Here is a 144,179-nt window from a genome sequence, read left to right as displayed (position 1 = left end):
CTACGACAAAATCACCAATTATGGACTATGAAAGTAAGTCTAAATGCCTCATCTGCATTAAAAATTCTGATTTTAACAGTGGAATGATGCCATATGTGCCAAAAATTCTCTATGGCTGCTTAATTTTCAGGGAATAAATGCTTTTCCTGTTACTTTTTGAATTTATGTCCCTGGTAAAAGTTTTTTGTGCTAATTGTCCAATTGTATTTGCTCTTTTAATGACCTTTCAAAGCTGACCTATTTTGAAAGCAAAGTTTTACCTCAAATCTCCATTTTCCTTGCTTGAGTACAGGGTCATTTCCATCAAGATTTTTCTGTTATAAATATCCAGTTTGAAAGCTAAATTGTTGTTAAGTTCTTGCTCTGAGAGAGAGGTTCTATAAGGCAGGCAACAAAATGTACTGAATGTAATATCTTTTCTTTCCTATTAAGTCAATTTTTGATGACTGCTGAAACATGTGGCTCATTCGATATAATTAATGGCAATGCTGCAAGCACTTTATTTTTCTGACCAAAGAAACTTGAGTATTCTTCAAGGATAAATAAAAATTCCTTTCTAAGAACTTGACAGCATTGGCAATTAATTCAAGCACTCACACAAAGTTCTGATCAAAAATAGCATCCAGAATATTTTTCTTCGTATTCCTTGATGATTTAAAAATGCCATTACAGCCACATTTGGAAGTGATCATTTTTTAACCATCAGGTATGTGAGTAATTAAATGTATGAAGGACATTTTTAATTGACGGACATCATCAATGAAAAATAGATATGTACTCACCCTTATGCTAATTCATCATGTTATAGCAGATATGTTTTTTACTCCCAGCATTGACTATAGCTGTTGCCTGTGATATAATAGTGATAATTGATCAAGAGCCTGTAGTGTCTCCACTCTGAAGTTGAAGGGTTTGAGCTATGCACCCAAGAAGAACAAGATTTTTTTTGGTCTCACAAATAAACTCACTTGCGAAGACTGCAATTATTTCCTTTGTCAAATATCAGGTGATGTGGCATCCTCCAATAAACCCATCTGAGCACTCAAATTTATAACTCAATATACTCAATAGTATTTAATAAACTCTAACTACTAACAAGGAGTATTTTTTCTTTGCTGGCAAAAATATCACATGTTTACTTAATCAGTTCACACACAACATGAATTATCTAACAAAGAATGTACAAGTGTTAATAATTAATTTTCAATCAACATATTTGTTTCCAAAAATAATTTTATATACAAATGTGAGAAATGAATCAAATAACATCCTAGCCCTATTGATGACACAATTTTTCCTCCTCTCTTTGGCCATCACGCCAACATGTATATGTGAATTGCTACCTTAAAACATGAATTCCAAATAATGAAGCAAAATATTGGTTTAAAAACCTTGCTTTTGCATGAAAGTATTAAACATTCCATAGTTGTATTGGCTGTCAGTCTAAGATAATGAGGTGAGCATGTCTATAAAGTAGATGATGGGATGGCCATTGTAATAGAGCATTAACATCACTGGTATTCCTAAGTACTGAGCGGTATCATGGTTAACATATAATTTTGAGTTTGTGGTCATTGAACTGCAAGTGTTCATCCCTTTGACCTGCAACAGAGGGGTATTCCAAGCACACCAGAAAACAAGTACTAAGATTAGCATGGATAACACATGTTGACCAATATTTCAGATTATGCCAAATGGTTACATGGTATAGTTTGTACCATAATTAGTCATAGGCAAGGGGAGGAGGGTGAGAGTATTGGGAGGGTACAAAAGAAATCAAAAGATTGTGACTGTATGATTAACCACCATGGCCTGTGATAAAAATGTTGGAACTCAATATATGTAATAAGCAATATACATATATGTAATAAGCAAGGTAAAAGTATGAAGTAATAGACTCCTCTCCTGGTTGTGACCTGGCAAAGGAGATGTACTTCTTGTCACTCAGCTCAGCCTGGGTCTCATTCTTGCTGAATATTCTGGGGAGCATATGAAGAAGGCATGTGATGGATATCAAATAATTTCATATTTTTCATATCCACCATATATTCAAATGCTGGGAATTTTGTACGTAAAAAAATTGTTATGGCAGCAAAATCATTTTGTACACATTAAGTAACAAGCTTTAAAGTGAAATAGGCTAAGAAAATCATACATGTCCCCCATTTTTTTATAGTCCCATATTTAACAGGTATAGTAAACTCCCTAAAATTTCCAACATCAAAATGAAAATTTTAAGGCAATTGACCTAAATAATTCAGCACTTTCTAGATCATCCCAAAACCTTATTAAAGCACCTACAAAGACATTATAAAACTGAAAACAAAAAATATTTTCATAAATTTTTTTCTAGGGAAAATCCCTAATATCTTACTCTTCTTTAGGAAAATTCCCATTCCTAAGGAGTACATGACTTAGGAGGAGACAAAATGATGATGATGCCCTAGATTGGTGTGTTTCTCAGAGGAAAAACTATTTAATAGCCTGATACAAAAAACAATTTTTATGGTAGTGGCACATACACTATATGAAATCTAGAAGCCCTTTTAAACTTCATTACCATGCTCCATCATTCCGTATGTAGCTGGGCAATGCACAGAGGATGTTATGAACTGAGACAATAGTAATGGGTTGTAATAAAATTGAAAATTAAAATTAACCTTACCTTAAATCAGCATTCTGGGACTTCAATGCTCTAGGACAGACCTCAAAATATGCCTGTTTGGATTTTGTCAATAAAGTTTGTTTGTTTGGATTCCACTGACACAAATTGCTATAATCTGCTTAATGTCATAGTGAATATTTTATGACTTGCCACCAATGGTCAATTTTACAGGAGTAAAAATTAAGTTCACCGGGACTTTTGGGTACACTGGTGCCTGGTTTAGATGCCTGGATTTGCTAGCCTCCCAGAATATGGAATACCAACCATGTGTGGAGGATTAAGAGGAAAGAAAATACCCAGGGTAAGCCAAAACTAGCCCCACTGTCTTGTCGATATAGGTTGAATTTACAAAGGCTAATGAGGTATCCCTGAAAGGAAAGCTAGTACCTCCAGATATGAGGATTATGCCTTAGGCTAACCAACAAGGTTTGTTTAAAAAGTATCGGTAACAATTTGTTCATGATGTGTGCTTGAAGTGTTGAATGTAGACCGTCGGTTAAGTCCGCATATGATCACAGATCATATTGGCATTAATAAGATGACAAGGCACACTATTGTCACTGAAAATTTGGCGATGCAAAATATATAGCATAAGCATAGGAAAAGGACAAGGGAACCAAATAATGAATAATGATTGGACAATAAAAAAGATGCACAAGAGTAGGAAATGGAAGAATATAAAGACTGCGCTAGGTAGAATGAAGCATAAAGATTTTAGTAATAATCTAAGACATCAAACAAGAGAAGGAAATCAGTATGGTGGTAGATGCAGTGTGAAAATATGGAAATTATGCAGAGAAAGGCTGAAATTGCTACACTTTACAGGAAAGTGAAAGCACTGTCAGGAGGAAAGAAACAAAAATTGTTACAAACAATCAAAGATAAGCCAGGAAAATAATATTGAACCAGGGAAGATTCGAGAGAGATAGACGGAATATACAGAGGGGCAATATGGCTAAGATATTGGGCCAGCAATGTTAAATATACAACGAGAATGCAAGGTAATTGAGGGTAATTTAGATCCAGGCTTACTTGGCGGTGAGATAGAAAGGGTATTAAATGAATTGGAAACAAATAAGACCCCAGGGGTAGACAAGATTCCTGTAGAACTGCTTAAAGTTTTAGGAAAACGTTGGGGGAAGAGTTTTTATGGAATAATTCATACCATTTATGAGGGAGGAAGTTCACGAGAAGATTTCGCCCCATCAGTATTTATGCCTATCCCAAGAAAAGTGAAAGGAAGCTGAATGTGAGAACTGTAGAACAATTAGTTTCATTTGCCATGCAGCTAAAATGGTTCTTGGAATCATCAATAAGAAGATGGAGAGCAAGGTAAATGTTTACTTAGGGGATAATCACTTTGGGTTCGAGAAGGAAGGGGAGAGGCATGCATGATGTCATTCCATTACTATTGGTGACCTCATTACTATGAGGTCAACAATAGAGAATAAAATAGAAAACATCAGGATGTATCGTCTGTTTCTTAGATTTTGGAAAGGTGTTTAATGGAGTGAAATGGGTGGAATTGATGAATGTACTGCAGAACAAAGAAGTAGATTGGCAGAATAGGAGCCTTATCCGTAACCTGTTTATGTCACAGACTTCTCAGGTGAAACTGGCAGATGGAGAGTCAGGATGAGCAGTGTCAAGAAGAGAAGTAAGACTGGGGGGTCTATTATCACCTGTGCCTTTCAATGTATATGTGGAGTAAATGAGAGACATGGAAAGAACTGGAGGTAGGAAGAAAACTGGTGAGGAATACATAAAATCAGTTAGATTTGCAGATGATCAAGCTTTGGTTTGCCAGTCAGCCGAGCATTTGCAAACTATATTGAGTGAATTGGAAAGCCAGTGCTATATTTAAAAAAAATGTATTTCTCAAAAATCCAAAAACAGCACTTTGGCCTTTACATTGGACTTTTAACAATGATATAACAGTTCAAAATAGCCAAGCTTTAGATGGAGAAAAACCCACCCAGGTGGGAATTGAACTCTGGGTTAGCAGGCGAGGACGTTACCCCCGCCACCATCGGGGCCAGTGGGTAGGTATGGAATGAGAATAAATGTAAACAAAACAAAGGTTATGCTGTTTTCAAGAAAGAGAAGGTTAAGTTAAACATCAAAGTAGGAGTCCATGAACTAGAGCAGGCAAAACAGTTTTTCTATCTAGGAAGTGTTCTGAACCAAAATCATCAGAGTAGTAGGGACATAAAAAGAAGAATTGCATTAGGCAAAGAAACTTTCATAAGGAGGGAGTTGGTGACAAGGATGTTGAGTAAGGAGATTAAGAAATGGCTCATCTAAACTTTAATGTGGAGCATGTTTTTGTTCAGCATGGGAACATGGTCAATGAACCAAGATGATAGGCATATACTATATTACTGATTTTTGAGACGTGGGTGTGGAGAAGGATGGAAAAGATGAAGTGGACAGAAAGGAAAACAAACAAGGAAGTGCCAGGCATGGTATGGGTAAAAAGATTATTAGAAGAAATCCAAAGCTGGCAAGAAAGATGGATTCCGGGTGTTTTGGCTGGGAATGGAATGTTGAAGACTGATAGAGGGTAGAAAATTAGGCGGGTGAGAAGGGGTAAGGAATAGGATGGGCATGTTGGATGTAATGATGGGTGGAAAGAAGTATGCAGAATTGAAGAGAGACTTGTAGTGTCTGTTGTCAGGTTGATTTATTACTAGGGGGCAAGTAAATGTACTATTTTACAATAATATAGGCTCTATCCATCCAAAAACTACCTTAATTGGTAGAATACCAATTGATAATTGTGGAAACCAAAACTCAATTAAAAGGAAGGGAATATATAGGAGAGTTCACAATGTCATAGTGTTGTTCCACAGATAAGGAGAGAGCAAGTAAAAGAATTACAATCTTTATAGATAGATGCTGAAAAAGTAAACTGAAAGCATATAATTTCATTGATAAAAGGATAATTACTGCCAGATTTTAACCATATTGAAGTTTTCTAACTAATATCAGCGCATACACTTCAGAAGAAGAGAAAATGATTTGGCATGAAAATAAAGTAGAAAGATCAGTGCAAGAATGTGGAGAGATTCCAGAGGAAGGGAAAGAATTTGCATTATACAAGAAATTAAGAGAATTGTCAGGACATAGTCAAGCCAAACTAAGAAGATCATATGGGAGTTTAAGTGGAGTCAGCAGGATAAGCATCATTTGGGGTCATCAAAGTATGACCCCAAATATCACTAAAAACCATTAAATTTCAACATTAATTTGTGTGGAGGGGGTGATATCTTAGCCTAGTCTAAGTAACGAGGATCACTGGAAAGTCTTCAATCTCACCATTTTATTATATGCAAACTGATAATTTAAATGTCGAGCCAAACTCATTCCTTCACCACAAATTTTGCACACACCTCACAAGTTGCAACAAATAATATTCTGTGGTATAGTCAGTTCAAAAAATTAATATATGCTATTCCAATGAGGACTAGATTGAACAGAAAATATGAATTCATTATATTTATCCCTTGGCTTGAGCCTATACAACCTTGTGCACCCTTTTTCTAAGGGCATATTTTTATGTGCATTGAACTTTTATGAATGTAGGTAGTTTCATTTGGTATATTAGGTATACAGTAGGTAATTTCATTATTAGAACTTTAGCCTCTTTAGAATCAATGGACTCACTAATTGCACTCAATTAAGCTTAAGTGCATGCTACCTGGCATATAGCATTGAGTTCTGTGGCGTTTTATCCATTTATTTTTAGACCTTTTCATAACAAACTAAGCCATAAAAGTTTTGAGTGAGTATATATCATACTTCTAGTAAAACACTCTTTTTATCTTAAAATATTTCAACTATTTTTTAAATCTGCATTCTTTCATGTTCCCTGTAAGTAAAAATCCATCCTTTTCCAATCACCTTTTTCCTGTGAATACTAAATTATCACATCCATGGAAAAATGACAGTCACAGCAATCAGAATTCATGCACTCTCTGCCTCAAAAGGTCACATCACTAAGTATCTGTTGTTTTTAATAAGATTCTTCCACATGTGTGATCCACTTCATCTTCATCACTTTTTAAAAGTGAGCTAAGTTTAATCCCAGAGGGAAAAATAATGCAATAATGTATTTGGATTAATTTGAATATATTTAATAATGTTTTGCAATACCTGTGTGTTAATACTGATATCCACAACTATGGTTATATGACTCCATGAAATGGAATAAATTAATATTACAATACTCAGACTTCAAGACTAACAAGACATGCTTGAGTCCTAGAATATGTGTGGATCCAATAAAGTCAGCTGTGGCTCTATTTACCGAGAAACAGAAAAGTGAAGACATCATATCTCTTCACCTAAAGTTCAAATAACTAGGGTTATTTATGATGGTTAAGTATCTGGGGGTTACCCTAGACTCAAAACTCAACTGAGCAACCATAGAAACAAGAGTCAGAAATGCATATTCTACATTATGGCTATATCAAAGAACCTTTGGTAAAACCTAGGGACTTCAATTAGTGACACTAATGACAAAATAATACTAATCACAACCAATGCAAATATAAAAGCACAAATTCTTGAACAATCTCAAATATCCAGTCAGATTACAATTTTGTACAGTACCTAATCTGACTGCATTCCCAAACTTGTGAAAATTTCTTATGTTTACCACCAGCAAACTTTTGGTCAGCTGGCATTTCACCTGCAAGTATGTACATAATCTTAACACTGCCATCATCAGCACAAACTAATACAAAGATAATTTCAATATGTGTAGTGTGTCCATGAAACACTGGATTTTCTGAAAAAAAAATTCACTTTGATTGGCATTAAAAATGTTTAACATGGTCAACATTACCAATGCAAACTGGCACTAACATATTTACAAGACCCTAAACTAATCTTTAAAGATAATTAGCTTCTTTTCATACCTCATTAAGTACAGTATAATCAGTTTCAGTTCAGGATAAGGTAAAAATTTGCTGCTTCTTACTTTCCCATGAAATTAGGCTAATGCCTATTTTCAATAAATACCCAATGTAAGACTTGCAGTCATGTATATCAACTGCATAAACAGCATCTACAAACTTAATAAGGCTGATGTTTCCCTCTTTACTTTTGCTGAATATCAGACCATAACTCCTTGTTCCTTCTTGATACCTTAATATGAACTTGTTCAGCACAATTCCAGTGAGTATCAATACAATTGGAGTTGAACTGACTCAAAAGACTTGCCCTATGTGAAATTTATGGGAAAGTATTGGTTGTCAGGAATAGAAGACAGTCCATCAAATTTGGATATGTACTTCTATAGATTTTTTATCATTGACATACAGCTCCATGCAATTATTAGTATCTATTGGAGCTGTAACTGGTCTTTACTCTATCATATTTAATTTCTCCTGTACATTTTTAATTTTGATCAATTAATATCAATCCATTCTCGTTGTCCCATCAGGTTCTCATCCCAAAAGCCTTCTAAGCTTCACAATAATCTTTATTTATAACTTATCTTCAAACTGTTTCAACAAAATGTTTCTCCCTTTGTTATCATAGTGATAAATAAAAATTGCTCCTGTAGAGAGTATTAATCACACGGCCTTGTGATTAATTGAGCCTTTTAGCATGCACACAAGGCTATTTAAAAAGCTTACATTGACCTTTTTCTTTAAGTACCTCATTTGTCCTTTCATTCCATGTAAGTGATAATTGTTTTGAGCTTTAAATTACCTTATCCAATTTAGCACCATTTTTTCGCAGCCCTCAGCTGCAAAACACTCAGGATGTGCCATGAAAACAATTTCATTCAGCTCCCCATGCCAAAAGGCACTTTTAACATCAACGTGGGAAATTTTAAAATTACTGTGGGGTTTAAACTCTGTTCTGAGGGCCAACAAAATTATTATTTTGGACCTCCCAAATACAGGCAAAAAGTTTCAAAATAAAAATGAGCTTTTTACTGTAAAATTCCACCAACCTTGGTATTTATTTTAAATAATCATTTATTTCCAGCAATGCTCACCCCAAGAGGCAGTCCCACCAGTTTCCAAGGATTATTTTCTTTATGGGATGACATTTCCTTCCTCATCGCACACCTCAAGATCCTGCTATCAGACCTATAAATGTCCTCTTTCATAGAAAGGCTATAGCGGGATAAGATAGTAAAATCTGCCCTCGGCTAGATTCTTATTTGGGATTGGGCACTCAAAAATAAATATTTAGAAACCCCTTTAGCCAAATTTTCAGCTCCCTAGGTTGCCCCAGGGGTCTCCCATCGCAAAAAATGTGTTTTATCAAAAAAAATTTCCTGAGCGATTCTTTGCTTTAAAAATTATGAAAAAATTCATGAATATACATTTTAATGCTCAAATATATTCTGATTTTTTTCAGATTTTTTGTATCAAAATTGAGCTCAGGAAAAATATTTGAATTTTTCAAAGAATTTTTAGGTAATTTTTGGCAAACTTCTAAATAATTATTTTTCGTGTATTTTTTCCATTCTTTTGAATGGTGGGGTTAGATTTGCCATTTTCTCTCCGGAACATCCTCAAAATTTGAAAAACCCCACTTTTTTCTGTTTTCCCCAGTTTTTACCACATTAACTCAACTGCATGTCAATGATGAACAACTCAGGCAGAAATTTCATCAAGGCCAGCAATGGATTTTTGTCTGAGTGTGGAGACAAAAGTGTTTAGATTAATTTCAGAACAGAGCTTGACATACATTGATGATGGTGCATTTGCAAAATATCATTAGCTTGAAAGGCAGTTTGGCAAGGAGCAGATATATAGTGCCTGTTAAATTTACTAGCCAGAAATGAGTAGCTCATGGCAGAGCTACTTTCAGAGTTACTAAGTTTTGGGGGTGCAGATTTTTCTTACCTGTAGAATCATCAATTATTTTCCATGCAGTTTTGGACATATTATTATAATTAAGTGACTTATTATCATTAAATTCTTTTAGCAGTATAAATCAATTTATGGTAGTACTTAGCACTTACTTATTTACCCTAGTAGAGTAACCTTTTTTGTCATTGTTAGAAGCTATGCTGGAGATAGCATACATTTTAAGGATAGTTGTGCAGTAATGTATTTTATCAGTTAATCATGGCTTACATTTTATTTTACGAGGTAATTTCTGATTTGTTATTGGAAGAAACAAGTCAAAATAGTGCCTGAAGATTGTATAAAAGTAATTAAAACCTACATTTATAGTCTTAGAGTCATGTAAGTTTTCCCAGTTTTGGAACTGTAGAAGGAGTACAAGATTCTGCAGATTTCCATACAAAAATGATCGCTTACGGTAAGTTTAATGATTTAGACACCTCATTGGTAGGATTAACTTAATACTTATTTTAACCATACTATGATCTGATATGCCTAAGTCACAAATGGCGGTCCTATATTTTCATGATTAAGGTTAGTCACAGCATAATCAATTAAGGTGGGATATGAGGGAGTAATTGGTAGGATTATTATTATGATATTTCATTCTATAAGTGTTGAAAAAATTCAGTAATTCAGATCAGTGGAAGTCTACTAAGATATTACAATTGAGGTCACCATTATAACTGGTGTTTCATGGAAGCACACTGAACACTCAAAGGTTTTTTTCTTCCTCGACTGGCACATCAAATGATTCAATAATGCCCTTTACCCTACTGTGCACAAATATGGCCACACTACCATTTCAAAACATAGTATGGCAGAGGGCACTAAAGAGTGATTTGAAAATGAGAATACCCTAAATTCTTCAGTTTTTGACCAATTTTCAGTAATACACAACATGTCTGGTTGGTACTCATTGAAATCCAAATAGTGTAAGGAGCTCTAGGCTCACTTTCCTATCTGACTATTTTTCTTCAGGAATACCACACATCAAGGCACTGTGAAGTCCCTTTTCTTAATATACATATATGGCAGTAGCACAAGCACCATCCAACAAATATTTTAGCAGTCCCAAAACAAAAAGCTTAATTTAGCCATTTCCAAAGAGTTCAATTTGTTCTCTTGTCAACCTCATTCAGCTAAGGTGTGTAGGGCATGCTCAACTGATGCTGTATACATGATGCATGTAGGGCATGTAACTGATGCATGGTCTTTTAGGAAGAATTTAAATCTCTTGTTCACAAATTCAGTTCTGTTATCAAATCTTATAACTTTAATCTTGACTTACATTTGATTTTCCAGCTCAGCTTTGAGTTTCTGAAAATTCCTCAGCCCCTGGTCCTTTTTTCCAAAAAAAAAGAACACAAATCTTGCTTGAATAGTCATCAGTCACATTTGATATGTGTTTTGCTCCAGGAACAGAAAAATCAGGTCTAGGTTCACAAATATCCATGTGAATTAAACACGTACTTTTGGGGCCCTAATCCCACCTGACTAGTTAAAATAAAGTCTGTGCTTACCTTTGAAGCATGGTACTCAAGGATCTTAACTATCAAAGACATCAAACTTGATGCAATGTGATTAACCATCTTTAAGTTGCAACATCCCCTTCACATTTGGACATGCTAGATGACCGTTTAATGCCCTCTGGGATGCATCACCTTTCAGAATGATCAATTCAGTTTCTTCTGGATTAGGTGTCATGTTATCAAGCTGGTAGATCCAACCAACTTCCAAGCCCCAGATGAATATATTTCCCTGAATTTTTCTCTCTGTTACTACATAAAAATGGTAAATTGCAGATTTAAATACAACTATTTAACTTTTATCTACCAATTTTGAGACAGACAGGCGATTAGCAGACATATTTGGAGCAAACATAAATTATTGAATTTTTAACGCTCGCAATAACATCACCTCCCCCTGTACTAGATAATTTAGATGAACCATTTGCACAGTAAAAAATTAAAAATGCAACTATCTTTCTTTTTGAAACCATGAATCCCATTTTTCTGCAATGTAATGTGTTGTGAGGCACCTGAATCTATATACCAATCATTGGAATTGAATGCTGACTCATCCAGTGCAGACAGATATTAGACCCCAACCACTGGACTTCCTGGCAAACTGGGAAACTGACTTTCCAGATATCTGCATAGCTTCTGCAGATAGAGGGCATTCCTATTTAAAATGTCTCTTCTCCCCAAATTCTGTTTTGTACCAACTAAAAATGACTGGGCCTAGCTGCTTTGACCATCTTTCACAAGAGAAGCTTATTTGTCCTCCTTTTGCCATGGGTGTCCTTCAGATCCTCTTGGAGTAGCCTTGTACAAACCAGCATAGATGCTATTATCCAAAATCCTTTGAGCCATCAGTAATATATCTCAGGCAACTCATGAGGCATCACAATCAATATATGCTGTCCACCACTTTGTCTATGTTGGCCAATTGCCATTCTGTGGACATTATGGTCATCACTTAGTCATGCATACTCTCATGCTTCTCCAGTTCTTTCTCCAGCAGGTGATCAAGGGGACCAATGCAACAGTTGATACCCTTATCCTCCCTCTTTTCCTCCCCGAAAAGTTGCCTCTCAGTTACTTTGTTGGCTTGAAATTTCTGACATGAGGGTGAATATGGTTTTCTATGTGCAAGCAGAATTAATGCTTCTGTGTCTTATTCATGGCTCACATTCTTGGTAGCCTCACCAAAGTTAGCATCCTGCTGGTGTGCTTTCACAGCATTTCACTCTGGAAGATCACTTGTTATAGCCCTCCTTGTAGCCCATCAACAGGCACTGAAGCTATCCATCTCAAATGCTACTTAGTATCTTCTCCTGGATAATAGAGAATTGATACACCAGATATTCTGATATAGGATTCCTGGAGTTCATTTCATATCCAATGATTGGATACACTTTGAAGCTCAATGCTAGGCTCATCACTGTGATCGTTTTTTAATTCACTCATTTACTTTTTGAAGCAAATGCAAGTAAAATAAACAAGCATCATAATGTTCACAGCATCCCAGACACCAATCATCAAAATTCTCCAGTAAGTAATTGAGCCCCATGAGTTATTGTTTCCATTTAATTTTAACCCTTCCCTCATCCCACTTCTTGTCTGTCCCCCTTCTATATCATTGACCATTAAAAACTCATCTAAGAAACCATAAGTATGCTCTGCTAAATTGCTAAGCCTCACCTTACATGACGACATTAAATAAAATGTACTCTGAAACCCTGAGTATAATAATTCAGGTTTTATATTATAATATACCTAATATTACATCTTTCAACTCTACACACTTCCTGCCTTTCTTCATTCCTTCCAAAATCCTTATTTCTACCTCTGCCTACTCTAGTCAAATTCTCTCCCTTTCCAGTTTCCGCATTCCATTTCATCTCAATGTCTCCCGCATTCACATGGTTTGTGCCAATGGTGTTATCAGGGTAGCCTTCCACCCTTGATATGCTATTGATTCCACTGTTTAGAGATCCACCATGGCCAATGGATCACAGTGGCCACCATAAATTTGAGTAGATTCTATACTTCCTTCAGTTGCTCAAGTAAATGAATCAAGTCACATAGAGAAATAAGCTAAAATCACAAAGTTTATTTGAAAATAGGAGGAATTATCATTGTTTTGATGGTTGAAATATGCAATGTGGCAATGAAGGCAGCTTTAAAATTTACTATTGAAAGAACGACTGAGATTCAAATTCTTTACAGCTTTTAAATCAGGATGCCTAGAAATTTGAATGACTACACATTTGTTTTTTTCTGCACTAGTACAAAAAGTAGTATTCAAGCATTTCCATATATTCTTGTATTTCATTTGAACCTGAGCACTTGACAAAGATTTTAAATTTTATAATGCAGGCATATGAATTAGAACACAAAATAAAAAGGAAAAATGTCTTACTAAATACTTCTGTTTGATGCATGGCTTCTTCAAATGAAGGTGGGTTGCATGATTTGTGGTTGCTTTTGTTTGAACGAATGATGGGAAAATCCTCAACCTACAATATTATGGGCCATAAAAAAGCCTTCCTGCAACCACCATTTTATTTAAGCATCAACCTGATTTTGCAATGATTGAGGGAATGAAAAAAGTGAGTGCCTACTACAATTCAAAGAAAGGATGAACCACTGCTGCATAGAGGAGTGAGTCATTATTGAAGTGTTATAAATGTGTTCACCTCTTTGTATATTAGCGTAGAAGTTTGCTGCAGTATTACCAAGAAATGGGAATAGAAGTAGAGAATTAAATATACTTAGAAATAATATTATTAAGTCCAAGGTATTTTGAAAATTTTAGACATCACTTTATCACTTAATTACTTCATAAATAATTTTAAGTTAAACAAAGTAATTGCAATATGTTTAGCAATTCACATAGTAATAGTTAAAACCCTGGAATAAAAGGAATTTAATTCACTTTTGGAAGAAAATTTCCTGTTTTGGCTAAGTTAAGATGAGGAGTAAGAGACATCTAGAGATTTGTGAAATTATGGCCTTCTGGTCAAACATATAGTTCCTTTCAACATGCAGATCTGATGCTATGAGACCACTGTAGCAACACAGGCTAACTCAATTAATGCTCCTCAAAAATATCTGGCACAAAATTATATAATATCCTTGCACATCTCTGATTTTAGGTAAGCCCCTAACATAGGTACTATTTCCCTCAGGCAGCACAACACTTTGACTTATGCTATGCTATGTTCTGAGAGAACAGTTTTGCAAAGAGGCTTTGTTCATCCTGTGTAAATCCACAGCTATTGTTAGACCTTAAATAAAAATAATTATTAGATTCAATTCATAAACAGATACAAAATGGAACATTGGATTAAGTCAATAATTCAAATTTTGTAACAACAATGGAAGCAAAGATCACCAATGTCACCGCTGATCAAATAGAGAAGTTTTCTCTTTGCAGTAGCTAGATATAAATGAATAAAGTAACTTAGGAAATACTTACTCCCTGATAATGAATTGACTTACACTTTTAATATAGAATTATAGATACTGGGATTGGGAATGGAGAATTTAAGTGGTCAAAGATAAACTGGAGTATTTGCAATCAGAGTATCATTCAAAATGGGGTTATATACTAATAAAAAGATTATTCAGCCCAAAGATTGGGCTTGACAGGTTATGGCAGACTTTACCTTGAATTAACGCCTATGAACTCAAAATTCACTCTTACTGGGTAGGGGAGCCAGTTCCTTTCTGGAGCATCCAGGGCTTCACCCAAGTTATGAACGCAGAACTTCTTGGTCAATATTTCTCCTCTCTACTCTATAAGTCTTATCAGAAGGTTAAACCAAAGACAATTCAATACACTTATTACTGCCTAAATCTCTGATGGAGACATATGCGGAGAATAGTCAACATCTTGCTTACTAATTGCTGTTGTTTGGAATGGTGGGAGAAGTATGGGCATTCTTAGGTATGCCTGATGAAAGAAGTAAGTTCCTTAGCATAAGGTTGAAAACTTCAAAAAAACCAAACTCAGGGCTGCAAAAATACTGTGTGAGAGAGAAAAGCACCACTCCTGAATGGTTTTGTTTCATTTTGAAGCAATGTTTGCACATTGGAGATTATTCAGGATATGAGCTATGCAGGTCATTGAGAGAGAGTTAAGGTTGCAATTACCAATGCCAGTCACTTCCACTTTAATCTCACGGTGAGTATATGATGGAAGGATATGCTTGTAAAGATTTACCATTCATCAAGGTATCTTCAATGGGGTACTTAAACCTCTTTGCAACCATATAAAAATTGATGGTGGTTGACAAAAAGAAGTGGATACAAATGAAAAAATTTCCCCAAATGGTGAATTGTGTCCAAACTTCAAAATAGAACCTTTGAAACTTTTATAAGAAACATCATTTCCAACAAGAATCTTATTGATCACACTATGTTTTATCGGTGATAAATTCTTATGAGGAATTCAATTTCACTACATTAAAAAGATTTTAAGAAATTGATAAAGTCCAAAATATGAGTTGATCCTAACCGAAAACTGAGAGCTTGAAGTGCAATAATGCATATGGATATTACTGTTGATCAGAAGCATTTGTAAATTTGATCCCAGATGATGGAAGGAGACCATAGTTTACAGTGTACTTCAACCAAATGCTTTGTTTTAATATTAATTAAGTGTTTACAGCTTATTACTATAACAGCTCCCCATTTATTCTAGTCCAGGAATCTTTTAACACACTGTTTTGATTAAATTTTGTTAAATATCAATTAATTTCAAAGAGAAGTAAGAGAAGAAATGTCTGCAACTTATGAATGGTTAACAGAGATATGAGTAAATATATATTATATATACCCAAGATGTGAAATATTTAACCTCTCAAGGAAGCAGGGAGGAAATTTAGATGCTTAGCATGATAGAGGCTGAAGGACTCCCATCTTAAGGATTCATCATAATGTTACTTGATTATCAATCTAGACTTTTCTAGTCCCAAAGTGATGAAGGTGACCCATAGGCTGGTATTGATATAAGCAATCAATACTTTCGAGGGGAATGTACCCCCTCCTATTCACATCTTAATTTCAAGGGCTGTATGAACCTATGCCTTTAAATTTGTGAACATTCAATATATATAATAATATTTTATATGTATAATATATAATATTATACATATAAAATAATGAAAATTCAAGGTAATAATTAGTGAATCAAACATGGTAAATGCACTTTGTGATGAGCATGTTTGTCAATATTCTCTATTTAGCAATGGGGAAGAGATGTGGCTGATCAGTGCGGCGGAGTTTTAATCTTAGTAACTGAGAGTTTACATCACTCTCCAGTTGATTTCTAATGCCATATCCTGGACAAAGAACTAGCATTTGAATCTAGCATAATGCAGATTCATCATTAAAGGACAAGGACTTAATTTCACTACTATTTACCATTCCCCATCAAATAACTTTGAAAAATTCCTTGATCAAAATCACTGAACTATTGGAAATAATTCATAATTCTGTTCAATGTCCTGTACTAATCTTAACCAGCAACTTTAACTGCAATATTCTGATGAATTCCAGATCCCTCAATTTACTATTAGTATTTAACCTGCACAACACCACAGCTGAACCACAAGAGTACATCCTTCCTTTGCAACCCTCATTCTGGCCAACATTGATTCAGGACAAATTACAACCAAGTTTATTAGTCTCATAACTCTGACCATTTCCAATTACTTTCCTCAATTGTAACTCATTCAACTCACAATAATGAAACAGTATAAGAGGTGTTTCTCAGATGAAAATCTAATCAGTTTTTATGAACAGCTAAATTCCCATGATTGTAGTAGTGTTTATTGAACTCATTCATTTGATGAAGGCTTTAATTATTTTCACTCGACCTATCTATATTGTTTTGATGCCTATTTTCCCCTCATCCCCAGAAAGTTAAGAAAATCTTCTGCACTAAAGAATAAGAAAACCTGGGTCACAGATGAAGTACACTATCTATCAAGTTGCATGAAAATTGCAACTGCTTGTTATAAAAATAAACTGGCCCCTAGTGATCAGCTAGAATATTCAGCCTTAAAAAAACTATAAGAGCACTCTGTTTAATGCCAAAAGTCTATCAATAATCACAGGATCACAATGTCCGAAAATAAAACAAAATAAATTTGGAAAATTGTAAATGAATCAAGCCTACCAAGAATGTTTAATCTGATCTCAAATCCAAATCCAGGATGGAATCCAGTAATTACATAATTGCTAATGGCTTGCATATGGCTTCTGAAATGAATGAGTTTTATCTCTCCCAGCAAATAGCTGTAAATCTTAATTATCATAACATGGTCCTGCCAATTTCTCATGCCTGTTTATCATTATTTTATTATCCATGCTCTGATGCTGAATTAAGGTATATCATCCATAAATTAGGCAACAAGTTCACCTCAGGCTTCGATGGCATCCCAATCTTAATTGTCAAAAAATCTTTCCTAGTAATTGAACAGCCTTTACTTTTCTTGGTAAATGAATCTCTTTGATCTGGTGAGTTCCCTACTCCACTCAAAGTAGCCAAAGTCATACCCCTATATAAGGGTAAGGGTTATAAACTACATATGAGTTCATATAGGCCAATCTCCTTACTAAATCAATTTGGTAAAGTTTTTGAAACAGTTTTTACCATCAGCTAATGTGCTTCGTGGAAACCCACAATCTTTCCACTGCCTCATATCAAGCTGTCAATCAAATATTGTCTGATCTGGACAAAAGATCTGAAACTGCAGCACTCCTCTTTGACTTCTCCAAGGCTTTTGATCATGTAAATCATCACCTACTATTGTCAAAACTCACTAGCTTTGGCATAAGAGGTGTATCCTTAGATTGTATTAAATCATATTTCAGTGATAGACAGCAATGTGTTTCCTAATACAAAAATGAGATGAGATACATATCACCTCCCAAACTTATCAAATTCGGTGTCCTCTAGGGCTCTGTCCTGGGACCAATTCTTTTCCTTTTTGTACATAAATGACCTCCCAGGTAGGCTAAATCCCTTGCCTGGCTATCTTCCAGTATTCTATGCTGATGGCACCAATATTTTACCATCAGCCTCTTCTATCATTGACCTGCTGTCTAAGTCAACTCCAGAATCTCATTCATGTCTTGGGGCAAGTAGTGAAGGAAGGATTCATTCATAGAATGCAATTCACATTTTCCAAAAAGAATCCACCCTGATGGAAGCATGACCATATGGGACACAAGTTAGTGATGACTAGAGTTGTCAGGAGGAGAAAATATCGGAGGAAATTAACAATTATGAGACAAGATCTGGGAGAATAGTGAAAAGAGCAACACCTTCTGAAAACTAAATAATTGATTTGTTTTGAGAGGTTAAATCATTTGTCTACATTGCTTATTATGCATGTTTGTTAGGAGTATTGTGTGGGAACTGATGGGGTAAATTGAGCTATGCAGGGAATATTAATGGTTATATAATTATTAAGTACCTTATTTTCCCATTGATAACGCACACTTTATGTATCACATGCACCCAGAACTTTGTTGAGTCATCATGAATTTCTATAGATTCTATGCACCCAGGGCTTCATAGTTATCTTGAACGTGTATAGAGGCTGCGCATCTGTATATATATATTATATATATATATATATATATATATATATATATATATATATATATATATATATATATATATATATATATATATATATATATATATATATATATATATATATATATATATATATATACACATTCAAACACGAAATCCCGCCAAACGGCGAATAAATACTCATATATACAGAAACATATATAAGGAAAAGGGATAGGAACACGTATAAAGGACGAACACAATAGAGGTGGGGAAGGCGGAATCGAACGGATCACAAGAGTAAAAATATCTCCTCAACCGGGACTCGAACACCGGATCTTTCCACTTGCCGGGCGGATGCTCTTAACCACTTGAGCTATCGAGGATATGTAATTTACCCTGAGATCCGTGGGTCTTATATGTCGCCAAGCGCCCCGATTCTTTAGCCAAGAGATGGCGTCAGGGGGCTGTTTCACCCACCAAAGGAGAAATAGACAATACACAAGAGGAAAGGACAGTGGTTAGAATTAATACAACATCATACAGGAAAAGAACAGTGCGTTTCGTGGCACGCATAGCCAGAAGAAAGAGATGAGCCACATTGGCCAAATACACATTCAAACACGAAATCCCGCCAAACGGCGAATAAATACTCATATATACAGAAACATATATAAGGAAAAGGGATAGGAACACGTATAAAGGACGAACACAATAGAGGTGGGGAAGGCGGAATCGAACGGATCACAAGAGTAAAAATATCTCCTCAACCGGGACGGGAAAATACGCCTATATCGGATGTGCATGGAAAACTACACCTATGTTTGGATTTTTTCAATTTTCATTACATAACCCTAATTGTCATTTTTTCGATCATCTAAAGATTTTTGTTTTGATAACGCGCACGTTATTGATGGGAAAATACAGTAATTTAATTATATGTTAGTATTTCTTGATGGCTTAGTGATTTTATTGTGAATTATTAACAATATGTTGTTACTATTTGGTGACTTTTGGTTTATTGGGTTACTTTTTCATCAATTGGTTAACCTCTTGTTGATTGCTACAAGCTTATTGTATGTTACTAACTATTCTTGTGAATGGAGATGTTATACATGTAATTGATAATGATCAATATCAAGAATGGATTCGTGAGATCATCCTAGAACTGAGATTTTAAGTCAGACTGGTTGCAGCAGGCCATGTGAGATACTCTGTTCTAGGCCAAATCTCTCAAACCAAATGCGGGATAGGACATTGGATAAATAGTAAAATGCGAAGATATTTTATTTATTTTGTAGGTAAAATTGCCAAAATGCAGAGTTATTGCTAATTTATAGTTTCACATACAATAAAACATGGAATATAAATATAGAGAAAATCCAATTTCAATCATTCTACAGCTTTTTGTACGGTGATCACATAAACCGATTAATATCATTAGGATTCTGGTATGCAGCTTCATGTAAATTTTGGTAGGCAATTAGAAGTAACTCATAAATGTGAGTGAATTTTTGTAAAGATTCATGAAAATATAGTATGTGCTCGGGTGTCTGCCAATAGTATTGCGAAAAGACTTGTAGGTTTCCTTTCAAGTGACGATTTTCTTATCTTCGTTTCAGTGTTCAATTGCGTCGGAAGAGGGTATCTTTGGTTACATCGTACCTTTCCGACCGATGTCTAACATCCCTCGGCGATCTTGGTATTTGCGCATCACAGTCCTTGCGACAGTACTTGAAGAGGTGTCTCACCACACAGATACTTTCAACGTGCATAAACCAAGTAGATATAGCACTCGTATCTCATCAACAGGTACCAGAGTATTTTAAAGAGCCGTGTTGCGGTTATCTGAATTAACTTGGCGGCCATTCATGTTCTTGCAGTAAATGGCATATCATGTTCATGTAAATTCGGTATGTAAATTGTTCATGTAAATCGTGCATGTAAAAATTCGGTAATACTTAAGTCCAGATTGGAATCCGAACAGAGTCAATACTTACCATCTTCTCACTATTCGCGAGGGATATAACTTCTTAAAAAGGCTTCAATAATTCACATTCGTAGCACTCCACGCGTCCTTTCTTGCTCACTAATTACGTCACGGCTCGATTTATCTCTCTGCACAGATTATGAATTCATAAATTCAGCGCCAGTTCTCGCAAATGCATCTCATATTTCCAGTAATTTGGGTTGAGATCAGGTCGTCAAGAGGCTACTTCTTATGATTGTCTTCAGCGACGGCTATTCTTTCAACTTTTCATGCATTATCCGATTATTGGTCTTGTACACCAGGCCGATCATCTTCATCCAAAGGGTGGGCATATACGACTTGGTTTGGTAAGGACCTGAGACGGGATTAGAATTGGAAAGCGGTGACTCTTAAATGTCCACGAGGTTCCATATTTACCTTTTCGACTGGCTCTTTTTCTTCCTGTAATGTTGTTCCATTTATTGAAGTTAAAATTCAGACGTAAGTTACATTTCTTGCTCTTGAATATGGTTCCATGACTATTTCAGAAAGTTCAAGTAGCAACAGTTGAAATTGACACATATGGCGTGTGAAAAGGCGAAGCGCCAGAAATAAAAACTGAACGAGAAACGTTAGAACGATTTTTAGCATCCCAAAACGGATGATTTCATGTATTAATTTATTCAAAAAACTTATCCCCATTGAAGAGACAATGAGATAATATTCAGAGGAACTGATCGCTTTATATAATATATATATATATATATATATATATATATATATATATATATATATATATATATATATATATATATATATATATATATATTTATATTCAAACGCAAAAACCTGCCATACGGCGAACGATATCTATTTCCTCGTGAATGAAGTAGTTTTTTAGGGGAGGCGAATATATAAACACAGATGTAGATTTTTAAACCATAGAAACACAAAGAAAGGACACTCACATATGTTGTTTTGACTTTTCGACGGCACGGCCGTCGTCAACTCCTTGGTATTTATCACTACTTGTATTCATATCTCACTAGACATGAGTATTTCTAAAATCCCTCGCATATCTAATCACTGGATATGGTTTTGGTTACCTTCCCCGAAATCACCTACTACTAATTGAGGATAGGAAAACATTTATGAGCTACCAGTGATGCACTTTCCTTTGATATGTTGGGTTAAAGACCTGTATTACGATATTTCTTGTCTTGCTTTCAAATGTAAAATTTTATCTCTGCTCAAGGCAGCATCAACGGTGAGAGCCTATTGACTTACTTATTGACCACTTATTGACATTTTCCATTCGGTCAGGCATTTTTTAAAGAAGCAAATAACACGAGCGCATTATAAGTTACCTGTGAAATAGAATCCATTATTTGAGACCCAAAAGTATTGTGCTATTTTTGCGGTATACTGCCAGATTGGACCCTTTCTTGACGTCAAGATTTATAGCCTTGATTATGAATGCTCTCGAAATTACATTCTTCGGAGGTTTTTATGGGAAGATAGCCTATTTTTATCCAAAATATGCGTGAAATAGTATCCCATTAAGTCTATGTAAAGAGATGAAGCGCCTCTAATAAATCGTAATGGAAAAGTTCACATACGCATTTTCTTTGAAAGTACTAATTCCACAAGAATTTTTACCATTACGTCGAATAACGTGAGAACTTGAAAAGGCTTACACAGAATTGTGCCCGATCTTCTTTTCGTGCCTTAAAAAGTAAATAAACAGTTGATTGATCGCAAATGGTTATACGACTCAACATCGGCATGCAATATTATGCAAACATCGAGGAGAAATGCTCGTTCGCCGCGTGTCTAGGTCGACGTCAAACATATTTCCGCTAGAATACACGGTAAGTATTTCCTAAATAAGTACTTCATAATTTCCCATTTTCATCTCAGATAGTATGTTTATCACAGGTTATATGTGAGAAATAAATGTCTCGGTGAGATAACATGATATATTAAAATAATCGCTAACCGAAAAGGTTTTACTCAGTAAATTTTAATTTTTCCCAGTTTAAGAAAATTCATTTGAAATGGTCTTCGGTTTTGAAAGGGCTTAAATTGTAGGATTTGGTTCAGCCTCATCTAGGTACACGTATATCAAATTTACCGCCTTCAGTTGAAATATTGCGTAAAAAAATCGAACTCACTGCATCAAAATATTTATGAGCTCCAAAGTACAATGAATTAGAAAGATGAACATTTAGACTGGCCGAAAGAAATATTTTTACCGCATTATCTCAGTAACTAAAAGGAAGGGAAATGGGAGAATCGATCTTGCATAGTAGGTGTAGAAGTTCATTACCTATGAATTCAAGGCGCCACAATCTATCTGACACGGAAGACACTCCACTCCTGAAGAACGCTTAATCGATTTGAAGGCTCTCCCACGTTTGTCAATATACTCACGCACGGAAGCTTGTCACCCATAGCAACCCCCTCCAAATATGTTTATCAACATGAAGCTCTTAGATAGTGATCGTGTAAGCTCCGGAAAAGAAGAATTATATTTGTTTGGTGCGAACGAAAGAGGATTATTACAGTTAAGAAAACGGTTTCAGCACCACTGTGAAAAATATAGGAGTTCAAGTCTTCGACAGAAAATGAACTGTTTATCGAGGAAGTGTATCAATTTTCATTGAATCAGTCATGCGAACGATGGAAACTGTTCTTCCAGTGAATGCTCAGTACACGTATACATTCGCCAATAAACCGAGGGCGTTGCTCACGTCGAGAAGGAAATACCGGAATCCAATCAAGTAAGTCTTCATAATTATATATATTAAACTAACATGATTTATTCCATGAAATGGCTTATTAAAAGTAGCATTACTGAATGAAATATTCCAATTTTTTTTCGCGAGGCAAACTTCCGATAGACAAGATTAATTCCTAGGGATTTTATGCAACGAATATGCATGTATTCATTTCGTAAAAGAAATAAATCGAACTTAATAATAGCGTTGGTATAGCATAGTTCAGAACCGTCCCGTAGCTTTCTGCGGGATTTGCAAATATTATCATGTTTCATAAAGCTATACAGTGGCCAACTTCCTCTGAAAATTATATATATCTTCAGATAGTGAAAGGCACTTGAATGTGACATATAGGAATTAAGTTTCGCTGTCAACTCTTTGACCCTTGCCGCTACGGCAACTGTGATATCGAGTAGTTCAGTAACTAGATACATATAGTATGAGTCACAGAATTATTTTCACAAATTTATATGGATATTTATTCTTAGGTACTACGTGGCATCTACGATGAAACGACAGCATGTTACTCATGCTCTCGTTTTATGGCCAGTGCGATCGCCATTTTTCAACTGTAACAGTATAGTTGTGAACTCTCTCGCAGACCGCAAGATTGAAAAATATAGCATACAAAATTTTCAATGTTAAAAAAGGGGGATTTTATCTACTTAAAAACAGGGAAATTTCTATAATTCTTTAGCAATAAGTTAGCTCCTTATTACTTAGACCAGCTACACAAAAACATTTGATCTCTTGTTACCCATGCAATTTAAGATATGCCAGATTTCTAACTCAAAACGTATTCTACTTACCTTAATTGATATTTTAACCATAAAATGTGTGTATTTTGACATAAATTGGTCCAGAAAAAGCGTTAAATTTAACAATATATATTTTGCACGGCTGGATTGTTCAAAATTGTGAATTATATTAAAATATGTGTGGAATTGCTGACTTATCTAACGTTTGCCCACGAAAATGTGTTTCCTTTTTGTCGTTGGACCATAAATTTTCATTGCCCAAGTTAATGTATTTTTCAAATATTTGGAAACTACTTCAAATTTTTCCATATTTATATAAAAATGAGAACATTTTCGATGAAATTAAGTGTATACAAACTAAGTAATTTTTATGAGTGACTACCATGCATATTTTTATATCGCGTGATCTGAATATATACCGTACTTTTCATCCCCAAATGTTTGTTGTAAAATAAAATTATATATAACGAAATTGTATTCAAAAATTTTAAAACAGTTTCATTTGCTTGGCAAAAATAATATAATTAAAAAACTTTGCAATCAATTATCTTTGCTGAGATTTTCTCCTTTTCTCACTATATCGCAAGATTTTTCAGTAAGTTGGTTCGTCAATGTAACGTCCTCATAGTCTTATTTAAATCACGCGATTTTTAGTTTACGTAGCTTGTTGCTGAATGAATGAAATGTGCACGAAATCCTATTCTTACGATTGTAATAGGCAGGAAGGATACTGTTAAGGTAGCATGTAGTTAAACATATTATTTTCCAAAGCATAATCAAATACACGAAGTAATTCATTAGCATGAGCATTAGAGAGTAATTCACTGATATTATTCCAGTGGTACTATTAGTTTTGCAAATATATAGATTATTCTTCATATCTAAGATGTTAGAAGTTTGTATTCAATTGGTTCCATTTCAGAATTGAAACTGTAGAAAGTCTTGAGTGCTTGATTGTATCTCCTAACATCAGCATTAAATTGATACTTGGGTGTATGCTTTTTTACAAGTTCCTTAAAATTTGGTCCAAAGATAATAATTTCCAAGATCCTCAATCATAGGTATGTGGGTAAAATTTGCGAGGCAATTTTTAGAAAACACGCGCACTAAACTTGCTCTAGGATTTCAACAGGTACCTAAACGGAGCCTCACCAGGAATCCTTTTCCCCAAGCTACAATATGTCCGATGAATCCTGGCTGGGCCTCCCTGGGAGTAATAGAGCCCTTTCAAGGTGGCATACTCATATTATGTAGACAAAAAACAAGTGCTGGCCAATTCATTCCCATCAGCAGATGTGACTCTTACAAGGGTTTGTATTGAGTCAGCACAGTATCAAGCTGCACTAGCTTGTAGCTTTTAGTAACGAACCCCCGATTTTAAAGTGGTAAGGGAAGCAGAATTTCCCTCCTGTCCTTTTCTTTCTAAATTCCATCAGGGTTAAACCAATGTCAAGGCGGAGAAGTTAAATTTGCCACAAAATCATAATTTATCTTTCAAAAGTTTCCAATCTTCCAGCTTCATGTTATTATTTTTTTCAGTTTGCGGAACTTGAAACCTCTGAAGCGCCAACATTTTTTCCATGCTGGTAAAATTTACATATCGAAGTAATGTGTATGGAAATGTTGCAGCGTGGTAGCTTAGTGACTTGAGTGTCCGACTACTTACCGAAGGGTCCGAGGGTCAAATACCGTGTGACTCTTCTTGACATCCCAACTTCACCCAAGCTGTATGGTTTTCAAAGCACCAGATATTTCTAGGAAACCATAGGGGGCACGGGGTAAGGAGCTATCACCCACCCTGACCAATACCCTAATGTTTGAATTTCACTCACTCGAGAGTTTAGCACGAGGCGATCTCTAACCTCGCTTATTAAACCAACCTTCTGGTTAGAGGTAACGGGGAACGCTTTTCACACCATTGGGTTTCCTTAGTTTTTACGTGATAGTTTTTACGTCTTCCTCCTTTATTTCCTATTTGTTTCTTTCGTTTGACTGAAGGGCTTAATTCCCTACCATTTTCGGTATTGACAACGCCATCAGGCGATCTAGTGTTTTGTCCACTTCATATTCTCGAGGGTTAGTATTTCTTTTCTGTAATACCTGAGTGAGTGAGAGTACGTGTGTGTATGTGTGTGTGTGTATTGTTGCCCCAAAGTAAGTACCTGCCGTCTGGATTAATTTCTTCGTAAACCTATTCGGTCTTTTCTTAGTTAACACGTGAGTGGTTTAGGTAGCCCAAGACCTGTCCCTGGCGAGGGAAAAACTTCCCCGTAGACTACTTTGGGCTAACTAGTGTGACTGTGCGTGTATTTGTTAGTTCCCGAATATGGTCCGTGGCAATAGGATCAATTTCCTTGTAAACCTTTTCGGGAAACAACTGTGTAAATGTGAACGTCTTCATGTTTTGAATGCGGGTCTGATCACTGACGAGGGAATAACTTTCCCCGTAAATCACCACACCAATCTCAATATTCCCCCCCTTTTTCCTTTTACATTGTTGTGAAAAATCCTTAACGACTTAAGGATATATTATTTAATATGCATAGTAAGCCTTCGGGTTGTTTTCCTTGGTGGAGTTGTGGGCCTTCTGCGGCTCAAGACAATGAACAGATACCCTTGCATCTACCCTTAAAAACGCTTCCGCTTATACCCCCTCCCCCCGTGCATTGCAAGACCCTACTCAACCACTTCCGGTTGTTTCATTTCATGCGAGCCGTCTCCCGGTCCCCCTACATCCGCCTCATACGAAGATACCCAGCCAGCCTATCTCTCTGCATTCATCAAGGCCATACCCAAAGTCTTCCTAAGCTCTTTCCTAGCCGCCGTTTCTCCCGACCTTCCCCAGGGTTTATCCCGTATAACCCACCCACGTCCCCTCACCAACATTCTCCCGAAATATTTTTGCGATTTTTGATTTAACGACAGCAAATGAAGGTCATATCGCGTGCTACGTATTGCGAACACACACGCAGGTTCCCAAGTGATACTGTTTCAGCAATCAACTGTTTCGTGAGCGCATCTCGTAGTAGTGAAAGTAGGGGGGGGGTGAAATAAGCAATACCCAGGTTAATTTAACAATTTTCTCTTTGAAGATCTGGGAATATTAAGAAGGTATCATCTTGCATGTAGAATAGTTAGAGAAATGCTCGGAGCAGAACTAGAAGAGTATGGGAGGAGCTAACTATTAAGGCTTAGAAAAGGGGAAAGAGTAGAATAAAAGGTAGCCAGAAACATTAAACAAATATACAGTATTTATGCCTGTATAAGTAGAGGGAAAGGAAAGGAGAGGAAGAAGAAGAAAGGTGAGCGATTACTGCAAAAAAGGAAAATGTTTCGAAATGAGTGAGTGCAATCTAACCTTATAAATCACTCTTTTAAAGACAGTGGTATAAGCCCATATGCCACGTGATATAATTTTTTTGAGACAAAACTGTACGTCTAATGGTTTCGTCTTTGCATTCACGAAAATGTTCAGAGACTCATTATTTATGAAATTTTGAGAGTGATAAAGACTAAAATTATATCGATGGCATCCAAAGAACCTATACAGTAGTTTTCATACCCCAGATGGTAGTTGACTGACCTGACTATTCGGCAATGGATAATCCTCCAGTTTCCTTAGCAATCACTTGGCAGTAAAAAAGGCTCAATTTAGCATTTCCAAATATTATTTCAACTAGGTCATAGAGTATAAGCCATATAAACCATACAGATACCATAATATTTCGAATAGATGGCCCTTCAACCCTGCATTAGAGTTTTAATGGGGTGTGCATTATTTATGAGATTGATAAAAAAATAAATGGATCACTTAACCATTGTTAGTAAAAAATTAAGCAACATATGGAAAATATCGATGTTATCATTCGAAATTTTCAAAAATTAAATATTAAATTTATGAATAATCATGATGCTCTAATGTGGAAATAAATTTTGCGATTATTTCATTTTGGTTATAATGAAAAGTAACCTTGTTCCTCTCCTATCTTTTGAAATATTTGACGCGGAATAATAACATTGAGTTCTCGTCAAGATGGCTATAGCTAATAGTTTTATTTAGGTTAAAATATTCTAAAAGTGCAATTAACCTATTTAGCCTCCAGTGTCGCATGAATAATTCACTCGCAGAGCACCGAAAACCTGCTATCAAGACACACATTCTTCCGTGAAACCGTTCAGGTCTCCCAGTTGCATGCAGCACGCAATCATCAAATTTGATTCATATTTAAGGGAAATTGTTAATTCAATCCCTTCCGTTTCCCAAGAACTTTCTCGGTGCATTTTATTAACTGGAATGCTGAGAGTGACTTCCTACTTCTGGCAGACTAAAATGTTAGGCAGAAAAACTAGGTATGCGTTCGTTTAGCAAAATCATAAAAATTGTTTTTGAATAAGATGAACTCCAAAGATTGCCGACTAAGACTTATTGGTCACAAAAACTAGTCAATTGATGAAAACGATTTCTTAAATAATAATAATCAATAGCAGTAATTAGATTATTAATCGAGAGGAATATAGTTGAATACAACCAGGAGGTATTTGCATGTTTCGTAGATTTCGAAAAAGCGTTTGATAGAGTGAATTGGGAAAAACTAATGAGTATATTGCAGAAAATAGGGATAGATTGGAGGGAAAGGAGGCTAATCCGCAACCTGTACATGTCTCAGACTGCTCAGGTGCGGGTGGGGAACGGGGAATCAGGATGGGCAGTGTTAGGAAGAGGTGTAAGGCAGGGTTGCCCATCATCACCGTTGCTGTTCAACCTGTATGCAGAGGAAATGATTAAAGAGACATGGGAAGAACTGGTGGTAGGAATGAAGTTGGCTGGGAATTCGTAAAATCAGTTAGGTTTGCTGATGACCAAGCTTTAGTTTGTCAGTCAGCCAAGGGGTTGCAAGCATTGCTTAGTGATTGGAAATTCAGTGCGACAGGTATGGGATGAGAATCAATATTTATAAAACAAAGGTTATGCGATTTTCTAGAAAGAAAAAGGCTAAGCGTAACATTAAAATCGGAGGGCAAAAACTAGAGCAGGTAGAACAGTTTACGTATCTGGGTAGTGTTTTGGACCAACACGGTCAAAGTAATAAGGACGTAAGGAGAAGAATTGCGCTAGGCAAAGAGGCTTTCACAAGGAGGAGGGAGTTGATGACGGGGACGTTGAGTAAGGATCTTAAGAAAAGACTCTTAAAAACTTTGATATGGAGCGTAGCTATGCACGGTGCGGAAACGTGGTCATTGAAGCAGGAGGATAGACGTAGATTGGAGGCTTTTGAAGTGTGGGTGTGCAGAAGAATGGAGAAAGTGAAATGGACAGAGAAGAAAACAAACGAGGAAGTACTTGGTATGGTGGGCGAAGAGAGGGGTTTTTTGGGAGAAATCCTATGGAGGCAGGAAAAGTGGATGAAGGGGGTATTGACGGGCAGTGGGATGTTGAAGACTTTGATAGAGGGGAGAATGTTGGGCAAACGAAGAAAGGGAAGGATCATGAAGTGGGATCTGATGTAGAGTAGGATGCTGGATGTTGTGTTTTGCTAGGAGTCACAAAATATTTATTTAGGAGCTATGTCCATCGAAAAACCTACCTTAACCGGTAATCTTATAGTAATAATTAATAAAGCGTTTAAATATTTATTGATTTTATACGCTTTTGTCGCAACTTTTAGTTAGTTTTATTGCATCTAGTTCTTCACTTATAAAATAAACCAAAAGCTTAGCTTTTTTTTAACTTGTGGAATTTTAGTTGAGCATTGAGCAAATTATTACAAAATCGTTTTGATACTCTATAGAATACACGTATTTGTAAACATATAGTAATATAAGGATATTTTGCCCATTAAATGTTTTTTTTTAATTAATGTTTTAGGCACATTTTATTATTCCTTCTGGTTGCTTGTAACCAAGTTGTCTCCACAGATATAATATGCAATCATGGGTGAATAGAGGGTGAGAAGGAATTGAGTATTATTATTATTTGTAAATGGAGAATAGATTATTTATTTTACATATTCAATTATTATTATTAATGTAGTATGGAGTAGCCGTGTGGTTGGGAATGCATGCGGTGTCGGTATGCGATAAACTGATGAGAGTAGGATAGGTGATGGCCGGCAAGGGTACGCCTTAGACCATGTTTAGCATGAAAGCCATCAAGATTTTATAGAAGGTAGTGTGATACAGACCTGTATATTACTCCGCTGAGCCTTTAACAGCATGGGTTATGGTGATGATTTTACTCAAAGGAAATTCTCTTGCAAACCCCTTAAGTTTTATCGCAATACTTCGGAAATATTAATCCGTGTGCACCATTTAGTTGATTGAATAAGTTGTCTTTATAACATTTATTTCACATTTACAGCAAGGGATTCCTTTGTGCGTCAGCCATCTCTCGCTATCTTGCTAACCCTAAAATAATCAGTTAACGAAATAATTAAAGTATTTGATTTATTTTCTCTGTCCAGAAGAAAGTTGAGGTAAATGAAACGGTACCAGTCTGAAAGAACGGTCCCCATTTTGCTAATGCACAAAAATGTCACGAAACACATCGGCATTATCATTTTCCTCTCGTGGGGACCAGATTGAATATCCTTCGGAAGTTTCATTCCGTAATATTGTTAAAGTGATTCTATGTAATAATCGAGACACCTGGTAACTTCATAATGACCGTGATCACTGCTGTTTGTTCACAATCCCTAAACTTGTTACGAGGACGCAGATCAAATTAGGGAGCGCATAAATCAATCAGTACCAATGTGGAAAGTCATATCTTTGACTCTTTTAAGTCTTAGAATAAAATGAGCGCAATCGGCCGAGTTATTTGTCGCAAGATTTTGATTTTCATTGACAGGATATTTACGGGGAGAACTTCTAACGACTCGTGGAGCATGCAATCCTGCTATGATTGAGAAAAGGAATCGCTCTATACTGGATTGTCACGAATTCGTGTTTTCTCTCAAGCAATCTCTCCTCCATTGCATGTTGCTTTCCAACGCCATATTTTTGTGCAATTGGCATGTACTAAATCAGGACGGGAGTCAAAAATCCCCTTGGGGAAGCTCGAGACCATCGGAAGGGTGCCCATTCTACCCCGTGAAATGGGACGCCCGATAATTTACAGCGATGGAAATTGCACCCTAAAAGAGGTCTAAACTCGCCCTCTCCCCTCGGGGTCGATAGCCGAGAATGGATCAAACGGCCAGCACCACAACCGCTTGCTGCCTCGCGTGGTTGCAGTGTGCCTCCAATCACTATTCGCACCTAACTCCGCGGCGAAGTCTTGTTTACCTTCCGGCGGTTAACGGGAGGTGGGGTTAGGGGCGAGGGGCCGCGGAGCGAGCCGTCTTCCTGAGCTATATCGTTTTGCTCCCCGCACTTCACGAGTAACGGATGGCCCCTAGGAAATGGACGACAGCATCAGGACGTGGCGAAGGGTGACAGGGAGAGTGAAAGATGAATGGGAGAGATTGATGCAATGGAACGGATTCGATGAATGAAACGGCATATTCAATAAAGAGATGTAAGACCTGGAAGCTATACAGAGGTTGAATGGGCTGTGATGCATTTGAATAACTACTATCAACTGTAGATCAGCTAGAGTTGTAGTTATCACAGAAGCGAATGCAGAGAAATCCTAAACTCACGTATTTGTTATAAAAGTCGAGTGAGGATCAGCGAAAATCGAGGGAGAATTGATAGTTCACATATTATGGGGCATGAAGGTTCGGCTGTTGAACAAGGTTCGTGGATTCAAGCCCCGGGTAATACTATTGGACAACTCGCTCTAAACTCCAAGTGGTACGATTTACTAAATTCCGGGAACTTCGTAGGAAACCGCATTTGGCGACCTAGAAGGAACACTCCCCACCCTGATGTGCGAAATTCACACACTATTGAGCTTAATTTGAGGTGAGTTCTATGCTCGCCCATCAAAACTAACTCTCGGCTTACATTACTGTAGTAGTAGTAGTAGTAGTAGGAGGCCACTGCATGTATTGAGCACCAGCAGGAGGTAACACCGCAGTCCAAAGGAAGGGAGAGGGAGAGAGGGGCGACCGACGCAGGGAGAGGAGTGGTGGGCGCCGCGGCCTTGGCGGCAGGAGCCATGGGTGCAGCATCGTGGGTGCGACTCTCGAGTAGGCGGGGAGGTTGAGGTAAAGTCGCCAGCGATCACTTCATTTGCGTCACGACGGAAAAAGAAATGAATCAAATAATTTCTCCGTGGATTTTCATTTGAATAGCATGAAGAATGCCCAATATGATGCTGATGAGGATTTCGATACGCTCTCTCCGCGAGAAAAATATTCGCTATTTCGAAATTGAGCGAGCTGTAAAGAAAATGATTATATCGAGAAAAATGCTCCAAAGTAAAATTATAAATTCAGTCCTGTCCATTGAAAAATTCACCCATTAGGGAAATTTCGGTAAAACTTCTAATAAATCAGTGTTTAAAAAATATAATCACTTATTAAGGTGTTTGAAAAAATGTCACATATCCGTTGGATTTCAACCACCTTAACTAACAGCAAAACCGATTTTGTTGAGTGCACTTTCTTTCATCATGGAAATTAATTATTCGAGCATAAACTATTTTAATTATAATGGGCTGAGTGTGGAGAGAAAACGAATATAACCATGCTCTAGTAGAAAAAAATCTCCCGTCAAGCTAATAGGCGATTTTTACCCTCCCATGGAATCAATCTGATAAAATCTACAAACCACCGAGGCTAATCTGATGAGTAAATGCTCACCAGTTTGAGGATCACGGCTCGAATCTCAACTCGGGCACGCACGATTTGTTATGGCACTGCATGGAATTCTACTGTAAATTTTGCGCTTTAATGTGACCTCGACCGTCGGAGTACCTTAGGAGCACATTAGTACGATTTAAATAAACGTACTTTTCGGTGTATCTTAGCTTTTTTTACTTCAGAAATCACCAAACCGCTCCAATTTTCATCATTTTCATTTGCTTGCGGTAATCGAAATATGTCGTCATTGCATTTAAGTTCCCTACAATATGTACGCAAGAGATGAGAGTCCCCGCTTGAAACTATTTCCTTGATGATATTTCATATAAAATTTAGTGCCACGAGTAAGACACCGACCGAGGTGTCTAACGGCCTTGGAGGATCGGCCGGGCCAGACGGGCGACGAGAAGAAGGATGGGGCGTCTTAGGCGTGGGAAGGAAGCGGAGGGTTGTGGGGAACGGAGTTATGATGACGAGGGTATGAGAGTTATGGGAGAAAGGGATTCATGGGGAGAGAGAGAGAGTGAGTGAGGAAGGGGGATTTCTACGGGGCAAAGATTGAGGGGGAATGGTGGATTCTCGAGGAGTTGTAGGGGGAAGGGCGAAAGTGGATTCAGGAGAGGGGGTGGTCGAAGTGGCGGCGGTGGACGGAGGGGCAGAAGCGGTGCGGAATCAGAGCGATGGTGGGGGAGTGGAGGAGAGGTTTATGAGGGTTGGGGGGTAGAGGTTAATGGAAGGAGTGAGTGAATCGGGGAAAGGGAGGGTGAGGAATGGGGTCAGCACGGGCGGGGGGTGTGTGGGAGGGGGGGAGGGAGAAATGAGGGCGAAGAAGGAAAACACGGGAGAAATGTTTCATCCGGACGTAAATAAGTACCTACTCGCGATCGAATGGCCCCTCAAGAGGTAACACGTCTGCGGAGAAATGTAGATAGCGCCTAAGGGAAGGGCTAATCGTGCGCCGTATGCATACAAACTATGACCCCTGAACGAAAAAAGCGCGCAAATGACACGGGACGCGGTAATTATAATTTCACGCATTGAATTTACTGATTAAAAAGTTCGAGCGGAACTTCCTCTACAGGAAATCTTTTGAGTGACGCGGAAAACCCATGACGGTGATGCATGGAATGGGGACACTTTAAATGGTATGTAAAAAAAAAGATTTGATGACTTTGATTTTTTTAACGTTACGCTGCCAGGTTATCATGTGGCCCAGAAGTGAGTGCGGTTGCTACGAAATGAGGTTATTCTTGCGTTTGCATGCCTTGCATTGTAAGATTTTCCTCTACGATGTGAGTTCACTTCGGAGTAATAAGAATAACGGTCTTATATCATTGCGTTCAAAATTTTTCTTTTTTGCGTCAGACACTTCAGTTCATAATTCATTATTTAAATGATGGATAAAAAATGCGGAGTATGTTTTTGCTATGCATTTGATTACGAAACTTACATGGCATAACTAATTCAGGAGAAAGTGACACAGAAAATATAGCAATAATCCCAAGGAGGAAAATATGTCCGCAGATGATTAAGACATTAAATGTCAGGTTCAAAACAGGAACTTCCGAAAAGAGTCTTAATACATGAATTATTTAAACTACATTGTATTTCTTAGTTACGAATAATGGTAGTGGTTCTGGTTTTAGCGTATGAACAACGCTAAATAAATGATAATAAAAGCGCAAGAGTTATTGCGTACTAGATGAAATTTATAACTTCGGAGAGCAAACTTTTAGGACACCGAGATGAATACAAGAGAAGAGTTGAATGTCATAATCTATGTTTAAAGCTATAAAACTAAATTTAATCGTCAATACCAGCCTAATCGCTTAAATATTAGTTTTACCGCCAAAATACGACAGAAAATGATTTTCCATTAAATTTAAAAGCTCAGTATTGATATAAAATAATAAAACCAGGGAAAACATAATTGTGATGAAGTCGAAATTTACAAACGGACGTTTTACATTCCCGAATTTATGAAAAAGAAATATTACAACTCAATGAAGATGAAGAATCCAGTGATACGCATGTGATGAAAAATGAATCAGCATGGTGAGTGAGGATGGGGGCGGGGGTTATGGTTTGATGGGCAAAGGAGGCATGGAACAAAGCGATGGGAGGCGGAAAGGTAGCGCCGAGAGGGCTGGTGGGCAAGAGGGGATTTAAGAAAGGCGGCAGGGGGGGGTCGGGAGTGGGAAGGGGTTCGGAGGGAATAAACGGAGGACTCCGGGTCACGCTCGCCTTCATTTGCATACCGAGCGCCACCGGAAGCGGGCGCGAGATCCGTGGACGCGATTTGAGAGGCCGAAGGCGGCAACCCGCTCAGGGTCACAGGCCGGAGGAGGCCTTAAGGGCCGGCACTTCTCTCCCCCACACCTCCACACCACCTTCACTCACCTCACCCCCACCCCCCTTTTGCTCTCTCTTCAGAATGCCCTCGCCACAAGGGGTCACCCGCACCCCGTCCTTTCGGCCTCCCGAGCATTAGCCTCGGGTGACGTCAAAAAGAGAGAAAGGGCAGGGGTTGGAAGGGGCACGGACAAACGCCCCCTCTTCTGCGTCAATACGTTTTTGCAGAATACGCGCGCCGGGAGACTTAGGTGCGGCGGAGGGAATTATCGATGTTATTCCACGAATAAGAAGGGTGTGGGTAGTGCGGAGGGGGTGAGGAGGGGAGGGAAGGTTTTCGCATTCGGCGTCTGATATCGAGGGTCGCCGCGTCTGAGGTGACTTTAATCTTTAACGTCCCTTCGATTGGTGGGGGTAGGTGGAGCAAGAGTGTACAGAAAATATCACCTCCGTCCTTTCTCCTCCAAACCCCTCTCCTCCTCGGGCTCTGAGAGCTTTTGGAAAGTCCCCAGCGCGATGAACAAGTTCTTCTTCCAATTCATCCAACACATTTTCTCCGGGTCCGGAAAGCAGCACCCAACCAACGCCTTCGATATTTGCGAAAAAAACACCTTTTTTCCAAGTTTCAACCAATGCCGCATTTAAAAATCATTTTTAAGCATTCAAAAAGATACGTGGATTATTTGAAAGATCAAAAATATGTATGTAAATTATTACACGTGTCTGATCTCAGAAACATTTTTGTTAAGCATTAAAAGTTATGCATAAGTAATCGTGGCCCCGGTAACGCACCTTCCTTCCATAAATTGATTATATGCGATGCATTTTGATCTGAATATTGTCTAATTTTAGTAATTTAAATTAGGCTGAAATGAAGAATAATCAACGGTAAGCACCTTGCTCATTTTGTCTTCAAAATTAAATTGATAATATTGGGGAATTACCTTCCTACATAATTTATCAAAATGATTGCCATATTTTTCTGAGTGGTTATAAGTTATTTTTACCTCACTACAACCGCCCTTTTAAATGTGTATGCAATCACATAAAAGTCCCTCAGTGCCATATTTCACGTTGTTTTCACTACATCAAAAATGACACTAAGTCAGAATTAGATAATGAACTTCCTTATTAGACCACTTGGTGGTATCAATCAGTGATAGATAGATAGAAAGAGGTCTTTATTTGGGCGAAATTGAGACATAATGGTCCCTTCTTCCATTTAACCCATCGTTGTATTCATATTATATTAGGCATTTAAGTTATAGTTACATTCATATGTACACATAAATTCAATTAGCACAGATTAGCACATCGAAAAGAAAAAATCATACGCATACCTACACACATACATAATTATACACACACACACACATAAGATACAGAGACAAATGCAAGATACAAGACACACACAAGTGATAGAATGAGATCAAACGGAATAATAAATCAGTAGGCAATATTTGTGAAAAATGAGCTGATATGAATAGTCATTTCGATGGAATAAAAAAATTCTTGTTTGTCACCCAAATGAAACTGTCAACAATTCTCATTAATTAAAACGCTTTAAAATTTCATCTAATCGATAGCTTATTATTCAAGGTAATTCTTGTAGTATATTGTTGAAGAGGTGATATAATTCATCACGTCAAATGATAGATAATCAAGCGTATTTTTTCATCAAAATTATTTGGCGAATTAGACTGGGACAAATGCTCTTCTCCATTCTTTTCCTTGTTCCCTGGAGGCGTTGAATAAATGAGAAAGAGGGATGGAAAAGTTCCCGAAAAAGTAAACCCTATACTCAAGAGGCGAAAATGTATGCAAATGTGTCTTCCACTTTGGCTGACCTTTAAATAAATCGAATCGACCTGCTTGAAATAACATTCGCCGCTATTACTTAGGATAAACCACAGAGGTGGGAAGGAGCGCTTGGATATAGCGCATCACAGGTCGTGGGTTATTTTAGTCACGAGGTATTTAACGTGAGATTGAGGAAGAATCGAAGGAAGGTCACTCCTGAGCGATGCCACCTGCTTCCCGTTCCACCCTCACGCCCTGTTCCCACTGGAAGAGGTGCCGTCGCCACGATAGGACAATATGGACGCGGCGAAGGCGATAAGCGCGCCCCGAGCGGAGTTTGCGCGCGAGAAGGAGGCGGGTGGTCAGTCGCCACTCAACCACTGAAGGGCGCCGAGCTGAAAGGCTCCCCGCGAAGCCGGACGACACATCATCTTCCGCACAAGTCATAAGACTCCACGCGTTCGAGGCCCACCCTCCAGTTGAAGGAATAATTCCAAGTGAAGTGGAAAGGATGGTCCATATGGTCGCCTAGTCGATAGTACACGCGATTCAGGGCTTCTGGAAAATTTCGATGAAGAGCCCGAATGATCCCAACGCGCGAGACGGCGTTTGTCGTCTGGAGGGCGCGGGTGACGGGACGGTGAGATCCGGGGCGGGGACGGAGGACCCGCGGCTGCCCCTGATCCGCCGGGGCAATGTCCTTAGCGGTACCAGCGACTGAGGCATGCCGGCGCAACCGACTGAGCCGACGGTCAGGGTCAGGCGTCGCCGGGCCGTCGACTTCGGCAAGAAGGACGCCCCGGATCTGGTGAGCCCTCCACAGGCGGGGGTGAAGAAGAGGGAGGCCGGACGGGGGCACGGGGGCAAGGATGCGGCAGGGCCACACCCGAGGTCCCCCGTCAAGAAGCCCCTGTTCGTGACGACAGTCCGAGCGGCCCCGTACTTCGACCGGCCCCCTCCTCAGCATCCCTCGGAGCGGCCACAGGAGAGGCTCTATTCCTTCGCCAGTCGTCCGAGGGTCATAGACAACAAGAGGCCTCCGGGGAACCACGTGACTGGGCATCGGGCAAGGTGCGAAGCGGCCGCGGCGGCGGCAGCTGCAGCGGCCGCCGTCAGCACCATCAATGCAACACAGCAGCATGGCAATAGGAGCAGCCGAAAGGACGAGAGCGCTCCAAAGTGAGTCTCTGCTCTATTCCTCCTCGTGTGAGCCCGTAAATATATTGGACCAGAAGAAGCAATCTACTTCTATATTTTCCGCGGCGTAGATAAGCTTGAAAAATGGTATTTAGGATCTGAAAATAGGATGCTATGTAATTACGATCGCATACAATATACAACCCTGCTTTTTGAATGTTTTTATAAAGGTGTCATATTTGCAAGCTCCTACCTAGGCTAAGAAATTGGCCGTAAATCAAATTACAAGAAGTAAAATATTTTCAGTCTTATGGAAGACCCAATTATAAATTCATTCAGTCTCTATTAGCTTCGTCAGTTAGTTCTTGGTTTTGCTCAGGAACCCTTAACATTTAATGACACCATTGCTTCGTTTCCAGTTTACGTGGCCCAATAATTTGTTGGGTTGACGGATTTCCTTGTTGCGCTAATTATGTGTGAAGCTGCGATATGTTTTGAAAAAGATTCCAATATCCCAAGTGTGTGCGATACTTTTTTGAATTCTTCCTGTCGCAATTTGTAAAAATGGACTGCAAAGAGTGAGGGAGCTACTGTGGCATTTAACAACCAAATACGAGGTTTTTTTATCCACAGCATGATTTCTACCATAATGGGATTGGATATTCATTAATCGCTAAACTAGCAGGCTTTCAAAATGGTCCCAACTTTTAAAGTTTATTTCGATTCGTACAAAGGAAAGAGGTTCCATCCAACCGTTAACGCTATCATTTTTTACACATTAGTTCAGAGACAGTAAATTTGAAGCGGTGAAAAGTTGCAGGGGTACAAGAACATTGTATGCCTCCTTATGTATGCAACCAAGCAAATCACATAAGCTGTGTAAAATAGTCTAACACACAAGGATACATCCCTGTCTATTCAGATTTTACTGAACTCATACACACCTTTCCTAGGCTGATGTTTACTAAATAAAAAAAAGGCCCACTGATGATTCTGAAATAATTTCTTCGACCAAATCATATCCAAAATTTGGTAGGTTATCTTATTCAAAGTTTGCTAAAAAGACCTTAAACTTATTTAAAAAGTAAATAAAAAGATTACTTAAAAGAATTACATAAATTTCTACTTCCTGCTTACCAAAAAATCAAGTATGAACTCGTGTAACGTATGCGTTAGTGTGAGGAAGGCACTACGGAACTTCAATTGAAAGTCCAATATTAATTAAGGCTACGTAAAAATGCGTGAACCTTTATAAGTGGGCGCGGGCTGTGTGGTGGGAATATAGAAAAACGATTTCCGTATCATAGCTCACTCGGAGAAATAGAATAGCATCTATTATCTCTATTATTAACGCGGAGTCCGGCACACAAACTTCTGGCACAAGCAAAGGGATCTTCGATAGCACCGACTTATTCAACAACTCAGAACTAAAGTCAGTTTTTTCAGTAGGCGGAAGCTCTTTTTACGAACCAACACTAATGAGTAGATAATTTTTATACAGCTTCTTTAGATTTCTGGATTCTTTTTAAAGGATTTTGTTGATTATTTTACTTCCTAGATTTCTCTTGCTATTCTATTCACTAATTTTTTTAAATTTCTTTATTAAGCAAGTGTTAAACAGCAAATTTACCTTCAACATTAATATAGCACGATGTTCATATTTACTAGGTATTCCTGCAATGACATTTTTGTGTTTTTATGCTACGTGAAGGAATTACGTCCATGGTGTAAGGATCAAATGAAAATTTTAAATAGTGTATTTCAGTCATAATCTTAACATCTAGTGACTTAGAGTCGGATAGAATTATTTTCATTGATATTCGTCATTTTGGCAATAGACGTAAAGATAAAGTTATTCTCGTTAAAGTTATTTCATTTGAAAGATCAAATTAGAAACGGGCCTTGTACAGTTAAAAGAGTTATTAATTGAACCAGAACACTTTACAAGTGCAAACTGCACTGTAAAACAATGCAGAATAAGTTAAATATCTGATAATCATCTTTTGTTTCCTGATTTTCACTAAAAATTATAAAAATAGTTTTCAAATGGGTATCTCAAGATTATCAGCTGAAAAATTTGAGCCAGAATATACATAATTTCCCCAACTTTAATTATATACATATTTAATTAAATATAAACGATTGATTGGCTAAATGTTTTACCTCCCTTGTTCATTTCGTCATAGCATACAAAATAAAAAGAAATTCCAGTCACAATTCAGTCACATTGTTACATAATATTATTCAGTCACACTGAGGTTTATTACCACATAAAGTGAGTACTTGGTGAAGTAGGTACTTTTATTTCACCCACTTCTCTACGATTATGTACTATCGGCTGTTTTCGCCATGAATGTACAATTCAATTGGGTCTCAGATCATAACACAGGCACTGATAACAAAAATAGTGGCACCGATTACCCGGTTCAAAAGCATAAATCGATTAAGCTGCAGTTTAGTCAAATATGACATTGATATTTTTATGGTTGCACGTTCGAATGGAAGTTTTTTAAGAGTACTTCCCATCCACTAAACTTAAGACGTACCACTGAAAATATTAGAGGTCCCGGGTAACAGTTTTTCATAGAGAAGGCTGAGGAAATATTCTGTAAAAATATGTGCCTGGTTGCGTGCAACTTCAGAAAACTTTCATCTCTCTGCAAAATGCACCTTTCTCCTTAGCTTCGTGGAAAGTTCATTCAGTCACTTTATTATTTGGCTTTCATTGAAAATTATGACTACTTTTAAAAAATATAGTCATTCTTGGTACATCATTTGGCCCCAAATTAATTATAGAGTGTGGAATAACTCTTGCAGGCCACTGTTATGCCAGAGCTTCGATTACAGTTTAAAGTATAAACAAGTAATTTTCTTGCAATCATTTTTAGCCTTAGCCCTAAGATAGATACTCTATTTTGTCACGCAACATATTGAAAAATATATCCAGAGAACCTAGTTTTGTATTTAGTTCTTTTTGTAATAATATTTGTTCTCTTTGAATTTGAGAAGGCGTTATAAAGAGTAAATTGGATAGAATTTATGAAGGTATTGCAGATTATATTGCAACTTATCCGAAATATGTACATGTTTCAGACTGATAACTAAATAATTAACCTCAAAATGTATGTTTTCTCGTCAATTACCACACTACTATTGTATTTACACTGTCTTATTAGGATAAGACAGACTAAAATAGTTTAATGTGAAAAAATGCAAAGTTTACTTCTGCAGTGATCATGAAGTAGTGCCTGAAACCATTAAATTATGTCTCAGACTGCACTGGAGCGTGTGACGGATGGGTATTAGAAATGAGCCGTAAGAGGTATTAGGAAGGGCCGCAATACAGGACTGTCCAATATCACCTCTTCATTTCAACGCATGCCAGATAGAAATTGTACAGAAGAAATGGGGAGAGCTGGAGGTAGGGATAGAAGTAGGCGGGGGAACCCGTAAAATCAGTTGAGTTTTCCAATGATTAAGCATTAGTTATCCAGTCAGCCGAAGGGTCACACAGTCATTGCTGAGGACATTAAATCAGTGAGATAGATATAAGGTGAGAATCAAATCTAAAAGAAAGGAAGGCAATGAGTTTTCCAAGAAACCATTAAAATTAGAGGGCAGTGACTAGATAAGATGAACCATTTTGTCAACTGGGTTTACTCAACTCAAGTTTTAGACAAGGATGTTCAAAGTAGCGGGAAAATAACAATATGCGTTAAGTCAGAAAGCTTTTAAAAGAAGAGAGCTGAAGATGCGAGTCTATGTAAGAATGCTGTAAAGATGCTAAGAAAAGATTAGAGAACATTTTGATTTGGGGTCTAGTTATAAATGGCGCGGAAATTAGTCGTTGAGGCGAGGAGAGAGATATGGTTGTGAAGAAGGATGAAAAAGGGAAAATCAACAGAAAGTAAAACAAGAAAAAAGTACTAGAAGTGGTGGGGGAGGAGGGAGGATTATTGTTCAAAGTAGGCAAGAAAAGTGGATGCAGATAATTAAGACTGGATATTGAATAGTAAAGATTCTGATATAAAGGAGAATGCTAGGCAATTGAAAGAGGAGAGGAAAATAATAGACTTGTTGGTCGGAAGGGAGAGAAGCCAAAAATATGCGAATTTGAAGAAAGTACGATGTCATGCTGTGTTCTATAAGGGAAGGCTAAAATAAACAGTAAAAATATAGTTTATATGTGCACCCAAAACCTAGCTTCTTAGGTCGACTACTATTTATAAAAAATAACTTCTAGAAAATGCTAATAGAAAGTTATTTCCGCTAAAACTGGTCTATTATTTAATAAAATGAAAATATTATATGAGTATAATTGATTGCAAGGTATCGCATTTTAAGTGGTGTAGGCAAATGTATCTGCGCAGGCTGTCCAAAAAATAAGCATGCTGTTGCTAAATATTGGTGGTGGCAGTTGGTGTTAAAGGAAAAACAAAAGCCCTTTTTTAAATTTAAACGTTTGTGGACTCAGTATTAATTCTAAATATTCTAAAACTTTTCAAAACTTCACAAAGAATCATTTTTCTTGGGAATCTTAACTAATATGACCCTAAGCAAATGAACATTTAAATGTTTTTGAATTGACTAACCCTGAGGGAGACTGTCTGAAAGCAATTGAATAAAACTGTTTCATAGAATTAAAAAATACAATTTGATTTATTTGATCCCTACGTTGTGCCGATGTCCTTTGAAGGTAGTTTATTCATGCACTGTATTTATTTTTTCTATATTAATTCAACCAATCAATGTTACAATAATATTTCGCAAAAAAATCGTTTACATATGGGATGATACTGATACAAATGAAGAGTAAAAATGTTTTTCGGAAGGCTATTATGAGGATGTTCCCTTCATTTTTTGCAGCCTGGTGGCATCCACTGTTTTCTCACATTCGCTTTCAGAATATTTTCCCACATGCGAGTGTGGGAAAATATTAAGAAAGATCAGGAAAAAGAGCGAGGCCATTCTCAGAAACCAACTTGTTTAATTTTTTATAAAACGCCATATTTTGCCAAAGGCACTGGCTCAGTTTTTTCGGGAAAAAATGAATCTTTAGAGGAAAAGATTTCCTCGACGAAAATCGATTGAGATTTATATTTCAGCAGCAGAGTGATAAGAATTTTTCCTTTATTAACAAAGACCTCTTTTCAAGGATGATATGGCGCCATATCAGGATTTTTCTGTTGCAAAATCAATGAAAATCCCAAGCAATAATTTTTCTGGTGAGGTGGAAAAATTTCTCTGGGTAATTATAATTTCTCTGCGAGGTTTACACGTAATGAGGGAGGGAGACGATTAGGTTGATGCTCGAATTATCCTATCAGTCAAGGAGTGTTATTGCGTTAGTCTATGGTTATTTTGATAAACTCAATAGCGACTTACGAGTGAAAGTGAGAAAATACTCTGGTTTTGTTACATTCTACTGAACTACGAGAATGTTATGGCTACATTCGTTACGGATATGGAGATAAGGGCATTACAAACAATTGCAATGATGGGGTAGCATACGAGCGTATTTTCCGAAAAAGTGATCAAATAACTGATGATGGTATAACTGATAACTTGAGTTCAAGGTACCTGATGATGACGCCTAAGCGTTGAAACTAGTTGTACCAAAATAAAGATCAGTGGAAAAATACATTGTGTTCTTCATTAAATGAACATGAGCTTCCACAAAGTTGAGCCAGAAACAATTGAATACATCTGTTAGATAAAGCCCCTAAATTTTCATAACTCTTTCGTCTCTTGCCGCATTTAACCATTGATTCACACATGCTCTTCTGTGATTCAGACGTATGCATTCCTCGACCTCATCCCTCATGACTTTCTCGGCCTGGCCCGTCGTCTCAAACCATTTAATTTTCTCTCACATATCTATTTACTGCATTAATTTTCATCCTTTCTCCCAGTATGACCAAACGAGCGGACACGATTTCTTTCATGCATTACCGGTGCATTCTAATAATATTATTTTGTTGCCCACTCATTTCTCACCCTCTTTCCTATTTTCATTATTATTATTATTATTATTATTATTATTAAAAATACACATGTGCTAATAGACATTGTCAGGTGGCACACAAGTCCCAAATAATTGCAAAAGATAGTACATAAAACCAGACTTAAAAACAAAAATCTCTTTAACAAAACAAGTGAATCCCCATCCCATTTACAGCCCTTAATCAGCAAGAAAAAAAAGATAAATTAATAATAAAATTAAGCTATTACATATAATACATTACACCACACATCAATCAAATTATTACATATATGCCTTACATCTATTCTTAAAAGTATACACTCTGTTAGGAAAGGGCTCGAATATTTTTGCAGGTAAGGTGTTCCACTCAACAATTGTTCTATTTAGAAAAGAAATTTTTTTTATTTGTTCTCTGTGCCCGGCATTTTATCTTAAATTTGTGATCATTTCTGCTTATAAAATTTGGGTTCCCCGCCTCTTTCCTAAGATCTGCCCAAGCTTTCTCCCCCTTCAGAATTCGGAACATTCCACAAAGTCTGCTTACTTTCCTTCTAGTTTCTAGAGGTTCCCAGCCCAGCGTTTCTAGCATGCCAGACACACTCTCCATCCTCCTATGCTTCCCCAGAACATATCGGGCAGCCTTTCTTTGCACCTTTTCCAGTTTTTTAATATGACCTTCTTCATGAGGGTCCCATACAAGAGAAGCGTACTCTAAAATTGGTCTTACTAGGGTCTGATAAGCCTTCTCCTTGGTTGCTCTAACGCTCCCTTTGAGGTTTCTCATTACCCAATGAAGAGTTTTGAAAGCTTTCTTATAGATGTACTCCACATTTAGCCCCCACCCTAAGCCCTTAGTTAAATATACACATAAATATTTGACAGTATCACTTCTAGGAATGACATTTTCTGAGAATTTATATTCCCTATTGTTTCCATTTACCTTATTGCTAAAAGTGATGGATTTGCATTTGCTAACATTAATATCCATCCCGTTTTTTGTCACCCAATCTGCCATTTTATTAATGTCCCTTTGAAGTTTGTCACGGTCTCTGTCATTTTCGACTTTCCTGTAGATAATACAGTCGTCTGCAAAAAGTCTAATCTGAGAATTAATATTTATTGGGAGATCATTTATATATATTAAAAACAAGAGCGGGCCAAGTACGCTTCCTTGTGGGACTCCCGATGTTACCCTTGCTTTTTCAGAATACACTTCTCCTAATTTGACCCTTTGTTTTCGACCTTCCATGAAATTTCTGACCCAAGAGATTACTCTTCCATCTGTGTGTAGTGGCAATTGGCCCATCTTAAGCATTAAGCGATCGTGGTCAACTTTGTCAAAGGCTTTTGACATGTCGACTATTATAGCATCCACCTCTATTCCCGCATCCATAGAGTCGAACATTTCTTGGCAGAACCCTAATAGCTGAGTTTCGCAAGAGTGCCCTTTTCTAAAACCGTATTGGCGACTAAACAACCAATTCTCACTCTCCCACAAGTCCCAGAGATAATCAGCCATTATCTTTTCTAATAGCTTGCATACAACTGATGTCAAGCTTACCGGTCTATAATTATCAACTAGTGCCTTATCTCCTCCTTTGAAAATTGGCGTAACATATGCCTCCTTCCAAGCATTTGGCAGGGCATTATTGTTTAAGGTAACATTGAATAAATGATTTATATAATTTGAAACTACACTACCACCCAATTTAAGCAAGCCAATTGAGATACCATCTGGTCCTTTTGATTTATTTGCCCTCATTTTCATATTTTTTTTCTAAATTACTGCGTTCGTCGTTTTAATACTTTTGGTATTTAATATTTTTTCGCCTCCTTGTTGACTCAGAGATAAATCTGCAGGATCCTTTTTATTTACCATAACCTTAAATACACTTGCATACCAATTATTAAACGTATTAGCCTTTTCCTTATCATCAACGATTAGTAAGAGCATTCCTCAAGAACTCCACACCCACTGCATTCGGTTGAAATTAATGCTCCCACCAGCATATCCACATTTCCATTTCGTGTAATAATGTGAGGAGGAGTACTCTTTCAATGCAATAAAATTAGCAAATCTTGTTAACATTTGATAGTGAAGACTGAATTTCGAAGGTTTGCGTAAATACACAAAAGACAAGTTATAATTCCATTTCTAAAAGTTAAAATAACCAGCTTGATATCTTAATTTCTAATACGAACTAAAAGTAAAATATAAGCTTCGAAGATCTCACACAAGTTCGAAGAAAATGATATCAGCTAGTTATATAAAATTCATATTTATTTCAGGTGCGAAGTGTTTCTCTTGTGTGATTATTGCAACATGCCTTGGTGCAGTATCTGCCGTCGAGGTTTATTATACTAAATGAGTTGGTAGTTTTCCCCTGGAAAATTACAAACTTATTTAATATGGATGATAAACAATTCCACGAAGTGAAGTCTGAAAGTGTAAAGTATAGTTATGATATTGTGTTAAGCAAGAGAAATTTCCAGTGGTCTGTGGTACAGAATGGATGCGAAATGAGATTTGTGGATATCGGTTTGGTCATCTACGAAAGAGTACACCATAGACGTAATTACAGATCTATTAACTCACGACCGGCAGTGACACTCAATCTCTTTACAATATTAACTTGAGGCTCTAGTTAATTCTTTGTATCAAGTAGCATAGAATATTTGGGAGTTTTTCAATTTTTAGTCATTGACATAAGAGAGCAAGAAAGTTAATTTCTGTGAGACGAAATCCATAGTAAGAAGAGCTGAATTTATAATAATGCATTATGTATTTGAATTTTAACATATTTAGCATTCCCTAAGACGTTCTTGGCTTATGCCAAGCAAAGAAAAGTAACGTTCCTCACTTCCAACTACTTTTCCTGGAAAAAGGTCATCATTGCTCCCATTACTCATGCGCACGATGCATTAGTGTGCACGTGTCATCTTTGAATGTGAATCTCATTTTTTTCAATTCTATTTGATAAATGAATTTAATGTCCAGAAGATGGACCACTTTATTATGGAAATATTATGTTCGACCCGAGAGTCGAACATGAAAGACTTATTTAAAACGTTGGGTCGATTTTTTCTTCATAATACATTAATGCAGGAAAATTCATCTGGAGTTTAACTACGTTTAACTTTCATTTTTGGGAAAATGCTTACTAAAAAAAAGCCTAAACTAACCTCTTGGTCTGCGAAAATCGGAATAAAATTTAAACAGAACAATGGCATGTTTTATCCTCAGTCAATAAAAATGGTGGTGATTATAATTATGTATTATTCTCAAAGTAAATTTGTTACTATTGACTATGTTAAGATGATAATTATTAATACCTTTATTTAACACTCCAAACTATTCTTGTAAAACCAAGGGGGTGATTCTGAGAATTTGCTTGGAATACGTATTGGTGGTCATAGTTTAATAAACGGGTAAAAAGACTTATTCTGAGGCAATTCGTAATAATATGTTGAACAAAATGCAAATGGCAAACTTGTAAATGAATAAATTATCAAAGGTCTCAATCGATCAAAACGCTCAGGGGAGACTTTTGGCAAGCATGCATATTCTGCGTCTTTTTGGAATTATGGAAATGCAAAACTAAATTTACTTTTCATTTTATTTTATGTCTGTCATACCATTATTAACAATAAATCTCTCATAAATCTATGGACCCCATATTACCTTAACGATAAATTATATTTAATCATTTATCATCAGTGAGTCTCCTTTCAATTCAGCAATTTTCAATAACTATTCAATAGTTATCACAATGAAAGCGTCTAGTTTAAACACATTTTTAGACTTTTTTAGCTTTCATTCAATAAAATATATCATGAATATAGGCATAAAAGTTAATGGCTGACTAGTAGGCGCTAATTTTATGCCTGTTTTGGTTTTATCTAATGTTGTTTCCCACTTTTTATGGAAAAGTAGTACATTTGACGTTTATTTGTACAAAGATCTTGATAAGTCATTAACATTTCTATGAGTTAAAGCACAATCTTAATTGTGAGGAGCAATGTGATTTATTATATAATATCACAACTTGGTTGTCTTTTCAGCTCAGAAGATGGACCGCTTTCTTATGGAAATATTATGTTCGACCGGAGAGTCGTTCGCGGTACGACGGTCAACACACAAGCGGTAAGGGTATGAATTAATAGAATACGGTATCTTTTTCTAAAAAGAAATCCACTTTTCTTTTAAAATAGCACACGTTAGCTAACATCTCGCATGCCATGCATATCACATTAGGAATTATGTAAAATATATCTTATCCTCTCCCCAGTGTCCAAAATTCTCCCCTTATGTATCAAAATAAAACTATTGTTCTTCAGCCATCTCCGGATGAAACAATAAGCTACCACATTTACCTATGACAAATTAAAGCAGACCAATCTGCATGGTTGGATACGCAACATTATCTTGCCATCATAAAGTGGACAATGATTATTGAGGTTCTTCGACAAGGCTAATGAGGGCGGTACTTAGGTAGGATCTGTATGGGGTAGAACATATAGACCACAATACTCAAATAAAATAAACAATATATCTGATTTCAAGTCACAGTAATGGTAAAGGTAAAACACCCTAAGTTAAACGCACACACAAGAAAATTAGAACCATATATTTAAGTATGTGCCCATGGTTAATGAAAATATCTGAATATGAATTCTAGCAAAAATATTTCGATTTCTAAGAGGAAATTTTTGCCAACTTAAATAAGGAAAATGAGGTTATTAGTGATTATAATAATTATTAAGTTATGGTAATTATGTTCGTTAAAATTATGAATATTCACAAAGCCGTGTCCAAAACATTATCATCATGCTCAGTTGGGCTATATCTTAGGACTTATGATACTGAAAATAGGTCGTCAAATTTGACAATGGACTATCTCGTAGATTTTGAAGTGTTTAGTGATTTTCTAGTGTATTTTAGAAAATTCCCCACTGCTGATATCGAAAAGTTTAAAAAATTTAGAAATTTACACTTTTGCAGCATACTCAAGTCAAAAACAATCACATTTTCGTATTTTTCATATCAGCAAAGCTGGCTATTTCCGAGCTATGCTAGGATAAGTTGGCCTATCACATGAAAATCAAGCATAAGATTTATATATTTCTATAATATGACACTTGTTTGGCATTACCATATACAGAGATGAATAGCTATAGACTATCAATACAAAATTAAACCTTAGCCTATCTTAAGCCAAGAGAGTCGTATCCTATGTTGCAAAACGATGGCATAATGATGTCAAGGGAATAAATCTGGTTTTCAGAATTTTTATCGTGATGTCTGAATTTGTATTTTGAAAGAGTTAACTTTTTCCATTTTAATGACTCATTAGGTGATCATATTTGTCCGTCTTACAGTTTCTGTTGCTGGTAAAAGATTTTGCGTGCATTAATTTTAACTACAACTACATTGAAAGAACGCTATCTGAAGATGAAAACGTTAACTAAGACCTTGATTATATTGGAATTCTACTCCACATTTATTTGATAATTCTGAAAGCCAAATACAATATCAGAGTAGTTATTTTTAATATTTGTAGGTATTTTGCTAATTAGGCGAAAATTTCCATCATATAAGTATTATTATCTGAATGTTTGTAGTCACTACTGTGGTTCATATTCAACGTATACATAATTTACTATTGCAGTGGAAATGGTCTAATAAAGCGAATTATCTGAAGTTCCCAAAAGCCCTACGATGTTAGTGACTCTTCACACTGATTAAACACCATTCTTTTTGTTCCCGGAACCACGAATATATTTAAGCAAATAAAAGCCGTCACGTGTAAGTCATAAGAAATGAAATATTACACGTGCAAACATTGACTTGGTCTTTAATTTTCTGTATCATTACATTTTAAACTTGGAACCCTATTGTTAAAATATAATTGCAGAGAATATTCTTAAATTTATTAATTATGCTTAACGTCAATATTCATTGTTAGCCATACCAATCCTAAATAGCTTCTAAAATATTAACGACAAATATTGATTGAATAAGTCCCAATGGCTACCTCTGAAGGATTCAGTTGCTGTAAAAAATAATTCTGTAAGTAACCATTGGGAGAAATTTTCAAGATCAGAGACATACCAGAGCGACGGTATTCTATCAGAAACTATATAGTATTTGCATTTGAATGTGTACCATACAATTACCATTTTGCATTTAGTTTTACGTTCACTTTCCATTTTTTTAATGCATGTCATCTACACACGTAACAAATAGATTAAAGTGGATCGTTTGGCTGTTAATTCAACAAAAGTTTAGTGGGTACTCCCTTTAAGGTTTACCACTCAATTCACTAACATTTAACTCAGGAACACTTTGAAATACTACATGCTATCGATTTTAGTTTACATCTTCATCTTTAAAAGTTATTCGTTTTACAAACACCGATGAACCGATAAGTTGGGACTAAAATTCTTAATTAGCCAAAAAGGTTTCCGGCAAAAATTGTCATTAGCAATGGATATTGGTCTTAAGCATGGTTTAATTTTCTCAATTATTATTACTATAGGAATAGAGATAATTGTTATAATTACCTACTGTATCAATACATAATTGTTGACCTTTTGCGTCTTTCCGTTTGCTTTAGCAGCCAAAATGGAACCCGTACTTTGGGTACGCCAAGTTGTTGTCCCAAGAGGTCAGTGACCGCACATAAACACAAATACAGCATTGCAAAAGCACGCATAGAGCACCATTATGCAAATATTCACTGCCTCGCTTACGCCTCAAAATGCAAAATAAAACTATTAAGTATTGATATTTTCTCAACACTTTTTTCCCAAAAATAAAGTCGATGACCAACGCGCACGGCTTTCCAATACTTCTTAATCAATTCGAAATTCTCCTCGGTGTTGTTCACGCGACTATCGGGGTGACGCTAAAGATATTTTCCACGAATGCCGTATTCAGCATTTTTCCGATGGAGAAACGTGAATTGCTTTCGGAATAAATAACATTTTGTCCCAAGATTCTGTTATGGAGTCAGATTACTCGATCAAGATTAGTATACTTGAATGCTTCCAAGAATATTGCACAGGCTGCAACAACTACCCACTTAGGGTTCATAATTTCTATCATCGAAAAATAAACCCCGACTACTCTGTAATGAGACATCAAGTTAGTTGGTAAATAAATAAATCGTCATTAGATTGGCTTATTCTTTAATTCCGTATTTTATTTGAAACCCTATTAGTTTCCCCTGTCTCCCAACTCAGTTCGTCACTTTTTATATATTCTTACGCATCAGTAAATAGTTCATCAGAGTTTCACCATGCAAATAGCTTTCATTCATCGCTACATTTTATCAATTTCAAATAAATGTTGCCTACTACACACTCAAATTTCGGTTTTCTTGCACTAGGATAGGAATATATATTATTTTATTCATAATTAGCGTTTTTATAATCCTAAGTACGTGAGTATCCCGTATGCCGTTCCTCTAAAACTTGAAACACTTCTTCGGTAACAACTAGTGATTCTCAAAGGTTTGAAAGGGAAAAAACTTTTAAAAGAAATCATATAATAAAGGTATCTTTTAAAACATTTAGCTTGTTTTTTTTCTTTCATTTTTCTCTCGTGCGTCTAAGCTCAAGCTTTTTCCGTGTTCAAAGGAATACTACCAAATAATGATAAATTTCAACTGATAATTATAAAAATTAAAGTCTATCAGTATCCTTATCACTACAGCATTTTAAGATTAAAATTGAAATAAACCTTGTAATGCTATTTCAATAATGAAACTTCATGAAATTAAATCGAATTACATTTTATCTCTAGAACTTCATTTATTGAGAAATTGTACATTGGACAGAGCAACAGACTTAGGAAACATCTAATGCGCTTGAATGCTGTGATATTTTAATTTTTTTATTTTCCTCATATTGCTTTCTATTTCACACTCCACTGAGCCACATAATATCTAAGACATAGCATGCCAATTCCATGCGCTCATTAATTTTTAAAAAAGCACGCTAAGCCATCCTGCGAAGAAATCATTTACTTCCATTTCCAGGCCACGTTTATTGCGCTCTTCAACAAATAAAAAACTAATCCATATTATGTTAAATTTAAACGTTTGCATTGTTCCAGTAAAAAATATTTTATGAGAAATATCACCTTAGTAAAAACAAAATGGTCAAGGCACGCCGATAATTTCCACTCGTACGTCACCAAATATACGAGTAAATAAATGTATATAAATATATACGAGTATACTCGTATATATATTTATATATACAATCGTATGAGAAATATTAATAATATTCTCATGTATATAAGTATTTCAGATTACGCGATCCAATATCTTTATGCCTGTGGTAGGCATTAGTTTTTGTTGTGAACCTATGTATTATGTTGAATATACATATAGTTAGCAGACATTTTTGGATCTTCACTCTAGTTTCCAAATTATTTTCAATGTACTCGGCAGTTAATCAGCAAAATTTTACAATTTCAACATTCATAGCCTTGAAAATCACGGGTAAAAATCTTTAAACCTTGTACCTGTACATTTCGCTTATTCAATGTTGTAGCATTCCAAAAAGTATGCATTTGCAATCAATGCAAAAATTCTAGTAATAATTAAAATAAAAAATTTGTCTTCAGAATTTTGTTTTTATATGGATTTTTCCAAAGCGATAGTAATCGATAGTAATCTCCATGGCTAAATAGTCAAATCTTCAAAATGTATTATTTTCTAGTTACTCCATATCGCCCGCGGTTAGCAAATCAGTTGTATTAGATGAACGCAAATCATATGCTCGATTTACTCAAGTTCTTCTTACGCATGCTAGGCGCTAATTACATTTATTACAGTACCATTTCATAGAAATGGACATTCACTTCACAGTTTCGCTTGCAACTATGCTGCAGCTTTTCTGGAGTTATTTACGGCTGAATACGCGCCATTAAACATGCTCAATGATAAAAAATATTAAATAAAGAGTAGAAGAGAGTATTTTCAGATAAAATCTGAAAATGTTCTAACAAGAACCAATATGCATTCAACAATTTCATTCGGTCACTGCGTTTCATTGTTCATATTAATCAATTCTAATTTCTACGGATACATATCTTAAAAATATTGCAGCAGCGAGAGTAGTATGTCCTTAAATGCTCGTGTTTCGGATACGTCCCATCGAAAAATAAAATTGTTTTTTGGGTTAGCATAACCAAAGCATAGAAAAGCATTATACTGCTATATGTGTATGGCGTATTACTATTTAACGATATACTAATTCACCAATGAGCTGTTATCTCACAGCCTAACAGCACCCTACGTTATCTTTGATGTTCTACTTCTGCTGAAGAAATTTTATTCGTAGATTATGTAAGGGAAAATTTTTAGAAAGCTGAATATTCTTTCAAGACTGAGAAACTGTTTTTAAAATTAAATATGTTGATAATAGCAATGAAATAAGTTAACCGCATTTATTAGTTCATTGAAGCTAGTTTTTTATGGATTGATGAATTTAAGAATTTGCTTTGAAAATACAAAGAACAGCAGGAGGTCCCGCGGAAGTAACTTTAACGGGGTCATATACTTTCTGCATTAAATTGCAAAAATTTCAAAGCGTAAAAATCCCGATCAAGAAGAATGATTTTTACCCTTTGAAATTGCCCTTTTAAAAATGACATCACGAAGAAAGTCCACGAACCAAGGTTCGAAGATGCGACAAATCTTTTTAAATTATTTACGATTTCAAAATAATATCAATTAAATTAAACCTTACATGTAAAAAAAACACCATAAAAATTAATACATACAAATAAATAAATCACTAAATGACATTAACCTGTACCACTAAACGTAAACACAATTGGCTATTTATAATAGATGTAGTGCATTCCTTTCGAGGCGTGGAAGGAAAGTGGGGGAAAATAGGACGGATTCCTAATGACCGGTGACGTGTAAATGGTGAATTGTTGCAGGGTCAGGTGGACATTGAGCAGAGGCGGATCGAGTTGGAGGCGGCGAGGAGGAGACGGGCGGCCGCCAGGAGGAGGGCAAAGGCCCCGAGGAGACCCCAAAGACTGGGCACCCCTCCGCCGGTGTCCGGACGACAGCATATGGACGTGCAGACGGAGAAATATCTGGAGGAGGTCAGTGATGAGGGCTCCTCCCAAAATGCATGTTAAATGCCTAATGCCAACTTCCAATTTAAAGAAGTACAAGAGGTTGTAAGTGGTGGTCTAGAAATTGCGGAGATTTTTTGGTAAGATCGTTGAAACTTAAAACTATATAGGGCGACAGGGGATGTTGGGTTTGTGTATTTTTGGGATGAGATAAAACTGGGTTGTTCTAGGGTTTGGGAGTGAGAGCAGGAATATGTCTTGGGAGGTGAGGCCTTCTTCTGGTCCAAATTAGAGGAGAAAAGACTGAATCTCTGTTTGGAAAGTGGGTGTCGGGTAGTTGGTGTGAGTAGTATAAGTAAATGTATCATTGAGATACAAGTTTTTGAGGGAATGACGTTCGTTGGTGAAGAGATTATTTTTAGGTTTGAGAGATTCTATGGAGGATTTATTGGAGACCTGCTACTGGGCCCTCCGAAATCCCTGCTGCAAAATGCTAATCCGCAATCAATATATTACTCCGAAAGAACGGACACTGCATAGACGATTTAATAAGAGCAAATGGGATTGAGGCATTAAATCAAGTTTAAGTCTATACGTAAAGGAGAACTAAGTGTAACAAAGGAGATTGCGTGGGAAAATACAAATATATTATAGTAGACGAAGTATTTTAAACCTGGAAAAACAAATTAAACTATTTATTTTTTTCTTTTTATAAGCATATGTTTTATTCTATAACTGTTTTCTGACCAACACTGCCTTAGATTTTTTAATATATTTCAATGCACCAATGGTCTAAATTTCTACATAAAGTGTATCATATATTGCTATTTCCGTATCATGAGGCGACTCCGTAGTGTTCAATTTAGATAGATTCACACAAAGGTTCGCTTTGCTAAATAAACAATACCTCAAGGTTAAACCAGAAAGTTTTGAATAAAGTAAAATGACAAGGATGGATATCTAACTAATCTGATTCATAGAGCTCTTTCAAGCAAAGCTCAAAGCGATACCATTATGTAAAAACGTTTAGGTATCTCGATTCAGCATAAAGATAAAGGAAAACCTTTGTATTAACAAAGTCACGAAAAGTAAAAAATCTTAAAGGAGTAAGATTATCTTGATACTTTCTCTTTGGAAATTAACAACTCCCTCTTCGCTCAATACTTTCATTGTGAATCTTGACCTGAGTTAATGCCCTTGAAGCTCGAGTATACTGTAACAAAAATCATGTAGAAATGAATATATTTCTTGTAACAACTTGCATTAAAATATGCGTAAAGTGAAGAATATGTCACGATAAGAGACGTGCATGGGTATCGGAAGTATCACTCTGCGATTGGAGTAATATTATAGGTGAAACGCAGTTAGACCTATAGCACCTTATAATAATTTATATATATATCTATTATATATAGCTATAGTATATTTATATATATATATATATATATATATATATATATATATATATATATATATATATATATGGGAAGCAATTCATCCATGCACTATCGCATCAGAACGTCTAGACCAGTATGATATAGTATTGATTTAGATAAATTGAAGCCATGCGATGCTCCAATTCCTGACCATATACATGAAAAACATCAGGTGATGAGAATAGAGGAAACACAAAGCATCTTTGTTGTTAATATTTTTATTATGATATGATTTCTGGAGAAAAACCACGAGACACTTCTGTTATGCCTGATGTGATGCGACATGCTTCATGCTAACGAGAACGGTGACAAGGTGGAAGAAACTGCACCTAACCAGAAACCTACGATAACAATTATTAATTTTGATGAAGCCAAGATCTATTACTAGAGAAACATTGGGATATAATGAATATACGAGTATCATCATTGGGCATTCAATCCTAAGATTGGTTGACAGCAGACCTCCATCCTACCCTATTGAATGCTAATTGCTTACTTCCTGGTATTTTTTGCATTGTACTTTCTTCTTTATTTGTCCCATGTATTTATTTATCCCTTTGCCTTCCTCTTGGGACTTTACCTTCTACTTTTCCTTCTGTTATATTCTTCATTAATCCATTGTGCCTCTGGGTGTGGTCATTCCATCTGGTTCTTCTTTTCTCTACGGTGTTCCATAAGGTCCGTTCTTTGTCTATCCTTCTGTATACTTCTTCATTTCTTATTTTATCTCTCCATTTGATCTTAATTATTCGCCTTCAGCACCAAATATTGAAGGCTTCTTGTGTTTTCTGGTCTACTTTTCCGATGGTCCATGCTTCTGATCCATAGAGTGCCACGCTCCATGCGAATGTTTTCACGTATTGTTTTATAGCCTGTAGTTCTATCTTCTTTGAACACGGCAGTTGTCTTTTCATTGCAAATGCTCTCTTAGCTTAAGCTATTCTTCGCTTGATGTCTATAGTACTTCTTCCATCCCATGTGATGGTACTTCCGAGATAGTTCAAGAAATCCATTTGCTCTAATTTTGGTCCTTTCAGTGTGACTACTGTATTCCGCTTCCCTCTTCCACATACTAGGATTTTAGTCTTAGTCTTGTTTATGTTCATGTTGTATCTTTCTGGAAATTGATCCAATACGTTTAGTAACGCTTGAAGATCCACCTGGTTTCCCGCTATCATTGCAATATCGGCGGCGAAGCGTAGCATATTTTTCTCTTCTCCATTGATCCTAATTCCGTTTAATCCGGTGCCTTGTGCTGCTTCTATTATTGCCTCCTCCAGGTACATGTTGAACAATGTAGGTAAGAGGTTGCATTCTTGTTCAACTCCTTTGTTAATTTTAGCCTCTATATGGGTTTCATCTTTCATTCGCATTGTGGCTACTTGCTTTTTGTATAGCTGATAGATTGGTCTTCTGTCGTTGTAATCCATTCCGACTTTTTCCAGCAGCCCGACCATCTTGTTCTATTCCACATTGTCGAAAGCTTTCTCCAAGTCCACGAATGCCACAAACTGTTGCTTGCTCACATGGAACGACCAATGATGATATATATATATATATATATATATATATATATATATATATATATATATATATATATATTTCATATGCATAATATTATCTGCGAATATCGGGAATACTTAATACACGTCGTACCTTATACACTGTGGAGAACGAGTTTTCCAAAATAATTCGAAAAAAAATATTCAGTCTCTTCAGGGGCAGAGGACTTAATGATTAATGTAAACTTTTACAGAGAAGAGGCATAAGTCTGCTGGCATGTCGACTGATGACGATTGAAGCGATACTCTTTGAACTCAAGGTCTAACCTTTAATGGTCATAAACGTTTTATTTGCAATTAAAATCAACCTCAAATCTAGAAAAACAACAAATTGTCTTGAGAAGAATGTCTCTTCCAGCTGAGGAAGAAAGACTAAAGATTTATCAAATAATTAATTCTAAAGACTAAAAGAGTAACATCTTCAGCCGTCAATCTCTTTCCATGGAAGCCTTGCCTTATTCTAAGCATTTCCACAATGAAATAAAAATTTCCAGGTGCACATTATACGAAATATTTCGAGCGACTGATGGCATCACGAAGGTGACTCACAAGATGGATTTAATATGTATCTGTCGCTACTATGCACAAAATAACCTCTCGGAACGAGCATCTTTGACCATAAATTCAAAATAAAAACTAAATACCTGGTGAAGATGGGCTCAACGCGATTTAAATTACCACGAAGAAAATATTTCGACAGAACTATTTTCTAGAATATTTGTATACACACATCCACATTCGTACTTTTCAAAGAAACCTTTAAATAATTTATCGATATCCACAAAATGTTCTTCGGCACGAGTACGTAAAACGTAATCGCAGAACACGAAAGGGATTTGACGCTATTTGTTTTATGCAGCCCGCTTACCTTATAAGAACAGCGTCAAACCAACCTAGTAGGCGCCCATTTCGCCTCTAGTATCAAATAGCTTTTGAAAACATTACAACAGTCTGGTGAGTCACAAGGAAAAATTGATGCTCCTAAATAACATGGAAGATTCATGTCACATTCAAGTGAGATTTACACTTTGAAATATGTACGCTTGCCAGCTTTGGATCATCCATCAGGTTAACCTACTGAGTTTCACAGAAAGATCATTAATTCCTTACGTTTCCATCTATGGTCTTATTTCACTTAGTTCCCATTGTATGCTTATTTTTATTATATACTACTATTATCCGATAGGAAAAGGAGTCACTAAAATGAAAAATAGTGCATAATCACGTGATTTTATGGGTAGCATAAAAGAAATATCGCCAAGCTTTCTGTTGTTAATTACAGAAACAAGTTATATACGCCATAAAGTGCACTGCTAAACAAAATGGTGAAGCAGTATCCGAAAAACTTGGTAAAACGTTGCCCGTAAGTCTATAGCCACCCATGGTTTAAAAGAAAAGGCATTTGAACGGAGTTCTATGAACATTCCGCCTCTCACCATCATTCCTGGCCTAGGTCCTCTAGCTGGACACTCATCACCCCTCGACTCTCTGCATTCGCACCTTCCAGATATTCGATCGCCCCAAGGAGGAGGACGTTTGGTGTCAGACGGATCCCTTCATTGACCGGCCCCCGACCCCCCTCTACATCCCGGCGAAGACCGGAGTGGACGCTGAGACGCAGATATACCCAGGAGACGTGAGTAAATGAATGCCTTGAAAGGGGCGGGGCCACCACGTTCCCCACCCCTCGAGCGGTCGCATTTGCGGTGTTTGAACGCAGTTGTGGCCCTAGATGAAGCTTCAATGCTCCCAGACGATTTTACTGTGGCCTAATGCAACCGCTCGAAAGTACTGGCTTCTTTTTCTCTGCACTCACCTTATCCTCCACCCGAAAGTCAACTTTAAACATCTGAATGGTGATCTAAGGCTCGAAAATTTGACTTTGTTTTAATTTTCGTCGGATAACTGCGTAGAGATTTTTTATGTGAATGGCCTTATTGAAAACATGCACTAGACTGAATGTGAACTGCACGCAGTTATTTTATCCAAATGTCTTTGACGTAGATGGGATGGAAATCCTTCTGTTTTTCCACGAAATAATATGTATGTCAAGCATTTAAGAATATATTGAGAATATGAGACTAAGATGAATAAAGGGCTCAAGTGTTTAAAGCAGAATTTCTCAAGTAACTGGAATAAATAATATAAATATTAAGACTAGAAATCTGTTTTCAAGAGCCATTTGTTTCAATAGCATTTGCTTATCTGTACCATTCCACGTCAAACACGTTTTGAGGTCGACCCTTCAAATCAATTGCAAAATTAAAATTGCTGATCAAACGTATTTTAAATGAGCCTAATGGTCTTAAAACTCAATACGCACTTTTATCCCGCACATGTTTTTATCATTTCGAATACTTTTTTCCACCCCATTATTTTATTTTTACCATTATCTGTGTTGAATAACAGGCTTTACTTAATACACATTTTTGGTTTCGCAATATTTTTGTAAAAAAGTTTTCATGTGGCTTATAACGTCATAAAAATGCTGACGCTGGGAATAATTTGCATTTGAATCATTATCTATTGATAGATGACTTCTATATTTAATTTGGTGGTGCGGCCTCAAGCTGTATGGTTTAGCTCATATTCTAATCAACAACTTGAGCGAAAGCTTCTTTATTTTTCGCGGCAATCACATTCCAGTTTTTCCCCGATCATCTCTAAAAGAACTGCTCTCTAAATAGAATATAATCCTTCCCATTGGCTGGGATATTGGGTTCACGATAACCTTAATTTATTTGCGCATAATTAATTCATTTGAATTTTAAATCTAGAAAAGTGCTCCATACGGTTAGTTTTAATGGCCAATGATAATAAAATAAACAAATAAGTACACCATGACACAGTATTTGAATACTAACCCTGCATGGTTTTCACAACTTGTTTCATTACCCAATTCGATGCAAGTTGTCAAAACTATGGTGGGTTAATTTTTGAAATAAGTTTCCAGATTTGTTTAATCTATTATGGTGGGCATTATAAATGTCCACAGATTAACTCCAGATGTAATATATTCAAATGCTCATGGTCTTTTACTTGAATACTCCCATTCATTATTGTTATAACATTGCTTGAAATGGAAAAAAGTTGCAGTTTAAAAGCTTATTTCAAGGAAATTTGGAATTCCAAATTTAGAATTTCAAAAATCACTTTAAAGTGTTTGTTCATCATTTATGCCAAATTACATCAGTGAGATTGTTTCGTTTTAGTTGAAAGTAAAGGGGTCGCATGAGAAAAGCAAAGGAGGTGGTAGAATATTTAATAATTTATTTATAATCCAACATGTCAACTGATTAGAAATTAATTAGCGTTACTATATGTATTTAATTTAATAGGTGAGTATATATCTCTCTACCAAAGATTTTAGAACCGCCATGACTCGATTTCAACACGTAAGATTAACAACCGAGACGGCTTGAGCGTCTTAGCTGACTCCTTCCGACCTGTTTTCAGGTGTGAAATCGATCAATCTCGTAACCTACATTTTAGCGGAAATAAGAAAAATGTGTGTCATAACATCTAGACCGATAGTGTAGTGTATTGGATAGGAGATCAATACATGATTAACAACTTCTCGTTTAGCAAAAAAATGAGGTTTTGAGAGGTAATTACAATTAGTCTATCATAAATATATTCATATATATATTGAATACTTAGTGCGCACACTTATTCTTTCCTCGAACATCAATATATGGCAATGGGCGCAATATCACTCGAGAGACGATGGGGTCGAAAATACCAGAAAACACTACGAAAAACCAAAATAGCAGAGATAACGGAGAGACACTACCTTTCAGTTTGTGAATAATGTTTGTAATTTCATGATTTTAGGCACCATTGGCAACTCTTTCTTTAAGCAGACTGAAAGATAAGTTAAATTAATTTGTGAAGCATTCATATGTTCATTAGTGCTAGTCATGTTTTGAAATCCTATTTAAAAAATTTCATCACATCCATTCTATATGAAGTACTCGATCGAAAAACTTCAAAATCATGAAATTTTTGGGCTATATAATTTTTTCCCAAACTGTTGATCGGTTTTAAATGTATTTCCTTTCAGTGATACTATTTAAGAATAGTATGAGCTTTAGACATATTGGTTATGCACAATCATACTAGTTTACTTCACGTGTTAAGAATATCAAATTATAACATCAATCTTTATGTAGTCCCAACTAAGTTGCCTAAAACGGCATTTCCAAGTGTTCCATTGGATCAATTAAATGACATTTTTATTAAAAAGTTACTGCTGCGGCATCTCCCGCAGTTTATTGGAATTTGCAAAGAGAACGATGAAAATACATTATATTGAAATGAATTCACGAAGGGATATATTGTAGTGACCAAAAACTTGCAGAATAATAGAAATTGAAAGATTTGGTAGCTTGTGTCTATCCAAAAGCTACCTTAACCGGTAGATTAGCAAAAATAATGATAAAAGAAATACTTTTAAATTCATGTAAATTAGTGATTATAATAATAGTACTACTATTTTCCGTGTCAAAAAGCATGTTAATTTAATCCCCCTAAAGTAAAAACTACGCGATGGCTGACCCTTTCAATATGAGTTTATGATCTACGATCTATGTTAACTAACGCGTGCGTGACTGACATGGCATTTTATATATTAGTATGCTGTATCACCGTCAAGTGCCAATGTGGGAGTTATTATGGAAAATAATTCGGTTACGTCTGCTTAAGGTACCCTGTCCCAATTTCTTGCACTATAGACTTCAAGTTAACCCCTCTTAAGTTGTGGGGTAGGTAATAGCACTGTTGGACTTAAAATCGTTAATCTCGCTTGCAATGATAATAAAGACCTGAAAATAGTACCTCTACGCCTCATTAAAATTCAAGAGAAATCGTTCTTGAAGATTTTCTCTGTATTTTGAACGTGAAAATCTATGCAGTTAATCTAGGTAATTTTTTTATATAGCCGTGCACAGGATAAATTTACCTGTGGATAAACTTTACCAGGATAAATTTATCAGGGAAGGCCCAGTGAATAATATTCACTGGGCCTTCCATGACCTGACTGAACTCTAATTTTCTTATTTTGAATGCGATGAGTGAGGAATGTGGTATTATGCATTTTTGACAGTGGCATAGACCTCAAGGGTAAAGTAAAAACACATGTAAAAAAGAAACACAAGGTACAAAAAAGTGACAAAAGAGAATGGCTAGGCTTTTAATCTCACAATTTCGAAAAATCTTAGAGTTCCCAAACAATTTCTAAGACTAAACATAAGACTAAACTTGCAGTTAGCGTAGAAACATTTACGCCACGTACTGTAACGCTCTTTCAACTCCTATTACCGCCTTGTGACAAGCTTCATTGACGCGATGAATCGGACCTATCTAATGGGGTTAGAAGTTCAAATACAATTCTTGAAGCACTTATCAATGTTAAAGATCTATAGCACAAGTTCTTAAAGAGTATAACAATTCCAACTCTAAAAATGAATGAGTATTATCAAATAAATGTTTGCTTATTTTATCCAAGTTTAAATCTTGTTGCGATAGAGAGAATGATCCACCAATTTTTCAAATGGTGGCAGTGTAATCAATTACACAAGTGATAAGGCTAAAAAACTTCTAGTATAATTCCCTAAAATAGAAATAACACATTTATAAACAAAAAAAATTCACCGCTTATCAAACTATGATTTTCTATTCGTCAATTCTTGAAACATAGATGTATACTTTGTAAGGGAGAGCAAGCAGCAGCGGCATTGATCTCAGTTCTATATAAATACAGGGCGCAGTGATCAAGTAGGGTATTATGCAGTTTATAAAATCCCCTTCATAGTACTTCGAAAAGATATCGATAATTCAGTATTACGCTAAATGCTACTTGGGCAGGTAATTTAGCATAAGTGGAAATAAGAAGTAAAAATTCAGCTTTTTTAGTCAAAAATAAGTTTTCCAACAATATATACTTGTACTCAATTCTTTGCAAGCGAAGATACTTAATTACATTCCTTATAGATGACCGTTAAAGTTTATAGCCAAAATCGCTGTCCTTTAGGGTGTGAAATTAAAAGGCGAATACTTAATGGTTTATTTTTCAATGGACTAGTATAGATTTAAAATAATAATATTGATTAAACCCTCATAATTTTTTCCGGTCACCGCATGGCTCAGCCTTAATAGGACGACCCTCATATGTATCTTCCATGTTTCCGTCCACGTGGCACTCTTGAAATAAATGATCTGGATATTAATAATTTTTTAAATAATTATAAATGAGCGGTCTATTAATAAAATGTGTGCAACCCCATAGAATATCTCCTATTTTTTGTATCTCATTTCATTAAAATGAATCGAGATAGTGTGCTTAAGATGGAAGACGGATGAGCTTCTCCGTAACGCACGGAAAGAAAATGCATTCAGGATTTAAGAGAGTACGCAGCGTATCTGCTATAATCAAGTGTAAAAGGAGTTTAAAAGGAATTACAAGTTACTACCTCACAATTTTCTTCAGAATATTAGCATAGTGAAAACAAATGCAAATAAGAGGATTCCGAGTCATATTCGAGGCGATTCCGCTGCGACTATTCATCGATTGAATCTTCACTTCCTTGATGTAATGGCTATCAGAACATCAGAGTTCTACACACAGTCGAGAGCTCAATTGTGCTGATATAGCCTCGAAGCATGCCTTCTTAACTGTCGATGACAAGAAGTCTACCCATGAAATAGGTAAGTTCGTTACTAAGATTTTATTTTTACCGAACAGATCAAATATATTATAGTCCTTAAAGCTTACATTTTAGCCCAAGAGCCAATTCCATAGGAATAGATGATAAAAGTTATTTCCGAAATAAATAGTCCTTGCGTATCTTTATAATGGACTCCTTTAAAGTAAACATTTTCTTGCATTGAGTGTTGTCCTGATTTGGAATGCCTTAAAAAGACCAAACTTTTTGCTTCATCAGGTGAAGACAGACTCAACAGAGGAGCTCAAAGATCCAGTGTGGGATGATTTTACGGAAGTACATGCTAAGGACAGGAAAAGCGTGAAAGCCAGGTGCAAAATGTGTAACACAGCAATGATTGGACTTGTGGCTCGAATGAAGGGTCATTTAGAGAAATGCACGGGCAAGGGAGGGTCTCTATCCTCCGTTGCCGTCTATGACGATGATCGTGACGGCAGCACGAGCGACACGATCATGGACGGTAAGTAACCATCGTATGCCCCGCCATGCCTCACACAGCACAACGCTACGAATTTCGACTCTTAGGTAACTAGGTAATCGAAAAATCCTGTTAAATTCAATTCCAAAAAAAAGCGATTGTTCACATTTGGGCTGAAATGAGAACTCCAAATTTTTTTAATTCCCTGATGGCATAATATCTCAGAATTTAGAATCACATTCGTGCATGAGCTGATGTACTGCTGCGCAAATGCGAGCGAATGAGTTCAATTCTCAACGATGGCAGTAATATTCTGTGACAACGCGGTGGTTCTGAGGAATAATTCGTCAAAAGGTGATTTATCCTTCACGGTGAAAGCCGCTGTCTTACCGGCGTAGGAATAAAGTAGGCCAACGCCAAAGAGGAACTTTTTTCTCCCTATTCTTCTTCACACAAGGTGTGATCATTGTATGATTCATTAATCATACACCTTTTGGTAATTATCCCGTGTCTTCATTGACACCAAAAAGCCTCAGCAGTAGACTTGCCTCAACAATGGCTCCAACAAAAACCACCGATGTTCAAAAAACCAGAATTTTTAAAATAAAATTTTATTCAAAACTGCTCAAGCAGAATTTATTCAGTTAAAATAGGTCCGTAGTGTCATTTTGAAATTTTACTTTGGAGGCCACACTTTCCTTAAACGCACGTTTAAAGGGCCTATAAAAATCAATTTTGCACCCATATTGTGCACCTAAAATATTACTCTGCTCAAATTAGGTGTCCTTCGTGTATGCATCTAGCCTTCTCGTTTAATGCATGCTATGGAAAACTTTTAATATCTAGCTTACCATACTACTTCAATTAACAAGTTTAAAAAAATGTAGTGTAGTCGGTAGAGAAATTAAGATGCATCTGTAAGATTAATTACAGCATGATCAAAAATATTAATACAGTTTTCGGTTTCTTCTATTTCATATGTAGTCACATCGAGTTCTATGGACATTACGACCCAGGACTCAAAAAATTCTGATAGCAGGAAAAAGCTGAAGAAAACCAAGGCTTCCTCAAACGCGGATTCCTACGCTGCACGAGCTACTTCCCTCCGAAAAGGAGTCACGGACATGCAAATCGCCTCGTTCATTTTCGCCACGAATTCAGATTTTCGACTCGTTGAGCATCCAGAATTCAAACAAATGATTAAACTTCTCCGTCCAGGGTACAAGCCTCCCAGTTCCCATCAAATAAGTGAGGATTTACTCAGTGAGGTGCATGAATCTGTCAACAAAAACGTGAAAAAGTCTCTGAAAGGGAAAATAGTTTGCATGGCTTTGGACGGCTGGAGCAGTGTGCAAAATGAATCAATGGTATATGTAACTGTTTGCGATATATTGGAAAAAACGGTTCACTTAATGGACGTCGTGGATGCGACGGGTAAAGTGCGTTCTTCAGATTACCTCCTAGAGATCGTGAAAAATGCTATAAAAGAATCCCAAAACTACGATTGTAGTGTCCGTAGCCTTGTGGGCGATAATTCTTCCAATATGAAAAAACTGATGGAGGATTTAGCTAAGTCTGAAGATACAGCTGATGAAAGTATCATTTGCCACGGTAGCTCTCTACTTTTGCTGAACCTGTTTTCGCAAGACTTAGTTACACCGGCCTTGAAAGATCATGTAAAAAAAATTATAACCTATTTCAAAAGCGTCCCCTTTGCCGCTGAAAAGTACAACTCAGCCGGTGGAAAAGAACTGGTGTTGTCCCACGATATTAAGACGTCCACTTTAGTTGATAGTGTGGAGTCATACGTGGAAAATTGGTCCACCATCTCCAAAGTTTGCAGCAAGCATAAAGATGTTATCGATTCAACCGTGGTTTCGAAAGTCAACAATAAGAAAATGAAGACCCGCGCGGAAGAACTTTTATCAAAGTTGAAGAAAATATCTGTGGCTCGCGAAGAACTTCAAAAAGAGGGCTGCTCCATTAGCGAATCGGCAGAAGTTTGGCTCACGTTGCACTCGGACGTAAAAGAAAGTTTATCTTCAGAAGAAGAAACGCGCTTCAAGAAACGTTTTGATATGGCTGTCACGCCGGTTCACCTACTTGCAAATATATTAGACCCCAGATATAGAGGAGAAAAGTTAACGCCCGAGCAAGAAGAGATGGCCTTTGAATTCGTCAACGCGAACCATCCTTCGGTGATGCCAGAAATATTAAAATACAAGGCTTTCGCCGCTCCTTACAAAGAGTATCTGTTTACAAAAACCACCGCTGGGGGCATGAAACCCTTGACGTGGTGGTCATCGATCAAAAAACACGTATCTTCAGAGCTGTTCAAGTTAGTCGAGCAACTCCATACTGCTGTAGCATCCACCCCGGGTACGCAACATCTTTTCTCATCTTACGGAATAGCTCCCTCCAAATTAAGAACTAGCTTAGGGCAAGAAAAAGCGAGGAAACTAGTAATTGTGTTCAGAGCACTTAACAGGTTTAAAAAAGGGATCTCACCAGCGGAAAAGGAGACTTTGAGAAAAGAATGACTCTGGTTTATAGTGAAAAAATGACTTTGGGTGAGAAGTTTTGTTATTCATTTAGATCGTATATCGTGAATTAATAATTGTGCTGTCTATCGTATGGGAACGGATTACATGGCTCATAAAAATTGTATATTTTTCTATTAAATTTGAATAAAAATTTGAATTTGAAATTATGTATTGCACATGTGCATTGTTTATTCAACAGCATTTGGTTAATAAGAATGCTAATTCATAATTTCTTCTGTTCTGACTACCAATGAAATCATTGGTAAGTTTTTCGTCACCAAAAGTAATACGAGGAAAGGAAATGGCCTGTTATTTTCTTTTCTATAACTTCTCTCTTCATTCCTTTCATTTTCAACATGCCCTTGTCTTAAAATGAAGAAATTTAGGTTAAATGTTATTTGCCTTAACCTGGATTCGAACACGAATCCCTCGATGTCCGGCCGAGTGCTTTAGCCAGTTAAGCAACCGATAACGAGAAATTAGAGGAAGAGGACGGTAAATTAACCGGCTAAACCAGGATTCGAGTACGATACCCGGTCAGTGCGAATGATTTTTACACTTTAAAATTTCTGCATTTTAGTGCGTATCGGCGGTTGAGTCCGTTTAAAGTTACTGCCGCGGAATCTCCCGCATTTTTTTTCCTTAAGCACTTTCACTTCTTCTCTTGATTGCATAGTGTAGTAATGAGAAGAAGGAAAGGAGTGTAAAAGATGATTTGGGTTGATGAGTGAAGAGAATGGCTTGGCGCCGACCACTCCTTCTTGGGCCTCTGCTTCAATCACATCGTTATTCGCAATTATCACTCAAATTAAAGATTTATTTGAAAATTTGACTGATGTAAAATGAACAGAAAAATATAAAGATGCTCAATTTCGGTGAATTTCCTTTTGCTAAGGATAGTAGAAAAAAAATTCACCGGTTAAAAAAAGAATTATATTCAGCTTTGAGGTCGCATATTTCAATTCAATTAAGTATGTGAAATTAATTAATTATATTTATGAATTAAACTAATCAATTATATTAAATTAAATGTTGACTTAAATACAAATTAATTAAGTTTTTCACTCAGTATCCGATCTTTTTGACAGATCTGCACGTTTTAATTTTAAGGTATACGAGATACGGGAAATTATGAGAGAAAATCGTACCTACTCAATTCATTTGACTGAGCTCACTTACTACGAGGGTCATCCGGAAAGTAGTACCCGTTCGTGAATTAAAGACACAAAAGTAAATATTAACAAACATAAAAAATTTTATTTGAAAGAGGATACTTTAAACTACTTCTCAACATAATCTCCAAGCAAATTAAGGCATTTGTCATAACGTGTGACAAGTTTCTGTATTCCTGCTGCATAGTCCTTCGCCGCCAGCTCATTGAGATACGCGAGGGACCCATCTTGCACAAATTTTTGCATAATGCAGATGGTGTTTAACAATTTCATGAACAATTGTTCGAGAAACATTGGGAAAATGCTCACAGATGTCATCAATTGTGACGCGCCGATCGTTCCTCACGAATTCGTCAACTGAGCTCACCAGTTGGTCTGTAATGACAGACGGTCTCTCCGAACGCTCATCGTCGTGTGTGTTCCCCCTCCCCATGTTGAAGTTGCGACACCACCGCCGAACAGACGACTCGTCCATTACATTGTCTCCATACACCTCCTTTAATTGGCGATGAATATCACATGGGCGAACGTTTCTTGCATTGAGTAGTAGTAGTTTTGAGGGGAGGCGACCGACAGCTAAGGTCATTTGCGCCATAGGGGATGGATAGGAAAGGATGAAGGGTGGAGAGAAACCCGGCGTCGGCATTAGCCTACTCTTTACGAAAGGCGCCAAGGGGTCCGCAGTTTAACGTCCCATCCGACGGACGGCGTACTCACTCAAAGTGCCCTCCACAAAGCACCTCAAGTAGGGATCGAGATACCTCTGAATTCTTGCATTGAGGAATTTAATCACTGCCCTCACTTCACAACTGGCGGCGTTCTCAATTTTTTTAAACATTGTAAACAATCACAGAAACAACACAGGCAATGCTAGCGTCACGCAACTTGGCTCAGAGAAGGCAGACAAGCCACTGAAGCTATCTGACCTCGTCCAGCGGCTACTCGCGTCGTCAGCACTTCATGCGGCACGAACGGGTACTACTTTCCGGATGACCCTCGTATATCTGATCAGCATTTTTATAACCCTTAATGATTTTCCAGAAACTTTCATTAAGTCCACAGATAGTTAATGCAGCAAACTTCTGACATATTTGTCAATGGAATACTTTTAAACGCTTCTTGAGAAGTGAATTAAGAATATCCCAGCTTACGCTTATTGTTGAGTGTGAATGGACGAATTAAAACATTATTCTTATACAAGCATTATGTTCATAATTTAATTTTATGAGCACAATAGCACAGTTTCACGTGATCTCGGATGCTTAGTATATACATTTGCCGTTATTTCTCAAGGTTTGCGATAAATTTAATTCCACAAAACTGTTAATTGAAATGTCTTTCCTTCCCTTGTTGCAACAATATGCGTTTTCTTGCTCAATTCCAAGTCCTCTTAAATAGGAAGTGACCGAAAATACACCTAAAAGAAAACCTAATGCATACTGTCCATCGAAAATGCTCATTACACTGTTTTCATCAGGAATTAAGTTATTATTCAAATAAAAATTCATTTAAATAATCATTACACACATATCTATTCAATTAAACTCCAGATATATTCGTAAGAGAAGGAAAAGTAGAAGGATACACATTTGCTGCAAGGAATTTTCATTCATTTAACACATTGTGCCTGATTTTTAACGACTTCAACGTTGATGGTGGTTAACTCCTGGAGTTTTGAGGAATTGAATTGAAAGATTTAATCGCAATACTTTTTTCATAAGCATTTATAACACAGCCTAAGCAATTATGATAGAGGATCAGGATGATAAGGATAGCTCTCCTCGATATCATTCCACGTGTGTGCGTAAAAATTTTAATCATGGCAGTTTCGCATGCGTTGCGGTGAATAAACTCACCGTAGATGTTATAATAAGATCACCAAATCTCGGCCTTGAGGTTCGATATATTTTTGCCTCCCGGGCACGGGCTGTCAGGAATCTAAAACTACGTATTCTTAAACGAAGACTAGATGAATAATTACAAGGCACATTACCAGATAACAAGGAATAGAGTAAACGTCAAGTCAAAGGCAATGATTGCTATCATTTCAATCACTAAGACATTTAAGTGTGAATTAATTATACTTTCTAAAGTTATGCATTGTAACTCGTACTGGACTGCACGGTCTCAAATTCTAATTTGATTTGATGCTTACATCAATCTGTGTAATTTTCCTGTTTTTTAATAGAACTGAGTGCGTATTGTACACGGCTAAACTCCTGGATCGGTATTTATAGTAAAAAGGGCAGAATAAAGGTCAGTACTATATTCTCCCAAACTTTTTCTAATATTTCTCAGCGGAATGATGGTACAGATCAGAAGTAGGTAAAATAAATTAACGGTATCGGGAGTTACTCTGCGAAATTACTTAATTTTATTTCATTAGAAGTATGTAGGTAATAATACCAAATTCTGACAAGCACGAATCGTATTAGTTTTCTAATAACGAATCTTCTTCCATATTTCTTGACTACGCTTTCGCATAGGGTTTGGATGAACTATCCAGTATATCAGCAATAAAATCGTTAATCAGCTCGAAAGTTAGCAGCGTACCTAATGCAGCATATGAAATTTTCACATCATAGTGAAGGAGCTAGTTTCTTCATCTGCACCACCTCCAGTTTCCTAGAAATACGACAACCGAAAAATCAAACTCCTTGGATGAAACTGAGAGGTCTCGAGAGTCCCCCGGAATCGAACCCAGGCCCTCCTCCTTCAGTATCCCAGCACCCTACCCACTGGACTACCGATTTGGGCCTTGTAGTAGTATACTCGAAAATACATTAATGTATTTCAGATCTATGCCGTCCTTCTACCTGGAAGCTATTCTATCAATTGTTAAACCTAACAAATTTTCGACATTTTTGTCTTCCTTCTCGAGTGCTTCGCGAATCTAAGGAAAATAGACCAGTCCCATGATAGAGAATGAACATCAATACAAGGGGGTCTTTCCACCTTGAATTTTGCTCATCCCTAAAATGCAAATTTCAATCCCACAGAGAAAAACATAAATATGACGTCATTAGGGATGGTAGGAGGATACACATGAACAAACGGAATGTAAATCGAACCCTCAAAATAGAAGACACCAATAACCTCTTAATTATTTCGTAGGCCCCCGCCCGCGCCAAAATAGCCAATGAGGGAGAGGCTCGCCGCCGAAGGCCGTCTTCGGGAGTGTCGTTGACCTAACCACAGCACGCTCAAGAACCCCCGGCGGCTGCCCACAGCCCTCCGTGAGGACCGGGGGTGGGGAGATGGCCGGGGGTGGGAGGGAACAAGGAACCACGTTTGGTGAGGATGTGGTGGGGTGGGCAGAAAGGAGAGAAAAGGGCAGACCGGAAGGGCTATCTAAATCTTTCACGTCTTATCTCGCGCGCGTTGCGGGGAGCTCGCGTGCGGGGACCCGGCATCGATTCCTCGGGTGGCCGGCCGGCGACCACGCTCCGCGGTCGATCGATATTATTTATCCGCCGTTGTCGCGTCCAGCCGGTGGCGAGGGCAGCGACGTGTGGCACACCGGCTCATGAATTCGAAATTGTTAAGTCGATTGCCGGGGGTCGTGGGAGGCTTTCAAGAATATGGGGGAGAGGGGAGTGAAATAGGGATGCGGTGGTGGGGGTAAGTTGGAAGCCTACCGCGAGCGGAGGGCTATCCTCCCCGTTAAGGGGTGGCGGCACGCGACGCCGGGAAAACGCATAGGTACATGCGTCAACTTGAATGCAAATCTTCATCTTAGGAGAGAGGGGAAATCTAACTCGACGTCAAATGCAAAATTGGCCATGCATTCCGCGACTTCCAGCAAGCTTTCTCTACATTATTTTCTTCAAAATGTGATGATTTGAACATTTTGAATCGACTGTTCAATTAATAAATAGCTGCAGAGATAGGGAAAAGTTGGAAAAACAATGATAGGTCACACGGAAATGTTTCCTCCAGCGTTAACTGGATCTTAATCCAATAAAATATAATGAAAACGAAACTTTTGCACTCAACAAAAATTTTGCACTAGTTAGGAAATTGGCAAAATTGTGTGCATTCGGTTGATTTCAATCCTTATTAATTATTTCCATGGTGGACTATACTGACGCAGCATTTTGTGAACAATGTTTAATTTCAACGTAATTACTAATAATATGAAATGTAGCGTCAACAAGCACCTTAATAATATCATTATTCACGTAAAAACTGCTTTATGAGTATTTCGGTTCAGCAACATCAGAAACAAACTGAATGAAATCGCAATCCATTTAAAGCTTGAGTCGGAAAATTCATATCGAGGAACGACTTCGTGTAAATTTTCTATGAAACCCTTCCCCAAAACACCACTTTCCTGAAAGAAAAGGGATATAATTTCCTTAGTATCGAATGAATCATTTTCTGGAAATCTCTCCGCTCTCAAAACCCAGGAAGTGTTAAGGTCATTCCTTATAATGAGTTTTCAGGAATCCACTCTCGCGGTATACCTTAAGTGTGTATGAAAGCATGGGAACCCAAATTACGGGTCAATTAATGCTATAAATTAGACAATTCCGGAGTTACCTTTGGGAAGAAATAGCCCCCCCCCCTTGGATGATTCGTTACACCTTACCTCGCCGTTAAGCAGCACTCAATTTATAATCTAAAGAAAAGAGCTTGAAACTAACTCTGTGCAAGAGTCCGAAGGAAAAAAGATAATATTAAATATTTCTAATTTATTTCATTTGGAAACAATTTTGTAGCAAATATTTGTTCACAAAAAGAAATAAAGCTCTTTAGGATTGTTTCGCAATACCTATCGCCAAATACTATACATTCATTTTCACTTAAATGCCCACTTTAACAGAGATTTCTTTCAAAATTAAAATACAGCAATTTTGGCTTAAAAAACCATCAGAGTGAATGAACAATAAAATTAAGTTTTTTCTCTGAGTAACTTCCGTGATTATCTAAAAATCGTAATCTATAAACATAATCAATTTACTATGAGCAGTTATTTAGATATATTTCAACTACTGTCAAATACTTTGGTGGCATGTCACCCAATCGATCAGCTGGAAAATAGTATTTGGGAAATGAAATAGCGTACGGAAAAAATCAAATTTCACTGTTAAAAATCTGATTTGGTCAGCACAACATGGTACTTGCTCCATTTTTGTGTCGGAAAAGATAAATGTAAGCAACAATTAATGACAAGTTTGAATAAACGCATAGCAAATGGGCTTGAACACACTGAGCTAATATTTTGAAGGGAAGCGTCATGAATCAAATACGATCCATAGCATAATTAATATTACGCGAAAATTACATAACTGCCTCCTCACTTAGGGTTACCATCCATCTATTAATTTTAATCATGTATTACCTACGCTTAGTTCTATACAAATTAGAGAACAGCTGTATTTGCATTGCTTACCATAAAATTATGAAATATTCCTTTCACTTGCGCAAATTACCTCAGCTGTCGGTCGCCTCCCCTAAATATTACTACTCCTTTCACTTGGCTTGGAAATATCATAATCTTAAGTGCAAATGTGGCTCTAAAAATAATAAATAACCAGTTGTAATCAAGGGAAAAGTTCAAGATTAATTTTTCAAGCTAAAATTTTCACCGATTCCTACAAAGTATCAAAGTGGGGAAAACGGTATGTATAGCTCAGCTGTTTGTGAGGTTAGAAAAGGATTTATACTATATCGTAACTCTATCCCATCTTCTAGCTGGATCCGATAGTGATCATTGATTGATAATTATCAAAAATACTGTAAACGGGCGCAATAAAAAACAGCGTGATAAGCGACAAGATGCATGTTGAAAGATTCTATTATTTTTTGGAATTTTTACAGCGACTTTTATTCTTTGAGAATTCTCTGAATATGTTTAACTTGTTCTCTACGATCAATCGACACGCAAAATGTCTACGCGGTCGTAATGACGGCCGAGGGCCGTCATGGTGTCTGCGTATAGACTTCAAAACACCAAAATAGGACTAGGATTTCCATAAGAATAATGAACGAGAACAAAGTGGCGTCATTTGGTCGCAGTTTTCTAAAACATGACGGAGTGAGACTGGGGAAAACATTTTACTACAAAGACCTTACGATTAAATGACTAAAATAAAATTATTCAATTTACTGAGGTCTTTTTTTCGCTAACCACTTAAAAATAATCCCACTACTTACTTTTCGGTCTTTGATAGAGCAGGATAGTACTAAATATTTCTCAAAAACTACCAAAATGAGGTAAACATACAGTCTTTTATCATTAAATACTTCTGCACTTGATTTCAATCACTAAAATGTCTGCTGTAAGCAGTTTCCATCAGCATACTTCCTTAGAAGGTAAAATTTTCAAAGTGTAAAAATCATTCGCATTCGGTCAAGGAGAATGATGTTTTACACTTTGAAAATTCTGCATTTTAATGCCTACTAGTGGATGATTTCGTTTAAAGTTACTATCGCGGCATCTTTCGCAGTTCTTTGAACTGCTTTCTTAGTTTTAAATTTCGGCTTAGGTGATACTTCCGGAATTTGTACAAAAAGACCATTTTTTTCGTTATAAGTTCGCTCTATTAAAAATAGGCAAATGAATAAAGACTCATATCTTGGTTTATCGTAATTTTGTCGCAAATTCACACAATAATTAAAAAACGGTGTTCGTTCTAGAGCAATGACTCATTATATCATATGTGAATTCTAATTAATATGTTTAGTGTGTGTTTACATATTCGAAATTTACTGCGTGAACCTCTAGAACACTCCTCAGGTCATTTCGACTTATCTAAGTATGATGTGAACAACTTGCCAGATGTGCTGATAGTGTCTTTCGATTAAATTGTATCGTGCACCTCCTACCTATTTATTTGATAATTAATATCATCTTCATACTGAATTAATCAATTTGAAGTGTGTTGAAATTAACAACAGCTTTACATAGCCTTTTGAAATCGATATAACTATTACGCCCGTTGCTTTCAGAAAGCCTAAGGTACCCGCCGTGCTTGTTGGAACTTATTCCGAAAAATATACTAGTTACCAAAAGAACAAGTACTAATTTTACGGCATGCTTTGGGGCAGTGTGATGAATATTTGTATCTTCTACTAGCTACACTAGCCAGTTTGTTGAAGAATTTAAATGAAAATATGAAATTTAACCTCAAATCGATAGTATTAAAATATTCTGGGAGAAGGAAATCAATATAATAGTATCTCGAAATCAAAATAACGGAAGGGTCTATCGCCGTTTTCGTGGATGCATTCTATTCAAGGACAACTTTAAAACAACCATTTACGTGAGCAGACTGATCAAACACTGTTCGAGTGTGATTAACCAGCCCGCTAGGCCTCTGTAATTCTGTCAATAGGGTAACACACGAGGGTAAACATAGGGCGTGACTACGTGCGCCACCTCTGATTCAGCAACTTTCCCGCCTTCACGTGCGTGGTGAACTTGATTCATATTCATCATGAAGTACCAGAAGAGATCACCTTCGATGACCTTGCCGTTTTTTCGTGAACATATTTGGCAGAGGAAATCATTTCACTGGGAAGGGACGCTGTGAATTATGTAGGATAAGATGCTTTTTAAAAAAATAGGCACGAATATTAACGAGCAAAAATCATATGTCTGGCTGGCTATCTAGAGGTCGTAAATTCAAATGGCCTCGGATATCAACTGAGGAGGATTGAGTAGGGTAAGGGAGAGGGTGCGCGAGGGGGCCCTGAAGGGGCGCGAGTGGAAGGAGGGTGTGTGAGTGGGCGAAAATTAAGTGCGGATAGGGCGGCAGCGGCGGAGCACCTTTCCGAAATCCTTCCCCAACCTTCTTTATCTACCCTCTTAATTTTTGAACCTTGCGTGCCTCCAGTTCCTTCACCCGCTGTATCTCCAATCTCCCTCCTCCCCTTAACAATAGTGATCACATAAAAACGTAAATAAAACTTCGGGTGGGAATTTTTAACCGGCCGCAGCGAGCAATTTGACCGTCGAACGTGTCATTAGGACATATTGGCGTCCCTAAGTTTGGCGGGTCGGCCGTTCAATTCCCACAAGAGTCCGAGGCGTTTCAAGCGATTCGATGGACGCTTCCCGAGGACTTCAACTCGTTGACACAGCCACGAGCAGTATTTCGCCACAGTTTCTTTTACTCACGGGCTACTTAGTAAGCAGAAATACATACTATATCATCTCGACCCTCGCTCTTCCCGTCATTCGACTCTTGGTACGCCTTTATGTGCCATATCACTAACCAGCATCGACTAATGACAAGGAATTGCTTCCGTCTCAATGCCCAAAGGACCTCAAACTCAGATGAATTTATTTTTAATTGATAGTCTCGGAGACTCAAGGGCAGAAAAAAATAGTTTTTCGTAACCCTATTTCTGGGATATCGAACAATACGGTAGCCTTCGACGGTTCTGCTATTCCCATTAAATGATTTTTTTGCAGGTCGTTAATAACAGATACGCATAGCACAACAGAAGAAGAGAAAATGAGAGTTTTTAAAGATAACGAATATTCTCGTTTGAACATACTATATTTTTTTACAAAAAGCACTGTGTTTGCCAGAAATATTCCTTCATTCTGGAAACTGCTGAATGAATGCATACTACACCAACTGTATTTCAAATCATGTTTCGGACATTACTCACCAGACAATATTTTTCGAAAACTTGCTCCTCATCCAAATACAAACAAATTGAAATCCGATCGTTTGTTTATATTACTTGATCAAATATAATTAATATATGAATTATGATTGCTGAATTAAAATCAACAAAACACTTGGCTATTTGAAATTGAAACAAAAAATAAACCTCGAAATAGGAAATAAATGTAATGAACTAAGAAAAAAAGGAATAAAGGGGGAATGTTTATATGTAATTTGAGTCACGCTTACGACTCAGCATTAATTATATCAGTGTGCAAATGAATATTAACTTGAAACCTCGGTAATGCACTAAAAATGCTTAGAAAATCAACAGGTGTCAAGGTAAAAAACATTTCATTTAAATAAGTTATTTCAAAAGACCACTTGCAGGTAATAACTACTCAAAAGTAAACACCATGTCAAACAGAGCTAAAAAAAAGTCTTCGTATCAATAAGATTGCGTATAGAGTAAAAATGTAAACGAATGCACCAGAGACGTGCCAATCTGTATGATAAGGCAATATTTATGAATCCTAAATAAAAGAGAACAGAGAAAATACATTTGGCCCTTATATGCTCAACATATTTTCGCCACGTTCTTAAGACAGCGACTGTGAATCCTACAAAGTCCCACATTATTTACTGCACAGTATGCGATAACAAATAAAGCTCAAATTGCGCCTAAATTATACAATGAGATGCTGAAATGAAATGCCGCAGCTCATGATATCAATTACTGAGTTCAGTCTTTTTTTTCAAAACATTTGAATGCCTCTTTGCGACATCGAAATAAAAAGCTTGGACAAATACGAGCAATCGTACGATCCAATTTATTCCCTGAGATCAGAGACGATAGTAACAGCTCATTTTTCAATGAGTAAGCAGAGTTGATTTTAGCGGTTCATAAAGTATTTTCTTGTATCATATTGGTGTCATGCTTGACAGGAGTGGTTAGTGACTTAGGAATTTTCTTTAGGAGAACAATCAACTTTAGAGAGCTCTTCTGAATTGAAATGTTATTTCCCGTTTTTGTACCCACGGTTCTTAAATTTCCAGTTGAGTTGCTCTTTAATTCATGGCTCCAATTCACTTTTATCACCTAATTACTTCGGTGATCACATACATATGCTTTTAAAGAATTTCGTTGACCACATAATTTTACCATTTTCGTGAACTATGCGTGGAAGTGGCACTATCCTAACCAGCGAAAGATTTAAAACCATTTGTGAAAAGAAAGCCGTGCCACAAGTAACATACAACTCTAATCGATGGCATCACGAAAAAAAACTCAAAAAAGTAATCATATGCCAATGTAAAAGGTTCATTGACCATAGGTTTAATTTTGGGTAAGATTATATATGTATCAGATATGAAAACCTGCTATCTTTATAATCTATTAGAGTCGCCATCTCACAATCTATTATGCAAAATTACCGATATCCAGTGTGCGAATTTGAAGTCATCACCGAGGAATATTGCCCTTTCTCATTCGTGAGCATCGAGACGAACAGGCAGTACTTCGAAAGGCAAGGAATGTTAAAGGCATATGTGTGTATGTGTGTTTATCTGGCATTGTACTGTCAATATCGAATCCCATTTCTTTCTTGCGCTGAAACCCTCACTACATTCTTTCTGCTTTATCTTACTTCAAAACGCACAACCAGTTGGAATTCAAATTCATGCTGGCCATGCACAAGGTAAGATAAATATCAATCAGATGTGCGTTTAGTTGTGGTTGTCGCAAAGAGTAGGTATATTTCATGTACACGAAAGGGAGTAAACTAAAAGCTTTTTCTTTTTTAATGATGATTTAAATTAATCTATGATAACTGTACATATAAGCATTATATTATAAATACTATATTATTCCTTATAAAATATACCACTTTATTTATTCCATATGTTTTTTTAACACACAATCCATCCATATTGTTTTATTGGTTTAACCTAAAGGAGAGACCCATACTATACTTTCCAAATACAAGGAAACATAATTAAAAAACAAAAACCCTTTATTTTAAAATTATTTTTTCTTTATATATGATTTTGTATATATGATGATATATATATATGATTCTCTATACATAATTTTGTTTGAACAGGGACACTAAAATAATTAAAAAAGGATTGACGATTTTCGCATGAACATCGCTCAGGAGCTATTGAATGACGTCAATGATAATCCTGCTTTGCTCAAAAGGGTCATAACTGGTGACGAATCATGGGTATATGGTTATGACGTCGGAACCAAACTTCAATCGTCCCAATGAAAGAACCCAGGGGAACCAAGGCCGAAAAAATCATGCCAAGTTCGATCAAAATTCAGCGTTTAGCTCACTCTTTTCTTCGATTACCGTGGCGTAGTACATCAGGAGTTCTTACCACAGGGTCGGTCGGTCGATAACGAGTATAAACTTGAGAAGCTATACGAAATCGTGGACATTCACGTACGTCCTCTCTCCGCAGATTCATGGCTTTTGCAACACGAAAATGCACCTGCTCACTCATCGTTGCTCGTGAGAGATTTTTGGCTCAAAAACAACACCACAATCATACCTAAACCACAATATTCACTGAATTTGGCCCCCCGTGGCTTTTTCTTGTTCGCAAAGCTGAAGAGACCTATGAAAGGACGAATATTTGCAAACGATTGAGGAGATAAAGACTCCATCGCTGGAAGAGCTCAAGGCTATATCAAGAAGTGCTTATTAGAATTGCTACGAGGATTGGAAAAAGCGTTGGCACAAGTATTATATCTGGGGGGAATTACCTTTGAAGGGGACAACTTGAATAATGAAGAATAGATACGAGTAAATGTGTTTTCAAAAAAATATAAAGTCACCTTACTTTTTGAACACACCTCGTATATTATGCATGTGTATAAACCATATACAGTAATCAACCCGAAAGTCGGTTTGGTAGGTGATGATAGAGTTCACCCAGTACTAAGCCCGACGGCGTGTGAAATTCACACATCAGGGTAGGGGGCAGTTCCTTTCCCTGTGCCGGTTATAGTTTCCCAGGAAGATCTGGTGCCCGAAAAATCACATAGCTTGGGTGGAGCTGCATGTGCCCAGAGACTTGCCCGGGAATCGAACCCGGGACCCTCCGGTCAGTATTCCAACGCTCTACCCCCTGAACAATATACACACACACACACACACACACATATATATATATATATATATATATATATATATATATATATGTGTGTGTGTGTGTATGTGTATATATGTGTGTGACATATATATATATATATATATATATATATATATATATATATATATAATGTATATATTATATACGCACTCACATGTGTGCACGTACATACGGATCTTTCTACGTCAGCTGAACCAGCACACTTGCTATATTTTTTTTTATTTGTTATCCTATAGAAGAGGAGAATTCTTAGATAAACTAGAAAACTATTTAAATGGCCTTCATGCGCTCTGCTCAAATCTAAATGAGAAGATGAGTTAATGGCCAGCAGTTACGATTCATCATAATTTTAAAAACTATGAGAGGAGTATGTGAACCAAATGACGTATCTCTCCTACAGTAAATGATAGTCATAGTTCTGAAAGATTAATATTCCGAAAGCTGGATTCCACAGCCTATTATGTGCAAATAAGTTTTACTGAACTTCAAGGTACCAAACATATCTCGTCTCATAGGTTTACTGGCGAAAATTGTTTATCCTCATTTAACATCATTTTCAACAGTTCGGAGTCCTTATCAAAATTTTAAGAAGCAACCAATGTCATCTGAAGTTAAATTAACGTTGAATTTGCTTATATCTTGAATAAGTATATTTGGGTATTCAACTTAAAATGCGAACAAAGCCAGCAAAAACATTTCAAAGAGAAAGAGCTAGGCATGGAAGAGATAAATCTTCGAGGAATTGCTGGGGGAAGAGAGTTAAAATTACCATTGACGGTCATTTTAGAGCCAATCTGGCTTTCCTGACACCAAGAACTTGGATAAAATGACGGGAAAGCACCACTTTCTTTGTCATTCTCTCCATTTTGTTTGAGCATGTAAATGTTAAATGGGCCTCATCCTAGGGCCAAAATAGATTAAAAAAAGGAAATATCCGAGAAATAGTCACTTTCGCTGCCCCACTCGCCCACGACCCTACTCGGTTTTCGTCACTCCCTCTCCGAATGCTGGGTTTAGTGCACCTCAACGGTTGAGGTGCAAGGCACGAGATAAGTCGAAACGTTTCGTGGCACTGTGGCTTGGGAGCTTTGGCCAATATTTTTTAAAATTTCAATGTAAATGAGATATATTCATCAAAATCATTCATTTTTAAAATTCATAATAAAATCATACAAATCATTGCAAAATTCTAGCGAGAGTGAGCTGGTCCGTGCCAATAGCTATATTTATGGCATTTGATGGTTTATTTCCTGTAATTATTTGAAAAGAAAATATTTTTTCTCGGCAAAACTATATGTTGATCTCGAGTAAGAAGCTGCTATTATGAGGTGAATAGAATTTGGACCATTTGAACACATACAGGTATACTAATATTTCCATAATTAATTAGCACTTCTATCCCATTTTACACTCATATGCCACAATTTGTTCATAATGTAGGACCAGGGATCACAAACCTGCAAGTCTGCCTCCACAAACCTCTTCGGTGAACATGGAATTTGGCAAACATGAAAAGCCCGCGTACACTAATAAAATTTTTCGTCATCTAACTTGAACTGCATTCCATTTATGCTAAACAATTATATTAAAAAAATAGTAGGTTTTCGTTGCTGGAGTTTTGAGTAATGGAGTAGATTGTATTCTATAGAATTGGATTTAGAATCCGTTACGAATCTCATCAACCACCAATTTTTTGTCCGAAATGTTTGAATTTTTTTAGTTGAAATGATGTGCCAATCGTCTCAGAATATTTTTGAATACATAAAATGTTCACGGATTATTTTAATAAGCAAATAATCTGATACGAATGCATGCGGCAAACGAAAGTTTCATTGTCATATTACCGGTGCGAGGCACTTCAATTGTGAGAATATATCACTGAGTATATGCATATTTGTTTCACAAGAGTAAGTCTATTATGCATGAAATCATACGCCAGGTGATAAATATTATGAATGGAATGGAATAGGTGTATTAATTAATAGTCAAAATATTCTTTTCGTTGTGAAAGGAGAAAGCTGTGAAAGTAATGCAGAGGATAAATAAAATATTTAAAAAATTACATAATATAAAATAAATGAAGATGAAATCTTTTTTTTCCTCAAACTCTCCAGTTCACTGGACATCGGTGCCTCAGTGTTTAACAAGCAATAGCACTTGGCTGCTGATCTGCTTCAAACACAAGCGCTGGCTGACCCAAGTCCCGGTGGTAATACGAGTATTAGTTTTACCAGTGAAGTCATGCCTAGAAGGATAACGAATCCACCACTTTCCCTGATCCTTTCCTAACATCCCCCTTGCGTGACTACACGCGCTGTTATTCTTACGGGTTAAGGGGGAGGGTCATCATTAAATCACGTGACCAACTACACGGGTAGGGAGTTACGGCTATGTACGAATGGTAATTCACAAATCTACGTCACATTCATATATGCTTTCGATACGCTTAGTAAAAACGAAAAATGAAAGGCAAAAATAAAGATCGCTAGATTTTACGTTCCTTGTAAATATTAGCTCCCTGTATTTAAGATTTAAAACATTCCTAAGTACACCATTAGCAGATGATAGTTATATTTCACTCGATTGAAATAAGAGAAAATATATTGAGCAAATGCTTTTTCCGATTTTTGAGGTATTTGAGGTATTAATACATTTATGCACACATATTTCCGCTGAATTTATAATCGGTAAATGCCAATATGCTTCCGATTCATGATGAGCTCTACCCTCCAACCCATTTAACGAATAATTTTTTTCCGCACTTTCTGTCTGAATTTGGAATTATTTCCGCTATATAGAACTTTCCGGATATCCATCGACAAAATGTTAAATCTCTCTTTCTCTCTCCGGGCCCTCTTCCCTTGCTGCAGTTATTCGACTTCGATGTGGAGGTCCGACCTCTGCTGGAAGTCCTCGTGGGCAAGACGATCGAGAACAGCCTGATCGAGGTACTCGAGGAAGAGGAGCTCGCGGCGCTGAGGGCGCAGCAGCGGCGCTTCCAGGAGCTGCGGGCGGCTGAGCTGGCGGAGCAGCAAAGGCTCGAGGAGCAGGAGAGAAGACTGCGGGAGGAGAAGGTGAGGGGCAGTGCGGTGCCTTCCTCGCTCACTAAGAGACCACCACCAACGAATTCCTAATGTAGATCGGCGGGCTGTTTTTCTTGGGACGAACTGTCATGCTCCTCGGTTTATGTTTACTCACCTCTGCCATTGCTTTCACAACCACGACAGTGGCAATTTTCAAGTAATACCTCTACTATAGCCTTTTCAGACTCTATACCGTATTTATTTCCTTATTTAATTTAAAATAACCTCTATCCGTAGCTCATAAATAGATATTAATGAAGATATTCACGTTTGAAGATATTCAGTTTTCACTGAGAATTACATTTTTCTTATTTAGGTTACTTCACTTGAACCTTACTTCTGCATACCTTCATCAATTATTTATTTCATTATGAAAAGTTATAACTTTTCAATTCCAGAGAATTTTATTTTGACACGGCCCGGATTTTGACGCTCAACCTTCATGCCTGGCAACATCATCAGGCCTGATGATGACATTGAACGTCGAAACCAGGGTCGTGTCGGAATTAAATTCTGTGGAAAAACAATTTTATAGTTTTTTTCATGTCAAAAGTTAATCTAGTTTTCAAAGTTCATCGAAATGAATGACCAGCATTATTTTCGTCTTTACACATTCGCTTGCATCACTTACCAACGATTGTAAGAAAATGTATGTGATTCCTCACTACACCATCAAATCACGTAATAATCTGTCTGAATGTCTAATTGAATCGATAAAAAATTACACGAAATTCGCGACACCGAAACGATGACTAGATTCAAGTATATTTAAGTCTTTAAAATTTTTCACTGTCAATTTGAAACTCTCTTGGAGCCATGCCTTTGAAATGTCCTTCCAGTTGATCGGATTACCCTACCAACACATACATGTATATGAGTCCGAAAAAACTAATAGCAAATCCACTGAATTATCAGCGCCATTTACACCAATATCCAACATTGACACCGATTTTCCAAGGTGTGACATTAGAGCATGGCTGAGCCGAGAACTAACGTGTCCCATTGATGTATTTCACTACTCTTTGACGGCGTTCAGGAGAGGCGCGTGGCACAGCGGCGAGCGGCTTTGGAGGCGCAGAAGGAGGCGGAGAGGCGTGTAGCTGCGGCCGTGCTCACGCGTGGATACCTCATCGACCTGCTACCCTCCGTTCTTGAGGGACTCAGGGAGTCGGGGGATCTTCCGGATGACGTGGAGAAGGGTAAGTGGCGACGCAGCGAACCGACTGCTTCCGGGAAATGGCCGATGCGAGCAGCAAGTTGTGAACGAGGGACGAGTGTCCACTTGAATTCGAATCATGTTACGGTCACGTGAATCGATTTACTGAAAACATTGATTACGAAAATCGATTGCATTTAAGCTAAGGGAAGGTGAATATAGATTGGCCAACACCTAGCACTGGAACCAAGACCTGAGCTGATACACTCAATACTTCCCATGATGGGTGCCAGTTTGTGTCCGCCTTCCCTACACTCAATTTATCGTTTCCTGAATCCTCATAAAAGTAGCTAAAATTCTCAAATTTCGGTGATTTTGTGACGATTTCCATATTTTTATTTCTCCAGCAGGATCATTTTTTGGAAAAAAGCGCCGTAAAAATCATGATTGATCTGTGTGAATTAATAAACAAGCTAATCGGCAGTAGGAGGACTAAAAATTCGTCTCGGCTTTTGACATCCATAAAACAAGCGATCAATACTAGGAGCACATTAAACCTGCGTGCCAACAATAAAAATTTTAATTCTTGTTTCTGGTAAAGTTATCTTTTGGTTATCCCCAGGAAAAAGTCATTCTGCTCAATATAACTGAATAAAGAGGAGAAAAATAATCGATAATATTCTATAGCCGCGTCAATAAAGCTGACACGAGAAAGGGTCCAAAAAAGTAGCATACATCTCGTATTATATCGGATATATTTTCCGCAAATCATTTCCTTAAGCAAGTTATGTGCATTCTGAGCTGAATTATTAATATGGCTAGTTATCTAGTGACTATTTTAATACTTCTATGGTGTCAGACGGAGATGATATTCACATGCAGGCTAATTATTTCTGTTTATCATTTCAGAGACGGAGGAGTCTATCGTCCCATGGTTAGCGGACGAAGTAAGGCAGGAGATGCAGCAACTAATTACTAGTAGGACGATCATTACAGGTTGGTTACACGGCGTGATAAGAATAAGAAGGCTAAGTCAAAGATCCAATCATAAAAGTATAAATCAAAGCAGATAAAACACTCATTTGGGAAGAATTTGGCATAAAAGAATGGGCAAAGTGGTAAAATCGTTAAGGTCAGGTTTTATAATATCACGTTAAACTAAAGGTTAACTTTAACATAATAAGTCCTTTGAGACGTAACTTTATGAAAATGTTCCATGATAAACGTCATAATAAAACTTCGTAATTCCACATAAAAAAATAACCTTTAATATGGTCTATGTTTCACTGTGGTGCAGCATCATCATACCATTAACTAAAACTTCCGGTTAAAGGCAAAACTCTGTTTTATGATCGCCATTTCAATTCAAAACCGACCATTAAATGCTAAATAATTGAAAGATGGTGTTGCACAGTTAAAGCTCTTTTATTTATTAATCAGTAATGAAGAGCCTCAATTTTTTATAAATTCTGACTGGTCAGTGATTTATACGTTGAGTAAACTTCTGCATTAACTTTCAATTGAATTTTAGGAGGTACTAAAATGGGCCTGTGAAAACAATTGCGTTATGTATAGAAACATTTACAAAGACATAAAAGTTGATGGGAAGGGCCTTATGTAAACATGTAAAGAAAATATTTCCGAAAAATTCATTACGTATCGATAGGATCACAACGATACCGATTGTAAAAGTACATTGTAATTACCGTCAAGACTATTTCTCTAGATGATAATGGTATTTCTATAAACTTCCCAAATAAGCAAAATTACGTAGGAAACCGTCCATGTTAACAGAGCAAATGAAGAATAGTGTTGCCCTTTCGATTATTCCTACATATGAGTAGCCTCGGTTGAAACGCTGGCCCTAACGATGCCGTACTGTGTTCCGCTTTTCTTCAACGCCTTCAGTAGTCGTCTACCACGTTGGGTTTATTGCCAACTATATAATCTTAATCATGAAAAAAGAACCGAAACGAGGATTAAAATTTGAATTCAATATTATTCCATTCTAAAAATTGAGAACTTCGACACCTTTCTTAAACTTTTAACTTTTAAATCTACGCTTTCGATGGTATTCATTATTTTCATTGTTCAGCCGACCGGATTATTCGGATTGATGACGCAACCCCCTGCTGACCCAAAGGTCACCGGCTCGGAAATGAATGTTTCGCGAATATTACAGGTTGGGCATGATGGGAAGTTAAGAGTAAACCTCTGGGTTTCTCAGGATAAACTGAAAATGAAATTAGAAAACCACATTTTTCGGAAAGGTAGAAATACCTCGAGACAATTTATTCTAATTAATGCCATGTTTTTCTAATAAAATACCGAGTCATTCCTGATATACCATGGCACAACAAGGAATAATAAATAGAAACTTATGGTAGGATAATTAATTTGAAATAGCGAATGTGTGCTTTTCTTATTCTTAACAGTATTTTTCCTGGATGTGTAAGTACGTTAAGTTTAATAAGGGACCCAAAGAGTTCTCATTTTAACTCTTACACTTGGTATAATTCTAGTTTTTTATCAACCATAAAAGGGCCTTTATGGTTTTATTTCCTCATGAATATTAAGAAATCCAAATATTCCTCCAAAAGATCCATATCATTTACGGCGAGTTATCTACATTGAGCGAAGTATGACTCGTTACCCAAAGCTGTGATTCTTAACAATCGCATTTTGTAGGGGGATGATAAATAAAAAAATAATAGTAAATACGAAATTTATGGCATTATAATACAAAATTTAAAGAAGCCCATTATCATTTTTGCATTTTGGATGTGTTATTCCAACGGGTAGAGCGCAGAGCTAATAAAGAGCTATTAACTTGAGGGTTCAGATTCGATTCCGAGCGACGCCTTGGGACACCCTCAGCTTCAACCAAGCTGTGTGATTTCCCTGGTACTAATTATTTCTGAGAAGTTTCAGGCGCCACATGGAGAGGAACTCCTACCCTGATGTGTGACGACATTTCACACGACGCTGGGCGAAGTAAAAATGCATTCTACCCTCACCTATCAAGCCAATGCTTATTGCTATCGCTGAATAAAACGCATGCACACGCGCGCGCGTAATATCGTCTTCAACCCCTTCCTCTCCACTTCCAGACATCGTGAGAGAGATACTGGAAACTAGAGCGGAGCTGTACAAGGTCCTAGGGGACCCGAGTGGGGCGGACGCCTCCGCCTCTCCCGGCGAGGACCTTGAGGAGACGCCGGTCGAGGAGGAAGTCGCACCCCCGCATGCCGTGGAGGAAAGCATGTTGGTGGAGGAAGATGAGGAAGAGGAGGAGAGCGGAAGCGCGGGGCGGGTCAAGACGGGCGAAGCGGCAACAAGTGACCCCTTGGAGGGCGGCGGGGAGGATGAGAAGAGCAGGGAGGAGGGAGAAGAAGGGGGGGAGGGAGAAGAAGGGGAGGAGGGAGAAAAAGGGAAGGAGGGCGGAGGGGGAGGGAGTGGAGCAGCCGGGGGTTCCCGTGAAGGGGCGGTAAGCTCCGCAGATCGAGAAAATCCGAAGTCCCTGGATTAAACATCAGGTGAGTGGATTAATCATCGCGGAATTCAGTGATCTGAGAGAACGGTAAACCCATCCACGTCCCTACGTGATAGAAATTCGCAAGGCAAACAGCCTTGATTATAAGTTCCTGGTTCTTAGGACTTTCATAGCATTCCCATTAACTTTCCGGTATCATTTTAATCAACGATTAATTCTAAGGTTTTTTTATATCGGTGGCTACTAAACAGGAAAGAATAACTACTATAGAATTCCATCCTCCATCCGGTTCAAAATATTCTCCTTTGCCACATACCTTGTGCGCATGAAGGCGAACAAAATTTCTATATCAATTGCAATTCAATTCTGTTTGAGAATGGATCAGTTCGTCAAGCCCAACAACTTTTCTTTCTCGAAAAACAACTTTTTTCTAAATAAGAAGCACTAGGTAAAAGAAGCTTTGAAATAGAAGATTTTGAAGGTAAATTCTTGATAAAAGTGTTTTCGGGCGGCTTGCAAGTGATCATTTCGCTTGATTTCTGAAGAATGGACTTTGCATTGGGACATAGAAAAGTATTTCCCGCCATTTCATGACTTTCTCATGGGACATAATAGAGGTCGGAGGGCTTGCTCCGTGTATGTATGTAACATTTTCCGCGTGGCAGCGCATACCAATTTTTTTATTCATACTTGTATTCAAGCATCTCAGCACACCAAACCCAATCCAAATAAAAAATAGCTAATAAAAACCTAATTAATTATATTTCGTTCCCAGGGCTCTGTTCTTACATTCGAAAAGTTATCGGTAGTTAGCAAATCCGGTTCAGTGTGGTATTTTTGGCATAAATTGATTAATTTTGTTCAAACAATTTAAAAGAACAGTCAGGTGATGCGAGAAGCACCCATGTGCGGAACAGAGGACTAATCCTTCGACTTAGAAATCTATTTTCATATCATGCGTGACTTCCTTTAATATCAGCATGTATGAATGTTATCAATTCCAATTTTAATTTAACTTCATGTATTATGTTTATAAAGGCCATCATAAACGAACTTTGAATATATAATTTGCACCTAAGTGAATACAGCCATTTAAATTTTTATTCAATTCATATTCATTCATTCAAGTTTATTACATTCATATTATGATGTGAACACAAAAAAAATACATGTAAACTATGATTTTTATCTATCGTAGTAAGTATTACCTTTAGGTAAACGCATCAATTTTTTGGGTAAATTTATTTTTAGTATATCTACCTACATATTAAAATAGTCATTTAATTAAATTTAAGTGAAATTTAAATGAATATTTAAGTTTTTTCTTAAATGTGTGACAATTTTAGCCAGTATAAAAAGCGTACGTATAAGCATACGAGCATAATGAATCAGAAAAAGAGATTACTATGCATCGATGTTAGATTGTAAATGCTTGTAGATAAACTCATCATCAAATGGTGAAAGCTACAATCCTGGTAACTTAGGCAAATACCTAACAGAACACTTACTTGTAACAATAATGAATGCCGAAACAAGTAGGGGAAGCAGCTGACAACATTAAAAACATGCGTTTATTGATAAAAGTACATCAGCGCAAGTATGGCAGCCATGGCATGAATGTCCTCAAGAAAATCGACAGAAGACCGAATAAATTCAATTTCATAGACAAGAGAATGGCATTTTTAGTCATCAATTATTCATAAATATTTTCACCTGGATTAAACCATAGCGATTACATAACTGTCAATTTGGGCATATGTTTCCCATAAAATTCAATTACTTACATCCTCACTTTAGTTTGAAATAATAAAATAGGGCTTGCAAACTTCTCTCCAATCAAAGTCCTGCACCTTTCTATGCATGACCCTGAGAGATCTATTACTCAAAATATTCCTCAATATGAAATTACAAAATGGCATTTAGGATTTCGGATTATAAGGTATAATGCAGTTCTTTTGGCCATTGAAAAAGCGTGAAAAGAAAGAATTGCAACTGCTAAAATACAAGCCATCTGTATTGGAGAAAGCCTGAACTTAGGAGTCAGACTGTGAATTTAATCGTGAAAGTGCATTTACATCCAGTCATGTAAACTCACTAGAATAAACGCGTAGCTAAAAAGGGTATTTCTTACTCTTGACCTGTTCCGCGTGACATAATGACTACCTGACTCCAGAAAATAACACAAGAAAGTAATTATTTCATTTTTCTGGATGCAATAAAAAATAGCCTTAAATTCTATGAACTCAAGATTGTAATTGCATTTTAATGGATCACAGTAATCAATCAGAAGGCTAGTCCTTATGCGTGATGGTAGAGTTCAGTCGAACTGAGCTCAAGGATAGACGGCGGCATTAAGGGTAGAGAGGCCAGCTTCTTTACTCTGGGCCACCTGCTGTTTCTCACGAAGTTCTGGCATCTGAAAAACCACAGCGCTTTGATTTTAAATGGACTTCCACCAGGTTCCCACCAATCAGTGGCCAAATTTTCTCCCTACTAGGCCAACCTATCGCGCTTACTTAATCCACGTGAGAGGAAATTTGAATGATAGGATCAAGTACAACCATCTTGAAATTTCATTCGCAATCGAGGAATTACCTATGCTTGGAAATTCATTCAACAATTAATGGTGGATTTGAAAATTATAGCTGGTAAATTTGTATCACAAAAGGGTGGTAGATGTGGGGGGAAATAAAAGTTAAATAATAAAAGGATCATATCTAGAAAATAACCTCTCAGCCACGTTTTAGGAGCATTAGGGAGAGCGGGATTCCCGATTTAGTGAGGCACGGCTGAGGGGTGAGCCGCCAAGAGGAATATGATACGTACGTCAAAGGTGGGACTGCAGGTTATGAGAAATAAAAGGAAGGAGACCCGCGGAGTAAACATTGGGGAGTCGGGTGGTCGAGAGGGGTGGGTGCTTTTTTCTGCGGGGAGGGGAACCTCCATCCCTTTCCGTTTGTCGGGGAAATCTGTGCCCGGGGGAGAGATGGAGCATTAGTCAGAGGGGGTAGGTCGGATGAGGAGGGGGTGTGGGAGAAAGGAGGGGTGGCGAAATGGTGGGGAATGGATATTAGATGGGGCAGGCCACCAAGGCAAGGACGCGGCGGTTTTCAGATTAGCTTACAGGCGATCGGAGACTGGTTAATCGGCGTGTCGCGTGGCGTGAGTCAGATGCAGCTGCCGGAGCGCGGAGCCAGGGGGCGTCCGAACCCTCGCTGCACATGCGCGTGGATCAGGGCTCCGGAGGATGGGCGGGCGAACGAGAATTGAATACGCCGCGGCGGGAGGAGTGCTTTGATTCGACATGGCTTGGCGGCTATACCATTTAAAGTCGGTGGGGGCCATTGCACTTGCTCTTCATCCCGCGTCGCAGCCAATGCACTGATAAATTGAATACTCACGAGTCGAAGACCGGATGTCTCTGCCAAATATACAAATTCACCATTTCACGAAAAGCGATGATCAAGGGAAAAAAACGAAGCATTAGGCCAAGAATACGTAGCGATTGATTGATCCCTCGAGTAAAATTTTGAGGGCAACTGTTTTGTCCAGTTCCCATAAATTAATGCACTCAACAAAACATTTCTCTAAATTTCGATAAGAGTGCCTAGAATCATAAATTACGATTTTTACATAAAAGATAAGTATTGTTCTGAATATTGTTTTTTTTTTAGTGCCGCAATGACCGTTTAAACTAATGCTTGAAAATATTAATCCTTTTAACCTCCAATTTCCATCTTTTGAGTTACACCTTTCCATTTTTTTATTTTACCACAAATCACAAGTTCCTGAGATTTATTACATGTTGAAACACTCCGTTAAAAACTCAATAAATGTAGTTTAATATGAGGTATTCAATAAGCAAAATATGCGTTAGGTTAGCACCCAATCATCTTTAACTCGCATGCCTAATATCAGAAAGCTACGTTCACTCCCGAGACATGAGTTAACTTCACAGAAAAATGATATGACCAGCAAATTAAAATATCATTTCATCTGATGACTCAACGATGTAGGGAAATTAAGCAACCAAAAGAGATCATGAGAAACGGTAAATTGCGTCCGGTTTTATGAGAGTGAATTAACCATGAAGTGCCTATTCCCGCTGTACGACACTAACAGTACGACAATGCATGTGTCTAATCCCTAGCCATAATGCCCTGTGCGCAGGCATGTTTTGTCTAATGCAATGGTATTTTGGCGTCAAAAAATCCAATGATCAGCACAACTGACTCATGGGAACATCTGGAGAACATCGACCACCAGTGGTGTCAAAAAATTCAGATAATAAGTAAAAAATTAATTGTAAGACTTTTTTCCCCTTTAACACATTTCTAGAAAATATAAACCAATATATAACATAATAATGACAATTTAATACCCCATGATTTCTCCATGAAGTTGAAAATATTTAATATTTACATATTATGATATAGATTATAGTTTTATAATACCATGGTTATATTTTATATTATCCGTGTATTAAATAATGTTAAATGTTTGGTAACAATAACAATTAGCGCATAATTTTATTCTAATAACGAGTTCTCTTTTCTTCTAAAGACGGCACTTGATCAAATGTGTGCTAAATTCTCTTCAGAGAGCCCTTTTAAATACTTAACTTGATACTACACGAAACTTTACGTAGTACACCATTGTGGTAACACTGGAGTTACGGGAATAAATTATATCGAGAATGAGCAAAGTCATCTTTCGTTGTGAAATGCTACCGTATATACGTACATGGTTGAATTGGTGGAAGAAAAAATAAGTAATATCGGTAGACTAATGTCATGTGAGATAGAGCTAATAACATATAAAATTACCGTAACAATAGCCCAAAAGTTAGCTCTTCGCTCATCTCGATGCTCGCTCATACATTCCATAATACGAGAATGTGTGGTATTTTTCTCTTGTCTTGGTGAATGCTTAGTGGGATATAATTATGGATTAATGCATACAATCTGAGGTTGGAGGAAGTTTTTGCAGGAAAATGACTTCCATTGAGGATTTCATCATTTCACGAAACATCTCCGGACGTACACAAAACAGAATTTTATTATTTAGAAAAAACACATTCATGTACTATAACACCCTCTTTAACTAATTTAAAATAGATAATATTTCCACCGCTATAAAAGATTATGAACATAAGCTAAAATCATGATAGTAAAAATAAATTGATCCATTATAGCCAAGTGCATCCATGTTTTTATTATTATGATGAATGTTTTATTCACGGAAAGAAATGCCTCGTTAGGGGCTTAATCCTTCAAATTTATGAAGCGTAGGAAAAATAGTTTATAGCTACCATTCTCATTAGTCTAGTGTAGATATTGCTCTATTTTGCCACACCTGAAGATTTTATCGCAAACCGATGACACTATTGCAAAAATATTGATAGGTTAATCACTGTCAACGGGAAAACCTTCAGATTCAGTAAAATATTTTACGATAAATTGACTATTCCATAAAAATAATCCATTAATTGCATTTTATTTATGAATAAAAGTGATTTTGAGTTAAATTTTGAATGAATTTTAAACAAAATGTGAGAATTAAAACCATGCAAGTCAAATCTTTCGTATAGAGTGTAAGAAGCTGCATAGATAGCTGTTTGTTTCTCACCAAAAATAGATGCAAAGCAACAGTTAATGAGAGGAAAATATGCTAATGGAACATTGTTTACCGATTTGCAATACTCTGCCAAGTACATTCGGAACAATACGACAGTGAATGGGGTATTACCGAATGGAAGGAGATTTTTCAATGGGCTCTTTCGCGTGTGCTATTTTTCCCATAGTTATTGCCGTCACGTGTTCCTGATATCATGACATCAAATGGCGGATGGAGACGAAGAATGGAGAGGCGGAGAGATGCAGCATAGGGTGAAAGGAAATAAAAGAGGGAGAATGGGGAGTTGAGGGGAAAGCGACCGCCTGTTAAAGCGCGGTTCGTTGCTCCCGACAAGATGATGTGCGGAGAGGGGGTTGGGATTGACGAGACGACAAAAATTGAGAGACGGGGAAGGGAAGGGGGGTTCGGGGAACAAGAAGGTCTTATGAGAGGACCGCGCGGTAATGAACAATGAAATCAAGGTTGCCCTGAACTACGAGGGTCATCCGGAAAGTAGTACCCGTTCGTGAAATAAAGACACAAAAGTAAATATTAACAAACATAAAAAATTTTATTTGAAAGAGGATACTTTAAACTACTTCTCAACATAATCTCCAAGCAAATTAAGGCATTTGTCATAACGTGTGACAAGTTTCTGTATTCCTGCTGCATAGTCCTTCGCCGCCAGCTCATTGAGATACGCGAGGGACCCATCTTGCACAAATTTTTGCATAATGCAGATGGTGTTTAACAATTTCATGAACAATTGTTCGAGAAACATTGGGAAAATGCTCACAGATGTCATCAATTGTGACGCGCCGATCGTTCCTCACGAATTCGTCAACTGAGCTCACCAGTTGGTCTGTAATGACAGACGGTCTCTCCGAACGCTCATCGTCGTGTGTGTTCCCCCTCCCCATGTTGAAGTTGCGACACCACCGCCGAACAGACGACTCGTCCATTACATTGTCTCCATACACCTCCTTTAATTGGCGATGAATATCACATGGGCGAACGTTTCTTGCATTGAGGAATTTAATCACTGCCCTCACTTCACAACTGGCGGCGTTCTCAATTTTTTTAAACATTGTAAACAATCACAGAAACAACACAGGCAATGCTAGCGTCACGCAACTTGGCTCAGAGAAGGCAGACAAGCCACTGAAGCTATCTGACCTCGTCCAGCGGCTACTCGCGTCGTCAGCACTTCATGCGGCACGAACGGGTACTACTTTCCGGATGACCCTCGTACGATCCAATGTCAGGGCTTGGAGCACTGGCATTAAATCCCGAACCCAATGGAGTTTTGTTTCATTTTTCAGCTCTCTCAGTCAGTCTTAATTAATGATGAGTTCGCCATATCGTTCCCATTCTTCTCCATACCACTACAAAACAATGGGAATACGTAGAATGCTAATTTTTCACTCGAAAACCACTGACCAGATCGCACGCGAGTTTCGAAAAAGCATAACTGAAACACCCGATCACCGATAGCTTGTCAAACACATACAGGATTATCAAAATGTTAACACGTTTCTTTTCCAAGGAGACGACGGCTCAAATATTTTTTCTTTCATATTCCGAGAGCGGCGACATTTATCGACTGTATTTTAATATTTTTAATGGAATCCATTAGGAAGGCAAAATCTTAACACAATTTTGGACCTTTTACAAAAAAATCTTAAGTTTAATTTAACGGGCAGAAAAGAATGTACTGAAAATCGTCATAATGGCACAAACAACTACCTACGCGAAGATCATTAGGCGGAAAGCATGATACCATTGCATTAATGCGAGAAGCAATAGAAATGAAATTAGAATGCTCGTAATCAAAATGAATTCGTGTGTTCCGTTGACTTTGAGAAGGCGCTCGATGGGGCAGAGGCTGATGAAAGTATTGCCGATTATGAGGGTTATAATGGAGGGATTTGCGAAAATAAGAATGGCGAAGGGCAAATCGAGATGGGCAGCGATATGCAAAGAAGTGAGGATTGCCCAAAATCGCCGGTCCTTGCAACTTATATTCGGAGATAAAGTAAGGGTGGCCTGGGAATGCTTTCAGCTGGAGATAAAACTGAGCGGCAAAGTGATTGAATCAGTTACGTTTGCAGATGATCGAACAATTGTTACTAATACTTCCTAGGGAATGCAGTTATATCTGAGTGCGTTACAGGCACAATGCGTATGGGGTATGAGACGAAGATTACCCAGAAGAAAACAAAGAAAAAGGGAAGAAAGAAAAGTAGAAAGGCTAACTTAAACTTTAAATTTGAAGGTAAAACATTAGAGTAGATGGCGAAGTTCACGTAATGTGCTTGCTTTTTTGAGGGAAATGGGCGTATTAGCAGAGAAATTAAGAGGAAAATTGCGTTGTCCAAAGACACATTGTCAAAAGTAAGGCAATAGTTTGCGGACATGCTAAGTAAATAAATAATGAAAAGATTTATAAAGACTTCAATATAGAGCGAGTGTTGTAAAGATCCGATACTCTGCCTTCGAGGCCACACGATTAGCATTGGTAAGAGCGTTTTGAGATGTGGGTATCAAGAAGAATTAGATTAAATAATGGTTGTCAATGGTAAATGAGAACTTGCACATTTAAACTTGATTCAATTTTGCCACTCACCGACGAAACATTCAATAATGTTTAAAATGATATGGACAGAGCGGAAGACGAACAAGCAAATTAAAAATATTATACAAGAGACGGAGGTTTCTAGGAAAAATCCTGAGAAGTCTTCATGGTGATGATTTCGGTTCATGTAGCAGTGTTTCTGGGTAGTCTTGGCTCCCATTTTCCTTGGAAACGCTTTCGGTAATAAAGGGAAGAGGTATAATTTTTTATAAAACCTACGTAAAAAATAAAACCCATAGATGTGATAACTTTAAAACCTAGGAATTGATGTAAAGCTGCAGCCGAGGATAAACTGCTTCCTAATTTCTTTCCACGCCTTGTCATAAAATAAAACTTTGCCATTATTATATTTAGTTACTGCGAATAGCACAATTATTTGTTGATTGTGCGCCAAATACTTAATTACAAATTATATTATTCCATGCATGCTTCGAAATTCAGAATGAATTATGCCGTCGAGTACCTTAAATTCATGTAAATTAAGTAAATTCATTCATTCATCCAAGTTCAATTAATGAATCTAAAAAATTGAGAATTTAAGCACGGAACATATTTCGTAATAGTATTAAACCTATAATACCTAAAATCCTACAAAAAACTTGAACACGACGAATACTGGTATAAGAGTTTCTCACTGCCCTGACGAGGAGTGTTGTTGTACTAAGAATTCGGACTTACCCTCTGGATGGTTAGATAGTTATGCCGTCCCACAGGGAGCCTGGAGTTTTCTAATGCAAGGATAAGAGTGGGGTGTAAGAGAGTTTGTGTGGGTGGCAGAGGGATGGTGAGAGGAGTGCTGGAGAAAGCAAGGTGATGGGAGATTTTCCTTGGTGGTTGTTTGGTAGTGGTGGTGGTGATGGTGCTGGGAGGGTGGGCGAGTCAGGGCGACCCGCAGAAATAAAGGGAACACAGGTGCTTCCGTACCCACCCCGACTCCAAATGCACCCCTCTGCCCTCGTCCACCTCCCCCACTCCCCAACGCCATTCATTGTACTGGAACCCATTCTCCCTCTATTGCGCACAATTTGAAGCGTAACCCCTTCTCCGGGCCGACGCCCTCCTCCCCCTTCCATCCACACCACCCTGCACCCCAGGTTCCCCATCCTCCCCTCCTTATCGTCCGAAGGCGGCCCTACAACGACAAGGGACCTCCCTTGAACGACCCATTACCTCCCCCCCGCAGCGCTTTAAAAGGGCTTTAAAAGGGCCCGAGACCGGCCAGCGCATCCATCACTCTCGGGATTTCGATAATTGTGCCACGGCTGACCCGGGGTTAGTGCCACTTGTTCGCGGCTTGTGACTCCGCCCTCGTGTCACAGGCCTATGATCGCGCGCTAATTTTGCCCATCCCGAGTCTTAAATGCTAATTAACTTCCTTCTGGCGACTGGAATTGCATGGATACCGATACCTAGTTTTAGCAAATGTAGGTAAATTCAAATTCTATACATCAAAGTCGAATAGAGCATCCAGAACATTCTAATTACACGTCTTTGCTTGCGATTCAATCGTAAATAGTAAAAGCAGTCGGACGCATAAATGACGGTCACAAGTTCATTGCTCGGTTGGGTAATTTTTTATTTCTGCCAAGCCAACTACTGAGATTCCAGTTGCTCAGCTCCACATAAGCCTATTGACGAGCTTCAAAGAAAATCGAACAGAAATTTCGATAGAATTCACAACTATAGTTTACGGCGACTTGGTTTTAATTTCATTGTTGCCATGTGTGCTCGATGGTTAATTTTCTAGGCCCAAAGATTTTTGTGACGTGGAATGTAACTCGACACTCCATCATAATTACTACTTGGTTGAATACAGCAATTGTGTAATCATGATTTTAATTTCGTTATTAGCAGTCTAATAAACTATTTATGTGTCCTTTAATTTTCGAAATACGTTCAATAAATACTCTTAATAAATTTTGGTAGTTCAACAAAATAAACAATAGCAACAAGTTCACAGACAATTAGGAAAAGAACATAAAGAATTAGAATGGTCAAGTCATTTTAAATATTAATGCACGAAATATTTTAGAAGCTCATAACTATCCTATTCACGAAATAAATAAGTAATATAATTTGGCTGCAGCTAAATACTTCATAGCAGCTGCTAAAATTTTAGCTGCTACGATGAATCGAAATAATTTCATTCCTTAACTTTGAAGTCATGCCACTGGATAAATAAACTTCGCATTTTCTCACCCAAAAAACTTTATTATGATACTACCGGTTTTTACACATAGGCGACATCACAAGTATTATCACATACCTGATTATTTCGTCTATGCGTCGAAACCGGTTGTAGTATAATAAAGTTATTTGTGTGAAAAATATCCAAGCTTATTTATTCAGGGATCATGAATTTTCGCAAAGTAAAGCCTCAAATCATCGAATTGGGAAGTAATATAATAAACGTATCCTATTTTGGAATTGAAAGAAATTGACTTTTGGGAGTTTTTTTCGGAATAACATACCACATTAGTTCATAAATTGCTATAACGCATGCACTATAGAAGCATTGCTCTTGAATGAATTTAGGGCCATATAAAGAGCAGTGCTTTTATCATTTCTTACCCCTCTTGATAATTCTGGCAGAGAAATTACAAACAAGGAGAGCGGCTAGACAGTCTCTATCACCCGCTTAGTCGATTAGTTCGGGTTGAAAAGAACCGATCGTTTTCTACCACGGTTTTCCACCTCAATTCGGGGCGCGGGATCAAAGATAGATAGGTATGCGAACGCGTGTCATAGCCTACATTGACGTCAGCAACACGCATTAATAAAAACCCTGATCCCAAAATATAGCTGATAGCCGCTCGACTATAATCATGTAGCCGCCCAAGATATCACGCGAGGTGACTTTGGGCTGGGCATCGATGCGTCTTCCCCCTGCTCCCTGGACCCCTGCTCTTCCCCTCCCCTCACCCACCCTACCGACCCCACTCGACCCACACAGGGCCACCATGGCACCCACCACTGGGACACGATGGTTTATCGGGAGGGAGGGAAGGGGGACAAGAGTAGCGGAGGGTTGGTCGTATTGGGGATCGCTCGGGGCGGAGGGACGGCCGGACGCGGGACGTGGGAATCCGTCAGCTGCGTCGCACTCGGCCCTGGGCGCGACCCACCTGTCCTCCTTCTCCCTCCATTCGGGTCTCCTCCTCTCCAAGCGCAATGCACCACGACCAACACCCCCTCCTACATCTCACAATTCGGCGCAGCATCCCGATTTAATCCCTTGCCCCAAACATTAATACAACACTCTCTCTCTCTCTCCTCCTTCCCTTCTCCTAAGCGGACGAACACAATCCTCAGACCCCACGCCAAAAAAATATATATGCCTCACCCCAATCCCTGGTCCTGGATCGCCGATTCCCGCCGCGGACATGTAACCCTGACCCTCGTCCTCCCCCGGTTTCCCCTCAGTCGCATCTTCTTCCCCTACCGCCCCTGGATGGGCGTCCGCACGAGTTCTCGAATTTCTGGCGCAAGTCCCGTCAAAGCAGCGTCGGAGGCGCGTGTCGGACACGCGACTGGCCGACGCCGTGTCCACCTGTGACATTCCGTTTCCCTACAATCCGATACTCTTTGAACAAATTTCTGGCAATAGATCGAAAGCGTAAAATGCTAGCATCTTGCAACTAGTTGCTGCTTGTTTGCTCTAAGCCTCAAGTCAAAACAATTACGTTTAATTGTAATAGCACTGTTGCTCCAAGCAAGAAATGCAGGATTGCATTGAAATTTCAGTCATCGCAAACGGTTATTAATAAGAACATCTTGAGCAGTACGGTATCCCAATAGTCAGGATCTGTGCTTGGATCAAACGATTTTGGATCCAACACTTTTCGATGTGTTTTCGGAATCTTTTTTTAGTAGTTGAGTCTCCAAATCGTCCATCAGTTTCCAACTGTACATAGTTTTGAAGACGTAGATTATTTATATTTTTTATTTATACTTTTACGATCAATATCATTTCAATGTTGAGCCCAATAACGACCGCATAATATTTAATTAAAAGGTTTGATAGCGTATTGAATGATATTTTGAAAATGCTCACTTATATTGCACCCTCTTCAATACTTTACCGAACTTTAATGGTAAAACATTATCCCCTAGCAAGTAAAGGATTATTCATTAGTCCACATAGAGCCAGCAATAACTTGGCTCGCCTCTTAATTATTACACCAAACACTCAAAATATCATACATGTATTGAACAATTCTTTCGCGGAGCTGAACCGCTCTTTCTTGAGTCTCCTCGTTCGAGGTTCAGTTATAAATATTGAGCAATAAAGCCACACTGTCTTAGGAATTAATTGAGGCGATACACTAACATTGTCTAAATGCCTCAACGTAGAAGAGAAGATGGAGAAAGCTTTCGGCAACATGAACTGGAATATGATGTATATTACCCTAAAATTAATTGGAATTACGTAAAATGAAAAGACAATAAGGGAGGAAGCTCAACTGAAAAAAGAATAAGTCAAGGTTGCTCATTATCGCCTTTGGTATTTGAATGTATGTATTGAGAAGGTAAAGAAATCAAGAAAAAGAATATAAAAGTCAGCGTATGAACATGCGGCGAAAGGATATACTTGTTACTATTTGCGGACCTTTAGCTTTACCTTAACATAAGAAATAATTTCTGACAAAGATACAAGCTTGTATTAAGGAGATGAAAAATTAAAGCCTCGAGAAATACTATAATAAAACTATGATCTGCATTCAAAATAGGTAAAATAATCCCCAGGCAATACTAGGGAAAAAAACTGGAAGAGTCACGCTATTTATCCAAATAAATTACTGCTGAAGGAAGAAGAAAGAATACAAGATGAATAGTACAGAGAATATGTATGCGTAGTGTACAGAATTTGTATAGTATACAGAATATGGATAATGGAGAAGGCTTTCAATCTAAAGAAATGCCCATTAAAGGCAAACAGAACTCGGTTAGATAATAAAAAAGTGATTCGTTTAAATCCCTATACGAGTATGGAATTAACTCCTCCATGTTCATGACCTAGGTCTCTATGACCTTAATTGTACTAAATTGCACAATTTTTCCCCATTCACCATTTCATATTCACCCAGTCCCCTTCTTTGCAGAGCATGCGAATGCCAAGGAGCAAATCTAATAAAATACTAATATTATGGAAATACGTTTTATCTTTCCAGGCTTTTCAGGGATGGGAGAGTTTGACTGTGCCTCAGATTGCCTTCGCAACATGGAGTCGATTTGCAAAGGAAGCAAGGTGAACTCAAGTACCTAAATTAATATATTTCTATACTCAATGATAGTGACCACAAGGGTATACCCAAAAACAATCAACTAAAATGCGATCACGCCATGATCCCGTGAATCTCATACTCTTGTTATAAACTTTTAAATCACCTGTTAAAGAAAAGCCCTCAAAAAATTGTACCTCGGCATTAGTGTTAAGATATAAATCGGAATGATAATCATTCCAATGTATAAATTTGTAGTTTTATGTCATCATTTCTCTAATAAAGTTATAGCAAAATTTCTATTTGTTATGGTTCTTTAAATTTCTCTGTGAACAAACTCCACATAAAAAAAGCATTTCGTAGCAAATATTAGCGAGTATGTACTGTTTTCGTCTGAGTAATTATTTGTTACAACGGAAAAAATCTCCTGTAAGAGTTAGTAGGTGAAGAGATTATGTCATCGGTCAATTATTTTAGCAGAAAGCAATTGAAGAGTGAAGAGAATCGGCAAAAGACGATCCGTGCCCTGCCGCTGTAAGTAACGAAGTATCGTATAATAGTGTGCGTCTTCGGGAGTGAAGATAGTAGCGATCATGTTTTCGAACTTTACGCAGCGTCTTGTCATGCATTGCTTGCCCAGGAAATTGAACAATTTATATACCAGATTTTAACGGCCGAAAAACGATTTTGAGGATCTCTTACTATTTCCAGAAAATTTGAGACCCTTCTTTCTTCTTTGTAAATTGCCAAATAGAAATAGTTCAATCCCACCACTTGATCGTCCAGATCTCGTATCCTGCGCTATTTGGTAATTTTACAGGTAAAAAAATGACTTGTGTCACATTTTCATCGAGGTAGAGAATATGGAAGCTGAATATTCACAAGTACAAGGGAACTAATTTGAAAACTGCCCATTACCGAAGATTAGCAACATAGTGAAAACATTTTTTTTACCATAAATCATATTCGTTATTGCTTGATACCTCCACATAATTACAAATACGATTTTGCATGAGGGATTCCATTACGAATGATCATAGTATATTCTATGCCTGAATTTTTACATTGAATATAGTTATAAACAACAGATTTTTGACAAATGAAAAAAACAATAGCAGTCTCAGTAGGAATGCGCATCATATGCTATCCACAATCCAGAAATTAGAACAAGACTAAGAATCAACGAGTAAACAACTTCAAACTTTATGAAAATTATAAACGATACAATCAAAAGACATTCAGCAACAACTGTTTCCCAGTTTTTCCGGGAGAAAAAACGATAATGGTTAAAAAAAAAACAGAAATGATTCATCAAAAATGAATAAATAGGTATGCTGTCGATGTTGCCGTAATAGTCGATAAATAGTGATTGACTAGCTATAAACTTGTATAATCGAACTGAAATACTCGTATATATGAAGAGCTGTTATCTACTACAAAAAATACATCTTTAATTTTCCTTGCGTATTCATGCCCTGCATTAGTACCTATTTGCGTGGAATTGTCCATTGATACAACTGTATGAGTGCTAACATTAAATTAAAATTATTTGACTCTTTTTACTGTAATTCTAAAAACATTTGATCGAAAGATTTAAACTAAAGATATTAAATGAAATAATTCATAAGCATTGTAGGCTTTAGAAATAGGGAACAGATTACAGTAATATTCGAGGAAATCAAAAAATAACCAATACACAGATTATTATAATGCTACGTATTTCATCACCGGTCTCCAATGTTTCCCATATCCAGCATCGAAGATTTATCTTCTCATTTTCAATATAGAGGTTCCCAACAAAACACACGGGATTGGAGTTGATTATGTTGTCACTCGCCGGTGACTGCGGCATGAACCCGGTTCTACCAACCAGAAATCCCAGTCAAACCTCGCGGGTAACCCTTGTTAACAAAGAGCTTATCGTGCTTCCTTGGGCTTTCCCCGGGGGAAACAGGGCGAAGTTATCATCGGGCAATTCAATAAACCACCCCACTCCCCCGCCAGCTCAAAGCAAGCGCAAAACTTCGAGGGCGAAATCTATTAAACGCGTGGTAACCCCTTTCATCTCGCCACTCCCTGCAACTCTCCTCCCCTCCCCCGCGACACCCACCCCCTCCGACACCGTCATCTGGACCGTTCTCCCATCGCACCCTTCGAGGAAGAACACGGAGGGCCGGCAGCAGGTGCTACCACCCCGGGGTAGGATCCTTCCTCCCCGTCAATTCAGCATCCGAGGGGCTTCTCCGCCGAAGGAAGGGGACGGGGGAACCCTGAGTGGGGGATGCTGTGGGAGGAGGAGACGCAGACAGAGAGATAGGCACCCTTTGGTAAAAGGGTCCGAATATATAAGGGTCCGGCGGCCCGACCTCCGCGATCATTTCATTTCGTCGTTTGGTGTGACACGTGCGCGAGGACGAGGATGCACTTCGCGCACCACAGCGTGGTCTCCGCGGCTCTGGCCGATGAGCTTCTGCTCGGACGGGAGTTGCTTGCGAGGCGTCGGCTGGAGGCGTCTGCTGCCTCGTCTTGGAGGGACGGCTGGTCCTCAGGAGAGGGCGCCGTGCCCACGGCCGCTGGCCTCGGCGTATGCGGGAGGGTGTGCCGGGTGGTGGCCGCCGAAGACCTCCCGCCGGATGCAGCCTCCGAGGTGTTCACCGCTACAGCACTGGCAGCGGCGAGGGTAGACAGGGGAGCCACCACGGTGAGTAAAAGATCTCGCCACCATTAGTATTTCGTCAACGGAGTGCTAATCCTGTCTATCTCTTTCTGAATGTGCAAATTCCACCATACAGTACATTGCAATCCTGGCCGACGCTTTGTAGAAATTCTTAATATTTGGTTAAAACCCATTTCCAGAAAATGAATTATTTTCCACTAAACGCCATTAGGCAACAATGACCCGTTTCTTAAATGTAAAATTCTATTGAAGAGTTCTTGCAGTTGTTTTATGCAGATTCCAATGAACAAATGTTGGAAAATTTATCATATGAATTTCAGAGTATGTGTAGATTTGGAATGCTTTAAATGACGTTTATGATGTCTAAAGGACTCATATATTAACCACTAGCCTTGAGAAACCAGGTTTATCATTACGACCTACTTTCTAGACTGCGTCTAATGATGACAAAATACACCATTAATACCGGGTCGTAGAAAGTAAATCCTCTGTCTGAGAAATGAACACCATATAATTCGATCAAAATTTTACATTTTAAAATTACATTGGTGAATTTTAAATACATTCACATCATCCTTACTTCTAATACTAACCGTATTCTTTTATATTATTTACATTTCTATATTAACAAGTTATGATGCCTTTAAATTTTATTTTTAGATGTAAATATTCAAGTAGGCCATATAAAAATACTTAGCATGTGTTAAAAACTGTTTGGCAGTGACTAAATCATTGAAAAACTCTAAAAAATCGAAAATCGTGGATTTTCCATCAATTATAACTATTATTGCACAGCGTAAATATGCTTGTGTCCAGACTACGCTTTTATTTTTTTACTAGAAACGTAAGTTATAGTTATTCTGTTATTTGTCTCACCCTTCGAACGACCAAATCAATTTGCAGGCACCAAGTGTCATGGAGCTCACGACCCTTTTCCCAGACGATCAAGTAATAGAATTTATGATTGGAGGTTGAAAAAGTTTCTGTTCCAAGAAAATCTCCAGCGTGATATATCACATATATTTAAACATTCATTTGGCTCTGTTTTAAGCTACGCAACTCTTTATAGATCTATTTTCTTGGAGGCAGAAGGTATATTCCCAACTTCTAAAATGTCCTCCTCGGAACACTACTCCTCAATTTCTCCAAACAAACTTTCCTCTCTGATCCGTATTTCACTCAACGACCTGATCGTCTCCTCATCATAATCTCATTACTCGAAGTTTAATTTGTTTCTCCGTCAATCTAATTCATTTTTTCCAACATTCAGCATGATTAAAATCAAAGGAGTGCGTTGTAAGAAATTTTCTAACGGGATGCAACAAAAGATTTTTTTAAGTTATGCATCAATAAGTTTATACAGGGCACAATTAAAGATTTTGGAAACGTGTTTAAAATACTGCCCTCAACTTATTTTAATCGACGTGATCATACAATGATAATAAATTGTAATAAAAAGAAAATCATTTTATTAACAACATAATTTAAATAAATTCCATTTTATAAACAAAATTTGCCTTAATAGGAGAGCGTAAGAATTTTCCCTACCTTCATGAAATTGTGTTATAGTATCGTTTCTCCGGCTGAAACTGAGCGTCCAGATTTTAGGTCTTCCAATCGTATCACTCACGATTTTTTTAAAGGAACGCAATTTTCTTTTAATTCCCTTTTCATCAGGATCAGAAACGGTGAGATACGCCAATCGGCGGAATTTTCCATTCGTTCACATTCCAATTCAACAAGTATTCCTTGCGACTCCATAGATACGAATTCGACGCAGCCAGCGCACAGATACCATCCCAATGATGGAACCGGAGAGATCGACGCCTGCGCCACCCTCTACCGCCAGCGACGCCAGTTGGATCCGGGGAATGCGCATCGCGGAGGACTGCCACAGTTGCAACGTGAGGCTGTCTGAGGCTATCGGAGGATTTGTGGCCAGGACAACGAGGAGAGTGGCCGCGGGAGAAGAGCTCCTCCTCTGGTTTGCCCCCGAAGTCCTCGCGCTGATGAGAATACCTTTCCTCGCGCCTAATAACATTCGAGGTGAGCCTCCGAAACCCTGGATTCTCTCGAAAGCATGCCCAAATAGTGAGATCTCACCTGGCTCCCAATAACCCTTGTCAGTAAATATGAAAGCAAGAGATAATCAAATGCATTCGTAATGCTTTCCTAGATACTTTTTGGTTCAAATAAATGAGATCAGTGAGCGGCCCACCACCCTAACCTGCACTTTATCATATTCTAAGAATTATTTCTGGGGTTAGGTATTCAATAACCACGGAGCAACAGTAATTCACCGCTCTAGGAAGTCCCATATCCTCCATGGATTAGAGAGAATATTAAGGTGCAGCATGCGGAAGTATTAATACGTTAAGTACCAATAGTTATGGGCCATTGACCAATGCACTATTACTTTTATAACTTCATCTTTAGCGAAAATATGTATTTACCATAGTATTTGAGGTTAATTTTCTCTTGGTGCACATTAGTTACACAAACTTCGTAACTCTTTTACGCAAAAAAATAACGCCACTGTAAGTTTTCTTTGACACAATAAATTCCTAAGTGTAAAAGCATTAATGCATAAACCGGCACAGCCTCACAAACTATAATATCTTCGGTAATAACGTCCAGCAAGGATAGTTAATAGAAAATGCTATCTAATTATGACCAAAGAGCAATACGATTGAAAAAAGAGCGTTTCATTGGGCCCCACTTTCACATCCAGGAGACTCCACGCACCCAGTTTATGCGGCAGGTGTGTGGTTTTTGTGACTCCTGGAGTGAAATCATTGGAGGAACTTGGAGGAAATATCTGACTGTTCGAAATTCTATTTGCCATTTAAATTATAGGATCCTCCATGAAGTAACGTTTAAACAAACAATTACTGGACAGTAAAAAAGCTTTCATATAAAGCGGCATTTAAAGATTTATTTTAATGAAGATGCTATAATTTGCTAGAAAATGTAATAATAAATACAATTGAATAATTATTCAAATAAAATTACTTAAACGATAGGGATTAAAATCTTTCGGTTTTTCCAAATTCCTTGTTATTTTTAAGCCACTCTCAAAAGTCACTACGCACAGTTAGAGAACAAATGGTCAATCCAAATTGCAAATATAGGCTGCCGAAAGTCGTGGTATGCTCCACTAAATGAAATGATGCATTGAGTGGGCGGAATATATTAGCAGTTAGATTTTTAGATCCACTTAAATATTGTTTTAATCCCACATCCTTCCTCACAGGAGAAAAGGCTTACGTATGTCACCGATGCGGAACCCGATTAGAAACCCCCAACCCCTTGAAATTACACTTGAGCTTGGACTGCGGAAGGACGTCGGAAGAGGCCCTGTGGGAGCGCCTTCGATTGGCGTCTCCCCTTCCGCCCCAACCAGTGCTGCCATCTCAACTACCGCCTCTGAACTCCATCGTGGATCCTCACTCCTCCAGAAACAACGATGGTCCGCGAGGCGGGCACCTTTGTATTTACTGCGGCAAACTATACTCGAGGAAATACGGATTGAAGATCCATATTCGGTAATTACATATTCAATTTCAAACTACCATAAAATATGTATAAACTCTCCAATTTCCTCTGACCTTTGCTTCCATTTTCATCAGTTCGCCTTAATCACTAAAATGCTGGTCAAAATCTGCCATGTAGCATCATAGTTAACTTCGTAAATATTGTACCCCATATAAATGATATCAATAAGTTTAAAAAAGAAAAATCAAAAAATATTAAACATTCTGGATGGCGTCAGGGCATCCTAAAACTTGAGAGTTACTTTCAAGAGGACAACCACTTTCATTATCAGCTTTCAAAACCATCGTGGTAAGATATATTTTACTGAGAAAATATTCGAAAAACCCCAATCCAAGTAGAACCAACTATGACAAAAATATTTCTCCTTCAATTTGGGGTTCCCTGAAATTTAGTATGGTCTCACTTAATGACTACAGAATACTCAATTACTCCTAGCCATTAAAAGCCACATTTGCCTAGGTTCATATATTTCATGTAAACAAAAATATTTCTTTCACAGCACACATACTGGATACAAGCCACTTAAATGCAAGTTTTGCCTGAGACCATTTGGTGACCCAAGCAATCTAAATAAACATATTCGCCTCCATGCAGAAGGTGGAGATGCTCCTTACAGGTATGTAGCTGTTTGAACATTAATCCTATTCCAAAAATAATTCCTCATAATTTTTACTATTACACTCATTAAGACAAAAACAGAACGGCCAATGCTGAAAGCACTTCTGGATATTTCATGTTGTCTTAATCAAAACTTAATGATTACAAATATTGGAATATTAATTCATATATGCAATAAAATAATTGCTAATAATTTTGGCTATAACTTCATATTTCCAGATTTAGACGAAGTATTCCTTCTATCAATTCAAATTACACTTTTGTTAGCATTTGATGTGATGAATATAATTTACCTCTCCTTCAGAAAGTAGTGTTCGTGGCCATTACTTAATGCAGGTTGATTTTTTGTTTTTACTAGCCATATTTCGATATATTGAATCAGAAAATGACCATATTTCATTGCACCACTGTTGATGAGAGTTGAGTGTTACTTAATGCCTCTTTTGATTTTTAATAGGTGCATTCAGTGTGGAAAGGTTCTGGTGAGGAGAAGAGACCTGGAGCGTCACATTAAATCACGTCACCAGCACCATGAAGATGCTTCTTCTTCAGACAGTGACCTTGGAACCAAATGCTTAAAATAATTGCCATCCATTGAATATTCCACACTGACCTCCCTATACATATCTCAACTTTAAAAAATTTATGCCGATAATATTTTGTTACCCTTTCACAGAAAACTACTATCATCACAAGTTGTAGAAATGTAAGAAGCATACCCCATTTTTATCTATTCCTTAAGTACAGTATTTATATCAGGGCTCACAATACATGTTAATATACAAGGTACATCCAAGGAAACCTACTAAACAAAATTTAGATGAATTAGAAAGACAGGATTCAGAGGAGGTATGAAAATGTTATGAAGTGCACCACCACAACATGATTTTTAGCATTTCACCCCTATAACGCATGCTATAAAGAATTACTAAATAAAATTCAGAAATGAAATGAATGGCCATTTCAACAAGGTTTGCAAATATATGTAAGTACATAAATACACAAGAAATGCAGGTGGATATCTTGTTGTCTTGCCTGTCCAATTTATAACGTACAGAGGCATGTGTATCTTAAATCATATTCCTATATATATAATCTTTTAGACAAAAATACCATACACAAAAAATTCTAGTCAAAGCAAAAAGCGCAGGCATATAAACTGAATAGTTTTAACAGCAAGCTTTTCCTCTTCTTCACCAAAAGAAAATAATATGAATATAGCCATCCCTCAAACCCATACTATGCTTTACGTGATCTGTTAATATGCCCAGAAAGTAAGGACAGCACATTTAACCATTGTGATTTACTTTCCGAGACACGCCCTACCAACAACAGTACACCAAAATATGCTCCTCATGGTAAAAAAGAGGCAGCTACCACTACTTTCATTCATATGTTATGAATTGAAAAATCTAAAAGAATGGATGTATAATTTTTTTTAAATGTTATAATTTCAAATGTTTCATTAATATGAGTAAGATGAAGACCTATAAATTTGTAACCTCCTTCAGGCAGATCTAAATACTTTAGTGCTCTCCTTGTTTCTCACATTCGACTTTTGTATAAAAATATTTCTCTTGAAATTCTGTCACCTCTATTTTCATAGAATATAAGTAGCACAGAAAATGATTATATTCTAGTAATGCAAATTTTTTCCTAACGACGACTGTAAATATATGAATTTTCATTAGTGATGTTTAAGTCATGTCCCAGTAAATGTGCATAAAATTGTTGAAATGCAATCCTGGGAAATGCTGTTACAAACTATATATGTGTACATTGAAAACAATTAATGAAATTTGAAGCTATTTTTTCTACTAATATATACAAAATAAAATTGAATAATTTTAAGGATGAAAATTAAAGTTAATTAGTTCTTCCACCACCTCAACCAGGTTAACATGCTCGATGGGGAAGTCAAACACGAGTGATGTTGGTACAAGCATGCAGGGATGGCAATTAAAAGGGAAAGAATTATTTTGTCCAAGTCACAAATAATGCACCTTATGCAAGTTTAATGTCAGCCTAGAATGAAAATGAAATCTGGAACAAAACAGAACTGTTTGATATGTGATTACACTTGGTTGTCAGCCTCGAGAGGGATGGTGGTGAGAGAAAAGAAACGGCTTTCAAACAATGTGACTGAGGTGCATGATCACTCAGTTACTTCCATATGTGCCTCTACAATTGAAATATAAATAAGATAACAAGATAGCATTCCTTATTATCCACAACTTAATTTATTGGATATTAATCTAACCTGGAAGAAAGTAGCAAATTAATGTATGCTTCCAAAGATATATATTCATATCGACAATTGCATACCATGTTACTTTTCAGTTTAACTTCAGGTAAGAGCACTGCATCACTATTCACCATATGATGTGAGAAAATCATTTGAGGGTGTCTCCTGGCTATACCCGGACATTGCATGGACTGGGGAAACAAATTTTTCAATAGGTTTAGCTTCTTTGCAGATCAGGCTAACCTGGAGTAGCTAAGTCCACAGCCATGTATTATTTCGTTGTCACATTACACTGCCTAAAATATAATTGAAACCTTACCAGTTTAGACTTTCATTTTCATTCCCTCACCTGCAAGCAGGTGTTACTTCAAGAGTGATTTCCTCCTACAACGAGTGAGCTGGAAGTGACAAGGAAGTCCGTCAAGCATCTTTCATTAAGCTGGCATCTTACCCACATTTCAGATTTTAAACTAAAAGAGATGTGCCTTACATTATTCCCATTTTCTTTCATAATTTTGGTACTAATTATGGTTGCCAAAGGCAATTCATGTACTAATGACCATCCAAATGACAATTCTTGCACCAACATAATATTTACGAGGGTAGGTTGAAAAGTAATGCACACATGCTTGTAGAGCACAAATAAAAACAAATGGCAAGATTGGGCAAAAAGTACATTCAAATAAAATTCTTAAAGTTTCAAAATCATTAATTTATTTTTCAGCTAAGTCACTGTTGAGGCTAACACATTTCTTCCAACGTGGGACAAGTTTTTTCATTCCATCACGAAAAAACTTTGACTTTTCTCAAATCCAGTACCTAACAGCAGCCTTCAACCCATCATCCGAGGAGCAATGACTACCCTAGAGATATGAAGTCTATCCAAAAAGTAACAAGACTTGTTCTTTCAAAAATTATTTATTTATTCATGAATATCTATTTTGTCCCTTCAAAGTAATCCCCATTTGATATTATACACTCGTGCCAACGTTTTTTCCAATCCTTGGAAGCATTTCAGATCACAAAAAATCATTTTTTGTGATCTTGTTCAGCTCCTGCTTCGATGCAGTCTTTTATCTCATCAATCGTAGCACAACAGCATCCTTTCATGGGCCTTTCCAGTTTCAGGAACGAGAAAAAGTCACTGGGGGGCCAGATCTGGGGAATATGGTGGCTGTGGCATCATTAGTGTGTTGTTTTTGGCATAACTTGCAGGTAATATCCCTTATTTATGGTTCTACCCTGTGGCAAGAACTCGTGATGCACCACGCCCCTACAATCGAAGAAAACTGTAAGCAAAACTTTCACATTCGACCGAATTGGGTGTGCTTCTTCCAGTCTCGTGCTGCAGCTTCCATTGGGATGATTGAGCTTTAGCTTCCACGTCATAACCATTAACCCATGATTCACCACCAGTTATGACCCTCTGAAGCAAATTTGGGTCGTCGCCGACAGAGTAGAGCACCTCATTAGCAATGTTAATATATTGCTGTTTTTGATGGAAATTGAGCAATTTTGGTATAAATTTTTCGGTGACGCATGTTGTGCCCAAATCATTGGTAAAAATCGATGGCACAAACCAATCGATAGGTTTAGGTCCTCAGCAACTTCTCTAAAAGTGATTTGACAATTGGCCAATACTATTTTCTCCCTATTCTCAGCACCTACTACTGCACTACTCTCAACACTGACATGATTTCAAACAATTTGAGAAAAAATTCAGTTTGTTCAAATCAATGTGATTAATCAAATCCGTCATCGGACAAATTTCAACCATACCAAAAAAGTCTTGTGAAATAACCACCCACTAGCAAACTAACTTTCAAATAACAAAATGGATATTAATTTACAATAATGAACAATGCCATTAGTATAAAGATAAGGTAAAATAAATGATGCAATACACTAATGTTGGATTGAGAATTAGTTAAAAGTGGATTATTCTGATGTGACATCTTTCCTGATCCTTTATACTAAATTATAATAGATAATAAAATCTAAAATTACTCAGATCAAATTTCCAAATCACAAGGAAGCTTGACATAGGTAGGTAAAAATAAAAGACATATGTATATCCCACGCAACATTTATTGCAAATGTTAAAATTGGGGTTTTCTTTGATTTCAAAATTGGCCACAATATTTAACTTTAAACACCAGAGGCAGCTGCTTTGGCAGCCAGCCGCTTGTCCCTCTCCTCTGCAATACTCAGCTTCACACCCTTACCACGAGGCAATGAGATGTATGCTTTGCTTCCCTTGCCAATGATGAACACGTTGTTTAACCTTGAATAATTTAAGAATAATAAATTAATACAGTTCATATTCATTAAACGTTTGCAGCAATGAATACACTATTTTCCATGAAATAAATTGTTAACCAAATCAATGCCTGCCTCTTTACAGCAAATTTATTTAGGTGCAGAAATTGAAAAATCACTCCTTGGCTGGCATATCCCATTGCTCTTTTAACAAATTTAATCATCAAGGATTCTCTTAGGATGAGGGTAAATGGTTCAGCCAGTCAAAAACATTTTGTGGCATACACAACTTCTCACAACACTTTCAAATATTAACCTAGTACACATTTTGTATTGGCACAAAATTTAATACATGCCCTTCTAAATTAAAATAAATCTTCATGCCAAGTTCTAAATTAAAAATTATTACAAATACTACACTTAATATATAATCTATCACTGGTCACAATAATGCTAACCACAAAATTAAATGAAAAAGTCAAAGCACAGAATCAATAACAGCATAATTAAGTCTCAAACCACTTTAGCACAGTTGTTCAAATGATCATATCGCAATGCCACCTGATCATCTTAGACAACTTCAAACTACCACTCCTGCCAATCATTCTCTTGAGCGTCACGGATTGTTAAGTTTGACTATTGCCTTGTTAAGAGTCTTGGAAGTTTGGTCTAGTCATCACTATAGTAATACTATGACATTACCACATTTTTCTTCCTCCCCATTAGGACCAAGGTAAATAAGTCATTCTTCCAACTCCCTTTTCTTTTGCCTCTCGTGTCAAAGATAATGACTAGAGGAAATAAGCTTCTTAATCTAAGGCCTTCAGCTACATATTTTCACTGTCCCTCACCCTCTTCCCCTGCAATTTATTAAGTTTACTTACATTTTTACTTCAATGTCTTTCAAGAGAATATTTCCCTCATTTTTGATATGACAAGGCTCCCGAGGTGCAAAATTTCACAGAAAAATGCTGAAATTCTACCAAAACAGGAGTAGAGCAATACGCTACTAAATCTCCTAAGAGCGACAGCGGAGTTGTTAAAGACTCAAGTTCAGTAAATGAAGTGCTTCATAAACCTTCTAATTAACCTCAGTTCTTTCACCAGAGGGGTAATTTCTATATGGATTGAACTGTAATAACAATTCCGTCAATCCTTCTATTTTTATTGTCATTGAAGTGACATTTTACTCCAAATTTTATGTTAGCCATATCAAACGCTTATATAAATATTTATTTTCAGCAAAATTAATGATTTCAGTTTATTCTGGAGAATATTAGAGTTTTCTTAAATAGTTTTCTTTAACTGGGCAAAAATGTACCTATAAAATGTAGCAGCCAATGCAATACATTCTGAAGTTTACAGTGGCATTACATCAGGGACAACTGTGATCAAAGTATATTAAATCTCATTATATACAGAATTTAACAAGATGAATGAAATAGTTTCCAAAATAAGGTGAGCCCATACAATCAGACTAATCAGTTAAGTAAAATCAGCTCATCAAAAAGAGGACAGAGAATCAGGCATGGGGAACAATCAGATTGGGTACAGGTAGGCGAAAGGCATGACATCGCAGTAATTATGTCATTAATAAAGAAAATATAAAAAAGAAAGGAAGGGTGGGTTCAGGAATTGGAGAAGTATTAGTGATACTATAGTAATCAGGTCACTAATAAATAGGAACATAGAAAGCAACCATGAAATATTTGCTTTTCTGTTAGATTTCAATAAGGCATTTTAGAAGAGTAAATAGGATAGAATCAATGAATATAGTGCAGAAAACAGGAGTATATAGAAGTGATAAGCTACGAAAATCTCAACATTAGACTAGGCAAAGCAGGAGAGAAGGTTAATGGGAGAAATCCAAACGAGGTAGGAAAAGTGAATACAGAGCATTAGGATTGGCAACAGAATTTCTAAGTCAATGATGGAGGGGAAACAGAGAGGCTAGCAGAGGAGGAGGAAAAGGACAAGCATGTTGGAGGGATTGAAGGGAGGAAAAATGTATGCAGACTACAACGATTTATTAGCATTTGGTGCCAGGTTGCTAGCCAAAGCTTAGAAATCTAGCATAAGATTAGATTTGTCAATTCAAAACCTACATCAGAGTATAACACACTTAATAGTACCAGATTTAGTTTTCCCACCATATTTCTTTGCAATTATTGCCTCGCTTTCTGGCATTGTGGTGGACTAGAAACAAATGTTCAAGCTTCCTATCTTTGAGAACTATTTAAATGTGGCTTCATCTACCTTCTCCACCGAATCAAGTTTACTGTACCCAGATATTTTCCAACTTTCCGATAAAATTTCAACACTTAACAGATCAAAAACACAAAAAAGGTGGAATTAAGGTGGGATCCATATTGGAACAACATTGAGCAACAAGTACCCCAATTCTCATATATAATGTAGATTATGCTGCCCCATGCTCAAAATTTTCACATTTCTTTCCAGAAGAGCTCTGCAGTTCAGTTAATTTCCCGAGAGCATAAGCAGAATGTTGCTAAGGAAACACACTGTGCAACAATAAATTACATCGCGAGAGTTTTTCAAGAGTAAATTCTATGTGAATTAATTATACCCTAAAATCCATACAAGCAAATGAGACATATTTATACATGTAGTGAATGAAATCACAAGAATGATCACTTTATTTTCATTCCACAATCATTCTCATAAAGTACTTCGTAATGTTGGTTCCACTTTAAGTAGAACAACCTTAACAAGACCAATTCTATCCTCTACACTGGTAACAATTAGAATTTAATCCTCGGCATTACACTGCAGATTGAATAAGCAATGCCTTCGCAAATGAACAAACAGAACAGGTAATCATGTTCTAACATTCCGTAATAATGTTTATAATTAGTATATTAGATGAGTTAAGGCATGAGAACTCATGTTTTAATGGCTCATTCTGTCATCATCCTCATGGACATTAAGAATAATTCCAGAGTAAGCCATTAAAATTTCAGCTGCTGAATACCAGGGAAGATTTCACTCATCTTCATCAGACGAGACTAAATATTTCTTATGTCACCTTTGAAACATTTTCAGCAAAACAATGAATGAGAATTATCATGAAAGATCAAACAAACACATTAAGAAAATAAGTCTCCTCAGCTATTTCTCCTGACATTACAGCTAAACAATATTCAAAATGCTCAGCACAGAAACTAAAACTACATATTACCTAGTGGCAAATGTGTGTCCTTGAGAGTCCTTAATGTGAACTATATCAAATGAACCAGGATGACGCTCACGATTGACAACAGTTCCAACTCGACCCAAGTTACGACCTCCTGTGATCATACACAAATTTCCTAAAATTCAAAATAAATATTCGTTAGAAACTCCCAAAGCTTACATCAATTTAATAGTTTAAAAGTTAACTATTATTAAGAAAAACCAGTATTGCATAAAAACTATCACAAAGGGGAAAAAGCTTCAGGAGTAGCACATCCTTCATGCTATCTAAATTGAAGCTTGTTGGGGTTTTAGAGTGGAAGTAAGGCCTGATCTCAATCTCTTTTCCTCTTTGCTTAATTCACTAGAATATCTTAGTAGACAACAAAAAGGGGACAAATTAACACAAGGTTTACATTTTATTAAAAAAGCACATCCAAAACCCAGTTCAACTTATTTAAAATGCAATTAAATTATTACAGCATAATCAATGAAGACATTTCGTACACACAATAAAATTTTAAAATATGCTAGTGTATCATTGACATGCATATAATCGAAATGAATGCTAGGTTCAGAAAATATTCACATCCCTTCTGCAAGTACACAAGACATACTTGAGGACAAACTGCTTGTATCAAGGTACGTTGTAATACATTACATAATATAGCACTTTATATATCAAAATTATAGAATAAAAATGTTTATTAGGTCTTCCTAACACATCTGTAATAGCCCTGGGGAAAATAATGATCACGGTGAATATATTCAAGAATTACTTAAATAAACCAACCTGAATCAAATCTAATGCTTTCCATAATTTTGGATGTTGCGATGTCCAGCTGGATTGTATCATTCACCTTAATAACAGGATCTGGATAGCGAATGGTCCGTCCATCATGAGTAACCAAAAATGGAATTCCCTTGGGTCCTGTCTGCACTCTCTTTACTTTGCAAAGCTTGTACTAAAAAATAATAAAATAAAATGTGAATGTCATTACTGTCAGCACTTAACTACTATGCAGGTAGACAAAATGTTCTGACATTCACAGTTACCACCAAATGACAAGAATATTAACGAAGAAGCACTGTTCTTATGGCATAGATACATTCAAAACTTGGGTAAAAAAGGAGTCCTAAGGCATACAAGATAATTAGTAAAAACGACCCTGGCCCAACATTAGATCCATGAGATGACCCATGCGACCCCATTTAACATTACATTACATTCCCAGACTAAATAATATAGAATGACTCTCCCTGAATAACAATATATCCTGGACTAGAAATGGCGAAAATACGCTCATGCGGCCTGGAGTATTATTAATCAGGTAATTATAATCCACCCTTTAAATACATCAATGCTATTAACCAAATGTTTATGGCAATGAAGACTCGCTTCTAATTAAAACAAAGAGCTTAACTACTACAATTGAGTGACAACTACGATTTCATAAATTGGATGGCTTTCCCTTGCTATTACCTTGGCTTCCTCGGCAGTTATCCTGTGAATTGTAAACCGCCCTTTGACGTCGTAAATGAGCCGGAAAAATTCCCCAGTCTTCTCAATCGTAATTACATCTGTAGAAAAAAGAAAACGAAAGTGAAATTTACTCTTCTAAATGTCAAATACATGAAGGAATAATAATCGTACTCTTACCCATAAAACCAGCAGGATAATTTGCATCTGTTCTGATTTTCCCATCAACTTTTATGAGGCGCTGCATCACTATTTTCGTAACCTCACCCCTTGTCAAGGCATACTTCAGCCGATTCCTCAGGAAGATCACCAAAGGTAATGACTCCCTTAGCTTGTGTGGCCCAGTGCTTGGACGAGGAGCATAAACTCCTCCCAATTTATCCAACATCCATGCTTTTGGAGCATTTAAGCGTTTTAAATGCTTTTTAGGTCCTCGAGCCTACAATAAAACGTTTATATACAGTTACTTACTTAAGTTCGGAAAAAAATATTTCTTACACTGCAACAATGAGATTTTTCCACGGGTAGGAGGGCTGAACGTCACGTGGCATAAACATTACCGGAATAATTCGTTTTTCTAAAATGAGTGTAGAGCAAAAACCCTAATGGGCCACATGGTTTAAAACCCATCCGACACCAGCCGTAATGAAACACCTTTGCAATGTGTCAATTTCTTACAACGAAACAACATGTAGACGAGGCTTATGGACCATTTGTTCAGTTTTCGGCATCATCAAAGAGTAAAGCACAAGCAACGGGCAGAAAAATGGAACGCACAAACATAAAATATAACATAACTAGGAATTATATACATAGTGTATGGCATACAATATCTAAACGGAATATTTGATGGAACAAGATGAAAATTTAGCCTCACTCACCATTGCGAATACGTGAACGGAAGAGAATTTCTCGCTCGGTCCGACAACCGGAAGTCGCGCTGATGTCAAAGAATATTCAACTGAGACTTGAATAAGACTGATAGCGACAGTAGCATAAGGTCAGAAAACTTTAAAACATCTGAATAATGAAACTGTTTCATGGAACTTCTTCCACCAAGTTTCCATGACGTCTTGGTTTCGTACTGCTTCCCCTAATGGTGAAGAGCTTTCTGTGTATGTTCGGTTAATTTCTCCTGGTATCAACCAAAAATTTACTCCATGTAATTTGTATATACGTCTAGATATATAAGCTTTGAATTTATGCGTTATTTGTTTATATTGTTTGGAATCTTACCATTATGTCATTCTGATTCGTCGTATGAGTAGTACTAGTGGAACTGTAACCGTAGTAGCAATCTTGTGAGAATGAGATTGCAGTAATGCGCTACGTACCCTTGTTCGTTTTCAGCGCTGGGTTGAAAGTTTGTGTTTTGGTTTTTCTTTCATTTGTGTGCCAAGTCTGTTTGACGTGCAGTGTATCACGTGATGAAATGGGATACACAATGATAAGGCGAAGTATTTCGCAGGGATCTTTTTTACAATTCATTTAAACTCTTATGCTACAAGTGACCGACGAGGTTGACACTAGAAATAAGTTGAACGTTGCAAGAAATGGCGACCTGGTCGTCTTCAGAAAACCACCCGAAGCTCGAACCAGAGACAAACGGATCTTTGGGTGTTGTGACACATGATCTTCAAGATTACATTGACGATAGCCTCGACCCTACCACCTTTGGAAGGGTTTTTGAGCAGATCCCAGTGTTTTCTATGCTCCCAGAGCAGAACAAGTCTTGTTCCGAAGATTTCAGCGGTGTAAGCGAGAGCCAAGACGAAAATGCCGGGTTGGTAATCGATGCATTGTAGTACCACATTCACATTGAAATACTCATAATTGCTGTCACTCTTTTGTACAGAAGAATATTTAATTTATTATCTACTTATGTGATCTTCGTCAACATTTTTCCCATTTATCCCCTTCAGGTATATTCATCATACCATCACTTCAGATGAAATTTACTTTAGCATTCATCCCGGTAACTCCCAGATGCCTGAAAACCCGTCCCATGCCACTTTAACAATTGAGACGCATGATCCAAAAACCAACACGAAGGAAATAAAAAGGTACAGATGCGAATATGACAACTGTGAAAGGAGTTACAGTACTGCTGGTAATCTTAGAACTCACATGAAAACACACAAAGGTAAGCACATGTGTTTTCTTGTAGTTAATTTGAATTTGGACTGAAAGAATTGCTTTGTATTAGACCAATATTCAGTTTATAGGCGTGCAGTCTTTATCAGCTAGAAGAAAAATCTTACAACGTTCTGTTTCTACAGGAGAATATCGTTTCAAGTGTGCAGAACCCGGTTGTGGGAAAGCCTTTCTTACTTCATATAGTTTGAAGATACATATTCGCGTTCACACTAAAGTGAAACCCTTTGAATGTGGTTATGTTGGATGCGAAAAAGCATTTAACACATTATACAGGTGAAGAATGCCTTTCAGCTGAAAGATTTATAATTCCCATTTTTTTAAGAAGTTATGTTTTCCTCGGGTGCAAATTGGCATGGATCACAATCATTTATTTTTCATTGTAAATAATATTTAAAATTTCATGACTTAATTTTCCTGTTTCAGGCTCAAAGCTCATTTAAGACTCCACAGCGGTAATACTTTTAATTGTGGTGAAAATGGTTGCTTGAAGTTTTTCACTACATTAAGTGATTTGAAAAAACATGTCAGAACACACACCAAGGAGAAACCTTTCAGGTTGGTATTGGACAGTCATGTTTTTTCCAGCAACACCCATTCATGCCATAATATTGAGCTGTCATTGAAGACTGTAGTAAATTGTACACTGGTGCATGAGTGTTAGACAAAAATGTGGCCACCCAAATCATGAAGTCATTCAATTCAAAACATTCTCCTAAGGTGGTTTATGATAATTGGTTCCACTTGAGCGAGTCCACCTCGTCGAACAGTCAGCAAATCATACTGAATATACCCAGTTGGGAAATTCACCTTGTATTATAATGACGTGGTAGCCTATCAAAAACACATCATGCTGGTTGTGGTTGGCATGGGTCTAAATTTCTGTCTGTCTGTGCTGATGATTTTTTCTCTGTTCAATTTCGACCATTTTCTGTAGTGGTTAGAAGTGATCTAAATCTATGTCCACACAAATGATATTTTTGTGCTCAAGTCCCACATAAGCCAAATCACATCTTCTGAATCTTGTCTACCATTTTATAATGAAAGAGAAAATCTTACTTAGATCAGCCGCAATGTGGAAGGGATATAAAAAAATCTTATTGATCAAAAACAGCTAATCACCTTATCTGTTCATTCTTAGAGATATTATTCATTACATTTTTTGTAGATGTTTCCTTATTTATTAAAACATTTCTTCTAATCATATTATGGTATAAGTGTTTTGTTGTCTATAAAATAACTCATAGGGTGATGAAGGTAGCATTGTGGTTGCTTGAGGCTTGGACCAACTTTTTAGGATTATATGTTGATTTTTGTAGTCTGCAGGATAGCATGCTCAGAGTATTTCACAGAAAATTTTCACAAAAAATGTGACAAAAATTAACATTACTCCTAGTTTTAAGATTAACTGTTTGTACTTTGTTCACACCAGCACCTCATAATTATACAGACATAGTTGCCTTACAAATAATGGCTTACTGTGAGCATCGAATTTGGCATTAGCCATAACCCTTACTTCTGTTTTGAATCTTAGGGTCATTTATAGTACCAGATCCTTTACTCCAGAGGTGTATATACGTGACACAGAATACTTGAAGAATCCATGATAAATATTTTGGCGATATGTAGTTCTAGATATCCTGCCTCATATCTTGGTGATATGGACATTCCAGGGCCATATTGGGCCCACAGGAAGCCTAACAGTTTACCTGATGTATTCCTGAGCAATATCCTTTCAGCTTAGCAATAGTGATTGAGTTTAATGTCATTTAACAAGGAACCATTTACTGAAAGCCAGGGTATAGCCTTTTCTAGGGCTTTTGTAGCTTAAGAGTTTAGATCCTGGGTTTTTATCCAAGAGTAGTTGAGTTGAATCAACCACATAAAGTAGGAATTTAAAGGATCTTATTGTATGGAGCATTTACTTGGGAAAGGAAAAGATAAGATAGTCTGGAGTTTATGTGGAAGTGAACCGTTGTGGGCAGTTTCCCCATCAAAAATATTGGGTGAGCAAGTTATGTGTGTTACTTTCATTTTGTTTCTACATTATGCTCAGTTATCTTGCTGGTTGTTATTACAAATTTTATATTCAAATTTATATGCTAGAGCCATTTATAAGCTGAGAAATGTGCCACAGCACTCTTTAAGGTGTTTCCATGATAAGATATTAAGGATTGCCTTCCAGTTGTTGTGTGGCTTGGGTAAGCTATTGGATTTGGATTAATATCGTAATGTATGGCTATTGGTGAAGAGGAGAGTGGTCAGGAAAAGGATATTGAAATATAAAGTACCACTTAGCTCCTGCAGCAAAAGTTTTACATTCATGTGAGTGTTTGGATGACTAACTCATTAGGATTTAGTTACCAATTGCTTCACATGGTTAATATTTTTCCTTACTGCATTTTTTTGTTGATGTTTTGAGTAGCTTTATTTATTTTAGCATTTGAACTAAACGAGATTTATTCTGAAAGTTCATTACAGTTCATTTTTTGATACAAGGCCAAGCTAAACACAAAGTACTCATCCACTGTCGGGGTGAAGGTTAAAGAGAGGGAAGAATGACTTATGGATCAAAATAATTAAAGCAGATGCATTCTATCCTAAAATATCTTATTATTGTAGCAGCAGCATAAAATCTGGAAAATGAGGAATTGCTGGATAATTATTTGGACAGAGAAAATTCAAAAATTTATTATTGATTTCTGGGAATTTTTTAAACACAAGTTTTCAGAAATGACTTAATATCCCTTGTAAATAAATCTTTGAGAAAAAAATTATGAGCCCTTCCGTAGCTACACATGCAATTCTTTCCTCTCTTGTTACAAAATATATCCAGTCTCTTTGCTATTGATATGGCTTCATAGTTCAGTAATTTATTTTTCTTATTCGGTGGCGGAATCATAATTGCAATGAAATTTGACCTTCTGGTAATGAATCAAAATAATTTAAAATACATGTTTCTTGTTTTTGTACAAACTTCAAGTAGTGACAATGATTTGGTCATTACTGCCAAAAAAGAGCAGTTGATAGAACGTTTATATTGCTTAAATTTGATAAATTGAAACATCAATGAAACTGCATACTTCCTGATTAAAGATTATAGCTATGTTAAATTACGTCTAGAGTGAATAAAAACTGTTGCTCACTGGAAAATTATTATGATATTTATTTATGGGCATCAAGGTGGAATATACTAAAATAGTGTACATTCAATATGACACTTATAAGAAAAATTTCAGCAGTAAAATTAATACAAAATAACAATATCATGCATTTGAATTGGAAAAATGTGGCATTAAGAGATCATCAAAATTATAGAAAAAATTATCACAATTTAAGGCAATGTTTTGATTTTATTATTATGTAATAAATTGATGGAAGCAACTTTAAAGTATTTTTTTAGATCACAAGGTACTGTAATGAATGGGGTAAATGTAAATAGACTTTTTGTTGAGATTTAATCAACCCTTGAGAAGTGGATGAAATTAAGATGCACGAGTGATAAACAAACATTGCTTTGGCTTTCTCCTAAAATGTAGCAGTTTGATTCAATTTTTAGTCACGTCATGCCTGAAAGATCAAAAAGTAAGGAAATATATGTAAGACAATGGAGAAACGATGACTTTTGAAAACGAAGACCAGCCTTAAGTCATACCATTATTATTCCAAAATATGAGCCAATGAATACCATACTACTTGTGTTGAACTAATTACTGGTGCAGTAGGGTCCAGTACCCGCTTTTAAGCAAAAAATTGTCAATGGTCTATGAAATAAGAATAGTCTTAGCATAATTTGACAAAGAAATTTGTAGGTGCTCTCCTTATCATGAACTCCTTTCTAATAATTTTTTTCCCATAAAACCAATGAAGTACTGATGATACTTTTTTTAATCATCCTTAGATGCATTGAGACAGGTTGTGGGAAGGCATTTACAGCCAGCCATCACTTGAAGACTCACAAGCGTACACATACCGGTGAGAAACCCTACCCTTGTCAAGTCACCAATTGCTCAGCTGCTTTTTCTACTCCATATTCCCTCAAAGCTCATGTGGCAAGAAGACATCCTCCAGTGGATAGTGAAGAGCTGAGTTCATCGAATGCCTATGCTAGTGGAGGGGACGTGAATGAGGAAACTGAAGACACTGCTTGTGAAGATGATGAAGAGGAAGATACTGAGGTAAGTTTATCCAAGTAAGGGCTGCAAATAAAAGAGAGGCCATAGGTGTTAACTTGAGGGATTGTTTGATGAGAGTTTTCAGCTTTGCTTGTTCTTATTTTGGATGAAACGTTGCATTTAAGGTTAATTTCCATTGTGTGTCACCTTTTTTTGGATAATTATGTTGCTCAGGAGATCACCAAGTCATGGTGAGCCTTGACTATGAGGGTGCCCAGAAATATGGAACATTGATAATCACCTATCAAGGTTTTTCTACTGGATAAGAGTCTAATATTAACAATCATGTGCCATGTTATTATCTGGCTATCTAGATGATTTAGTAATACATGTATAGCTATTTATTTCTTGGGTGCCTCTAGGTATTTCTGTTTTGATGCCATACTAAATTATTTGTTCCGTACACAATTTAATTCCTCTTAGTAAATGATAATGTTGCCAAGGTATCATAATCAGTGTATAAATACCGAGTTTCATGATCTTGATTCCTTAACAAATGAACCATTTCTGTGGCACTCTAGAAGTGCTAATAGCATATTTTTATTGCAATCAATTGAAAATATTTCGCTCCCTAGTGAATCATTCCAAAAAAGTATTGTCATGAAATAATTTTATTTCATTTGTTTAGAGCTATGAATTTCCTATGCTGCCAGGTGGTAATCCCCAACTAGTCTGGGCCAACACAGATTTATTACATATGCCATGAAATATGTGTGTCTCGCAACAAATTGAACTTTTGTCACTTTCAGCAGGAAGCTGGAGAAATTAGTTTTTATGTGTATGATTTTCATGGTTACTTAAATGGAATTCAAACAGTAAGATGGTAGGTTCATTGTGTAAGATGATTGGGACAACCTGAATGCATGGGTTGTATTCTAGCCTTGTTAGAAGAAAATAGCACTCCAGCAAACCATTTGCGTATGGCACACTCATTGATTCACTCACTTATCATGTGATATTCCCCTAATGGCCTTTCTCTTATTGAAGAATCAATGTTCATTAGGTCCTCAATGATTTGGGACATGTTTCCTGTTTATAAAAGTTTAAGCCATAGTACATATGTAGTTATTAGGGGAGAAGTCTTGCAGGTAATTTCATTTGCACAGTTTAAAACCATGAATGCAATAGCTTATACCTTGGTGATTCATTTAACTAGTTTTATGGCATGTGAGATGTTCTAACATGCCATAAAACTAGTTAAATATGTTCTCAGCAATATCCATTCAAGCAAAGTGATCAGAGAGGGGTTAAACAAAATAGCAAACCTTTCTAGCAAAGTCCTGTTGTTAAATAAATAGTCATATTTCCATAATTGTGTGATTGTTTGATCAAATAATTCCATTGAAAATGCAACTTTTATACTTCGAACCCAGGACTTCAATGACCCTTAATTTGTCCATCCATGCAGCAGGTTTTTGAAATTCTTAACAATGTTGACGCTATCCATTGTAGATTGACATTAAAAATGTATTTTTGGGCGGAGATTAATCCTTCTACAACTTAAATTCAACCCTCACACATTCATAGTACTCATGGGGTCAGTTGTAAAGGATTAGATAATAACAATTTGTATAGTACTGGAATGAAAGAGGTGAAAAGAGTGGTGTATTAGGGCATACTTAATTAAAAATTGGCATTTCTCCACAAAATAAAATTTATTAATGCGACTGGTTTCAATGTAACTACATCATCGTCAGGTCACAGTCAACAGTCACAGTGATGACTGTTACCTTACAATGATGTAGTTACATTGAAACCGGTCGCATTAATAAATTTTATTTTGTGGAAAATTGCCAATTTTAAATTAATTATGATATTCCACCATATCACGCCTGAAACCTCGCTTTTTATGCATTAGGGCATGTTTATAAGTAAAAAATACGAGGGTCATCCGGAAAGTAGTACCCGTTCGTGAAATAAAGACACAAAAGTAAATATTAACAAACATAAAAAATTTTATTTGAAAGAGGATACTTTAAACTACTTCTCAACATAATCTCCAAGCAAATTAAGGCATTTGTCATAACGTGTGACAAGTTTCTGTATTCCTGCTGCATAGTCCTTCGCCGCCAGCTCATTGAGATACGCGAGGGACCCATCTTGCACAAATTTTTGCATAATGCAGATGGTGTTTAACAATTTCATGAACAATTGTTCGAGAAACATTGGGAAAATGCTCACAGATGTCATCAATTGTGACGCGCCGATCGTTCCTCACGAATTCGTCAACTGAGCTCACCAGTTGGTCTGTAATGACAGACGGTCTCTCCGAACGCTCATCGTCGTGTGTGTTCCCCCTCCCCATGTTGAAGTTGCGACACCACCGCCGAACAGACGACTCGTCCATTACATTGTCTCCATACACCTCCTTTAATTGGCGATGAATATCACATGGGCGAACGTTTCTTGCATTGAGGAATTTAATCACTGCCCTCACTTCACAACTGGCGGCGTTCTCAATTTTTTTAAACATTGTAAACAATCACAGAAACAACACAGGCAATGCTAGCGTCACGCAACTTGGCTCAGAGAAGGCAGACAAGCCACTGAAGCTATCTGACCTCGTCCAGCGGCTACTCGCGTCGGCACGAACGGGTACTACTTTCCGGATGACCCTCGTAGTAAAATGTTCCTTTTATGCTGTATGATATTGGTTTGTAGTGATTTCAGGATAGGAATTTGTAAATTTTCCCTTCATGATTTCCATGGTTGAATTGTAATCTTGATAGGTTTAAATTTAATTTATCATGTAGATGTTCTTGAATGTCATGCTTCAATGTGGAGTAAAAAAGTTTTTTTTTATTTTGAATGTTGTAAAATATGCATGTGTTAGTTCATTATTGCTCGCAACTGTCCTTGTGATTTTTCAGATTCCTTTGGTTTCGGAAGACACATCCAGTGTTAGCAAGTCTACGAATGTTTCTTCTGAAACATTATCCGATACTGTTGTTCCGTTTGAAAATACCCAAGGTAAGGTCATTTATTTTTCATTTTAGCAGAGATTAGCACAAAGAATTGTTGTTCGTGTACAGTGTTTGGTGTTGTTATCTCTTTGACATGGTCAATTCTTGCTGTTGCAGTAATTTTCAATACAAAAAATATTTAATCTTAAGCATAAGCCAACTTTTCAGATAATCTGTTCAAGTTAATATGTTTTCAGTTAATTTTTAGCTATTTCTGTTTGTTCTTGAAGCCAAATCTCTGTAATTTCAGATTTTCCAATATTTTTTGGCTGTGATGTATTCTTATTAGCCAATTTTAAAATTTATTTTTAATAATGCAACAGTATAACTGAGTAGTAATCATTAGTTACTTCTTAGAGTGAGAATGATATGGTAGATAAATATGAAGAGTGTTCAATTGGTAAGTTTCAGTGGATTCTAAAGTCTAAATCTTTCAATACAAAGTACCGTAAGCTCCCTCAGTTGGTACATAGCATCATTCTTCCTTTATCACCAGACATGCATTGTTTAATTGTCAGCTACTGCAAATTCACTGTGGTCCTGAAATTGTACCTCATGTAATGACTGTCTTGACCAGGGCAAAATGTTTGCACAGAATGATGACTGGTAGTGTGTTATACTGTCATGTTGCCTTATTAACCAACTCCTTTAAAATGCACTGTAAGTGTGGCCTGCAGCTTGGAATATCATATAGATTATCAAAAGGATATAAACATCATTTCGCTCATAAAATTGTGATGGGTGATGAAAGTTGGTACGTTAATGGTTCGTTGGACCACACCTGAATTAAGATTGTCAAGATGTCATTCTGAAAGACAACAATGGTAGCCCTCAGTCTGCCTAAATGATATAGACTTGTACTGAACATTTGGTTTGGGAAAGACTTGAACCATCCCCCGTACTGTCCTATCTGGCTCCTATCAACTCTCATTTGTTCCCACTGTTGAAGATAGAACGGGGTCTACATTTCTCCATTGATAATGAAAATTTCCTCCACATACCTCTTTCAACACTGTAGGATGAGCAACATGATATTCATATTGCATAATAGCAATTAGCTTAATAATAGCAATTTCAGCTACAAAATTATTTGATTGAGTGATAAATATTATCATAAATATCACCTGATGATGATGCACAGCATCAAAAACATGGTCGTGTGAAGTATTAAATCTTTATGTGGAAGTGCAAAGTTTCTTATTTCTACCCTAATGATAAATATTATGTGCAAGTAAATTTGATCTAAATATAATGGAGTCAAAATAAGTGGTACTGACCATCTGGGGTAAAACTAATGTTCAATATTGAGCGTTATCCCATGGAGTTTGAGCCTTCACATATACTAAGATGCATGTAATTTTTTAACCATAATTTTGGAAAGAAAGGTGTGTCTTCTCTGCCTTCAAATATGGTGTGTACATTTGTTTATTTTAATAATTAATTTTAATATATGTAAATAATTTAGTGCTAATATATATATATATATATATATATATATATATATATATATATATATATAGGACTAATTTTGTAACTGCAGCTAGGTGCCTACTGATAATCTTGCATACTACCTTGATCAAAAAGTTCCCGGAATAACCACCGTGTGGCGCTCCCATCGTTCCGATTTGAATTCTGTTTTTTTTTGTTAAATTGGTACATCTGTTGTTGATATTCCCTTTAAATCTTAGTGTCATAACTTGACATTTGCAAAAGTTACGTAGCCAAGAGTACATCTATCTCTGTGTGTGTTGGCGATTTTTTACAATTGCAGAAATGGATTTAAATTTGCAACAACGAACTTGTATTAAATTTTGCGTAAAAAACGGATTTAGTGGCGCATGGACGTTGGAAATGTTGGAAAAGTGTTTCGGCAACGATTCTCTAAAAAAAACGGTCGTTTACCAGTGGCACGAGCGGTTCAGAAGTGGTCGTGAGTCAATCGAAGATGATGAACGCAGTGGCAGACCATCGACATCGAAAGTCGGTGAAAAAATTGATAAAGTCAAAGAAATGTTGGTCAATAACCGCAAATTAACCATCAGAGAAATAGCGGAGGACTTGAACATTGCCTATGGATCCGCCCAAGACATTGTGGTTAATGATTTGGGTTTCCGTCGTGTAGCAGCAAAGTTGGTGCCAAAAGACCTCAATTTCATGCAATAAAGAGACCGTGTTGACGTCGCAAAAGACATGATTTGCGAGGCTGAATCCGATCCTACATTCATCAAAAGGATCATTACTGGAGACGAGACGTGGGTTTATGAGTACGACACGCAATCCAGACATCAGGCAAGTGAATGGCGTTCACCAAATGAGCCGAGACCAAAAAAACCACGTCGTTTTCAGTCAAAAAAGAAGGCAATGCTGACGGTTTTCATGGATTACAACGGTGTAGTGCATCATGAATTTTTGCCAGAAGGCCAGACAGTAAACAAAGAGTATTATTTGGGCGTTATGAGACGTTTGCGTGAAGCAATTTGCCGAAAGAGACCAGAAATGTGGGCAGAAAACTCGTGGATTTTGCACCATGATAACGCACCGTCGCACAGTGCTATCATTATTCGTAATTTTTTGACGAAAAATGCAACAAATACCATCCAACAGCCACCGAATTCACTTGATTTGGCTCCCTGTGACTTCTTTCTGTTCAATCGAGTTAAAAAACCATTACGGGGAACGCGTTTTAGCAGCCGAGAGGAAGTAATGGAAAAATCGCAGGAAGCACTGATGGACATACCGAAAACCGAATATAAAAAATGTTTCGAGGATTGGATCAAGCGCTGGCATAAGTGTGTTGCAGTCGATGGGGATTACTTTGAAGGGGACAATATAGATTTAGATGAATAAACTTGTATTTTTAATTTTCTGAATAAATTCCGGGAAATTTTTGATCAAGGTAGTATTATCAGGTAAATCTAGAAGCTTTTCTGATGAATATAAAGCTATCAAGTGCCATTTTATCATTGTGTTGTGCAATTCTGCTCTCAAACAGTTAATCCTGAAGGAAAGAGTAATTCCTGGCAGGGTCATTTTAGCTTCCTATTCCAAGTCCAAATGAGCTTGCATTGATAATCATCCACAAAGCTTTACTTTCAAAATGCTAGCAATGAAATATATAAAAAGGTTCCATGGTACCATTGATAATTATTCCACTGCTGAAAAAGTCAAAAACTCCAATTTAGGACACCAAAACTCCAAACAAGGTTCCCTCTCTACTGTAAGCTGGATTTTCTTTTGGGGATTAAATTTTAAAACTATTTTTAATTAATTAATAATCTACCTGTGATGTCTATTCTCGAGGGGAAAATGTGCATATAGTTAGGCACATAAATTCAACAGCATCCTTTGGATTACATGAAGGAAATTTGGTAGTAAAATCAAGATCACAATATCTTGAAAAATTAATTTTTATCCTCAAAAACCTGGAATTAGAAACCATCTAATTGCTGGCAATAATAAGATATATCCATCTGATAAGATTTTCCATAGTCAAGAAAGTTCCACCATTCCTATTCTAGTGCACATTGATTGTCAATTATTGAACTTTTCAATCAATGAGTATCAATTGTAATAACACCCTTTGTTGTAGCATTTCTGCCATGTAATTTTATCAGTGAGCTAAAGCCTTCAGGTGTAAAATTATGCCATCATGAATGACAAGAGATATCTCAGACTTCCCTCCAGATTTGAGTTTGTTAAATCGTATCTTTTTATTTTCTCTGTTTCAGCCAAAAGTCCAGTGTAAAAGTTATAAGCGTATGATATTAATAATAAAGAGTGTATTTTATAAGCTTTTATATATGTACTTAATGACGGCAGTTAATTAGCTAGACATTTTTTGTCTCTATCAATTTCCTTTTCTTCATTTGCAGCATATGCCATAATTCCTTTGACTCAACGTAACATTTCAGCCATGTCATCTATGGATGATGACATGCTGGTGGAAGGGTACCTAACAACCGGTGCTACTGGAGGAAGTGGTCTTCTTCCCCTTGGTAGTCTTCTGCGGCATAGTCAACGTTCTGCTCCTTCATGTGAATTGAAGTCATCTTCTTTGAATTCCAAAGATGATGTAAGTGATCAGGTAGCTCCCAACTTCTCAAGCACTCCATGCATTAAAAATACTGGTAATTACACTGAGCATACTGAATTACTGAATGAAGCATCACCTATCAGTAAAAAATTGGTAAGCTCAGCTTCAAATTTTGTTAGAACAGATGTAGAATCTTTGGTGGCTGAAGGCTCTTCAGTTTCATCATCAGTAATCCATACGGTCAAAGAGTTAAACCAGGGAGCGTCAAATATTAGTGAACTGGTTATGTCAAGGTCAAAAAGTCACTTTTCACCAGTGACCCCCAAAACTAATGGCCCACTTACTCACCATTCAGAGAATTGTACACTGGTAGAAAATAAGAGAACTTCTTATAGCTGTAAAGGTCGAGAATGTAAAAAAAGGGAAAAAGGAGATTATTGTAGTAAAGAAGTATTGAATAAGTGTCAATCTAAAAACAGCACTTGTGGGATGGAATGCTCATCAAAAAACAGTTCACGGAATAATGAGATTGTTGTTGGCTCATCTAGCAAAACCAGTGAGTCCTCTGTTCCCAAAGTTTCTTCGTGTAATGAAAACAGTTTCGGGTGTGAGTGTCGGGTATCTGTTGATCACAGTTCATCATGTAATGTCAAGGCAAATGATCCTTGTTGTGTTGTGGTGTGCCTAAGAACTTTGGAAAAAGACTTATTGGATGATAGTAGCGGTGAAAACATCTCACTGCTTGAATCACCTACAAATTGTTCTCCGACAATCCTGGATGTTGAGCAGCATAATGTTGTTGAAGAAAATTCACCAAGTGAGGCTATAAATTCTTCCCTACTTAATAATGAACACATATATGTAATTAAACAAAGCAAACAGTCAGACGCACAGCCTATACAGCTTTTTGAATTGATATCTATGGTTGATGGTTCACAAAATACAACAATAGCAACGTGCCAATCAAAGCCAACTTTCTCCCCCAACAGTTGATTGTGACAGGTTGTGAGGAAATAAAGTATTATTTCAACTCTAAAAAAAGGGTATATAAATGATCACTGTTTGAGAAGTTCATTTGTTTATTAATCAAAATCCTGCCCTGTTTTATTGAGGTAATCCAATGAAATAAATATTACAGTTCACCATTAAATGAAGCATTCTTATGAATGTATTCCAGGGGTTCTAGGCTCACATTGTAAGCCTATGGTAAAATGTAAATTTAATCAATCTATAGGTTAACTGAAGTCCACAAACATGCACATGGGCATATTATTACTGTGAAGATATTTTCCTTTTTTCATTAGTGGTATTCCCAACCACCGAGCCCTGTTGTTTCCATGTTTTCATTGAGGTTTCATAAAAGGTTTGTGGCATATTCCTTCTCATATTCTTTTTGCATATAAAGCAGCCATCCAGTGAGTAAACCAAGAGTAAAAAACTTTTTAGAAAGTTTTTGCTCTCATTCTGTTTATGAAAGAAACATCAAACCATTGGCAGAAGAACTGAGCAAGAACTCATGGCAGCGTTTGTAGATTCCTCTTAAACAAGTTCCTCAGAATAGTTCGACAAACCTAAATTATACTATTGTCATCATTGGTATTCAACACAAATGTTATTGCCTGTCTGATTTTTGCATGCCACAATGACAACTGTATAACTTAGTGCCACACTTAAGAATTTAAAGATCCTGGTTATCGTGTTATCACAGATTTTAGGCTCTTGCAGCTCTTCGTAAATGCTGTGTTGCCTTCCAAGGATGGCTGTGTGTGGGTTATTTGGCCAATATTTCCCTGAAATTGTACCATGTGAAGTCATCTGTTATTAAGTTTCACACTTTCACTCCGGAAAGACCTTGCCACAGTGTGAACTAAACGTTGAGCCCAAGAGGCTCCACTCATAGCCAACCTGAGAAGCCACTGCATCATCAAAGAATTTGGTTATTCAAAGCTATTTCTCTTAGCACTTTAAAACTTGAAAGATTTTCATCTTTGCACCTGGAATCCTTCATGTGGCCCCATACATAGTTCTGGGTTAGGTTTGAACTGAATTACATGCTGAGTAATATTAATCAGAAATATTTAACTCAGAAGTATTATTTATGAGACCCAGTAGAAAAAAGGTGCAGTCCAATGCAGATGCAATGGTAAACCTTTGTGAATAAAAAACAGCATAAAAAATGTCATTGTGAATGGTTATCTATTATCCGTACTAATGTTTGAATGTTTTCCACATGAATTTATAAAACCAGAGAGCAACAAGAGTGAAAGTGGTGGCACAATGAAATCATGTTGCCAAAGTCCTGAGATAATTTGATGAAAATAAGCTTATTTTCCTGGATGTGGTTCTAGCTATGTGATTTTTTTCTGCTAGTTGAATTTTGCAGAAAATTTCTGATGAGAAATCAATATGTATCAATAGCATGGAAAACTTAAAATTTATCATTTGTGTTGTTTCTCGTCATTTTTATCTCGTTGGAGGAGATTTATTTTTCACTTCCATTGATTATTTATGCTGCATGCATCCTAATTTCCATTCACCTCAATTGATTGGCTGGAGCCAAGAATTAATGTCAGCATTCCTTTTTTTGGAAAAAGTGATGAAGGATTTCCATTTAATTTTGCTGGATTTTAATCTCATGCCAGCAGCATAAAGGTCCACTTCTTTCAGTGAGATGCATAATTTTATCCTTCATATTATTGCCACAGACAACTTACTCAGGCAGTCACCTACCCATAAGAAGACATGTACAATTCATTGCAGAACAGGTTACTGATTTCTTATAATTTTTAATTCCAGATTGAGTAATTACTTTAATTTCAGTCATTCAAATTATGGTGATTTATTCACAGCAATTCCTAGGAGCAGTTGAGCTTTCTTTAAATTCTGGCTGTCGTGGAACACAAATCAAAGTGCTTCATTACTGTCTCTATTTATTGTCTTTATTTGCTTTCATGCAATTATGTGCAGTCCTGGAACAAACGTACACCCTTGCATTTCTCACAATTTCTTCATTTTTGGATGATACTATTACCAGTTTTGTTTATGTGTCATACAATCCAGTTTTGCTTGCATGACACCTTGAGGATATATGAAGCGGAGAATAGTAACTCAATAGCGACATAGCACAAAAGTATTAAAAGATAAATTAAATTCACCAAGTGATTGAACAGGAGTCATTTAAGTATTTTATCAGAGGCATCACACTTTTTGTAGTTTAAAGGGGATGATTGCCCTGCTTTCGAGCCTGCATTGTTAGTGCCTCATGGAATGGGCCAAGTGTGCTTATGATCATAATGTTAGTATCTGTTGCCTTCCTGTTTTTTGGAACAATGGAGTTCTTGGATGAAGTAAATTAGATGTTATTTCCTAAACCTTGTTAATTCAAGCTGGGTTTCTTTCCTCTTTTAATGACCAGGAAAAATAGTGATTAAGCTGATGAACAATTCCCTTTGGAAATAGCCCCATTTAATCAGATAATTATAACCAGTCAGTTAGGTGGTTCTTTTAACCAGTGTTAATTCTTATTGCCTTTGGGTTAGGAATAATGCCTCCCAACTTGCTTTTTGCAGCAGTCTTGGAATCATATTTGTTCGCAAAATCTCATCCTCAGTCACAAAATTATTGAGCCAAGTTTTAATGACAATTAATGTTTTGAACATAACATTATTCCTTTGTAAATATGTATTTATGGAAGATTTTCAGAGACTTATTATTTCTCTCCTGTGCTGTTTTTGTCATGTATGTATATCATATGTCAATCAATCAAAAATCGGGAGGATACTTATGAGATAGAGTACATTTTTCTAATGTATTATATATTTTTACTTACTATTATAAAAACAAGGCCAAACAAAGCCCACCTCAACTATTAAAATATGGACTCTTTCTTCTTTTCATTATTAATATTTTGATACATGAAACAGTTTCTGGCGCTTTCTTTTGTGGTAAGAACCAAGAGTTGGTAACCAATGGTAAGAACCGAGAATCCAACAGCATAAGGGTTAATTTTTAGATTCCTTATCTGAACTCCTGTTGGTATTTGACTAAACTACAACTACAATTGATTTTTTTATCATTAAACATTCGCCCAATATTTTTTGTGATAACTATTTATTTTGAAATGTTGTGATAGCTAATGTACTATTTCATCAATAACAAAGATAATTAGTGCACAGTATTCCTGTCTTTCTCTGCTCATAATTTTCATTGACTGATTTTAACTCCAGTACTTAAGTGCGTTGATTCCATTTAACTTCCTGGCAAAATGTGAAAAATTACCTGTAAATGTCAACAGAATTTTTGGTTTGACCAAGAAAAGTCAACGTATTGTTACCAGTCGCAAAATAATCCATGTTTGAATTGTCTAATAACAAGCTGTCAAATTTTGAAAATGAAGAATGCTGGACTGGAAACGCTTAGCAAATGATGAAGTGTAATTTGAGAGAGATGGTTGAGGCCGATACTTTGTGGCTACAGTGTTGCGAAACTAGTCGGCAAAAATAAATTCTTTCCTGTGAAAACGGAAAGTCTTTGATTCCTTCTTAGTGCATTACAGATGGAGCATAACTTTGTTTGTTATTCAGTAAAAACTTACAATAATGGATTGTTTCGGTTTTACTTCTTATTACATATATTAATGTAGTAGTCTTATGTGAAACTGTGTATCCAAATGAAAAAATAGTAACTTTGTGATTCCACTGAGAATTTATTACAAGACGACCCGGGCTTCGGCGTTCAACGTCATCTTCAGGTTCGCCTGAAGATGACGTTGAACCATCGCCGGAAACCATCAATTATACTGTGTATCCAGTTAAAAAATGCTAATTCTCCCAAGAAGTGTTATTTTATAAATCTATCAATGCTCTCAGCTGAAAATAATTTTGTTTGGTTTTGATTTCTTACTGTCATTTGTTCAATTAATCCATTAACTTTGTAATGTTGGACTGTGTACACCAATTTTCAAATGCAAATACTCCCAAGAAGTATTTTTGCATAATGGTAGGGGTAGCATATGTCTCAAGTTTTATTTTTATCAATTAAATAACAGCAAGTTAAAAATTTACTTCATTAGCACTGCTGATTGGAAAGGGATGCTCTGGATATTCCATCTTGGAACTCCATATGCCCTGGTACAATTATTATCTGTAAGTTTCATAAATATTGCCAGTTGTTTATTAATTGACATTTTTTTATGGATAGAAGTTCTTATAATTGTTTAGTTTTCTTCTAAATTTATTGGTGACTTTTTGAAATCCCCTTCATGAAATCAATCTATTTTTATTCTATGATTTTGTATTGTAATGATGAATTTTGTGCCTCATTGCATGAACCCCAGGACCTTTCTGTTGCTATCCTTTAGTTTCATCCCAAAATTTTATCCTTACATTGCCAATGTTATTAATTATATGCTATGCAGTGCTTTATTTTTCATTTTTTACTCCAAATGTCCTTGATTTATGAAGCTCCAACATTACTCTGTGTGCATATTCCATGGAAAGCATTTTATTCCTCTTCTCAAGGTTATTTTCATGCCATGTGTTGTTTAAGACTGTCCTAACTAGCACTGCATAAATCTATCATTATGCAGAGAGTGAAATGTTCCTATTTAGTAGTAAACTTATTTAAATTTTCCGTATTACCTTCCTATTTAGTAGTAAACTTATTTAAATTTTCCGTATTACCTCATATCTATGCTATTAATGTTATGTAGTATAATAAACCCCCTTAGTTCTTTAATATATCCTGAACATAGGCTTCTTTCTATATACTTAATTGTGTCCAAGTGTGTTTATGCCAATATTTTGGTTAGGATCAGTATTCACTTGTAAAAAAGAAATTTTAAATTGCTATGCTTCACGGTGACTGACTGTAGTTTTGTTAATATGCTGTTAGATTGGTGTTTTTTTAATCATTTTACATAAATGGAATAATTTACCATTAACTTACCCTTCATCCCCCAAAAATATTTCATTCTTCATACATTTGTAAGGACAATCTGTTGTTTTTTTTCCAACCAACCAATGTGTGAGACATAAAAAAATATTCTCAAATTAATCCAAACTTTCCAAGCTAAAGATATATCATGTGGTATTGGGCTTAAAATGGAGTGTGTAATTTATACAACTTACTTATCAGATGCCTAAGTATCATTTCCAAATGTGGTCTAAACAGGTGTCATGTCTTCCAGTAAAGAGTAAGAAGTTTAAATTATTAGTTTATTGTCATTCTTGAATATATTTTTATAGATGCAAAATATACCAGTAAGTTAATAAGAAAACAATTCATCTAAATCATTGGTATTTCTGAACATCAGAGGAGCGATGTTTAAAATGTGCATGATCAGTAGCAAAATTTTGTTGCTACTACTATGCTCTCACTGTTGTTTTTCATTACAAATCACCTTGAACGGAAAAAAAAACTTTCCAGCTTTGCTCTTCATTGATTCACAGAGATCTTATTGTCACTAAGTGAAAATGAAGCTATAGCCATGGTAGTAATTGGTGTAGTCAAGTTCAAACAACTTAAAAGAGGCAGCACATGAAAAGTGTGTCCCTCCTTCTAAAAAAAGTGCCTAAGGATTTGTTTAATGATTGTCGCTTAGAATGTGCTCACAAAGAGCAAGCACCTCTCATACTCCCTCCTTAGCTATTCCAGTGATTATTATAGCATTTGAGTGCTTCCAGAGATTTTACAAGAGTTGGTATCTTTTATCAACAGTTTTGCAGTGTACTTCTTGTAACATAATATGTATGTACATTGGGGTGTCCCTTATTGTAGCACAAAAATGTGATTTAATTTTTTTTGCATATCTTGGATATGAAATGTCATCTCACCCAGTAATGACAAAATATTTTTTGGACAAATTTGAACCCTCAGTCTCTCATGTACGACTGCCATTTTTCTCATCTCTCTCATCCCCCAAATTGGAATTCTGCTAATTCTATCATTTAATCAGGTTGTTGACTGCTTTTCAGGCACAAATATTAATTTATTTGCTAATGGCTACCATGTGCCCTCATAGAATGTCTTTGTCAATGTGTGTACAAGCACATGAGCCTTCTTCTCCTCAATATGAATGTCATGCAACGTCCTTCAGAAAGCATAGGCTTCAAAGTCATCCAGAGACTTGCATCCATCCTGGTATTACTCCTTCGTGTTCTTTGTTTGGAGATGAGAATGGAGGCATGAATTATTATGACATGATTCAGTGAGCTTATTTTCCTTCACTGATTACATGAATTGTGTCCACCTCTTTTTGTAAATTGTACAGTAATGCATTAGGTGGTATTGACAAGGTTTGGACTGCTCTATGTATTATATGCCTCTGTGGCAAGTTTATCATTTTCAGGCAAGTTCTTTCATACAATGAACTACTGTTAAAATTCATTCTGTGTCAAAATTCTGCATTTTTATATGTATATATTTATCGCCAATCAGATACCTTAGTTGTCATGTTTTAGTAATTGAAATACGTGTTGGATTTCAATTTAAAAAATTTTAATTCATCCCGCAAATCAGCTGAAAAAATTTTCTATATTATTTTGCAGAGCATTGTCATTCTCAATATCAAATTGTCAATAATGTTTTTAAACTTTTTCTATGCCAATGAAATCAATTATTTTTTTCACAATTACATAAGGATATAGTTAGCATGAAGGACATGCTAGTTCAGGGGTAGGACATAGGACTACTGACTGGAGGGCCTGAGTTCGTTTCCTGGGAACTCAAGCTGTGTGATTTTTCGATTACCAGGTCTTCCTGGGAAACCATAGGCAGCACAGGGAAAGCATCTGGCCCCCTTACCCTAATGTTTAAATTTTACCTTCAGTTGGGGTTAGTATTGGGTGAACTCTACCATCACCTATCGAAAAGACCTTTGGGTTGATAGCTGTGTTTATAGTCAGTATCCCTCTTTTTCCTAAAAAACCATGCTCTCTCAAACAATAAAATCAGTTACTTCACGGGCAGTAAGGGTGAATTATACAGTGTGAAAAAACAAATCAGACATCAATTGTCTATTTATCATCAGTTAGTTCCATTTATTTGGTTGTTGATGCCCCATATAAACGTTCTTTTTTTTTGGCAATTCATAGTTTATATGGTGTAGCTTCCATGCTGACCTCAGAAATATACATTTAGGCTTGTTTCTGTCTGCATTTTCACTGTCAACTTAGTTCAGGTTAAATAGCTTTGATTAGGCACCAAGAAATTTTTCTTTAGAATTTTATTAGGCAACAGGATTGAAATTAGCAGGTATGCATTCAAAAATTTCCTAAAAATAAGGGACACCTTAATATTCATGTGAAATGATTAAATGCATTGACAATTGTGGCCTACAAAAATATCCATAATCAACCTCTGCAATGGTATTATTTGAGTATTTTGGTGAAAATGTAGTTTTTGAAAAATAACATACCTTGCAATTATTCCAGTCTTATCCTGTTAAGTCCTGTTACTATGGTGGTATCAATTAATTTCGTATACATACTCTTTTGGATGTTGTATCCATATTTCTGGTAATTATGATGACTATTGAAAAAACTAGTATCCAAAATACTTGATTGGGCTGCCCAATCACATTTATTATTAGTACTTGCTGCAGCTTCCCTTATTTTAAAGGAGAAAAAATGGATTTCAAAACCTAAAAGTTCCTTTTGCACCAAACCTATAATTTTATTTTTGTTTTCAATTTATTTAAACCTAGTTTTATTGCTGTGTTTTTTCCTGGACTGATTTCGCTAATATTTTGATTCGTATGTGCCTTAATAATGATAATCATGCTGTGAACGGAACTGCCTTCCATCCCATTCAAGTGCTATAAATCACATTGTAGAATATATCCATTGTTGATTAGTATGTAAATATGTATTCAAAGGCTTGTAAGCTAGTCAAATTTCGAAATTGTTCACGAGCACATTCTGTTAAGAGATTTAGATTGCCACTTAAATGTGTTTTATATGAGCCATTAATACATCTAGCCACCCTGCTAACTACATTATTAGTTTGTTTATAAATAAGTGAACAAAAACAACTATTGGTGCTTTGTAATGCAGAAATAAAAATTAATGCTTGTAAAATTCATTAACTTTTTATTTAACTTGTATTTATTTGACATTGTATATTATATTGCATTGGTTTTACATTGTGGAGTATTGTATCAAAATGTATTATTGCTGTTAATGTTTAATTATAATTTTGGCTTTGCTCAAACTGATGGTTATAATAAATGTCCTTAAGCTATATAAAATCATGGTAACTAAGACTTCGCCTTGTTTTGTAAAGGCTGTCATTAGCTGAAGATTTGGAAATAAAAGAAAATTTTCACCATTTGATTTATTCCTGCTGTAAACCATTTTTCTTATTTTCCGAATCTCGTGAAAAATTGTTAATTCTAGAATTGAAGATTTTTCTTTCTCCTAAATACATTCATTTTTTGGTATAAAAATGATCTTTGTTCGTAACTTTTTTGCTATATTACTATTTTGCTTATACTTCTGACATGTATGCAGTATTTATTTAATATAACAACCCAAGCAAAAACTCAGTCTATTACCCAGTCATGACAATCACCAATATTACTGTATATTCGTATCATTTATAGCGTGATCTAAAATGGCTTTTCCTCTGGTTATTACAGAATTAACTAGGTGAAGGTCAAAAGATTTGTATAAACTTAGGATTTATAGTGATAGAGGTATACTTAAAACATATTAGCATTGATATCAAGACATTAAAATCTGCTAAAATCACAATAAATTAAATATAATTAGCAATTTTTTCAGTTCATTCATCTATTGGAATTCCTTAACATAGGTGAGTGATACCTAACTAGAGAGAGATATTATCTTTCATATTACCAGTTCGACTACAACCACTAATAACCGCGATTTAAGGTAACAAACTCAAAGTTATTTAAGCCATGTCAGAAAAAATTTTTCTCTCCTTACAGAGAAAGGAAGTAACATTTGAAAACCCACTTAGGGAAGCCATTACTTCTCCCTTATTTTTACATAGACAAAACACATAATAGTCATTATTAATCAAATAAGCTTCCATTTCATTCAGCTTTTCATGCATACATTATGCAAATAGAATATGTGAAGATCACTATATGGCCAAACCTTTCTCTTCTTATTTTTCTTTAGATGTTGGGGTTTGAATAATCGAACTTACTGGAAAACTTAAGGCCCTGTTATATTGGCCGTTGAGATTAAAGAAAGACCCACATTTGCATTTTCTAGCCAAAATTAGGACTAAATCACTTTTAAATGGCTTGCTGTCAGTTATTATGAAAGGCATGTGGCCCATATGCTTTTTAAGCTAACATAAATATCATAATTCACAAATTGAGTAGCTTCAGGCGTGATGTGGTGGAAGTCAAACATAATGAATAACTGATGGTAGCACTTTTCCAGTTGATAAAATTTTTATTTTATGACCAGGTGTCAATGTATTAAATTATCATCAGATCTGATGATGATGTAATGCAGCGAAACCCGGTCGTTAAATAAAAATTTTACCAACTGGAAAAGCACTACGATAAGTTATTCATCATAATTCACTAGTTTTTTTTTAATTTTCAAATTCCTTTGAAGGGGTACATATATTGATTCAAATTCCACATTTGTACATTGCCTTTTTGTGCAAGCTCCAAGTGGATGGGAACTAGTCACAATAACCTTGCTGGTGCCATATCACCATTTCAGTTGCCTTATGTTGGAAAAATATAAGCATTTATTTCTAGCAAAAGTCACACCTACTTCACCATAAAATGCTAAAGGTGGTACAAACAGATGTATCTTTGAAGTCTGAGATGTACAGGTTCAGGATATATCACCTATCCCTCCTGCCTGCTCCAATCTTCTGCCATGCATTTTTTTAATTCTACCCAATCAATATCCATGGAGCAAACAAATACAACCTGGTATTAATCATGCATCCTATTATTCTTTAAGTGGCCTTATTACTGTAATTGTATGATTCTCCCTTCTTATAGGACTTTGGACAGTGATACTGGGATTGAAATTGACATTGATCAACAAGTCTTTTTGACAAATTCCGTCTTCTTAAATGATATATGTAACCATAAAAAGTTATCTGCTGAGGGTGGATCTACTTTAGGGTTTTCTTAAGTACTATCATGGGGATGTTATTTATTCTCACAGCCATTTCTTTTGCCCAGTTAGTTTCTTACCTTAGTTTATTATTAACATCTGTATACATTCTTCAACTCAATTATGTTTACATTCTTCCACTTCATTCTCTCATAACTTCCAAATCATCTTTTCTGTAATCCATGACTTAAACCTTTTAATGTTTCTATCTCTTCAGTTTTTGCATTCAATACACATTTGCATGCTCCCTCCTTTCCCCTATTCCTCCCATTCTCTTGTAAATATAAAATTAATGTACCTACGGTCGTGAAACAAACTTAAGATCACTAGGGTGAGATTGATTCTCACTCAGAAATTATTTTACTGTATCCCAGTTCTTTTTTCCTCCCAATTGAAGAATTCACATTCAATTTTCTCATTCTCCTTCCCATTTTATCCTCTTGAATTTGGTGCTGCTCATTGTGAGCACTGAATCCACATTCACTCTTGAGAGACTGTTATATGATTATGCTGTACTTAAATATATGTCCTACCATAATATAGTATAATTGATGTAATTCTAAATCCCCCAGTATTTTCCACATGTACCTCCTACTTTGGTGTCACTAACAGTTAATACTTATTTCCCGGAACTTCATAGTTTTCTCCCTTTGTTCATTCATTTTTCCTACACTGTACTGACCTACCTTGCTCCGATCTCTCCTTACACCATCCAATGTATTATAATAGCCCATCACTATCCAGTTTTGCCATCATGAGCATGCACAATCATGTCTCCTAGTTCCTCACATGCACTCTATTTCTTCCTCTGTCTGATTACTGGTAAGCATTAAGATCTGAACAAAACCAAGGGCTTTGGTTTACCTTATTCCTATGAAATTCCATCATTCACCTGCTCTTTGTTCACCAACCTTCTTTCTAGCATTTTTTCAGTACTACTGCTACTCCTTTTGGTTTTCTTCCCCATCCACCGTAAATTGCTTCAGTATTCCCCGCCAACCTTACATCTCAACTTCTACATTCCTAACATGTATACCATATTTTCTCTGTCTCCCACTTTCATTTTATAATTTGTGTGGACTCAACACCATCCTAACACGTTTCTGTTGCTGCTTTCAATTTTCCTGTATAAGAATTATGTAAGAATTCTACTGTATCTTGTGATGATGGCTGAAGAAACTCTACTCCCCTGATATCAAGCCCAACACCTGCCACTGTACGCAGGCTTATAGTTCTCATTATCAAATTTTTGTCATTATCAGATTGTCATCAATAGGAAGGGAGAAATTGTACAGGATGCTTTAATACTTGTCAAATGCAATAGAGGTGGGCCGAATGATTCAATTTACTGACTCGAGTCGATTGGATTTATTGTTCACTGAGCATGCACATTACATAGGTATGGGAGTCATCAAACACTAAGAACATGCTTGAAAAAGAACATACAATTAGAGTATTTGATTAAAACACAATACTCTACAACTGCTCGTCGTTTAAAAATCCATTCCATGACTAATAACACTTCATTAGAAGGTTCTAGAGTTTCAATTTGATTTACTTACGTTGATTTTACTTTTTAATAAACTTCCCTATTCAAATCTTATTATTTACTCAATGACTTGTGACATAAGTGATGTTTGCAGAGGCAAACGGCCAATGATAATACTTGACAAATGTTAACAAAAACTTCTTGTTCAAAATTTCTTGTCAGACTCTATTCCCTACCACAAGCTTACCATGATATAAAAATTACAATTATAAAATACGAGTTCAAAATGATTTACATTACTTTAAAATATAACCGACGAGTATTAAAATAAAACAATTTGGTGAACATAAATTACCAGCGTTTTTTATTGCTCAATTGCAGGGATTGAAAGAATGTTTTTCTTTTGTCGACTTTCGATCAACTTGGATCGTCATGTAGAAAGCATTAACTTCACTCCCCTAATATCACGGTGGAATCAGAATGGCAGCGATTGCGACCCACTGATTATTTTCATTTGAAGGGATTTAATTCGGAATTTTCGTTCCTCTGGAGACCTTAATGATTGAAAGAGAAAACATTGAAATGAAAGAAAATTGATCCTGCAAGCACAAGGCTTTTCAAAAAATGCAAATGGTTCTCGCTAAAGTAACGTTCTTAATGTGAATTATTTATTCCAGTACAGAGGTCATTCCTCTTCTATGTAATTAATGCCATCTGGACTCATTATAAAGAAATCCAGAGATATGCCATTGCATTCATTGTTTAAAATCTACCTTCATGTAACACATTTCACACAGACGCCACAACTTATATCTTTCACCACCGCGGAATTTTCAAAAGTGAACATTTGAAACGTAGATTCCGTCCGTATGGAAACGTTCAAATGAATATGTCCAGCATGTTTCCAACGTTAAAAAATTGTTTATAGTGAATATAATATTGCAATAGAGTGTAAAAACGCGTGTTGGCAGTTGAAAAACATACAGGCTGAGTACGGCATGCGACTTTTATTAATGGATGAAGTTGTAAACATTGTTGGTAAACATGACGGAAGTTCTTTGGGAAGAAATTTTTGGCAGTCTGAAAGACAGTAATTCTTTACGGACACGATTAA

The 144,179-nt window shown here is 36.8% G+C and overlaps 3 protein-coding genes across 3 annotated transcripts in view; 2 read left to right on the top strand and 1 right to left on the bottom strand.

Moving 5' to 3' along the window:
* The first annotated feature begins 37,769 nt into the window (after positions 1-37,769).
* Positions 37,770-101,155, top strand: Rsph3 (Radial spoke head protein 3). Its single transcript, XM_071584286.1, has 10 exons — positions 37,770-38,224; positions 48,228-48,309; positions 50,783-50,833; positions 54,145-54,297; positions 58,776-58,904; positions 82,777-82,980; positions 84,026-84,188; positions 85,055-85,141; positions 87,256-87,483; positions 101,061-101,155. The coding sequence occupies exons 1-10, from the start codon at positions 37,770-37,772 to the stop codon at positions 101,153-101,155; spliced, it is 1,647 nt and encodes a 548-aa protein (XP_071440387.1).
* An 11,121-nt stretch (positions 101,156-112,276) lies between these two features.
* RpS4 (ribosomal protein S4) lies at positions 112,277-118,110 on the bottom strand. Its single transcript, XM_071584244.1, has 6 exons — positions 118,019-118,110; positions 117,318-117,576; positions 117,141-117,238; positions 116,451-116,622; positions 115,665-115,794; positions 112,277-112,490 (listed from the first exon to the last, which is right to left on the bottom strand). Exons 1-6 carry the CDS (start codon positions 118,019-118,021, stop codon positions 112,355-112,357), a joined length of 798 nt encoding a protein of 265 aa, XP_071440345.1. The 5' UTR covers positions 118,022-118,110; the 3' UTR covers positions 112,277-112,354.
* Positions 118,111-118,224: 114 nt separating this feature from the next.
* LOC139687118 (SET and MYND domain-containing protein 4-like) overlaps positions 118,225-144,179 on the top strand; it is a 56,284-nt gene continuing 30,329 nt past the window's right edge. Inside the window, exons 1-7 of the mRNA XM_071584241.1 lie at positions 118,225-118,920; positions 119,060-119,280; positions 119,417-119,567; positions 119,718-119,849; positions 123,193-123,469; positions 126,337-126,436; positions 130,302-130,501. Of these exons, the coding sequence (XP_071440342.1) occupies positions 118,691-118,920; positions 119,060-119,280; positions 119,417-119,567; positions 119,718-119,849; positions 123,193-123,469; positions 126,337-126,436; positions 130,302-130,501 (1,311 nt within the window). The 5' untranslated portion in view covers positions 118,225-118,690. The remainder of the gene's footprint in view (positions 118,921-119,059; positions 119,281-119,416; positions 119,568-119,717; positions 119,850-123,192; positions 123,470-126,336; positions 126,437-130,301; positions 130,502-144,179) is intronic.

The sequence above is a fragment of the Hetaerina americana genome, unplaced genomic scaffold, assembly GCF_022747635.1.
Source record: "Hetaerina americana unplaced genomic scaffold, ioHetAmer1.1.p SCAF_17, whole genome shotgun sequence".
NCBI lineage: Eukaryota > Metazoa > Arthropoda > Insecta > Odonata > Calopterygidae > Hetaerina > Hetaerina americana.
This window is presented reverse-complemented; position numbering and strand designations above follow the sequence as displayed.

Bases quoted from the DNA above. Each gene is read 5' to 3' on its own strand.
- Rsph3 (XM_071584286.1), top strand. From the start codon at position 37,770: ATGCCGGCGCAACCGACTGAGCCGACGGTCAGGGTCAGGCGTCGCCGG. The intron at 48,310-50,782 runs GTAAGGGTATGA...CGTTTGCTTTAG, and splicing joins CGACGGTCAACACACAAGCG to CAGCCAAAATGGAACCCGTA. The intron at 82,981-84,025 runs GTGAGGGGCAGT...GACGGCGTTCAG, and splicing joins GAAGACTGCGGGAGGAGAAG to GAGAGGCGCGTGGCACAGCG.
- RpS4 (XM_071584244.1), bottom strand. The intron at 115,795-116,450 runs GTTGGTTTATTT...TTTGAATTTTAG, and splicing joins AAGCATTAGATTTGATTCAG to GAAATTTGTGTATGATCACA. The intron at 112,491-115,664 runs GTAATATGTAGT...AAATTATTCAAG, and splicing joins GGACACACATTTGCCACTAG to GTTAAACAACGTGTTCATCA.